This window comes from Podarcis vaucheri, assembly GCF_965113315.1.
Source record: "Podarcis vaucheri genome assembly, chromosome: 5".
NCBI classification, from domain to species: domain Eukaryota; kingdom Metazoa; phylum Chordata; class Lepidosauria; order Squamata; family Lacertidae; genus Podarcis; species Podarcis vaucheri.
In genome coordinates, this window is record NC_138763.1 from 66967054 (window position 1) to 67085682 (window position 118629).

General features: G+C 43.6%; 5 protein-coding genes and 1 long non-coding RNA gene across 11 annotated transcripts in view; 3 read left to right on the forward strand and 3 right to left on the reverse strand.

Annotated features, from left to right (window-relative positions):
- Positions 1-763, reverse strand: part of LOC309533458 (interferon-induced protein with tetratricopeptide repeats 5-like) — a 3661-nt gene extending 2898 nt beyond the window's left edge. Inside the window, exon 1 of the mRNA XM_082224788.1 lies at positions 519-763. Within this exon, the coding sequence (XP_082080914.1) occupies positions 519-523 (5 nt within the window). The 5' untranslated portion in view covers positions 524-763. The remainder of the gene's footprint in view (positions 1-518) is intronic.
- Positions 764-7183: 6420 nt separating this feature from the next.
- LOC309532088 (uncharacterized protein) lies at positions 7184-14085 on the reverse strand. The gene is made up of 3 exons (XM_082222020.1): positions 13927-14085; positions 10998-12425; positions 7184-8654 (listed from the first exon to the last, which is right to left on the reverse strand). The coding sequence occupies exons 1-3, from the start codon at positions 13980-13982 to the stop codon at positions 7226-7228; spliced, it is 2913 nt and encodes a 970-aa protein (XP_082078146.1). The 5' UTR covers positions 13983-14085; the 3' UTR covers positions 7184-7225.
- A 6994-nt stretch (positions 14086-21079) lies between these two features.
- LOC309532154 (putative lysosomal acid lipase/cholesteryl ester hydrolase) lies at positions 21080-40518 on the forward strand. 2 transcript variants are annotated; one of them, XM_082222172.1, is made up of 10 exons: positions 21080-21350; positions 27464-27572; positions 28496-28613; positions 31162-31360; positions 32900-33009; positions 34089-34225; positions 35100-35246; positions 36672-36743; positions 36864-36935; positions 37728-40518. In XM_082222172.1, exons 2-10 carry the CDS (start codon positions 27471-27473, stop codon positions 37959-37961), a joined length of 1191 nt encoding a protein of 396 aa, XP_082078298.1. In that variant the 5' UTR covers positions 21080-21350; positions 27464-27470; the 3' UTR covers positions 37962-40518. The 2 variants fall into 2 exon arrangements, with proteins under 2 accessions (XP_082078298.1, XP_082078297.1); XM_082222171.1 differs by lacking the exon at positions 21080-21350 and having other exon boundaries at positions 27429-27572.
- Positions 40090-42167, reverse strand: LOC309532219. Its single transcript, XR_014219664.1, has 2 exons — positions 41491-42167; positions 40090-41429 (listed from the first exon to the last, which is right to left on the reverse strand). It is a non-coding gene; the product is annotated as an uncharacterized lncRNA (long non-coding RNA).
- A 13169-nt stretch (positions 42168-55336) lies between these two features.
- Positions 55337-110843, forward strand: LOC309532153 (putative lysosomal acid lipase/cholesteryl ester hydrolase). 4 transcript variants are annotated; one of them, XM_082222168.1, is made up of 9 exons: positions 55337-55479; positions 56111-56228; positions 58835-59033; positions 76174-76283; positions 78286-78425; positions 80770-80916; positions 83392-83463; positions 91797-91868; positions 95419-95808. In XM_082222168.1, exons 1-9 carry the CDS (start codon positions 55351-55353, stop codon positions 95650-95652), a joined length of 1221 nt encoding a protein of 406 aa, XP_082078294.1. In that variant the 5' UTR covers positions 55337-55350; the 3' UTR covers positions 95653-95808. The 4 variants fall into 4 exon arrangements, with proteins under 4 accessions (XP_082078294.1, XP_082078295.1, XP_082078293.1 ...); XM_082222169.1 differs by having other exon boundaries at positions 55343-55452; XM_082222167.1 differs by lacking the exons at positions 55337-55479; positions 56111-56228; positions 58835-59033 and adding exons at positions 70100-70323; positions 70952-71069; positions 74591-74789.
- LOC309532187 (putative lysosomal acid lipase/cholesteryl ester hydrolase) lies at positions 62211-66654 on the forward strand (the record flags this gene model as incomplete). Of its 2 annotated transcripts, none has more annotated exons than XR_014219609.1 (3): positions 62211-62453; positions 64436-64507; positions 66421-66552. XR_014219609.1 is itself a non-coding variant. In XM_082222247.1 (3 exons), the coding sequence occupies exons 1-3, from the start codon at positions 62871-62873 to the stop codon at positions 66652-66654; spliced, it is 330 nt and encodes a 109-aa protein (XP_082078373.1). In that variant the 5' UTR covers positions 62856-62870. The 2 variants fall into 2 exon arrangements, 1 of the variants encoding a protein (XP_082078373.1); XM_082222247.1 differs by lacking the exon at positions 62211-62453 and adding an exon at positions 62856-62894 and having other exon boundaries at positions 66421-66654.
- Positions 110844-118629: the final 7786 nt, after the last annotated feature.

Genomic DNA, 118629 nt, shown 5'->3' on the forward strand with positions numbered 1-118629 from the left:
GTTCAAAACATCTGGGTTGCACCAAGTTGACTAACCCTTTTGTCATCTGTCCTCTCCTCCAACACTTGGAAGAAGAGAGCAATTCCTTTCTTCTCACACTGAGCAGATAGGAGAAGAAAACGTGCAAGAAACTGACACATAATCTAACTTGCTTCTGGTTTTATTTACCCAATCATATAGGTCAATTTCAGCCAAATTCAAGTTGAGGGCAAATTGATTGCTTTTTTTAAAAACTGAGCTACCAGAAAGTAGTTTGTACTGGAAATAAGCCGTCAATACCATAACCGTTTTAATCCACCCTTAGCTTTCAAATTAACAGTTACATTGGAAGCACAATTATATGTTTACTCAATAGAGCTAACTTTCTTTTTAAAAGTGAGTTTAGTTTTGTTGCTTTAGGCAGCAATCCTATGTAGTCTTGGGAGTAAACACCACTGAACTCAGTGGATCTAAAACCATTTTAAGATGACAGAGCTAGTAGCCTAGAAAATCGAGAAACCCAGTCATTTGTTACTTACCCCATGCTTTCCAGATCTGTTATCAATTATAAAATATACTTGGTCTTTCTCTCTCTCTCTTTGGCCCTGGAACGGACTGGAAGTATCCTTTCGTTAAAGATGGGCGAATCTTACTGTTGTTACTGATGTTTCCTTTTTATAGCCCTCTGCAGCACTGACAAATGTTTGCTCTCTGCTTGCAAAAACGAAAGTGGAAAGTGAATCTTAGCTGCTCAAGAGCTAGGAAACAGAAACTTAGAAAAGCAATCGAGAGGGTATGATAGAATGGAATCGGTTTCCTTTTCCTCTGATCCCATAACACTGTTTACACTAGACTACATCAGTGACAATTTTTTTGTCTGAATACTGTGCCCATGAGTGGTGGGGTGGGGTTCTGTGTATTTTCAAGTAGAAGCTGTACTGATGGCTGCGTGATGTATTTACTGTATTAAGAAATCTGCCAAATCACCAAAGAAAAGAGAAGAGAAGAAAACAGCATTAGAATTGACTTGATGGATTAGATTGAAAACCTGCCTTATTTTTCCTGACAAGCTTAACCTGCTGAAATTCCCTCTTCTGCAGAGTTTTTTTAAAGGTGCTAGAGCACTGTCCACTCTTCCACTTGGCCCTGGAGTTGCTGTACAAGAGAGGGGAAGGGTGCAATTTATATCACACAACTAGAGAGCAACAGCTGAATCCTATTTGTGGTGAAAAATAAGTGAGTCCCACAATAGGTGTATATATATTGCAGATTTGCAGCCTAAGATACACTGAGTACAGAGGGACATGTTTCTGTGTAAGGATTACACTGCAGAACTGATTTTCCAACCCTGTTTATTACATCCTCATTTCCTTCTTTAAAAAGAAAAGAAAAATTTTAAATGATTTTGAAGCAGGTTCCCCCCTCCCATATTGTCCACCAACTCGTCTTCTTTCCCACCCTTCCAAACCAATCAACAATAAGAACACATCTTTAAAAGCACCCACCCAAAAGCTCTTTAGAACATTTTGAAAAAGGTTGAAACTTTTTCCCAACCAGGAATTTCAGGGTTGCCAGGAACGGCAACTTCCAGCCATCCAATGTGTGTGTGTCGGAGAGAGACATCTCACCAGAGATTGCATTTCACAGATGGGAAACCGCCACTGAAGATTCCCTGTAACAGGCCAATGGCAAACATGCAGCATCCATTGGTAGCACCACCCAGGCCTCACATGCCAATTGTAGGGTCCAAAATGGTTGGGGGAGATGCTTTTTAGGTACTTGTGTCCCTAAGCATTCAGGCTTTATATGTTAGTACTAGTACCTTGGGGGATGTGGGTGGCGCTGTGGGTAAAACCTCAGTGCCTAGGACTTGCCGATCACATGGTCGGCGGTTCGAATCCCCGCGGTGGGGTGAGCTCCCGTCGTTCGGTCCCAGCTCCTGCCCACCTAGCAGTTTGAAAGCACCCCCAAGTGCAAGTAGATAAATAGGTACCACTTTATAGCGGGAAGGTAACGGCGTTTCCGTGCGCTGCGCTGGTGCTGGCTCACCAGAGCAGCTTCGTCACGCTGGCCACGTGACCCGGAAGTGTCTTCGAATAGCGCTGGCTCCCGGCCTCTTAAGCAAGATGAGTACGCAACCCCAGAGTCGGACACGACTGGCCCGTACGGGCAGGGGTACCTTTACCTTACTAGTACCTTGGGGGATGTGGGTGGCGCTGTGGGTTAAACCACAGAGCCTAGGACTTGCTGATTAGAAGGTCGGTGGTTTGAATCCCCACGACGGGGTGAGCTCTCATTGTTCGGTCCCTGCTCCTGCCAACCCAGACACGGCAACCACCACCCACAGCACTTGTGTCTTTTCAGGCTCTGGCTGAGTTTCTTGGCCCCATCCAGTCCCTCACTGCTTCCAGACACCTTCACAGCCTCTCTTGATTCCAACAGAATATGGAGCTATTGCCATGGTTTGTTGGCATTTGGAAGATAATATGCTCCAGATCCCCTGATGATGGTTCCCAATGCTTTCATACAAATTTTAAATGCACTGGAAGCAGAATGGACCCCACAAACCCAAAAGCCGTGGGGGCTGTGTAACTGTCTCCTAGCACTAAAGAACCGTGTCACACATTGTTGTTTCAAAAGCCCAAAATAGAAGCCCAAAACATCATTTGCAGTAAGCTTCATGAATTATAAACAATACTAAGAGAGAACAAAATTAAAATTAGTATTAGTATTAAATTAGTAATATGATTAGTAATATTTGTATGGGAGTATTTACTTTCAGCGACATTATCAACTGTGTCCTTGGCCACACCCAGAGTATACAGAAGAGGATATTGGTGCCCTAACTATGTTTGCTTTTTCAGCAATCAGAGCAAATATTCTGAAACTCTGATTCACAGTCCCATATAAGATAACAGTATTGAATGGAGAATTCTGGGGGTGGGTGAATGTGGCAGCACAGTGATAATACAGCAAAAAAACACTAGTCAGGACCGAGGGTGAACCTATTTAAATCAATAAGTCTCAAACTCATATATCCACAGTTGTTATTATTTATTTATTTTAAATGTCCCAAACCATTTGTGGTGATGGAAGTTTATATAGCTGAATGTCTTCTAAGAGGGCTTGCTGCAGACAGAGACACTTTCTGACTTGGCTTTGTTGATGGTTGGTCAGTCTCCCTAGTCCAGGAGTCAGCAACCTTTTTCAGCCATGGGCCGGTCCACTCTCCCTCAGACCATGTGGTGGGCCGGACTATATTTTTTGGGGAAAAATGAATGAATTCCTATGCCCCACAAATAACCCACAGATGCATTTTAAATAAAAGCACACATTCTACTCATGTAAAAACACCAGGCAGGTCCCGCAAATAACCCAGAGATGCAAGCAGGAGTGGAGGTGGGGATCTCTCCCCTTTGATGTTTCCACACCCCAGGGTGGAAATGAGAACTGCCTGTATAAAACAATAAAGAATTTTAGCCTACTTGAGAAGCAGGAGTCCACTCAGAAAGATGTAACAGCATATACAGTAGTTCTTGCTTTAAGCTAGGACTTACTTTGTGAGAAAAACGTGATTGCTGTCGGGGGAGTTTGTATAAACTACAGATCACTATCCCCATGATACAGATTAGGAGTGAAGTTGCTGTAATATTCCTACTTACTTAAGCTGCTTCCACGCAGCTCCCATGGTCAGCGGTGTTCAGGGTCGCACTCGCCTCCCTCCCTCCCCACAAAGGTCAGCAATTGGGATGACTACCTTTCAGAATAAGGAACCTCCAAAAGGAAGCTTCTGGTGGAATGAGAGGCACCGGCACCCACTCTGTTCCCACTGCAATTTGGAACCAGTTTTAGCCTCTGCTGATGCAGCTGTAGGGAATGCTAAAGAACAGACTTCTTTCTCCTTAAGAGAACTGCCTAGACAACAGCACCGCCTACTGACAAGGTTAGAATGTACATGGAAAAACTAAGATGAGGCTTTTCGCGCAGCATGCTAGCTTTCCCCCAGGCTGTGGGCATTTTGACATGAGGAAACTTGCAGACATCCAATCCCTTCCCTGCAGTTGCTGAAATGCTACAGTGCTGGTGAGGGAAGGAGGGATGCATTTTCAAAAGAGGGGAGGAAGTGAGAAGCCACCAGAGTCAGAGAGAGAGACTTGCAGAGGGGGAGGCAGTTCCATTATCCTGAAAGAGGCCACCTGTGATGGCCTTGGAATCAGAGTCAGAGGCTGAACCTGAGGAATCCCAGCCTGCACAGGAGCCCCCACCTCCAGAACCAGCTGAGCTGGGGCTGGGGCATGAGCCTGAAGGGTCCTCACCTGTGCTGGAACCTCAGGTGCAGGCATCATCTGAGTCTGCTCTGGCTCCGGAGGTGATCGAGGACCCATTGCCTGCAGGTGGTCCACTCTCAGCCCCGTCAGGGGAAGGTGAGGTTGCCTCTGGTTCCGGTAACCCTCCAGCCTCTCCTGAGCTGCAGAGGCTCAGGGCAGAGAGGTGGAGGGAACTAAGTTCCCGCAGGAGGAATGCTCGCCTCCAGGCCAGGAGAGGCGAGTCACCTGTGGACCGGGGCCGCCCTATACCTCGGGGCAGATAAAAGCCAGCCAGCCCAGTCCCAGGTTGTGGGAGCAACATTGTTGGTAGCCTGTTCCTGTTGACAACCTGTCCTGCTCTTCTGCCAGAGTTCCTGACCTCACCAGACTTCCTGCCTTGGACCCCTCTTCAGCCTTGAAGGACAGCCTCCATACCATACCCTCGACCTCGGACTGGACTCAGACCATGCCACACGGTAACCCCCCCGGGACCAGCACACCACCCCAGTAGGTTGCTGGTCCCCCCCCCATTCTGTCCTCCAATTCAAATAGCCTGGATAACAATAACAACAATAATAACAACAATTTATTATTTATACCCCGCTCATCTGGCTGGGTTTCCCCAGCCACTCTGGGCTGCTTCCAACAAAATATTAAAAATACAATAAAACACCAGTCCTTAAAAACTTCCTTATACAGGGCTGCCTTCATATGTCTTCTAAATGTCAGATAGTTGTTTATTTCATTGACATCTGATGGGAGGGAATTCCACAGGGCAGCCACCACTACCAAATAGGCCCTCAGCCTTCTTGGCAACAGCCCCGCCGCTGGATTGAAAGTGCTGCTGGTCAGTGCCAGGCTGGAGAACGTTAAAGCTGGCATGTAGGTGTGTTATTCTTCCTCGGCTCCGCCAGGATAATAATAGTAATAATTTTATTATTTGTGTTCCACTCATCTGACTGGGTTGCCCCAGCCACCCTGCGTGCCTTCCAACAGATACAAAAACATAACAAAACATTCAGAAGTTGTAGAGTTCTTGACATCTGATGGAAGGGCGATCCACAGGGTGGGCGCCACTACCAAGAAGGCCCTCTGCCTGATTCCCTGTAACTTCACGTCTCTCCACGAGGGAACCACCAGGAGCCTTTCGAAGGTGGACCTCAGTGTCAGAACGGTGGTGGTTCAGATCTTTTGTGTACATGACTGCCACAACCACAAATCCAATTTCATGCCTCTCGTTGTCGCAAAAATCCAGATTGCCAGATTACTCATCTGCTAGGTCAGTGGTGGTGAACCTATGGCACACATAGTGGTGGTGAACCTATGTGCCCTCTCTGTGGGCACATGCGCCATTGCGCCAGCAGGGCTGTAGCTTCCGTGCTGTGGGTGGGGGAGGAGGAGGAGGAGAGGAGGGCTCACATGCTAGCAGGAGTGGAGGTGGGAATCTCTCAGAAGTGGAGTGGAAGCTTTGCGCTGAGAGATCCCCGTCTCCACTCCTTTTTGCATGCAAGTAGGAGCAGGATGGGGCAGCTCAGTTGTTGAGTGCCTGGCTACCTTCTTGTGGTGCAGGGGCTCTCAGATCCAGCTTCCAGGCTGCCTCCACCTTCCCCAACCCCAGCAACTATTCAGCCTGGCTGCCTTCACAGGGTTGAGGGGCTACTTTAAACTTCTCCCTTGAGCGGAGTACAGCTGCGAACCCCTCAACGGAAAGTGTGATGGAGCCTGCACCTCCCCAGCTGAGCAGCCCCGATCCAACTCATTCCTGTGCAAGCAGCAATGCTGCCTAGAGGAGCAAGCAGGAGCAGACTGGAGGGAGGGGTGGCAGTGACATCCCTTACCTGCTTGCTTATCGCCCGGCCCGCCTTCCCTCACTAGGAAAACGGAAGTGTGGCACTCAAAATGGAAGTTATATTCAGAACAGAGCATGTTCAGCTTCTGAAAAAAGTTCCAAAACTGGAACACTCATTTCCGGGTTTGAAGTGTTCAGGTTCCAAGTAGTTCAAGAACTAAGCTGTTCGAAAACTGAGGCACAACTGTATTTATTTTTCTCAATGTGAACTGTGTTTATTTTCCCTGATTTGAACTGTATTTATTCCCCCACCCCCTGTGGTGATTTTCTTGAGTCAAAATGAGAGTACCCCTAAACATTTCTTTTTAGGAAAAAAAGCATTGAGTTATACCATAAAATTATATATAAATGGAAAGATAATTTAATGAAGAATATAATGCAACAATTTTTATGAAGATTATTTATTAGAACTGCAGTCATAACGAAGAAACGCAAAACACACACAAAAAATGAGATATACAGGTTAAATTGCTGTGTTGGCACTTTGCAACAAATAAGTGGGTTTTGGGTTTCAGTTTGGGCACTCAGTCTCTAACAGGTTCACCATCACTGTGCTAGGTCACACCTGTTTCTTTGTTTCTTAGCCAGCAGAATCCAGTCACATATAAATCAACACACAGATGTAACTATTCTGCTCTGGTTACCCCTCATACCTGAACTATTTTTTACTGAAGTTGATACATTCTGCTCTGGAAAGCTCACAATTTAAGTTTTCAATTCAACAGAGCTAAAAACACAGCTCACTGTACTTCACTTTTAAAAACAAAAGGAGTCATGTTACATGTTTTAAAAGCATTATATATTAATAACTCACAACCCTAAAGGTTTCTAACACAGTGTAAATAAGTTTTGATGGATGTAATAATGGAATGCTGAATAGTTTAGTTAATGTAAAATATGCAGGGATTTAAGATATGCAAATGAACCCTGGAAAGAGAAGGGAAGTCACTGATATTCTAAGGATATTTAAATAGGTATTTAGAATAGTAAAACAGAAAATTTACACACACACACACACACACACACACACACACATATATATTATATGTTATAGCTTGAAGGAAGAACCAAGTACCACATATTGAAATGTTTAGCTTTGTACAGAAAACTTCAACTCCAAAAGAGCACTGATATATTCTTCATTATCAGGATCCATTTCTAGGGCTCGTTCATAACACTCAATTGCTTGATGCTTTTCTTCATCAAGTTGGTGAATGAAGCCACGGATGCCGAAACTCTTAGCATCTGTGGTACCTCTCTTAATTTTCTTTTCTATTAACTTCTTCAAATAACACTTGCATTGATGTCCTGCAAATGATTTGATTTCAATTCTCAGCCCGGTCAGATAATGTTCAACAGCCTCCGATTCCGATTTTTTGTGGTATTCCTGAAAGCGCCCATAATTGAAGTGGAGCTGCTGTTCTTCTGAACAAGTAAGTTTCCTCATTGCAAACACTTTCTGAAAAGTCTCTTCTGCTTTCTGGAGTTCTTTCCCTTGTGCATACATGTTTGCAAGATCCAGGTGAGCATAGACGAATTTGGTTTTGCGCTCCACCACTTCTTCGAAATGAAAGATGCAGAGCCTGATCAATTCTGCCATCTTTCTTCTGTCTTTATATGGGTCTTCTGATGATTTGATTTTAAAATACTGTGCTCTGTAGCAAAGCCCCATCTGGTGTTGTAGGGAGCCTGAGTTTGGTGTCAAGCTCAACGCCTCCTTCAAAAGCTCCAGGGCTCTTTCCACGTCACCATTTTCCCTAAAAAAAATGGCTGCATGCATCAGCACGTAAGGAGAGCTTGGGTGCTTTTCCAGGGCCTCCTTGATATACTTTCCCCCTTCTTCAGTGTTGTTAGTTTGCTGCAGCTTCAATGCAAGGAGAGGCAAGACTAATGCATTATCGGGATTCAGTTTTGCTGCCTTCTTCAAGGGTTCCAGAGATGAGCCTTCTGCTGCAGATTTTTTCCCATAGAAATCCTCCAGGCGGTATACTGTGATTGCATAGCTGGAATTGAATTCTGGGTTATCAGGTTCTTTTTCCAGGGCCTTTGCAAAGCTCTCTTTGGCTCTTGCAGTATAACTCTGGCCAAACATTAGCTGTGCCCATCCCCTTTCATAGTATGTCTGTGGGCGTTCCATCCTATAAGGAGAGGCACTTCCATTTTCCTTGCAGGTAGTTTCCACCTTGTTTATGTAGGTCTGTGCTTCTGTAAGTTTGCCCATGTGGTAGCACACCCAAGCATAGTTGCCCCATGTAACAAGGCTTGCCTTTTCGACTTCTTCTGGGTACTCTGTTTTAACAGCCTCTTCAGCCCTCTGTAAATTTTCCAGAGCCTCTTCTTTCTTGCCATTCAAGAATTTTACATAGGCCAGCAGGTTATAAATTCCGATGTTGGATAGTAAATGCTCAGTCTTTGTAGCAATTCTTCCCTCTAATTCATCGCGATCCATGTCCTCCATCAACACTGCCCAAGTAAAATGGCATTCAAGCTGCTGAAGGATCTTGTATAAACGTTTTTCACTGCAAAATGGGGGGGGGGGAGAGAGAGAGGCCCTTTAAAATTTTGCAAAGAAAGGCACATTCCTGCATATTATCTTTTTTTTTAGAAAGGTGTTTGACAACTGACTTCATTTGTGCTTTTTTAAACCTCTTGGTTTTCCTTCCATGTTTACAGCTAGCACTTACTAGTTGCTGAGCTATCTTGGTGGGTCTGGACTGGATTCTTTTGATATGTATTCACATGATATTATTTGCTATAAGTCATTCCATTTTAAAGTTATGTTTTATTATGACTTTTTGTATTGGATCAGATTATTGTAAGGTGTGTGTTCTTTGTTGTGAATTTTGTTGTAAACTGCCTTTTGTATAGTAATATAGAAATACATAAAATTATGTATTTAATTTTTAATACAAATTAAAAAGTGAAATGAAATAAAACAATATTTCACATGTAAACCCTGTGAGGCATGCGTCATCCATGTCTGAGCTAAAGAGTACCGGTAACTAAATCTTGTCAGAAAGGTTTACTGTATACTGGCATCTGCAAACATCAAACAAGTGCTTTTTGTTTTAAGAACCCCAAAAAGGTTTTGCTAGATTTGAACCAGCCTCCATCTAGTCAATCATCCTAACTAAGGTTGCCAGTAAAAGCCCACCTCAACTGAGAGGTCAATTTTAAAAACTCGCAAATTATTTCCCATCTTAGAATCAAATCCAACCCAGAGATGAATTGCCAGTTTTTCTGCCTGGGAAGTGCATTATGCATTGGTGTCAATAAACCATTAGCATCAGCACTGATTGGCCGTGGCTCCCCAGGGTTTCAAGCAAGAATCTTGCCCAGCTCCATCAGGGATTGAGCCTGGGATGTTGTGCATGAAAAGTATGCCTTCTTCCACTGTTTAACGGCTCTGCAGACCTTCCCTCTCAGTGCAAGAATTTATGGGGTAGAGTGAGTGTACTGCCTGGGAGAAATTGGAACAGAACCGGCATGTGCTCATGGCCTCCTGCAAGCCAAGTGTCTGTGGACAGCTCACTACAAAGTACATACAGTGGTGCCTCGCAAGACGAAATTAATTCGTTCCGCAAGTTTTTTCTTCTTGCGAGTTTTTCATCTTGCGATGCACGGTTTCCCATAGGAATGCATTGAAAATCAATTAATGCATTCCTAGGGAAACCGCCTTCAGACCAGGTCCGGGGACAGTCTGTCCCCCGACCTCTTCTGAAGGCTGGGGGGGTGACAAGGGCTTTTCTTCCCACCCCCAGCATTTTAAAAAACCCCGGGACAGCGGAGGACTTCTCCGCTGTCCGGGGCGATCTTAAAATGCTGGCGGGCGGCATTTTAAAATCGCCCTGGGACAGCGGAGGACTTCTCCGCTGTCCGGGGCGATGTAAAAGCCCCTGGGAAGGCAGGCAGGGGGGCCAAAGACTTTTGCCCCCGCCCGCCTTCAGAAGAGGTCCTGGACCTCTTCTGTAGGCGGGCGGGGGGGCGAAAGTCTTTGCCCCCCCGCCTGCCTTCAAAAGCCGTCCGGGACAGTGGAGAAAGGCGCTGCCTTTCTCCGCTCTCCCGGGAAGGCAGGCAGGGGGGACCTCTTCTGAAGGTGGGCGGGGGGCGAAAGTCTTTGCTCCCCCCGCCTGCCTTCAAAAGCCGTCCGCGATAGCGGGAAGCTCTTCCCTGCTATCCCGGACTGCTTTTAAAATGCTGGCGGTGGGGAGCAAAGCCTTTCGGCCCCCGCCGGCCTTCCTGGACCTCTTCTGAAGGCCGGAGGGGGGGAAAGGCTTTGCTCCCCACCACCAGCATTTAAAAGAGGTCCCCGGAGATTTCCCTATGGGCTTTCGTCTTGCGAAGCAAGCCCATAGGGAAATTCGTCTTGCGAAGCGCCTCCAAAACAGAAAACCCTTTCGTCTTGCGGGTTTTCCGTCTTGCGAGGCATTCGTCTTGCGGGGTACCACTGTATGGGAGAACAAGCTTAGACTGTCCCTGCCCATTGAAAAACTAACAAATGGGGTGTGTGTGAGGCTAGAACCTTTTCCTATGAAATGCTAGTTTTCCTCAGGCAAGGGCTTTTTCACACAAGGAAGCATGCACTTCTACAATATGCCTTTACATGCAATTAGGGACTCTTGCATAATTACCACAATCTATTAAGGGAGTGGCTACAGTAATAATTTGTTAAGGGAGGCTATAAAATATAGTGGTCAGAGCAATAACACCCAAAACAGTAAAATGCTTAGCCTTCAACTCAATTCCTGGACTGTAATGGAATAAGAATGGAATACTGTGGAACAGGGAGACGGTGAATGTCCCCCCCCTCTCACACACACATTAATAAAGCAGCTCAAAGAACCACATATAGAAATGTTTACCTTTGTACAGAAAGCCTCAACTCCAAGAGGACACTGCTATATTCTTCATTCTCAGGATCCGTTTCCAGAGCTTGTTCATAACACTCAATTGCTTGCTGCTTTTCTCCATCGAGCTGGTGAATGAATGCACGGATTCCCAAACTCTTAGTATCTGCAGAACCTTCCTTAATTCTCTTTTCTATTAACGTCTTCAAATTCCATTTGCATTTATTTCTCTCAAATGATTCATTTTCAATCTTCAGCCCGGCCAGATAGTGTTCAACAGCCTCAGATTTTGAATTTTTGTGATTTTCCAGAAAGTGCCCATAATTGAAGTGGAGCTGCTGTTTCTCTTCACAAGTAAGTTTCCTCATTGCAAACACTTCCTGAAATGTCTCTTCCGCTTTCTGGAGCTCTTTCCCTTCTGCATACATGTTTGCAAGATCCAGGTGAGCATAGACGAATTTGGTTTTGTGCTCCACCACTTCTTTGAAATGAAAGATGCACAGTCTGATCAGTTCTGCCATCTTTCTTTTGTCTTTATGTGGGTCTTCTGATAATTTGATTTTAAAATACTGTGCTCTGTAGCAAAGCCCCATCTGGTGATGTAGGAAGCCTGAGTTTGGTGTCAAGCTCAACGCCTCCTTCAAAAGCTCCAGGGATCTTTCCACATCACCTTTTTTCCTGTAAAAGATGGCAGCGTACCTCAGCACATAAGGAAGGCAAGGGTGTTTGCCTAGCACTTCTTCAATGAGCTCTTCTCCTTCTTCCACTTTCCTAGTTTCCTGCAGCTTCAATGCAAGGAATGACAAGACAAAGGGATCATCTGGATTCAGTTTTGCTGCCTTCTTCAAGAGTTCCAGAGATGAACCTACTGCAGCAGATCTTTTTTCATACTCTTTCTCCAGGTGATAGACTGAGGTTGCATAGCCAGAATTGAATTCTGCGTTTTCAGGATCTTTTTCCAGGGCCTTTGCAAAGCTCTCTTTGGCAGCATAATTCTGGCGAAACGTTAGCTGTGCCCATCCCCTTTCACAGGACACCTGTGGGTGTTCCATCCTATAAGGAGAGGCACTTCCATTTTCCTTGCAGATACTTTCCACCTTGTTTATGTAGGTCTGTGCTTCTGTAAGTTTGCCCATGAGGTAGTACATCCAAGCATAGTTGCCCCATGTAATAAGGCTTGCCTTTTTGACTTCTTCTGGGTACTCTATTTTTACATTCTCTTCAGCTTTTTGTAAAATTTCCAGAGCCTCTTCTTTCTTGCCATTCAAGTACTTCACATAGGCCAGCAGGTTATAATGTTGAACTCTGCCCACCAAAAACTTAATCTGGTCAGCAATTCTTCCCTCTAATTCGTCAAGATCAATGTCTTCCTCCAGCAATGTCCATGTAAAATGGCAGTCCATCTGCTGGAGTATTTCATACAAAGGATCCTTGGAAATGTCACTACACAATGAGAATAAAAAGAGACAGAGACATTACTAAATTGCAAATAAAGGCTGATGAAAGCTTATCATTATTTGTATTGGTCCATGACCAATACCTCTCCTAACTTGCCTTGTACATGCCTGATCTAAAACCACTACAACATTGTCAGAAATGTTAACCTGCTAGATAAGAGGTCGGTAAACTAAGGCCTGAGAGCCGGATCAAGCCCAATTGCCCTCTGGATCTGGCCCATGGATGGTCCTGGAATCGCCGCTTTGGATTGGCATGATTGTTCAGGCTGTGCCATTTTGGGGGAATTTTTTTCAGGTGCCATTTTTCCCTTCCTTCCCTCACACTGCAGCGGCACTTTTAAACCAGATCCCCCCTACACACCTTCATGCCTTCTGAGTACCAAAGAATCCCTCAGACAAAGGGAACTCTAAAGAGTGTTCTAAAGCCCTCTTCCCCCGCCTCGCCTTTCTCCACCCCCTCGCGTGGGCAGGGGACACTTGCGCAGGCGCCGCCATTAGGATGCTCATGCAGGTGACATTCCCCGCCCCCATGGGTGACATGCCCCCCCCACGGCGACGTGCCCCACCCTGCCGCTCCAGGTACAAAAGCCCCCAGCTCCACCACTGGTCAAGAGGCCTTGGACCCATGACAACTAGGGTCCAAAGTGTGTGAGGCTAAATAACACATACATGCTCAAATTCACACGCTCTCTGCTTGCTTTTTGTGTACACTCATGTACCTAGATCCCACTTTCTCAGCTTGGTGTCATTGATGCATGCCAAAGGAGCAAAAAATATCTCTACCAAAGGACAGAGAGAAAATACAGCGAGCTAACCAGGCAGGAATAGATCTCATCCTGAATCACTAGTTCACTGCATTTCTCTGCTGTTTATTGAGAAAGAGGCTTTCTGAATAAAAAAATGCAGCTACAGTGGTACCTCGGGTTAAGTACTTAATTTGTTCCGGAGGTCCATTCTTAACCTGAAACTGTTCTTTACCTGAAGTACCACTTTAGCTAATGGGGCCTCCTGCTGCTGCCGCACCGCCAGAGCACGATTTCTGTTCTCATCCTGAAGTAAAGTTCTTAACCCAAGGTAATATTTCTGGGTTAGCAGATTCTGTAACCTGAAGCGTATGTAACCCGAGGTACCACTGTAATTGGTGAGTCAGGCAGAGACGTATTCCTACATGGGCAACTCTCCACAAAACCAAGTAGGTGAGGTGGTTACGTGGCAAGCCATTTTTTAAAGTTTTTCTGAGGAGACCCTGCTAGCCATTCCAGTACCAATGAATTGCCATTTGGTGACAATGCCACAGTGGATCTTTTTTGTGATAGCAACCAGTCTCAAATGCCCTCCCTCAAGTAATTTCTAAGCTCCATATTTCGTAATCTATCTATATTTATCTAGCAAAGCAAAAAAAAGTGTCTCTTTATCTATAGCATTCATATGAATAATATAAACAAGAAGCAAGCACTGTACACACTAACATATTATTTGTTACTTACCCCATAATCTCAGATTGTTTATAAGGTGTAATGAAGCTTGACCTTCCTCTTCCCATAAAACTGGGTATGGTAGGGGGTGCTCTTTCCTCTTTATAGTCCTTCACAGTACTTACAAGAATTTGTTCTCTGCTTGTAAAAGGAAAGTGGAAAGTGAAACTTATGAGCTCAAGATTCTGGAATCAGAAACTTAAAAAAGGGGGAATCTGTTTCCTGTTCCTCTGATCCCATGACACTGTTTAGACTAGAGTACATCAGTGATTAAATGTTTGGCTATATGCTGTACCCATGGGTGGGGGAGTTTCTGTGTATTTTAAAGTGGAAACTGTAGCGATGGCTGTATGACAAATCACCAAAAAATTAAACAGCCTTAAAATTGACTTGATGGATCAGATTCTTTTGCCCGACAAGCTAATCCTGCTGAAATTCCCCTCTTCTATGCAGTCTGTTTGTTATAGGTGCTAGAGCCCTGTCCTCCCTTTCACTTGGTCACTACAGACCCTGAGTTGCTGTACAAGAGAGGGGAAAGGTGCAATTTTTAACATAGTAGGTAAAGGGACCCCTGACCAGTCATGGACAACTCTGGGGTTGCGGAGCTCATCTCACTTTACTGGCTCAGGGAACCGGCGTACAGCTTCCAGGTCATGTGGCCAGCATGACTAAGCCGCTTCTGGCAAACTAGGGCAGTGCATGGAAACGCCGTTTACCTTCCTGCCAGAGCGGTACCTATTTATCTACATGCTTTCGAACTGCTAGGTTGGCAAGAGCTGGAACCGAGCAACGGGAGCTCACACCATCACAGGGATTCGAACTGACGACCTTCTGACCTAGGCTCTGTGGTTTAACCCACAGTGCCATACTACCAGGGAGTAAAAGCTGAATCCTATACATGCTGAAAAACAAGTGAGCCCTGCAATGTGTGCATATACTGTAGATTTGCAGCCTGAGCCACACTTGAGTACAGAAGGGGTATGCTTCTGTTCAGTTCAACTGTTTTTAAATAGTTGCCTCCTGTAGTACACAACAGGATATTTAAGTGGAAAGTGACACTTAAGAGATGGATGGAGAACTGCACTGGAAAATTCAGGGAAGTGTGAATTGTGAAGAATGGCTGTTTCAGTTCACGTGATGTTTTGGAAAGTGCAGATTATTGGTAACTTTGCCTTTAAATCCAAACTGTATCCAATTTCTTTTGTACCCCTATTAGTAAGTCAAAAGGGGCTTCTTTCTCAGTAAATACATAGATAGGATGGTATTGCATGAATGGTTTTCCTTCTCTCTCTATGTATATATGCCTTTTGGGTGGTGGTGGTGGTGGTGGAGGTGGTAGTGGTTGTTGTTGTTGTTTTGCATGTGTATGTCTTCCATACAGATGCACCTGGCCAGGGGACGATGGAAGCATGTGTTTCAAAAGTGGTGCTTGCTTGCACATTCAGTTTGAAGTGGACATCAATTTGAAATGCCACTAAGACAAGCTGTGTGCTAGTTTGCTTGCTCAGGGTAGCCATATCCCTGCAAATGATGGCAGGGAGTGAGGAGTGCCTGCTGGGCAGTCTTAGTTGATGCTGAGTGGAGGGAGGCGGCTAGCCTGATGCCACCAGCCTAGTGCTATCACTGTACTTTTAGCTTGCCTGCTGGAGTCTGAATTTGGAAGAAGAGCGGTGTCAGTAGAACTTATCTGCCAGTCCAGGAAAAAAAGGAGGAAGCAGATAAGCCAAGGCCTACATCACCCCCACCCTCGGGTGTGCACAGATGTGAAAGTACGGTAAGTATTACCCAACATTGCACTGTTACTTAATTTTGGTTCTCTGTACATGTTTATTTTATTCAGGGGGTGTCCTCTTTTTGTTTTTAATACATGTGATCCACCCATCCATTTTACCATATCAGATTGCATGTGTGTGTTAAAACAGGCCTGCATAAATTTGTAAAGGACAAAGCAAACCAGACACAGCTCACCATCTACACAGTATGCCTCAGGCATTTTTAAAAAAAAAAGTCATCTGTTTTGCTGCCTTTCTGCAAAAAGGAAATATGTTGAATCCGCCTCACTCCACCCACCCCAGTTTACTGGAACCATTCGTTCCTTGCAACATGGAAGATGCCCCAAAGCTGCTCCCCTTTGCCCATCCTTAGCAGCAAGGCAGGGAATGCAGGAGGGGAGACAAAGCCAGGCGGAAGGGTCCAGCCAGCCGAGGGTTTGCTCCAGGAATCCTGCACAGCTCTTGGGGCTCAAGCTCATGGAAATTCAGAGAACAAAACAAGTACAACCAAATCCACCAAACAGCATGTTTTAGCAAGAAAGTGATCCTTTTGGATGACAAAAGATGCTGTGTAAAAGGAATACAGTCCTTTGGATTATATAAGATGTTGTATAGAGCGCAAACAGTCATTTTATTTACAACGAAAGAAAAAAGGACTTGAGGCTTTGCTCAAACAAGGCATCATGCCATATTTGCCTATGCACCACAGGGTGGTGCTGTGATATCCACAAACTAACATAGATACCTTTCTTTGGTAGTTATGTTTGTGTTTTCAACAGAAATAGAAACCAGCTGTTTGTCCAGTGTTACTACATCATCTAGGCTAGAATATGTTCGTTGTTAAAGCTCTACGGTATTCAGAGCCATTGTGAGACAAAACAATAAACCTTTTTAAAAATTTCACTAGCCCTCTATGCTTTAGAGTAGTGGGTTTCAAATGGTCCAGACCCAAGACCCACCTCCCACCTGCAACATGGCACCTACTTCCACATATTCATTTTTTTATTTATATTTAATAGCACTAATAAGGCACATGATTAATCCTAAAATGGCAATTTACAGAGCAAGCTTAGTATTGCTACTATGTAGATGAAAACCAGTGGGGTTTTTTCCATACTTGCTCAAAATTTCAGTGAGACATCTGGACATGTTTGTTGTTCCAGATTTCATTCCAGTGAGGAGTGATATTAGAAAGGCCAACTCACATCTCATTCCATGCAGATAAACTGTTGTTTTTTGGATCATGATTCTTGAGAAGTCTGATCACAAGACAAGTGGTATACAGAATAGCAGCGGGTGGATGATTGTTTCATTTGCTAATTCTGGGTATGTATTCTTTAGTCACTGAAATCCATAGGCGCCGACTCCATGGGGCTTGAGGGGGCCCGAGCCCCCTCAAAAATTCGTTTGGGGGGGCTCCGCCCCCCAATAATCTCCAGCGCCCCTCCAGCAGAGCGCCATCGCCGCCCCTCCCCCAGCCCAAAATGCACAGGGTCGGGCTGCCTGCATGCCTCCTGCCCTCCCTCCCGAGCAAAAGCTCCACCCAATTTCCTTTGGAGCTCCCCTATTCACTCACGAGGAGGCGGCGCCACTTTATTTGCATATTCATGAGCTTATTTATTATTCATGAGCTTTCCCGGCCCCCCCCCAATATTTTTTATAAGTCCGCGTCCCTGCTGAAATCCAAAACTTTGGTAATGTTACTTGCTGAAATTTCCCTTTTAAGGTTGTGTCACAAGAGAGCTCAAGGAACTGTTCTTGTAACTCATATCTTGATTCCAGTGCCTCTGTGTCCACAGTGAATAATTGTACTCACTGTACATCCTCACACAGTTTTTGGGGGAAATAGGCACTGAACCAGTTAACTGCTCTACATATTACATAACTTCTCCTTTGATGGAAACAATTATTTACTTTTTGATCAACCAGTCAACCACTCAAAAACCAGTCAAAAGTGGTAAAAGCCACCATGAGTTGTCAAACGAAGCACATGCTGATTATTTATTTCTGAAGAAAACCAGAACAGCCTTGTGAGCAATTGTCCTCCTGACAATCACCTCAATTTTATGCGTAAGAAGAGTTTGGAGTGCAAAACCCACTCCTTTGCAGAGAACTTGTATGAAGAGTACTGCTTTTGATTAAATTAACAATTTTCTTAATTTTCACACATTTTTCTAGAATAGGGTCCACCTACTTGGAAGCTAGGGTTTCTCTGTGAAGAGAGTGGTTTATCAAAGTTGCATTTGAAGCAACTTTGTGAACAAGTCGGATCAGTCCATTCTTCCTGTCATAGATGATGCAAAGTTTTCTTGCTCTTAAAAACTGGTTGCCTATTATTTGGGGATAGGGGGGAATCAAGAGGCTTGTATTAAAAACTGGTGTGCTCCCCCCCCGCCCACCCCAATGCCTCAACGGACACTTCATTTGCTAGTGTCTTGCCACATTTTACCCACTGAAGTATTGGCATGCTACTTTTTTCAATATTAGTGAACTCATTTTCATTGGTCCAAATCTCGGATCCTTTTAGTGGTTGTGACCTCTCTTTTCACTTCAGTCATGTTGAGCAAGTAGACAAGTCATCATCACCCTTATGCTTGCGTTTTCTTACCAGAAGAGCATCCAGGTAGCATCTCCCTCACCATCTGTTTCTTCTCCCACTTTCTCTTTCTGGTGTGTTCCCTTCCTTTTGTTTTCACAACAACCCTGTGAGGTAGGCAAGACTGAGAGTTCAATAACTGGTTTAAGGTCACTCTGAGCTTTATGGCTGAGTGGATTCACACCTGGGTCTCCTTCTAGCCTTGACACTCAAACCACTGCAACTCTGTTGGGATTTCTGCTAACACACAGGAAACCAAAACTGTTCACCAACCTGGGGCTCTCAGAGCCAAGTCAGTAACGTGTGCCCAGTTCCTTGTGGCACAATGGACCAGTGCATCTCACTGTTAACTAGAAGGTTGGGGGCTCGTGCCCACCCAGGGATGGCTGTGGGCAGGATTCCTGCATTGCAGGGGGTTGGACTAGATGACCCTTGGAACCCCTTCCAACTTGATGATTCTATGTGCTGTAAAAGCCCAATCCCAACATGGGTCACATCTCCAACACACACTGAGAGCACACGTGTAACAATTAACAGTCTCATTGTCCCCCAAAGAATCCTGGTAACTGTAGTCTGTTAAGGGTGCCGATCTCTCAGAGCTACAACTCCCAGTCTCTTGGTATTGAATGGATCACATACTACAGCCACTTCTTTTTTTATATAATCATTTTTATTAAATTTTCTGTTTTACAATTTCAAATAAGCATTTTACAAACTTTAAAATACAGTGGTACCTCGGGTTAAGTACTTAATTCGTTCCGGAGGTCCGTACTTAACCTGAAACTGTTCTTAGCCTGAGGTACCACTTTAGCTAATGGGGCGCCCCGCTGCTGCCACGCCGCCGGAGCACGATTTCTGTTCTCTTTTTTTATATATAAATATTTATTAGGATTTTACAAATTATAACAAACATATCAATACACACAAACACAAACAAAAATAAATAAATAAATAAACAAGTATAGTTTCAAAACCTTATTTTCTTAAGACTTATTTCACCGACCTCCTCATACCTCCCCTTTCTGCATTCCCATTTCAAAAATTTAGTTCAGCAAATCCTCACCCTTAATTTTGTCTAATTAACACCCTTACTTTCCTTTCACTTAATCTTTACAGCTGTACTCCATTTGATTTTAAAAGCCACATCATTCTAAGATTCATGAATTTTACAATATTTCTTAAGATAATTCTTAAATTTCTTCCAATCTTCTTCCGCCGTCTCTTTTCCCTGGTCTCGGATTCTGCCAGTCATTTCCGGAGCACGATTTCTGTTCTCATCCTGAAGCAAAGTTCTTAACCTGAAGCACTATTTCTGAGTTAGCGGAGTCTGTAACCTGAAGCGTATGTAACCTGAAGCATATGTAACCCGAGGTACCACTGTATCCAATGACTTCCCTTCTTCTCTTTCCATTGTTCATTTTACATATCATACATCCCTGCATATTTTACTATAACCATTCAAAGCAATTTCCCACTTTTACATCCATCAAAAATTATTTACTCTGTTAAATTTGTCTTAATGCTGCCAGAATTTCCAGCTGTATACAGTTATTTTCCATATATCCAATAAATGTTTTCCAATCTTCTTTAAATGCATGTTCTTCTTGCTCTCTTATTCTATATGTTAAATCTGCAAGTTGTGCATATTCTTTCAACATAAGTTGCCAACCGTCTTTAGTTGGGATCTTGCTCACTTTCCATTTTGGGGCTAACAAAACAAGGGCCGCAGTTGTTGCATACATAAATAGCCTTTTCTGGCACCTGAGAATTTCAGTCTGGGTTATCCCTAGTGCTTCCCCCCCCCCCCCGGGGTATGCCGAGGTATGCATACCCCTCAACATTTTTGAATCTGACTGATGAATTTAATACTGACTCCAACAAGAGCTTCATTGCATTTAAACACTGTAGCCAACTTAATATTTATAAAATTGGTAGGCCCTCCGTTGAGTTTGTTTAAGCCTTCACTGTGTGTAAATTCATGGTTTTTGAAAGGACGACATCTGGCGACCGACACCAACAGCAAGCAGAAGAATCGCGAAGATGTTAGTGCACACAACCTCATGCCAATACCGTGAGCTGTCAGCTGTGTAATATGAGGTAATGCATGTTCTTTGTACTTTTGTTCATTTACTGTATTTATTTCCCCCGATTTGAACTATAAAGTGGTGATTTTCTTGAGCCAAAATGAGAGTACAGTGGTACCTCAGGTTACATACGCTTCAGGTTACAGACTCCGCTAACCCAGAAATAGTACCTCGGGTTAAGAACTTTGCTTCAGGATGAGAACAGAAATTGGGCAACTGCAGCAGGAGGCCCCATTAGCTAAAGTGATGCTTCAGGTTAAGAACAGTTTCAGGTTAAGTACGGACCTCCGGAATGAATTAAGTATGTAACCAGAGGTACCACTGTACCCCTAAACATTTCCTTTTTTTATAAAAAAAGCACTGGTTATCCCGCATACTACAGCCACTCCTGGACACTTGAGGAGTAGCTCAGTGTCAGAACATCTCTGCTCTACCTGCAGAAGGTCTCGGCTTCGGTCCTTGGCATCTCTAGGCAGGGCTGGCTGGGAAGCTTCCCTTCTCTGATGCCCGGATGAGCCGCTGCCGGCCAGAGCTGGCAATATTAGCCTGGATGGTCTCCCGGGGAGCTCTCGGGGAGTTCAAAGGGACTCGCCTCCTCGTAAATGTGCTCATGCCCGCATGAGTCACCACCACGGGAGGAGCACCAGCTCCTCCGCGCGGACGCCAGAGGAAGAGGAAGACCATAAAGGCGTAGAGGCGGGTTGCCCTTGACGCTCGGCGGCGCCATTACCGACTCCAGCCCGCGCTCCCTCAGCCTCCCCGGCTGCCTCTGCGATCCCCCGACCACCGGCGCCCAGGCCTCGGCTGGGTGGGAGGAGGAAGAGACGCGGGTGGGCATTCTCTCCCTCTCCGCGCGCTCTGATTGGACGGCGCGCGTGGCCTGAGAGGGACAAGCGAGGCTTGGGGTTGGCTGTGCCGCGCGCCCCCTTTTGCCGCCGAGGGGAAGAAGCCTGGATTGCAACTCCTTCGTCCCTCGGCTTTCCGGTGAGTGGCTTCGCTTCCCAAGCGCACAAGGGGCGAGGAGAGATGCTGGGGCATCGCCTGAAGGGAGACCGGGTGGGAGAGTCAACAGGGCGCCTCTTGTGCATGGTGCTCCGCGGCCATTGAAGTCCGCAGGAACTGAGCAATCCCTTCCCTGGGGCTATAAGCAAAGGTGGCGCGCCAAGACCTGGAGGGGAACGGAAAGTGGCCTAGCGACTCGCGCAGGGACGCTCCGGCCCGTCGTGGAGGCGAGAGGAGCCTCCTGTGCGGTGCTGAAGGGCGCCCGTGGCCTGCACGAAGGGACGCCTGTTGCTGGACCCTTGCTCGGGTTGGGGGGATAGTTGCCAGCTAAAGCTTTCGGGACGGGGCGTTGGCAGGCCCTCCAAGTGTCCCTCTTGCCCAGGGACAGTCCCGGGTTGGCAGAAGCCCTCCCCGTTTCTGATTGGACCCCAGAATGTCCGGCTTTCCCCTAGGAAGCCCCTGTTTTCATCGGAGAAATGCTGGAGGGTACGGGGTGGGGAATGGCGATATGGACCAGAAGGGAATTGGCAACAGCAAATAAGGCAACACCTAGAAAGAGGGAAAGTGGCAATGGCAGGCTGTCCCTTCACAGCACCCCTGCCCCCCATTGGTGCTTCTGCATTGCAGGGGGTTGGACTAGATGATCCTCAGGGTCCCTTCCAACTCTACAATTCTCCCATGCTGGTGGAGTGAACTAGCTTCTTTAACACTACAGGTCTTCCTCTTCTCCCCCCACCATGCCTTGCCCTCAAGTGTGTGTGTTTTTGTTCTTTATATGCTGCATAACGGGCTGAAATGAATCACAAATGAATTACTGGCATGGAGATGGACGTAACTAAGTGGTTGTTTTACTTGGGGTGGTAGGAACTTAATTTTGCTGCTCCCATTTGGCATCTCCCTCCTATGAAACCTTTCAGTCTGTTACTCAATAATGGGTTGCACTTTAGATTAGGACCCTTTAGCTCTTGCAGTTTTAAGTGGTGAGATGGTGCTTGAAAAAGATTAGCTTTCCCCCAATCTTCTAGCTGCATATTTTGGGCGTGAAATAGGGGTACTGATATACAGCACAGGTCACTTGTTCATTCTAATCTGCAACCTGAAATCTGTTTAAATTTATGCCCAGTTTTCTCTTCTTTCTGTCTAGATGGCCAGCTAAAAAGGGACAGCAGTAGAATTCAAGAGTCTTGTGGCACTTCAGAAAGCTTCCACAGATTTATTGTGGCAGAAGCTTATGCGGCAAGGGTAGCACATACGATGCTCTCCAGACGTCGTAATGACTACCACTCCCATCAGCCCCAGCCAGCATGGCCAGTGGCCCAGCATGATGGGAGTTGTAGTTCAGCAGCTTCTGGGGGACACCATGTTGGCCACCCCCATTCTGTGGACTAGAAGCCACTTCATCAGATGCAGCAGATCTTTTTCAAGTTTTGAGAGTTGTGCAGAAGTGGGGGTTTTCTCCGGTTTGCATGATAAGAGACACCTGCGTCTGATGAAATTGCCTCTTCTGAACAACTCTGAAAAGTTTTGCTATACTGATAATTCCTTTTTTTAAAGGTCTAAACAAACACATAAGAAAATGGTGCACTCCTAAGAGCCCTGATCCATCAGCTGAAGACTGTAGTTCAGTGGTAGAGCACAAGCTTTGCATGTAAAAATCCTATATTCAGTCCTGGGCATCCGCGGGTAGGACCAGCGTGGGGAAAGCCCTGCCTGAAATGCTGGAGAGCCACTAGTCAGTATAGACTAGGATTAGCCAATGTAGTGTCCTCCAGATAATGTAGGACTACAATTCCCATTTGCCCCAGCCAACATGACCAATGGTCAGGAATGATGGGAGTTGTTGTCCAACAAATCTGGAGGTCACCAAATTGGCTACCCCTGGTGTGTGCAGTAATAAGCTGGATTGACGAATGATCTGGTTTCGTAAAAGGTAGCTTGACAGGTTTCAATTATATATGGGATATATAACTTGGGAGAAAGGAAAGAAGCTCTAATTTTGTAATCAGAGAATACTTCATGGTCCCAACTCTGGGTGCTGTAGAAAACTGGGTAGAGCAACACACAGTACCTCTCTACTCTGCAGTGTTAGAAACTAAAATATGAAAGCTAGGAACTAAATGGCACCTTAAACGTAGGTTATAGACGCCACAATGGAGTGTCTAGGCACACTTTTTTACAACAAGAATACAAACCTGAAAATGAATGAACTGCAGCTAAAATCTTACGTTCATTTTTCACATGGTCTAGTTCTTCCCCTGCCAGCGCGCCTTATATTCTTAAGAAGGCCCCTTCTCCTGGCTAAAGAGAGTGAATGGAATGGGGAGGCAGAAAAAGGTCCTTCTTTCCTTCCAGCAGTGGCAGTACTGTGCCCAGAGCTCAGAAACTGCTCACATTAATGAAATTCCCTGTTGCAAAATTTGCCTAGAGCAATGGGAGTTTCAAACACTACTCCTCTGACTTCCCAGTGTAATCCCTGCAGCTGTGCAGAATGTAGTGGAGATCCTAGCTCATTTTAGTGACTCTGAATATGACGGTTATTCCAGGGCAATTAAGAGAGAGAGAGAAAGTGCTATGCTGGAATTGACAACTTGTTAACCAGGTCCTTCATGTATAAGAGCAGCTTCATCGGCAAACATTAGCCAGTGCTGATTCTCACCTTCATGCCCAGAAATACTTCGCCTGCTAGTTTCTACAGATCACAGCAGTTGTTAAACTTTCACAGTTAAAAGGCAGAAGGGCAGGCCAGACTGGTTATTCTCTGGTTAGCTGATAACTTTAGCATGTACAGGCATATGTACTCCCCAACCTTGTGATTGTTTCGTGTGTCAATTTGTCATGTTTTTGTTGCTGGTTTTTAAGCCTCTCCAGGTCCTTTTGGGATTTCTCTTTCAAAGTGGTTTCCTCAGTGAGCATTGCTAAGGTAGTTAGGGTTGTGGGAAAATACGTATTTTCCTACTTCTTAGGAGATTTCTGCTTGTCAGATGCTGTCTGTGAAAGGAGAAATAAATCATGGCAACGTTAGCACCACTAGCAAGTAACACTTCTTCTTTAACTTCTTCTTTTGGAGCAGTTGTGTGTTTCTTAATACCTGCTGCTTCCATGTTTCTGTTCTCTGAAAGAGAGATGAGCAACAACATGTTGTTGCAAGGAGTGCTCCTGTCCAGTGTTCCAGATAGCCATTCCAGCCTCCCTTTCCCCCCTGCGCACTCAACAAATTGTTCCATTTTTCTCTGTAGGATCTCTCCCCCACCCATTTTTTTTTTTTTTTTACTTCTACAGACCTGGAATATTGCCATGTCTTTTGTGCCATTTCATTAAATAAGGATCCATCCACTGATGGGAAAAGAAAATGGGAAGGAAGAGACAGAAATAGGGGAAGTTTTCCTTTTTCAGTGATACATTTAAACCAGTGTTGGTTTATCTTTTTGTAAACGGCTTTGAGGATTATTATTATTTTTTAACACAGTCAAGCGGTGTGTACATTTTATGCAATAAATAAAATGAATTAATTACCAGTGGTGGCTAATGCCCCTTGGAACCTGTAGGGTGGTGAACAGCAGGTGGCCCATGACAGGTGGAGACAAACCTTACACCTCCCACTACTCCTCTTTGCTGAGTTCTATAAGACTGGGACTGAAGAATAGGAGGCTGACAACCAGTATAACTCCCTGGACTGGCTGTAGGATGGGGATAGCTTGACCAGTGTAATCCATGCATTGGTAACATTTGTAAGCTTGAGGCTGGATTACTGAAACCTGCCCTTGGGTTTGGGACGTCTGCAGGTAACTCCTCATTTGCTTCTTCAAGGCCTTGAAAGCTGAAAGCCTTTCACAAGAGACAATTCGGCTCAAAAGCTGACTAAAACTTTTTTTAAAAAATCTGTGATAAAGAAGGTTACCTGATCTACTGGCCTTGCATGTGCATCTTTGATCAGAAGGTGAAGATTTCTTGGCATGGATGTAAAGTGAAGGGGGAAGTTCTCATATGCTTTACACTCTCTGTGCTGCTGCTGAAGGCAGGGTTAGAAAAAAAAAGGAAAGAAAAGTTTGCAGTTTAATGTGATTAATGTTAATATACCATTGACTCTCTGGGTGCCTTGACTTTTATGTTATCTTTCCCCTTGGCCTTTTAGCTAAAACAGGCTTTGTTTAGCTGATCATAGAGCAGTTTCAGGAAAGCGTGATTGCAATGAACTTTATCTTCTCTCAGTCATGTGCTGTTAAAAAGCATGTGGGGAAACTGCAGAACAAGGACAGCCATAGTCACAGATCAAAGGCCAAACTCAATCATGTTTTGCATGTCATATGGGGGTGGCGCATGTCTCCCTGTCTTTTATCTGAAAGATAAGACTCTCCCCTTGGACAGAGAATGAGAACTGCAACAATATTACTATTATTTTTAAATTCAGTATTTGCAACTTTTGAAATTCATCTCTCTCTTGTTGATGATTCAAATTATCAAGGAAATAACTTTTAAAATAATGAGTTTATATAATGTTCTTGTAGAAATGCCATATACATATACATATTCTGATATATGCCAGAAGAGGTTTGGCTATAGGTGATAATGGCTTCATATTCTGGCTTGTTTTGAAGTCATTATCTATAGTTTCCAGGCTTTCACATAATGGAAATCTCTTGTTAAATGCTGGGTCTTGGCATGCTTTGTTGCTTGTTTAGAGGGCACAGCAAAACAACAGGGAGATGGTCCTGCATGTGGGTGCACACACACTGGTTTATTACGTCACGTCAGGGTTTCTGGCACAGCATTATGTGTGGGCATGGCTGATATGAAAGGGAGCAAGGGATGATCTTTTGATTTAAGACAAAGTGTGTTAAGCTGACACAAGATTACTATCATGTGGTGGCCTCCACAGGTCACTGGAAAATTTCAGAAGCAGATCCGCCACACCAAATGATTGAATGATGACTGCTCCTTTTTCTGGTTGCACATGTCAATAGAAGTATAGCATCTAGATCAAGGGAAGTAATAGTGCCACTGTATTCTGCTCTGGTCAGACCTCACCTGTGTCCAGTTCTGGGCACCACAGTTCAAGAAGGACACTGACAAACTGGAACGTGTCCAGAGGAGGGCAACCAAAATGATGGAAACAATGCCTTATGAGGAACGGCTAAGGGAGCTGGGCATGTTTAGCCTGGAGAAGAGGAGGTTAAGGGGTGATATGATAGCCATGTTCAAATATATAAAAGGATGTCATATAGAGGAGGGAGAAAGGTTGTTTTCTGCTGCTCCAGAGAAGCGGACACGGAGCAATGGATCCAAACTACAAGAAAGAAGATTCCACCTAAACATTCGGAAGAACTTCCTGACAGTAAGAGCTGTTCGACAGTGGAATTTGCTGCCAAGGAGTGTGGTGGAGTCTCCTACTTTGGAGGTCTTTAAGCAGAGGCTTGACAACCATATGTCAGGAGTGCTCTGATGGTGTTTCCTGCTTGGCAGGGGGTTGGACTCGATGGCCCTTGTGGTCTCTTCCAACTCTATGATTCTATGTCAAGTTGATTCAGCCTTTTCAATAGCTGTTGCAATTCAAATGATCCATTTGGCATGCCAACCAAACAGGAATATTCAAAGTGTCCTTTTTCAAAACCCAAATACAGTTGACCAGTATTATCTTAAAAGAATAACAATCCGTGTGAAACCACCTGATAAGATGAGATTTGGACAAGATATTTGTTAATTCATGACTTGTCCCTTAACCATTACACTGAGACAGCACACCACATGTAAAGTTTTGTTAAGCCAAGGCTGCAAACCTGGACCCGCTTCTTGTAAAGTAAATCACATGGAACTGCCTTCTGGGTATATGTGCATGGAATTATGCTGGATCTTGAGCAAGGCCAAAACCAATTATCTCTATTACAGAGGTGTTTTCCCTCTAGGAAAGCACTGTTTATTCGTAAAAACTGTTGGTCTTACTCTTCAAAAGCTGCTTTATGTACTGTTTCTTTCTGTGAAACGTGTGCGCACATCCTTGACTGTTCTCTTTGTGGATTTCACTGTAAAAGTATTAATTTAGGTTTGTGGAAAAGTAGTCTTACATATGTGTACTGAAAGATGAATTTGTTTTCATGCAGATCAAGGATGTGGCTCCTCATAGTCGCGGTGAGTTTGATCCAAGGACTTGCAACTTCAGAAAACTTTGTGAGAAGTCGAAATGTTGACCCTGAAGCTACTATGAATATTGTAAGCCCTTTTTATCCTTCTGTGTTGTATCTATTATAGTTAAAGGCATCAGTGGCAATTGGTGCTACACTTGATATTCCTGAAGTTGCATTTTCACTGAAAGTTGGGATTACATGAGCATGAAAATATTCACTTACTATTATTATTTTTTAGGAACATAACCTTCCCTTCTGATACAATTACATTGCTCAGGGTGACTTACAGCCATCAAAGCAAACAAACAAACAACAATAATCCCATAAAAGATATAAAGTGACAGCGACAGACTTGGCGGATAGCAGAACTATATGCCCACATTCCAAAATGTTTCTGTCCGGCAAGTCTTGCTCAACACTCTCGTGACCCACTAACACAGGGATGGTTGGACTTACTGTTGAAACATGCCTTCTATTTGCTACAGCAGCAAGCTTCTTTCACTTCTCTCTCTCTCCCTCCCTCTCTCTCTCTCTCTCTCTCTTGTGTGGAGAGAGAGTGGAATCCTGCAAATTTAAGGGAAGGTCTCTGAGTGTGCATATGAGGGCACGACACTGAAAAACCTTGTGCTAAACTATTTGTTAGGTGTCAAACTTTCCCTTGATAATTATTCTTGGGAAAACTGGAAGCTGGCTCAATGAGTCTGTTGCTCAAGTACCTAATCGGATAGCTCTAGAAAGCTGAATTGCCTCAGGGATACTGTTCGGTTTTGCATTAAAGGAGGTCACCAAACAGACTGCTGATTTGGCCACAGCAATAACTTATTAGACTTCTTTGGAACTGACAAATAAACTGATTGTGTAGGTCAGTCCTCCCTTTTCTAACTTTGCACCTTTTTGCACACTCCAGGTACTGACTGTCTTCTGTGGAAGACAATTGTCTAGGCCTTTTTACAGCCATTTGCTAATGTTCCCAACTGAATGCTGCCCATTCTTTCCTTTCCCTTCCAGAGCGAAATTATTTCCTTCAGAGGATATCCCAGCGAGGAATATGAAGTGGTGACAGATGATGGGTATATCCTGAGTATTAACAGAATCCCCCATGGGAAAATAAATCAATGGAACAAGGGTGAGTGTGTGTTTTGAGGTAATATATTGTGTGTACATGTAACTGTAAATGTCCCACACTATGCAGAGATATAGATGTAGATACAGAGAAAGAAATGAAGGCTTCTTGCTTTGGAGAAATTTGGCTAACATCAGGTTTCACTAGTGCAAAAATAGATAATTTGTTTGATAATGTAGGGTTCTTATAGATCTATCAATAACAGATTCTTTGTTCAGCAAAACTAACAGTTACATACTGTTACATATATGCATACACACCTTGCTATTGAGCTCACTCCTACAAAATGAATCTGTCCCCCCTCGCCCGCAACCCTTTTACCATCTAAGAATTGGGGCATGAGGATAGAAGGGAAGGCTGTTAAGTATTATTATTTAGCTTTTTACTGTTTTTTTAATAAAAAAATAACAGTGTATTTTCAGAGTCTTTTTCATCTTCAGGGTTCTCCCCTCCCACAGTAGCTTAATCTGGGCCACAGAGAATTTGCAAGACATTCAGATGAATATTACCACACTTGGAGTTCATCCAAAACATGGCACCATTCTGCCTCCACTGGGACCAGTTTTGCTTGTATGGCTTCATTACATATGCCGGAAGGGCATGGGAGAGCACAGCACTTTCTCTCTTCATGGGGGGAAGTGAAAATTCCCTGCTTCTTTTCCCGAAGGCATTAGATGTGGAAACATTGTACTCGACTGAGCAGGACTGAGCTAAAGCTACTCCACCCACCCACCCACCCACCCTCAGAAGTTGGATATGAGAGGGTTTTGGTTCAAAGGAGCACAGGAAGCCTTGCTAAGTCAGTGAGGACATAGGCCAGGCACAAGCTCTTGCCCGTCTCCCACCCCCAGTTCTCATTCTTTGATTTGCCCATAGGGTGCTGGCAGGTCTCTTCCCAAGCAGTGCAAGTTTGCTGGCTCTCTTCTCCATTCTTGGAGATGTAGGATAGATACTTTATGTTGATAATGACTGGGCAGCCTGCTATTCTTTTTATTATTATCCATTTTGCTTTCTTGGGTGTCTCTTGCTATCCAGTGTAGCAAAATAACATGGTGGTCTCCTATAAAAGTGATGGTTGCCAGCCAAGGTGTCCTCTTCCGCTTTTGTATTTTGTGGTCTCGCCAGTTGCTCAGCCATGTGGGAGGAAGTGCACACAATTGCCCAACATGTTCTTGTTCTTTTTTTCTTTTAAGATTTCAATAAAATAGGCCATACTAATAGATGAAGTCAAGGATATTTTAATCCTTTTCTGAGCTATTAAAAGAAGTCGGGAAGTGTGGTGGCAGGCAGAAAGGGAAGCTAGAATAACTAGTTCATAGTCCATGTTGACATCAGCTGTTTTCAGTCCTGACGTAGCTGTGAGCTGCACACCATCTTGACACAAGTGACAGGGAAGTGCATGTGATCTTTTTGGGGGTGGTGGGGGCGGATCTCTTTAGTTGCAAAAGATTCTTTTTGCAGTTGTCACAGATGCACTCGCTTCAAGCCATTCACAGAGATTCACTACTACCTCTTCTTTCAAAAAGGGTGGAGATGGTAGCACATCCAGCTCAGTGTCTCAATGCCTTTGCCTCTCTTGTCTGCAGCTTTTTCCTTGAGTAAAAGGAGTTCGCTCCAAGGTATGGGGCTAGGACAATCTGAGGCTATTGCTTTTGTGAAGCCCGAGTAAAGGATAGTCTAACAAGTGATGATTTTTGGTAGTCGAGGCACAGGTGGCATCGTGAAGAAAGGGCAGATTGTCTGAGCCTCCTGCTTCCAGTACCAAACTGTAGCTTCAATGTCTCATTTTCCGCCCCTCTTCCATTACAAGGTTTGATGGGGGGGGGGGGAGCTGAACAAATAATTTGTTTAGCTTAATGGATACCCTAGCGATGTTCAACAACCACAAAAACTTTGTCCTACACAGTTGGTCTGTTCTAATCAAGAGGCAGCAAGTATCTAGGGAAAAGTAGCTCATTTCCCTCGGTGTCAGTTTATCTTGTGGCTGTTTGTGTCAAATACACTGTCTTTGATACGTTCAGTGATGGTTCTTGCAGTGTTAAAACTGTTAAGTGGGGCTGTGGATCTGTTTGTAATAAAGGTGCAGGTATAGAGAATTTTAGTACAAGGTATCAAAGTGATGGATGAAAAGGACGTTTTCCCAAAGGACATTTAAGTCTGGTGTTTTGATTTCTCATACCTCCAGATAAAATAAGAGCTGTATTGAATTGAGCAAAGGTTGGCTATTAAAAAAATGTGTTTGCTCTGCTTTCCACATTGCATTCAGAAGTGATTGGGTGGTATTCCACCAAGTTTTACTCAGAGTAGACCTGTTGTTGACTTACTCATGCTCATTAATTTCGGTGAGCAAAACTTGGTTGACTGTCCCCCCCTATTCATTCCAGACTAATAGACGCCACTTGTGGAATTGCTGGCTATGCATTCTCTTTGCCCCATGTTTATAGCAGGCATGGAATGATTGCATGACTGGCGTTAAAAATTTTGATGGATCTCAGTCTTGTTGGAAGCAGACACTGAAGCAGTAACTTTGCTTAAAACCTTTCACTTTCAGGTCCCAAGCATTCAGTGTTTCTACAGCACGGCTTGCTTGCTGATGGCAGTAACTGGGTGACAAATCTGGACTACAACAGCCTTGGCTTTATGCTGGCTGATGCTGGCTATGATGTTTGGCTGGGAAACAGCAGAGGGAACACTTGGTCCAGAAAACACAAACACTATACAGCAGACCAAGAAGAATTCTGGATGTTCAGGTAGAGTGAAATATCTAAACTTACTTGCATGTTGCTGGTTCCTGGTTTTGCCCTTTAGACTCATGCTCTTCATATTGGTAGTTAAATAAACAATCAAACTTGCACATATTGCACATATGGGGAATTGTGTGCTTGGTTGAAGCCCACAATTGGGATAACCCCAGCGTCAAAGGATGAAAACGGTTGGCAATTCATTTTGGGGGCCCAATTTGGTGTGCTCACATTAGTGTTTAAAGTTTTAAACGGCTTAGGACCAAAATATCTATGGACACTAGCATCTGCAGCAATGGCAGATGAACTACAACTTTCTGATTCCTACCTTTTCTTAATTTTTTAAAAAAAGAGTTAACTCTTTCTAGCATTTGTAAAATCTGTAGAATGTGGCAAATTGTACAGATGCAATTATTCTTTTTTAAAAAAATGAGAAACTAGCCTGCTCCCATTTCAGTGTTTTGAAGTCCGCTGAAAATTTATCCTGGTGCCCATTCCTACAAACTCTCTTGGGGCGAACGGAACCTCTTGGTAGTTCTGCCACCCTCAGAGCTTCATAAAATGACCACCTGGAAGAGGGCATTCTGTGTGACAGCCCCTAAGCTTTGGAGTTCCCTCCTCATAGAGGTGCACTTAATGTATCTTTTGTTATGTGCTGAAGAGTCATCTCTTTCCTCTGGCCCTTGACACCAGAGGTGTATAATTTAGGACCCACCCTCTTTTCTTTTATTGTAATGTCTTTTAACTGTTCTTAATACTGCATTTTAAAATTGTTGCAGCCCACTCTGATACCTCAGGGTGAAGTGCAGGTAAGACATTCAATATATAATGATGGTGGTGAAAAGCGTCCTTAGTGGTGTTAATAGACTTTGGGTGGAATTAGATTTGATGTGGGAGAACATCCTCAGACATGGGCACAAGAGGAAGCAGAGCCCTCTGCTGCCCACTGCATAAATTCTGTTCCTCCCAAATTGACATTTTAAAAAGTTGTTTCTCACATTGTTTCCAGTATTCATCACACTGGGAGAAACATGGCTTTTTCATCTCCCTTTTCCAGCAGGATTTGTCTTCCTCTTCCAGTCTGTCGGTGTTGCGTTTGTAAACCGCCCTGATGATTTATAAGAACTATGGTGGAAGTTTGGTTTGCCTTGTTTGGTTTTCCAGGTGCTGCTATCTGACATCTAGGGACAGCTTGCCTGTCAAAACTGTCACATTTTGGTAGCCACGTGGTTGCTGTGAACTAGGTAGTGGCCTTTCTTCATGTGCAGTGAATTGCTCATAATGTGGCATTGACCATTTCTGAACAGCGCCGGTGGAGAAATCGAAGGAGGACGAGTAATGGCTTGATTAAAAAAAAGACTCTGCTTCACAAACATTCAGAGAATTGGGGACTTGATGGGTCTGTGGTGAACTTTGATCTACCAAATCCAAGCCTGTTTCTTCAACTGCATTGTGCTGAGAACATTGCGTTTGAGACTAACAAAATGTGGGTCCCACTGCATATGCAAGTCTGTTAAACATAGGCTGTTTTTTTCCTTTCCTTTGCAGTTATGATGAAATGGCTAGATATGACATTCCCGCTTCAATAGATTTTATCCTGAACAAAACCGGACAGGAGCAAATATTTTATGTTGGCCATTCCCAAGGCACCACAATGGGTAGGTTTTCAGGTTTCTTAAATGCACATTGACAATTCTAATAGCTACAGCTATTTCTTTGTACAGCTGCTATTCCAAATTACTTTTAGGAGGAAGCTTGTTCATAGTACTGCGACTACACATGGTGTCACTGGACACACATTGGAAATAAAAACAACCATTACTCAATTGTAACAGGAAGCTGCAGTCCAACAAACCCAGGAAGTATTGCATTAAGGCCCATGAGAGAAGGCAAGAAGGGAGTGTGTGGGCCGAACACTCATTCTCAGTCAGAAAAGTCACAGGGCAATAGTAGTAGTAAAAGGAGATTTACTCCTTCCCCTGTACCATCTGCTTTAAATTTGATCTGGAGAGTTGGGTGAACCCAATGACAGTTTCAGGGGGCACACAAGGAGAGAACATTCTGTTGCACAAGGAAAAGTCCTTGCTGTAATGGAATATTTGCCTCAGTGCTATGTTGAATAGAACCTGCAGTTGAATAACCAACACAGTCATATCTTAACCTCACCACTGACTGTCACTTCATGTTTTGTTGATTCTTAAGTTTATTGATCAAGTGAATTTACAGTTACTATACTGTTGAGGATATATATGCAACTGTAAACGTTTTAAGTTGGTCAAAAGCAAGAAAGGATATTTTCTGTTTCAATGCCCAGGTTAAAAAACTCCATCCATAGATCCATAGAGGGGTGTGCTTGAGTCCCTCTGTTTTAACCTTCATGTGTGCTGCTAAGGCTTTTCTATTATGCCAGGTTTTCACTCTGATTTCATGTATCTTTCCCCCCACTTTTAAATTTTGCCAATGCTGGTTGTATTAGAATTGTTTGCCGCGATAGTAATTTCATAAGCCACTTTGAGTTTATTTATAAATAAAAGAAGGGTTCAGATTTCTTAATGCAAACAACTTCCTTTTGACTTGAAGGTTCTGATTGTAAATGGTTCCACACAGGCCATAAAATACTTCATTGCTTTTGTGTTATGAGAGATCCGAGCTTAAAATTTTGATCTTGGGATTTGTTTGAGAATGCCCAGCTAGCTATATTCATTTCTCTTCTCTTCTTTTCCATCCCACTACCCAGCGTTCATTGCATTTTCAACCATGCCACAGCTAGCAAAGAAGGTAAAGATGTTCTTTGGACTGGCGCCGGTAGCCACCGTAAAGTTTTCAACCAGCCCACTAGCCAAGATTGGAGTGTTTCCTGAACTAATGTTCAAGGTATGTAAAAAGGTAAAGGTAAAGGGACCCCTGACCATTAGGTCCAGTCACGGATGACTCTGGGGTTGCGGCGCTCATCTCGCTTTATCGGCCAAGGGAGGTGGCGTACAGCTTCTGGGTCATGTGGCCAGCACGACTAAGCCACTTCTGGTGAACCAGAGCAGCGCACGGAAACACCATTTACCTTCCCGCTGGAGCAGTACCTATTTATCTACTTGCACTTTGACGTGCTTTCGAACTGCTAGGTTGGCAGGAGCAGGGACTGAGCAACGGGAGCTCACCCCGTCGCAGGGATTTGAACCGCCGACCTTCTGATCGGCAAGCCCTAGGCTCAGTGGTTTCGACCACAGCGCCACCCACATCCAAAGTATTTTGGGCCAAATACTTGCTTGAACCACAGTCCGCAATTGTTGCTTGATGTAACTAAGTACTTGGGAGTGTGCTTTTTCGTTGGCTCTGTACATACTTGAAGAAAAGAAGGAACATACCATTTAACAAAAGCCTGAATGAGTGGCTCGTTTCAAAAGTAAACACATCAGTTGACCCGAGACTGCTTGTAACGCTCTTCAGAACCTAAGCTACTCAAGCTAGTTGATGCTGCCACTTGGCATCAGGGTGTTGCTGTAGCTACTTTATACTGTTTCCTTCAGTGGGCGGTAATGACAATGTCTGTGTTGAGAATATAGTGCAGAATCCTTTTGCCTTTGCGTGTGGGATTTGAATGGGTTTTCTGTCCTAAGTGACTGAGTAGAAGATTCTCATAATAGTTTTTGTCATGCTATGTTGTTACTTGATATGATTGGAAGTATCCGCAGGAAAACAGACGATTGACTTAACCTAGTGACCTATATACTAATGTTTTTTGTTTTGGCAGGCAATGTTTGGGAATAAGCAGTTTCTCCCTCAGAACAAAGTTATGAGCTGGCTTGCTACTCACTTATGCGACCATTTCGTATTTGATTATCTTTGTGGCAATGTTTTCTTCCTACTATGTGGGTTTAATGAGAAAAACTTAAATATGGTAAGTTTTCTGACTACCTAATAAAAGGTACAGACAATGATCTAAATAATTTGAATGTGTGTGAACTTTTCTAAAATTATTACAGCTTATGCCATCCATATCTTACTTGGGTAAAATTTGCTTGAATCTTACAAGTTTCTGCACATGTTGCTTTGGCATATTGGAAAACACATGATTGCTTGGGTATAACTCAAAGTTCCATATGTTTCTCTTTCTGTTATGGGATTGTATATTGTAATTTTCTGTTGTGAACTGCTTTGAGATCTGCAGATGAAGGGCGGTATACAAATAAAAAAAAAATAAAAAACAGTGACCCTGGCATAAAACTAAGTTGTGACTGCCCACTTTGTAAAAATGGAAAGGGGAAAAAAAATGGTGGTGTGGATTATTAGGTGATCTTCTGGATGTAGTTATTATTATTTCCTTTCTTTTCTACCAGATTTCTTCTTTTCCTAGGGTTACAGTGATAAACAATGTGAACAAAATACACTCATGTAGTCATACGATTATGTTGAATTTTTTTATGCATTTGTACAAGCTGGAACATAACACAATTGTTATGTTCCAGCTTGTAAAAATGCACATTAAAATATGCATTGATCTGTGGCACACTACTAGAATTACAATGTGAATCATGATGTGAAGTGAATGTTTGTAGTTGTTATGCCACACCCTGAATACCAATCAGGGCTGGTGCACAGGGAACTATTTAAGAATGTATTGTAGATCACAAGCAGGCTGTAGCATTAGGCACTCTTTCCTTGCCACCTTGACTCAGTATGAACATGGTCAAGAGTGCTCCTGAATTCTATTTTAGCCTTTCTCAATTAGAATCCTAGAATGCCCCTTAACCATGATTGGTAGCTATTGGATACAACGTGAAACAAGGGTAGGATTAGTTCATGTGCTAGAGAGGTGAGAGTATGCAATCCCATGACACACCCACAGTTGTTTATTGTCATATCTGCATTGGCCCTAGGGAAGTTGTGCTGGATCATTGGATGAATTATCAGGGCTTTAACATACCTGGGAAGCAAAGCCTTGCTGAACACAGTAAAACTTAATTCTCGCAACACACTCATAGGATTTCACTGAAATAATTTTGCTACGTAATATGTAAAATGCAGTCATGTTGTGGGACGTTAGTTAAAACTAATGTAGTGGGACAATCAGGTAAAAACTCAAATACCTTGCCCTAAAGTAATGTCACTGGTAACATAATATTGAGATTTGCAGCTTGTTTAGAGTGCCAAGTTGATCTCTGTAAAGAGCTGTAGGTAGTTACTATTTTGCTGCAAATAAACACAGAACTGCATGATCTCTGATGCAGTACTTTTGTTCAAATAAACCAAATGGAACAAAAGAAATTAAGTGGCTGTGGCGTTTTGTGATGGTTTCACTCAATAATGTTGCTGTTTGTTACAGACTCGAGTAGATGTATATTCAACGCACTGTCCAGCTGGGACATCTGTTCAGAACATGCTGCACTGGGCTCAGGTAGAACCTATACCCTTAATTCTGTTTAAAGAAGCTTCCTGCATATAAAAATAATAAATAAATAAATAATATGTGAAGGTATATGCAAACATTACAAATGCAGCATGCCTCTTTTTTTAGGCTGTGAAGTCCGGGCAGCTCAAAGCCTTTGACTGGGGTAGCAAGAAAGCAAACATGGCTCACTACAACCAGGTAAGAATTTCTCACTCATTTGCGCGCGCGCATGTTGCTTACATAATAGAAACCTGCAATGCAATGGACTCCTAACTCCCATCAGCCCTAGCCAGTACAGTCGTACCTTGGATCCCGAACACTCTGGAACTCGGACATTTTGGCTCCCGATTGCCGCAAATCCGGAAGTGATTGTTCCGGTTTGTGAACGTTCTTTTGGAACCTGAACGTCCGACGGGGCTTCCTATGGCTTCTGATTGTATGCAGAAGCCGCAGTTTGGTTTTCCAATGTTTTGGAAGTCGAACGGACTTCCAGAATGGATTTCATTCAACTTCCAAGGTTCGACCAGTGATATTGATAGGACAGGGCTGCCCAACAGGTCTATCTACCGGTCGATCGTGGGCTGTCCCTGGTTGATCCTAGTCGATCCTGCGATCTCCAGCAATAGCCCCCCCAAAAAACAACAACTCTGATCCCTCTCCCTAAAAAAGTCTCAACAACTTTGACTTATCCCTTCCCAAAAAAGCTCCACAACTTTGCTCATCCTCTCCAATGGGTAGATCACTGCCAGTTTATTTATAGTGGGAGTAGATCAGAGTCTCTTGGAAGTTGGACACCCTGTGATAGGAGATGTGGTCCAGCAATATCTAGAAGGCCACAGGTTCCCTATTCCTAATGTAGACTGTGTATACATATGCTGTTTTTTTATCCATAAATCTTTGTTGTATTCTGAACTACAAACTTGCCGTTTTTTAAAACAAACAAGCTAACTAACTAACTAACTAACTGTTTTCCTACCCCATCCCTTTTAGTCAACACCACCTTTCTACAAAGTAAAGGAGATGACTGTTCCAACAGCTCTCTGGACTGGAGGTCATGACTGGCTTGCTGACCCAAAGGACATTGCCCTATTGATGACTCAGGTCCCGAACTTAGTTTACCACAAGAATATCCCTGAATGGGAACATCTGGATTTCATCTGGGGCCTCGATGCCCCACAGCGCATGTACAAAGATATAATTCAACTGATGCAGAAATATCAATAAGGCCACATCATCCTAGGAGCTGTGATTCTGAAACATTTCTTCAAGAAACTAGCATGATCATGCTGCTTTTTTTTTTGTTTAATCGTGGAAACAAATCCTTCCTTCTTTAAATACGTATTCTCTTATTAACCTGTCTACATGCAGTTTAGTAATACCTCAGGAAATTTACATTTTTGCACTGCTCATAAGTGTTCTCATGCATCTTGAATGGAGATGTTGAGACACAACTTAAGTGTTCTTCTTGTTGTGGTAGTCTTGAGGAAAGGAAAAGCCTTGTTGCTAATCTTGTCTATTGATAAGTATCTGAAAGTAAATCTTATCTGCCCAAACTTGTTATGGAGAGCAGGGTGGAGAAATGTTCTAGCTAAAGCCTTGCTAACATCAGGAAGCTTTATAAAACGAGATCTTTGCTCATCCCACTTCTCATAGCAGAGTTAGGAAGATGAGCTGTACTTTCGATCAGAGAGCATGGGTGCGTGTTGTAGGCCTATTTCCAAGTGTGTCTGATAATGCCAGTGGGAAGCTTCCATCATTTGCTGATCTTGGCTGACTCTGCACATTACAAGAAGAAAACAACACACTGCAGTGGTTAAGTGTTCCCAGCATGGGATTCCTCTAGGGCTCTTTTTTTGAGTGTTGGACCTTATAGTCCACCTTATTCTGAAGTGCATTCCCTGGATTGCTCTGGAACTACTCAGGGACAAATGCTTTATAGCTGTGCCCTTGTGATCAAAGCACAAACTGTGTTCTAAAGCTGGTACTTCTTTGAAGATAAACTGGCATGTGTTCAGGAATCAAAATGCATGCCTTAAAATGTGTGACACTGTGTCGCATTGGGAGAACAATGCATGTGACTCTTTCAAAGAGGAGCTGCATCTAGGGCTTGCTTCTGTAGCTGTGGAAATATACGAAAGTATTAGCCTTCCAGTGTTCATGTTTAAAATATGTGGGTGCTGTTCCAAGGCAGCGACCCTGTGTTTTGAAAGCAGCAAGGTACGTAGCACTTATTTAAAGGCTGCCAGGTTGAGCCTAAATGCATTTTATTAGGGTTTTGAAAGAAAAAGAAACTTTCTCCAACAAGTCCTTTTTTATTGGAATACAAGCTCTGAGCATGTGTTATAATGCTGTCCCCAGTGGAACATTGCTCAGTGGTGGAGCACATCCTTTACACCCCATGTTTAACCTGTCATTTCTGGGTAGACCTTGGAAAGACCCCTTTCTGAAACCCTGGAGAGCTGCTGCCAACTGGTGTAGGTAATATGGAGTTAGATGGGCTAAATGTTCAGACTAAGGCTGCATCCAGATGTCACTTAGTTATGTCTTCCTAGCATTTGCCTACCTGTGCATTTTTGTGTTTTATGTGATCTTTCACGCAATGCAACAGCCACCTCTGGAAATCTAGTGGATGTTTAGCACTCATGCCCAATGCTAATTCTCTCCAGGAAATAATAATAATAACTTGCAATTGTCTTAATTTGGAAAATCACTGGAGTTTTGTGTTGACAAAATTTGGGGCGCTATCCCAGCATATAGTTCTTTAACCACCATTTAAATTAGCACAACATGGCAGCATATTGATCAAAAAGCCCAAGTTCTAAAATGCAACAGGTGCTACAGTATAAAAGGAATGTTAGTGATAGGGACAGAAGCACTTAGCATTATAACCAGTAAAACTAATACAATAAACCCCATGTCTGAATGCATCCTCAGAGCAAGGTACCTTCCTATGGCTGATGTTTCACAGGCCAAGCCTCAGTGAAATGTCCAATACTACCTACCTCCTTGATATTTCAGACCCTATGGAGCTTTTTTCTATATCAAAGAAGTGTTGTGAAAATATATGCTCAAACTGTGAGATGAATTCAGAATTGAGATGGCATGAAATATTTTTATTAACTAAATTCAGAACTAGCTTATATGGAAAATGACTCTTTTTGCAACTTCACAGGTCCATAAAGAATGATTAAAAGGAATGGTTTGGATTTTATAAAGCAAAGTTCAGTTTGCAACTTGGAGACGTGTTTTTTTCCTGCAGAGATGAAGTGAACGGCAGTGCATAGACTGACTACCAAAGATGCTCAATGATATTGTGTCTATGCTCTGATTCTTTATGCTCTGATTCTCTTAATTTTTCTAACTTTTGCACTGAACTGTAATTAACAGATGGAAATGGGGATCTGACAAGTTAACATTATTCATAATGCTTTAATAAAGTTTTTTTAAAAAATAAAAATACTTTTTACTTTGGGTTGTTTTGTAAAATCAGCAAATATCAGTTCTACATTTTATGTGCAATATTAAGACATTCTAACCACTTCCCCTAAATATGAAAACTGATACTTGTAGTTATGCCCGCTTTTTTACCTTACTATTATATGCCATTTTCTGCTTTGGGTGCAAATTAATTTTTAATAATAAAAACAAGGAAGCATAGTTGCAAATATTAAACTTTGTTGAAGAAATCACTCTGGGAAACCCATGCACTGTGTCTCATGTTTGTCTAAGCTTTTTTGGGAGGAAATGACAGCATTGAATAAAAATATAACTGAAACTAAAAGTGGTCTCTGTGTGTTGTTCCCACAGATGCAAGTATTATACTCTGGAAAGATCTTTCTAATGAAGGCTTTTAATCACAAAAATTGTACATATGAAGGACCCCTGTCTTATCCAAACAAGACTGGATAGTGAAAGGAAATTACTTGTGTTACAGAAAGCAGAGATCCCTGGTGGAATTTCAATGAGCTTAATTTAAAATAGTTGACTGGAAAGTCCGTAAGAATGCTCAATCATGGCAGAAATGCCTGAAAATTCCGAACAAGGATTTTGGATAACAGAATACCCTTATACTGTTATCCTCCCGAGTCTGCTTCCTGTTGTCTGTCTGAAACAATAGACCCCTACTCACTCCCATCCCCAGAAACCAATGCATAATATTTACCTCATAATTCTAGTTTATCAGTGACCGTTCAGTGGTATTGCTGCTTCGCATTGTAGAGGCACTGCTCTGCCACAATAGACACACAAGTGTACACACAACACTTAAAATAATGCTATATGGCGTTAACAGGTGTTCCTATCTGAGGCCACAAACCTGTTATACTCACAGGCCTTCCCTTAGTCACCCCAGCAGTGATCCAATAGAAGGAGTTGTACCAGCAGACATAGGGTGGCAGGCAGGTGAATTTGAAAAAGGGAGGAAGTACCCCAGAAGTAGCTTTCATTGTGATTGAATATGCAAAGTCTGAAGTTCAGAAAATCCTAGATGGGAATTCTTAATGCTGTCCTTTCTGCTTTAATTTGGAAGCATTTCTGGAGCAAGCTACAATTTAAAGCAAGTTGATGCTGTTTTCTGCCACAAGATGGTGCATTGTCACTTACCAGTGATACTTTGTAACTGGTCCGTAACATTTTTAGCTGGGAGACACTGCTTTTGTAACATGTATCAAAAAAGAGAGACGCTGCCCCAACCTTTCCCTAATGTTTGAAAGCTTTTGTAACATGTATCAAAAAAGAGAGACGCTGCCCCAACCTTTCCCTAATGTTTGAAAGCAAGAATACAAATATCTAGCCAGTCTCGCAACATTGCTTGTGGGGGGATTAAATCTGTATGTTTAGGGAGAAGACCAATGCGTTGTGGGTTCCTGTGTGGGTTCCATTGTACAATTCTATGGTTCCATACGTGCAGAACTGGTATTATGGGGTACCTGTAAAATGCAACAGGGCTGGTTCAATAGATCAAACTGCTGGAGTGGACATATACAGTATGGGGAAAGTAAACTGCTCCCTAGCTGTGACGGGCTTTATACAGTATACAGTACTAATAGTGATACCTTGGCCTCGTAGCAAATGGGGAAGTAGCGCTGATCTTCCGCCGCAGGTGTTCTATGCTGACAGGATCTCATTCATGAAAGCAGCACGTTGTAATACACAATCCAATGCAAATTTAGCGGGGAATAAGAGTCATCGAAAGCCACGGGATTTACAGTGGTACCTCTAGTTACGTACTTAATTCGTTCCGGAGGTCCGTTCTTAACCTGAAACTGTTCTTAACCTGAAGCACCACTTTAGCTAATGGGGCCTCCTGCTGCCGCCGCGCCGCCGGAGCACGATTTCTGTTCTCATCCTGAAGCAAAGTTCTTAACCCGAGGTACTATTTCTGGGTTAGCGAAGTCTGTAACCTGAAGCGTATGTAACCCGAGGTACCACTGTACTTCCAGGGATTGCAGGACCGGCGGACTTGGCGGTGGGGGTGGTTGCTGTAGCCTCGTCTGTCCCGCACCCACCGCGCACCCCTTCCTATGCCACTGGTAGCTAGGCGAGGCGGCGGGCAATGGGCGCCACACCTCGGCGCCTGCAGCGTGCCTGAGCCCTGCGTCGGCGGGCGGACTGCCCGCAAGCTCCGCGCTGGCCTCTGCCCACCGCCTCAGCCGCCCTACAGCTGAGGGGGAGGCAGTGGCGTAGCGTGGGTTGTCAGCACCCGGGGCAAGTAATTTGCGCCCCCTAACCCCTAACCTGCCGCCGCTGCCAGCTTCTTCTTGCTGCTGCCTGGTCTGGTCTGGTGTGGTTCTCCCCTGCGCTCAGCGCTGCGCTGGGTGGCCGCTGCACTGTCACTCCCCCAGATAGTCCCTCTCTCTCTCTCTCCGCACCGCACGCCTGCCCCTCCTCCACAGTGGGCGGCGACCCAGTGGCTCGGATCGGATTCGCACAGCCAGCACTGCAGTGAGAGAGAGTGAGTCAGGTAGGGGCAGAGAGCTGAGAGTGCGAGCGCACCCCCCCCCAGATGTTGCGCCCGGTGCGGCTGCCCCCCTGCACCCCCCACGCTACGCCACTGGGGGGAGGCTGCAGCGAGAATCCACGCAGCGCGCCCTGCCTTGGCTCGCCCCCATGACAGCTCGCCCCTGGCTGCAGGACGCGCGCGCCGCCCCGGGCACCCGAGCAGCTAGCTACGCCGCTGCGCGGAGGTGCTCGTGAGATGCCGTCTCCCCGGGGCGCATGGAAAAGCCACCCGCCCCCTGAAGGAGCCCGAGTGGCAGCGCCGCCAGTCCCTGCCTGCGTCGCGAGCAGCTTCCCTTTTCCCTGGGGCAGCTTGGGTCTTCATGGAGCTGCAGCCGCCAAGCAGAAATGCGCTCCGACGGGGCGTCTCAGTCTGGTGCTGCCGAGGCGAGCAGCGGGAATGAAGTGGCTTCTCTCTCCTCCGGAGCGGAGGGGCGGAGGAGCCGAGCGGGAGGAGCTTCTCGGGCAGGAGGGCTGGGAGGGAGCGTTGCCTGCGGAGGAGGCGAGAAACCGCGGGGAGAGAGCGAGCGAGCGAGCTTCTGAGGGCTCCCGCGGCAATTTTGCACAAGAGTAAGTCCCCTTCGGTTTCATGGGCTTGGATTTGCTGCCAGAGTACTGTCAAGGCCGGAGGCAAATAACGGGGCCGGGGGTGGGTGGGGAGGAAGGGGGGCGTGGGGTTTCCCAAATCTCCCACTACAATCCTAACCATGTTTACTCCGATGACTGCCGGGCAGGTGGGGTGAAGTCACCTTGCAGTTGTAACCATCCTCAGTCAGAAGCCTGAGGCTTCAGTTTGTAATGTGGCCTGCAATTGCAGCCTTGTAGAAATGATAATCTCACCACTTTAAGGAGAAACTTTATTTTATAGCAAAAAATTTTTTTAAGTGTTTGACGTTTCATTATGCTTTTATGTGTTGGAAGCCACCCGGAGTTGCTGGGGCAACCCAGCCAGATGAGTTGGGTTATAAATAATAAAATTATTTGATTGGAGGATAGTTACTAGACAATAAAATTATTTGATTGGAGGACAGTTACCAGACAATTATTTGATTGGAGGACAGTTTGACTTTTTAATGTAAATGGCACAATCCTTCACACATCTACTCCGAAGTGAGTCCCTCTGTGTCTTAATGGGGCTTATTCCTGAATAACTGAGCATAGAATCACAGCCTTGAACAACTGAATTCATTCTCCCCCTCCCTTTTATTGATGCATCAATAAATAATATAGCATTTAAAATAGGTCTGTTAAAACTTCAGTGTGTCATCATGGGACACTTCTGCTACTTTCCAGAATCGCGTTACCAACAGATTACATAAATGCTGCTTAAAACAGTTTCTGAACCCATGTGACATGGATAATAGCTGTTGTCACAACTGTAAGAACTTGATGGTTAGGCAACACAGTGCATGGCAGCCATAAAAAAATAATAATATTGGAAGCTTTGGGCTTTGTTGGACTATAGTTACTGCTTGAAGTTGAGATGTGTCTCAACAGGTTTGCTCAAAAATAACTTTCATCATTCAGCAGAGCTTGCTCTCAAGTAAATGTGCGTAGGATTGTAGCCTTATTTTTTTAATCTTTCCTTTTTATCACACCTTTCCTAGAAAGAGCTCAAGGCATCATATGTGCCCCTCTCCACCACATTCCAAATTAAGTCACATATCCGAGCAAAGTGAGCTCCAGTTTACCAAAAGCTGAAGCTACCACATTTGTTACTAAACCTATGCAATTTCAGCCACTATTGAATGCTTAACAACACCGGGGGGGGGGGGGGTTCAAGTCTTTGGTCCTCCAGATGCTGCTGGAAATTGGGTAAGACCAAACTAATCATATTAACTGGAGAGAACTGACTGGGGCTCCCCCACCCCATCCAGGAAAGCACTGTCTGTTCTTGACGAACAGTTAGTTGCAAGCTATGTAAGCCATGTTATCTGCCATTTCTTTCTGTGAAATATAATATAGCTTTCAGTGCATCTTTTTGACAGTTGGTTTAATCTAGCTGTGTGGAGGACCAGTCTTGTATATTTGTGCTGAAAGATGGATTCGTTTCCACACAGATCAAGGATGTGGTTCCTCATAAGAGGGGAAGGTTTGGTCCAAGCCCTTGTTACTTCAAAAACACTTCCAAGAAGAAAATACCTGGATCCAGAAGCTGCTATGAATATTGTAAGCTATTTATCTTTTTGCGTTGTATTTGCTTTAGTTAAGGCATATTTGGCAACAAGTGCTGGATTCTACAACTATTCACTCTACCTATCTATCTCTCTGTCTATCTCTCTATCTATCTATCTCTCTATCATCTGTCTATCTATCTATCTAATTTCAAAATACTATTCCTGCCATCCAAATACAAATGCTCAAGACAGCTTACAACATGTTCCCCCCCCACCCTAAGCAAGTCCGAAAGGGTTACCAATCTGTGCTCTAGTACGGTATATTGCAATTATTCAACAAAAGGCAGAAAAGTAATTTAGTAGCCCACGGAGACCCTGAGCGATATTCAGGTGGTCAGGGGTTGGGAACAGCAGAAATAGGCTGGGCTACAACAGAAGGCTCATAGTTCCAGCAGGGGGAGACAGGTGCCAGGAAAGCTCTCTGCCCTTGAATATCACACTTCCCTGAAAAGCCAGAGCAAGCTGCGCAGCTCTCGCTCTTGCTGTTCTGGCTTCAGTGATAGCTGCACAGTGCCTCTTCAGCGAAGCGGGAGGAGGAACGGAAAGGGCTCCGTAAGGGTTCCCTTCCATTCTTCCTCCTGCTTCACTGGGAAGCCAGCAGAACAAGAGGTGCTGCACAGCTCTTGCTCTGCTGGCTTCAGCAATAGCTGCGCAGCCTGCATTCACTCCATAAGATGCACACACATTTCCCCTTACTTTTTAGGAGGAAAAAAGTGTGTCTTATGGAGCAAAAAATACGGTATATTTTTCTCACAGTCCAGCTGGAACATCAGTCCAGACCATGCTTCACTGGGCTCAGGTAGCACCTAAATCCTCAGTTATGTTAAAATAAGTTTTGTGTATAGATTTCAGCTTTAAATGGCTGATCATATTCATGAGAACAGGCTGATAAAGAGTGCAGGACTTCTTTGACCACATATGGCACATGTCGTGGACTTGTGACAGTGAAGGATATGGATCTGTATTTCCTCTGCCCGTGAGAATTTGAGTGTTTTGTAGAGAGGTATTGGAAATTGGCTTGTTTCTCTGAGCCATCTGGAGTTGTCCCTTCCTAAATGCGGCTTGCCATGAACCTCTTCTCTGTTTAGGATCAATTGTGGTATTGTAGCATGATCCTTACGGCTCTGGTGGCTGCAGTAGGGTTTAAAGGAGTTGGTCTTTTCTGACTCTGATTTTGTGACTTGGGCTGCAATCCTAGACATGCTTCTCTGGGAGTAAGTCCCATTGAACTGTTTGGAATAGCCACAGAGAGATTTGTGCTGGTGGGGCTCTGTTTGCTCCACCACTTTCCCCTAGGGAAACCTGATCTTTAGAGCTGAATCGGAACAAATGGCAATCAGATGTTCTGCAGATTGCCATTTGTTGTGATTAATAATAATAATAATAATAATAATAATAATTTATTATTTATACCCCGCCCATCTGGCTGGGCTTCCCCAGCCACTCTGGGCGGCTTCCAAAACAATATTAAAACACTATAATACATCAAACATTAAAAGCTTCCCTAAACATGGCTGCCTTCAGATGTCTTCTAAAAGTCTGGTAGTTGTTGTTCTCTTTGACATCTGGTGGGAGGGCATTCCACAGGGAAGGTGCCACTACCAAGAAGGCTCTCTGCCTGGTTCCCTGTAACTTGGCTTCTCGCAGTGAGGGAACTGCCAAAAGGCCCTCGGTGCTGGACCTCAGTGTCTGGGTAGAACGTTGGGGGTGGAGACGCTCCTTCAGATATACTGAACCAAGGCCGTTTAGGGCTTTAAAGGTAAGCACCAACACTTTGAATTGTGCTCGGAAACGTACTGGGAGCCAATGTAGGTCTTTCAAGAGTGGTCTTTCAAGTGGTCTCTGTGGCCGCTCCCAGTCACCAGTCTAGCTGCCGCGTTCTGGATTAGTTGTAGTTTCTGGGTCACCTTCAAAAGGTAGCCCCACGTTTATAGCTAAAGAGCAGGTGTTCCGGGGGGGGGGGCAGTGAGGCAAAGGCAAAACCACTCAGATCTGTACCTAGAAAGTGCAGGATAAACAGAAAACTTCTTTTCTGTGTACGGGACAAGAGGAAGTGTGGACAAGCCCTTAGACTACAGTCCTAAATACACTTTGAAATGGCTCTGTTTAAGATTTTTATTCCTGTATATCAGGATTGGGTAACCTATTTAGCTCCACAGGCCAGATTCTTATTAAGATAAGTTTTATAGGCCAAAATTAAGAGCAGGGTAGGGCCACACATTTGTCAGTAACCTGATGTAACAATGAATGACTTCAAAACACTTTGCACAATGCTTTTGAAATAATTCTCTCTCTATTTTAGTTGAAGATTCCAATGCAAACCTCTTCCTGATTCATCTGAATGAAAACTCCTTACTCTTCAGGATCTGATTTACATGGGATCCCACTCACCAGCTGGCTTATCCTTAAGTATCCCTAAGTAATGTGGGAGTCCCTAAGTAAAATAGGAGACATAGGTGAATGAGCAATATAGAAGAACACCAAAAGCTTTAATAAGACCTGCTGCTTTCAGATGGTTTTTTGTATCTTTGGGTGGTTAGCATGGAAGATGAAGAGCAGACTCCGTTTGAGGATCTCTCCCTCATTACAGTCAATCAGGTATATGAAGACGAGCAGCAAAGTCAGTCCTCAGGGAATGTGCAGGTGACCTTGGAACGGACAGCTCACGGAAGAACCCCGACTAAACCTAAGAGGAGGCGTGTAGTGGTGATAGGGGATTCCCTACTGAGGGGAACAGAAGCAGTGATCTGTGGGCCTGACAAGATGTCTCGGGAAGTGTGCTGTCTCCCCGGGGCTAAGATCCAAGATGTAACTGAACGACTGCAAGGAATCATAAAACCCACTGACAAATACCCCTTCCTCTTGGTTCATGTGGGAACCAATGACACTGCAAGCAATAGCCTCCAGAAGATCAAAAGAGACTATGAGGCTCTCGGCAGGAAATTGAAGCAACTAAATGCACAAATTGTCATCTCATCTGTCCTCCCAGTTGAACGACGTGGCCCAGGGAGAGAGGGAAAAATAGTGGAAGTGAACAGCTGGCTTCACAAATGGTGTAAACAGGAACGGTTTGGATTCTTAGATCACGGACTGCAGTTTCTTGAAGATGGACTTCTGGCAAGCGATGGGCTGCACCTCACAACGGTTGGGAGAAATGTTTTTGCCAAAAATCTCAGAAACCTCATCAGCAGGGCTTTAAACTGACTAATGTGGGAGAGGGAGACAGTGCTCCTGAAGGTAGGAGTCTATCAATTGATGAAGATGATCATACAAATGTCATAGACCAAATGGAGCAAACAGCACGCAGACCTAGTGGTGGGAGGAAAAAATCCTTAAATAAGAGACACGGGGGAATGATTAATGGACTTCAATGTCTGTACACTAATGCGCAAAGCATGGGAAATAAACAAGATGAGCTTGAGCTCTTGGTACAGCAAACTAAATATGACATAATAGGCATCACTGAAACCTGGTGGGATTAGTCCCACGATTGGAATGTAATAATGGGGGGATACAATCTATTTCAGAGAAACAGACCAGACAAGAAAGGAGGAGGAGTGGCGTTATATGTCAGGGATGTGTATACCTGTGAAGAGATCCAAGATTTAGAACCTCAAAGCCAAAGTGAGAGCATTTGGGTCAAAATTAAGGGAGAGAAGAATAACAGAGACCCCATTGTGGGAGTTTACTATAGATCCCCAAGCCAAACGGAGGACATAGATGATGCCTTCCTGGAACAGATGGCCAAGCATGCAAAAGGAAGGGAGATAGTAGTAATGGGGGACTTCAATTACCCGGATATTTGTTGGATGTCAAACTCAGCCAAGAGCATAAGGTCAAACAGATTCCTCACTGGCCTTGCAGACAACTTCATTGTCCAGAAAGTGGGAGAAGCAACAAGAGGAACAGCCATTTTAGATCTGGTCCTAACCAATGTTGACGACCTGGTTAGTGGGGTTGAAGTGGAAGGATCATTAGGCGCGAGTGATCATGCTCTTCTGAAGTTTACAATACAGTGGAAAGGAGCAGCCAAGCATACTAGGACTCAATTTCTTGACTTTAAGAAAGCTGACTTCATAAAACTTAGGGAAGTGCTGGGTGAGATCCCATGGACAGTAATACTAAAAGGAAAGGGAGTTCATGATGGCTGGGAGTTTGTTAAGAGGGAGATAGTAAAAGCACAACGTCAGGCAATACCAATGAGACGGAAACATGGAAGGTGCCTAAAGAAGCCAGGGTGGCTATCTAAAGAACTTTTAACTGAGTTAAGATTAAAAAAGGATGTGTACAAAAAATGAAAAAGGGGGGAAACCACCAAAGAGGAATTCAAACAAATAGCCAGCACGTGTAGACACAAAGTCAGAAAAGCTAAAGCACAGAATGAACTCAGGCTTGCTAGAGAGGTTAAAAGCAACAAAAAAGGCTTTTATGGGTATGTTCGTAGCAAAAGGAAGAACAAAGAAACAGTGGGGTCACTCAGAGGAGAAGATGGTGAAATGCAAACAGGGGACACAGAAAGGGCTGAACTCCTCAATGCCTTCTTTGCCTCAGTCTTCTCCGATAAAGAAAACAATGCCCGACCTGAAGAATTTGGAGCAAATGATTCAGCAGAGGAAACACAGGCCAGAATAACTAAGGAGATAGTACAAGAATACTTGGCTAGTTTAGATGTATTCATTTTTTATATATATATAAATTTTTATTGATTTTATAAAAGTTTTTAAACAATACAAACATATAAAAAGACAAACAAACATGTATAATTTCATAACCTTTTCCCCCCCATAAACCTCGTTTCCCAGACTCCCCCATACCTCCCCTTTCTGCATCCCAATGTCCAAAATTATTTCAGCAACTTCTAAATAATTCTATCAAACATATGTCTTCTTAATCTTTCCTTCGATCTAATCTTATATCACTGTAACCCTTTCTTCCTCAAAACCTCGACATTCTATCATTCATCAAGTTTATAATAGTCCTTAAGATAAATTTTAAATTTCTTCCATTCTTCCTCTGCCGTCTCCTTCCCCTGGTCGTGGATTCTGCCAGTCATCTCAGCAAGTGTCATATAGTCCATCACTTTCATCTGCCATTCTTCCAGAGTGGGTAGATCTTGTGTCTTCCAGTACTTTGCGATGAGTATTCTTGCTGCTGTCGTAGCATACATAAAGAAATTCCTATCTTTCTTTGACACCAATTGGCCGACAATGCCCAAGAGAAAGGCCTCTGGTTTCTTAGAGAAAGTACATTTAAGTACCTTTTTCATTTCATTATATATCATTTCCCAGAAAGCCTTAATCTTCGGGCACGTCCACCAAAGGTGATAGAAAGTACCTTCAGTTTCTTTACACTTCCAACACTTATTGTCAGGCAAATGGTAAATTTTTGCTAGCTTGACTGGGGTCATGTACCACCTGTAGATCATTTTCATAATATTTTCCTTTAAGGCATTACATGCCGTAAATTTTATACCGGTGTTCCACAACCATTCCCAGTCAGCAAACATAATGTTATGACCAATGTCCTGTGCCCACTTAATCATAGCCGATTTAACTGTTTCATCCTGTGTATTCCATTTCAGCAGCAAGTTGTACATTCTTGACAAATTCTTAGTATTGGGTTCTAACAATTCAGTTTCTAATTTTGATTTCTCCACCTGGAAGCCAATTTTCCTATCCTGTTTGTAGTTCTCCATTATTTGATAATAATGGAGCCAATCTCGTACTTTAGGTTTCAGTTTCTCGTAACTCTGTAATTTCAATTTATCTCCATCTTGTTCCAAAATTTCCCAGTACTTTGGCCATCCGGCCTCCGTATTGAGTTTCTTCAGTGCCTTAGCCTCCATGGGTGACAACCATCTAGGGGTTTTGTTTTCCAACAAGTCTTTATATCTTATCCAAACATTAAACACCGCTTTTCTGACAATATGATTTTTAAAGGCCCTATGCACTTTAACTTTATCATACCATAAATATGCATGCCAACCAAATGCATTATTGAAACCTTCTAAATCCAAGATATCTGTGTTCTCGAGGAGCATCCACTCTTTCAGCCAGCAAAACGCTGCTGCTTCATAGTACAGTTTTAAGTCCGGCAGGGCAAATCCCCCTCTTTCTTTTGTGTCTGTAAGTACTTTAAATTTTATTCTGGGCTTTTTGCCCTGCCAGACAAATTTTGCGATATCTTTCTGCCACCTCTTGAAACAGTCCATCTTGTCAAGAATCTGCAAAGTTTGAAACAAAAATAGCATTCTAGGCAATACATTCATCTTAATAACTGCAATTCGGCCTAACATTGACAGTTTCAAATTTGACAATATTTCTAGATCTTTTTTAATTTCTGACCAACATTTTTCATAATTGTTGTCAGAGCTGCTTCCAGATCCTAGCTCACAGAGGATCACGCTAGCCAGCGTTCACTTTATAAAAGTCTTTATTGAGTTACAGTTTCCATTTCCAAGCTGCAGCGTGCAGCTCTACGTCTTAGACGCTAGACCTGCGAAGCTCCGTCTGAGTCCCCGCCTCCTGTACACCAACTTAATACCCTAGCCTTACTCCACCTTTTCCGCCTTTCCTTTCTTCTCTGGGTCCCTCTGCCCCCCGTGGTCTCTTCCTTCCTGGACTCTTCTGACGCTGACCCCCCGGACCCTTCTGTCTCCTTGCGGTGGGCTTTAGGACCTGGCTCCCTTTCCGGGCTGCTTACTGTGCCGCCTTCCTGTGCATTTGAACTTGGCGCGCGCGCCCAACCTTCCATTTTCCGCTTGACCGTTTCTTCGCTCCCCGATGGAGGTGTGGCCACTCCTGACTCATACCCTCCCCCCTGCGGCGAGCCGCCGGATCCCGATACCTGCCGCCCTTCCTCCCCACTGCGCTCTGTTGGGGACGCTGGCCCCGATTTCCAACTGCTGCTCTCTGAATCCCCTCTGGTCCCTTCTTCCTGGGGTGTCCCCCTAGGCTCCCCCCTTGCTCTGGCCACTGGCGCTCCTTTCTGTGAATCTTCCGATTCACTGGAAAGACTCGGAGATCTCGGGTCGTTGTCATCACTCATCTTTCCTTCGGACTCCTCCCCCTCGCTCTCTGTTTCCTCCCTTGCCCGCGCCTCTGCTCCTGAACCCCTGACAATTGTCTTTATACAAGTTCAAATTTTTAGATGTCAAATGGACCCCTAGGTATTGTGTTTAGATGTATTCAAGTCTCCAGGGCCAGATGAACTGCAACCAAGAGTATTAAAAGAACTGGCAGATGTGATCTCAGAACCACTGGCAGTCATCTTTGAGAATTCCTGGAGAACAGGCGAAGTCCCGGCAGACTGGAGGAGGGCAAATGTTGTCCCTATTTTCAAAAAGGGGAAAAGAGAGGACCCAAATAATTACCGCCCAGTCAGTCTGACATCAATACCAGGGAAGATTCTGGAGCAGATCATTAAGCAAACAGTCTGTGAGCACCTAGAAAGGAATGCTGTGATCACCAATAGTCAGCATGGATTTCTGAAAAATAAGTCATGTCAGACTAACCTGATCTCGTTTTTTGACAGAATTACAAGCCTGGTAGATGAAGGGAACGCAGTGGATGTAGCCTACCTTGATTTCAGCAAGCATTTGACAAGGTGCCCCATGATATTCTTGTAAAGAAGCTGGTAAAATGCGGTCTTGACTATGCTACCACTCAGTGGATTTGTAACTGGCTGACTGACCGAACCCAAAGGGTGCTCATCAATGGTTCCTCTTCATCCTGGAGAAGAGTGACTAGTGGGGTGCCACAGGGTTCTGTCTTGGGCCCGGTCTTATTCAACATCTTTATCAACGACTTGGATGATGGACTCAAGGGCATCCTGATCAAATTTGCAGATGACACCAAACTGGGAGGTGTGGCTAACACCCCAGAGGACAGGATCACACTTCAAAACGACCTTGACAGATTAGAGAACTGGGCAAAAACAAACAAGATGAATTTTAACAGTGCAAAATTGCATGAGGTCATGGCAACCCAAACAGCCACCATGCTCTTGCGATTAAAAATACAGGAAGATGGCATCTAGGAGGATGGCATCATGGATTTTGGCTTCAAAGTGTTGGAAGGTATGCTGGTGCAGGTGTGATGCAGGCCTTGCTGTTGCCCTCTACAAGGACCCTTGCATGTGTGTAAAGAGTTGGGGAGTTACATACAGGAACTATTGCCTGCATGTACTACAAATCCTCATGTCCAGCTCTTCCTTGCCCTGGGATCAAGCAGAATGATAGATGCACTTTATTTTTCCTTACATGGGGATAATGATTGGGTTATATTTCTCCTGAACCTCTCCTCCAAATTCAACCCTTCTTCTGGAAGAGCTTTTTTTTGCTTCCTGGGTCTCAGGCTCATGGGTCTTCAGGTTGTGGCCTGCTGCTGGCCTTCTCCACTACTCACTTGCTTGGGAGATGGTTAGAAAGCATTTTATCTTCTCTTTCATTAGGGGCCTATTTGAAGTCCCCACCTGGGAAGACCACTCCTTCCTGGGCTGAAAATAGTTTTCTAAAGACTCTAAACCATTTGTGCTTATGTTACCTTTCATGCCTAGCAATGTGATATCCTGAAGCATAATTACAACTGGGGGAAATTCTTTTATATGTCTAGCCATGTGGGATGTGCAAGTGTACCTCAATCCTCTATTTACAGTTGTACCTTGGTTGACGGACGCCTTGCGACTCAAACGTTTTGGCTCCTGAACGCCGCAAACCCAGAAGTGAGTGTTCCTGGTTTGCGAACATTCTTTGGAACCCAAATGTCTGATGCAACTTCTGCGGCTTCTGATTGAGTGCAGGAAGCTCCTGCAGCCAATCGGAAGCTGTCCCTTGGTTTTCGAATGTTTTCAGAAGTTGAATGGACTTCCGGAATGGATTCCATCCGTCAACCAAGGTACGACTAGTTGCAAAAGAGACTTTTTGCATGAAAGACAGAGATATGCACTTCTGTCATTTAGACTGAGTCACTGCTTGATTTTTTTTTTAAAATGAGAGAGAAACCAGGTCTGTGTGGAACTGGAACCTCCTATCATTGGACAGAACTGAGTTGCCCAATGTCTTTGTTTGTATGCAGCTTTTTCTTGTGTGAGGGTGGTAGGACAGCCTGAAGGTATTGCATTCAGGAAGCAGATTTATCTGAGTGATTGGGTGACAACCACCTCTCAGTGTTTTTTTTTGCAGTTATCATGCGATCAGTTTTCTCAGAAAATGTCACAATGCAGAATGTCCAGTGTGGAGGTTAACCAAACAGGAATATTCAAAGTGTCCCTTTTCATTCACCCAATATGTTGGCCAGTATAAACTTCAGATGCCTGTGACTAGAAGGATAACAATGTGCCTAAAGCTAAAGGTAAAGGAACCCCTGACCGTTAAGTCCAGTTGCGGATGACTCTGGGGTTGTGGCGCTCATCTCACTTTACTGGCCGAGGGAGCTGGCGTTTGTCTGCAGACAGCTTCCAGGTCATGTGGCCAGCATGACTAAGCTGCTTCTGGTGAACCAGAGCAGTGCATGGAAACACCATTTACCTTCCCACCAGAGTGGTACCTATTTATCTACTTGCACATTGACGTGCTTTAAAACTGCTAGGTTGGCAGGAGCAGGGACCGAGCAACAGGAGCTCACCCCGTTGTGGGGATTCAAACCACATACCTTCGGATCAGGAAGCCCTAGGCTCTGTGGTTTCGACCACAGTGCCACCTGCGTCCCCCCCAACAATGTGCCTAGGTGAGTGCAAAAGGGTTTAGTTGCACTGGGCACCGAGCTTCTGGTGTACTGCAACAACAACATCCAATGGAAGGCAAGAGACGACATGTGTGTGCACTCAGTTTCAGCATTGCACAGGGCAGCACTGAAGTTTGAGATGCCAAGGTCTGCCACTGCAGCTGCTGACTGATTGATGCTTGGTACTCTCAGCTGCTATGCTAAACTAGTTTTTACACCTTGACTAACCTATTTTTAAAAACTGAGCTTGCAGTCCTATCTATGCTTGCTTGCACAGGAGTCTACTCCTAGAGGGCCAAGCTCCCTTTGTCCCCCTATAAAATATTTTAGGGGGCTGGGCCCCTCCAAAGTTGATGGCCATGGCCATTCAAATGATGTGCATGTGTTGCATCTTGCGATCAATTATGTGGGTTGGGGCATACATGGGCCCCTAAATATTTTTTCCCAGGTTGGCACCCATGCTTGCCTGGAAGAATGTCACATGAAATTCAGTGGTTCCATAGGCTTATACTGGGAGTTGGGCAAGGCCAAGCCAACCATATCATTACATTGAATCCCACCCCCCGCTTCCTGGTAGGTGTTGACAAACAATGGCTAGCTATTTAAGCCATTTTACCTGCCATTTCCTTCTGTGGATTATGAAGTGGCGTTCAGTACACTGATGGCTGCTTTAATCCAGTTTTGTGGAGGAGTAGTCTTGTACAGCTGTGCTGGAATATGGATTTGTTTCCAGGCAAGTCAAGGATGTGGCTCTTCATATTGGGGACAGGCCTTGTCCTAGTCCTCCTTACTTCAGAAATATTGTTTAAAAGAAGAAAAGTAAATCCAGAAGCTACAATGAATATTGTAAGTCATTAACCTTTTCTTTCCTGTCTTCTTACCTCAAGGAATATTTGGCAGTAAGTGATGCTTAATGGTGCTATACTCCATATAACTGAAGTTCATTTTTTTAATGGGCTGCTGGGATTTTAGGGGGCAAGAAAATATTTATTATTATTTTATTTTGAATACATACTTTGTCTTGCCAATGCATCATTGCTCAGCATAGCTTACAACATTTTCTTTAAAAGAATAAGCAGCCTAAAGTAGTTCCCAGCTTGTGCTTCACTGAACGCCAATGTTCTGTGAGCTTCATTTAGTTGCTCCAACAGTGGCAACTTTAGCATCTTGCAGAGTTCATTATAATTGCTCTTCAACTGCAAGAAGAAAAATATTTAAGTGGTACACCAAGACCCTCAGCAACAGAAGGCTCCCTTCATTTCTAATTACGCCAGAGGGAGGCAGGAAATCAATTCTTAGATTTCTTTTGAACTGGCAAACAACTGATTGTATTTGGCACATTCACAATCTTACTACTTTAACTGGCTTTTCACTTATCTGCGTACTCTAGTTACAAATTGTTTTCTGTGAAAATAAGTGTTTAGGCATTTTTTAGTCACTTTATAACCTTCTCAACCAAACCCTCTCGGCCTCGCAGAGCGAAATTATTTCTTTCAGAGGCTATCCCAGTGAGGAATATGAAGTGGTGACAGATGATGGGTTTATCCTGAGTATTAACAGAATTCCTCATGGGAAAAGAAATCAGTCAAACAAGGGTGAGTTTGTGTTTGGAGTTATAATTTGTATGTATGCATAGATACAAACTCTCAATAGTGTTGGGATTTTTCATTATAATTATAATACGACAATTTCTTGCTTTGCAAAAGTTTGACTTATTGCAAGAACACATAGTGAATTTGTTTGGTAATGTGTGACTATTCTTATAATATCTGAGTGTGTCTTTGTTCTATTTTTCCTATAAATTTGAAAGAGATAGGCCTTATAAATTGATGAGGTCAAGCATATTTTACTCTTTTCCTGAGCTATTAGAGAAATGGAAAAGTATGGAGACAAGGAGAAGGGGAAGCTAGAGTAAGTGGTTCACAGTCCACGTTGACTGGAAGTCATATGAATTGTTGTGATATTTTTTATCTATTTTAGTTTTTTGTGGGAGTTGATTTAGTTTCAAAATAGTGTTTTTGTATTCATCACGGATATATCTGCTTCAGCCATTCATAGAGGGTCACTGTTTTATTTTTTAAAAAAGGAGTGAGAACCTAGTTCACTGTGGAGATGGAGGCACTGCCAGTTTGGTTGCCCAATCCCTTTGTGTGTGTTGTATTCAGCTTTTCTTGAGGAGTAAGGAGTGAAATGAGATAGACAACCTGAGGCCGAGTAGAGGGTGACAGGAGTAAAGGTGGTGCAATGAAGTACGGGCCCCTGGACTGAGTCTCCTGCTTCCAGTGTCAAGTATCAATTATAAGATGAAAGAGGGAGTGAAGCTGAACAAATAATCATGAACCTTATCATCCACTGCAATGTAGCCTACATATTTGGTCTGCTCTAATTAAGAAGCAGTAAATGGTACCAAAGGGAGAAAAGAAAAAGTGTATGATTTCAAGGCTGGTGCTCTGGTTCCTCACACTTCTAGTCAAATGAGAGGAACATTGAATTGATGTTATATGTTGATTCTTAAAAATACCCCAGTCTTGCTACTGTCTACTTATAATCCACTTGTTTCTCAAATCTATAAAGTATTAAACTCTCAAATGCTTCCACCCCTCATAACTCTAACGGCACGATGCAAAAAAGATTTCGGTGAGCCATTAGATGATACTTTATGTAACAGAATCTGGATAAAACTCCCTTTAAAGATGTTTATGTAAGATTCCAGGGAAATGCACTCAAATGTATACTCATTATTATTGAGTAAACTGACTAAAAACGTATTAGTTATGTGTTCAAGAATTTGTATTGCCACTGGTTGATTTATGCACATGTGGTAGCAATACTCCCAAGTTTTTTTTTGTTTGGGAAAGAAGTTTTTCATGAAGCAAACCTTATCACAAAACAACGTATCACTTTGAATCCTAAAATAGCACTTCTATCATATTAGTCAGAAATTGTTCAACAACTTTCCCACAAATATCTCATTAGTGATCTGATGACCACAGCGTGGCTTGCTATTGCAAGGTATTGGAAGTCTCTAAAGGCAGACTTGCTTTGAAATCTGGATCTTACCACTTAGAGAAGAAAACAACTATGTTTCAATCAACCTGGTATAGTTTTTTTAAAAAAATACGCAACATTGATAGAACACGGTTATAGGAATTGGAGAACACATGACTGTTTGTGGAATGATACATTAGTTTAAAAATTGAAATAACTTAATGTTGTTGTTTAGTCACTTAGTCGTGTCTGACTCTTCATGACCCCATGGACCAGAGCATGCCAGGCACTCCTGTCTACCACTGCTTCCCACAGTTTGGTCAAACTCATGTTGGTAGCTTCGAGAACACTGCCCAACTATCTTGTCCTCTGTCGTCCCCTTCTCCTTGTGCCCTCAATCTTTACCAGCATCAGGGTCTTTTCCAGGTAGTCTTCTCCTCTCATGAGGTGGCCAAAGTATTGTAGCCTCAGCTTCAGGATCTGTCCTTCCAGTGAGCACTCAGGGCTGATTTCCTTCAGAATGGATAGGTTTGATCTTGCAGTCCATGGGACTCTCAAGAGTCTCCTCCAGCAGCATAATAGTTAAATGCAGTTGAATAGACATTTGGTGCTTCTGTGGCAGGTTGCTGGAATGGTTCCATATTGACTGCTACGTCTTGTACAAATAAGTAAAAACAATAAAACATTTCTTTGGAGGGAGGGGACCTCTGACTTGATTTTCATATTGCATTCTGGAGTAATTCCTTCCACACTCAAATTTCAGGCATGTGAAATTGCTAGCCATGCAAGCTCTGTGTTCCTGTGCCCCAAGTTTATAGTAGGTGATATGCAGTAGCTTCCAGTGAAGTGGCATGTGTGGGGGTATCATTGCTTTCCTGATTTCCCAACACTTCACTTCACTGGAGCTCATTGAGAGGAAGAGGGGAGGTGCAAGGTTGGGGGAGCTTGTCTTGGTATGGCATGCAGAGGTGGGAGAATTGGATTGGCTGTGCCAATATGCACTGCTTCCTTCCCTCTCCCTCTCCGTAAGCACCAGCAACCCAGTTTGGGAAGCCACGAGAGCAACAGTGGCCTGCCTGCACCACTTCACTGGCTGCTACTTGCAATATGGAATGATAACGATGCCATTCAAGGTTCTGATGGATCACTGTCTTGTTGGAAAGAAACACAGAAGTTACGTCTTATAACTATACTTAAACGACTTCCATTTCAGATCCGAAGCCTGTAGTGTTTGTGCAACATGGCTTGTTTTGCTCTGGCAGTAACTGGGTGGCAAATCTGGACAACAACAGCCTGGACTTCATACTGGCTGATGCTGGCTATGATGTTTGGCTAGGAAACAGTAGAGGGAACACCTGGTCCATGAAACACATCAACTATACTGTGGAGCAAGAAGAATTCTGGCGATTCAGGTAGAGGGAGCTTTCTAAACTTCATTATGTGTTTCTGGTTCCTAGTCTTCCTTTTAGGATGATTAATCTGCCATCCTCTTTCTCTTCTGTTTCAACATTGAACAGTGCCCTGAAAATACAGGATATGCAGGTATAAAAATAAATTTCCAAATAAATATAATTGGTAGTTGTTTCAAACAAATAGCATACATTCTTCAAGTGAAGAATTATATGCTCTTATGAAGAATGGAAGATGGCAGGATTCCCAAAAGATGTGTTCTACAGTGAGTTGGCTTCAGCAGGCCCCTTGGCAGACCAACTCTGCATTACAAAGTTGCCTGCAAATGTGACAATGAAGGCTGGCAGTGTTAAACCCACTGTGTGGGAATCCCTTGCAGACAGTCATTCAGGTCATGCATCCACAGCAATGACTAGAGGAGGAATGACCACTGAAGGAGCATAGAAAGAAGAAGTGCCATGGTATAGCTGCATCAGTACAACCTGATGCCCCAGCAGCAACAAGATATATGTATCAGATTCTGCATCCACAGCAGGCATTGTAACGCTTTGACTTCACAGCGCAAGGCACACTCTTTAATTGTCTTCTGAGACAGATGGGTGTCAACAGCAAAATGAAGCTGGATAACCCCAGCATAAAGGGATGAAATATGACTTTGGTGAGCTCTGCAGACGTTAGCCGCTTTGAGACTCATTAGGGTAGTGATAAAGCGGGATACCACATCCAAACTTTTCTTCTTCTTCTTCTTCTTCTTCTTCTTCTTCTTCTTCTTCTTCTTCTTCTTCTTCTCCTCCTCCTCCTCCTCCTCCTCCTCCTCCTCCTCCAACAGATCAGGTTAACTTTGGGTGCCATTAGATTTTATGTGGGAGGACCAAGTGTGATTCCTGCTGATTCCCAGTAAACTTACTAGGCCAAACATGTGGAGGGGGGAAGGGAGGGGAAGCTCACATCATAAATACTGTTACTTGTGAAACTGGCATTTTAAAAAGCTTTAAAAAGGAAGATAAGTAATTGCTTAATCATAATTACTATGTTTCACAAATGTTTATGAAATTGGTAGTTGATGAGTACATGGAGGAGGTGACCTCTTGTGTGCCAGATCCAAATCTGTTCTTGTATTGCGCTGGGTGGAGAACATGGCATGCTCAGCTTACACAATGCAGATTTCACTGCATATTCAAGTCTGTAAATATTCCTTTTCCTTTGCAGTTATGATGAAATGGCTAAATACGACCTTCCAGCTTCTATAAATTTTATCCTGAGCAAAACCAGACAGGAGAAAATATTTTATGTTGGTCATTCCCAGGGCACCACAATGGGTAGGTTTGAAGGCTTCTTAAACACACGTTGGCCATTGTAATAGCTACACATTTATTTCTGTGGTTGGTGTTATATATTAATTTCAATACAGATCTTGTTTATGGTACAGAGATTTCACTTGGAGCCTATGGAAACCTATGGAGAAGCATCATGAATAACAATCTCTGTGTAAGTTTCCTACATATTCCTACTTAGTAATGTTTCCCATAAAAGTAATGTTTCAAAGCTGCTATGGACTGACAAAAAGTGGTATATGGAGTATAATAATCCCTATACACATTAACTGTGTTTTCTGTTTGCTTTGGTTTACCTGAGTTTCCTAGTCAGGAAGCTGTAGTTTAACAACCCCTGGAAGTATTGCATTAAGACCCCCAAGAGAAGGGAGAAAAGTGTAGGCTGAGTGTGGGTACCTTGTTTGAGGGGTCCAGGAGGTTGAAGTCCATGGGGGACTGATGGGCCAATACACTTCTCCCAAGCCTGTGTTGGGTTGTGGAACCCAGTCCATGGCAGGGGTGACTCAGCGCAAGATCCACCTGACCAGGTTCCTATCAGATAGCGGGCAGCCTGCCTTTATGCTGGATACTTGCCCAGTGCCTTGGCCATACCTACTCTTTCCTATACAGTAATCAATAAAGTTGTGGTTTAATTCAACCCAGTACCAGTCTCGGTGTCCATTCTTTAGGCACTCCCTGTACTGGTCATGGCCATCATGTGCCCGTGATGGCAAACACTTCTTCACAGGCCTTACAATACTGTGGACTTTACTCAAAATAAAAAAATTCCTTCCAGTAGCACCTTAAAGACCAATTAAGTTAGTTCTTGGTATGAGCTTTCGTGTGTATCTGAAGAAGTGTGCATGCACACGAAAGCTCATACCAAGAACTAACTTAGTTGGTCTTTAAGGTGCTACTGGAAGGAATTTTTTTATTTTGACTATGGCAGACCAACACGGCTACCTATCTGTAACTGTGGACTTTACTATTTTTGTGAGCTAATTTTGTATTCTTCAGTATTTATCAAGACTACATTGGTTGTTAGATTCATTTTTCTTCTATTTCTGTTTCTATCTTCCATTGTGTTTCATAGCATTCATTGCATTTTCAAGCATGCTACAACTCACCCATAAGATAAAAATATTCTTTGGATTGGCACCACTAGTCACCGTGAATTATTTTCCCAACCCGATAGCAACTAAGCTCCTTCAGATTTCTGACAACACGATCAAATTAAGCATTTTGTACCCATCATTTGACCTGAGACCATTTGTCATTCTCTTGGACACCTAAACTAGCTAATGCTGCAACTTGGTATCAGGGTGTTGTATTAACTACTCTGTACTCAGGACTATCAGTATTTTGTAGTAAAAAATGAGGTGCCCATTTCCCCATCTTGCTGTGTCCTGGGTGCCAGCAGAAAGTATCTGCTGTGGGTAACGAACAAAGGGGTGCTGGTATAAGAACAACCCTCATACCTATGTTTGCATTCAGGGCCCATATTAAAGGGTTTGGTACAGGTAACTCCACATTTATGCATGCTCTATTTGAGTGTGGCCATGACCCAAGGAACCCGCAAGTGGATCTCAGAAATGGGGAGTATCCCGAGAGTACTCCTGGCTTGCGAGTAGACCTTTCCCAGTGCCTGAAGAGGGTGGGATATAAATAAAATATTATTATTATTATCATAGGTCACATTTAACAGTAGGGTGGGACCGCCTACCTGTCAATTACCTGATGTAACAATGGAGGATTTCAAAGCATGTTGCAAGTCCCTCCCTTTAGTGTTAGTTGGAGATTCTGATGCAAACCTCTTGCTGATTTGTTTTCCCAAGTATTTAAATGAAAACGCCTCTCTGAGCTGCAATCTCAGCTGGTTAGTAGGTGGGAGTCTTTGGAGAAAGTGTGTGGGCCAACCTGGGTCCCCTGGCAGAATAAGGTTGTCTTGTGGAGTGAAAGTTCCTGATCTCTGCAATATATTTCACTTCTGCACAAGGGGTTACCCGAGCTACTTATCCATGTAATCTAGCTGCCGGAGCAGAAAGGAAAATTCAGATTACATGACAAAAGAAATTTGCAGCCCATAAGTTAAATGAGAATTACTTCCAAGTAAGTGTAAATGAGACAACTCCTAAGTGGTAGTACATCTCTCCATCATTCTCACTATAGCAAGTCAGTTAAGAATGAATAGTCTAGAAAAACTGCAAAAGCTGAAATGATACCAGTGGCTTTTCGATGGCTTTGCATATCTTTCTTTGGACGTTTACAACATTGTTCTGCTCCCTAAAGGGAGGAGGTTAAACATTATTGCATGGCCTGAGTTACAGCATGACTATTGATTCATTCACCAATTCCTGTTTATGCCCCGGGGATATTCTAGATCCACTTCAGTTGGGGTTTAGGCCCAGTTTTGGCACAGAAGCTGCTTTGGTTGCCTGATATGATGACTTCTGTTGGAGCTAGACATTGGAAATGTGTCCCTATTAATTCTCCTGGACCTCTCAATGACTTTTGATACCTTTGACCATGGTGTCTTTTTGGAGCGGCTCTGTGAGTTGGGGCTAAGCAGCACTGCTTTGCAGTGGTTCTGGTCCTACTTGCATGGTGATGCTTGGGAAGTGCTGTTTGGTCATGTGGATCCTTCAATGTGGGGTTCCTTAAGGTTCGATTTTATCCCGCATGGGATACATTCCCACTGAAGGAGCAAGTACATCACTTAGGGGTACTTCTGGATCCTTTGCTGTCACATGAGGCTCTGGTAGTTTTGGTGGTGAGGAGTGTCTTCCATTAGCTTCAACTGATGGCCCAGCTGTGCCCCTATCTGGGCAGGGATAGCCTAACTTCAGTTGTCTATGCTCTGGTCTTCTTCCATCTGCCTTGCCCCCCCCCAGCCCTGGAAGTCCTCATAAGGAAGCAGTGCCTGGAGGAAGAACTGTGACGGGAGAGACTTCATCAGGCAAGGCCTCCTTCCACCTGCCTTGCCCCACCCTCCAGTCTCTGCTTCTCAACTTGTATTGTACTATTTTATGTACTATGGCTTGCTGTTGTTTTACTGATTATAGTTTAGAAATTATTTATTGTAATTGTTAAGGGTGGATTTCTGTTTAATTTTTATATGCTGATATTTAATATTATTCTATACTATTCTAATGAATATTGAATATTACTTTATTTGACTTAGGTTGCGTATTTTAAAGTTATGTTTTATTATCACATTTTTTTATTGCATTAGATTGTATAATTAGAATGTATTAGACTGCATTATTACATTGCATTAGAATGTATACATTCTTTGTTTCTTCAGCTTGTAAACTGCCTTGAGTATTGTAAGATAGAAAGACGGTATACAAATTAAAAGATGATGATGGTGGTAACCTATAGGTTACAATCCTGCAATATGTTACACCTGGGGATGCCTTTGAAGACAGTTCAGAAACTTCAGTGGGTGCAGAATTCAGCAGCCAGTTTGCACACTGGGGCAAGACAGTTTGGGCAGATAACACCAATCCTGGCCCAACTGCAATGGCTGCCAGTAGGTTTCTGGATCTAATTCATGGTACTGGTTTTGACCTATAAGGCCTTGAAGTGACTCAGTACCACTATACTCAAGGATTGCCTCTCCCCATAGGAACGGACCCAGACCCTGAAACCATCATCTGAGACCCTTCGTCATGTGCCCCGTCCACAAAAAGTCTGGAGGATGGCAACATGAGAACAGGCCTTTTTTGTGATGAATCCACACTTGTTGAATGCTTTCTCCTAGGCGGCTCATTACTTACCTTTAGGCAACAGGCAAATACTTCCCTCTTCTCCCAGGCTTTTGGCTAATTACATCACCGATGGCCTTTTAAACCGTGTGTGTGTGTGTGTTCCTTTGTTTTTATGTTATGTGTTTTTGTGCTTTTGTGTTGTAAACTGAACTGTGTTCCTTGGATGAAGGGTGGTATAGAATTATTATTATTATTATTATTATTATTATTATTATTATTATTATTATCATCATCATCATCATCATCATCATCATCATTGTCATCATCACCACCATCATATTCCCATTTGATTTTTCAAAATATGGTACACCTCTTTTTCAGTGTAAGAAGATTGGGAAGTTCAAAGGCTTTGACTGGGGAAGCAAGGAAGAAAACATGGCTCACCACAATCAGGTAAGAATTTCTCATTATTTGCATTTCTCTCTCTCTCTCTCTCTGCTTATATGAGGGTAGATACTGGTAAGGCTTAGCCATAGCTACTGGTGGGAAAAGCTGCTATTCGTATAACACATGGTGGATAATATGAAGTTCCAATGTAAAACAAGAACGTCAAGAGTTATAAACTTAAATGAAGTTTATAACCAGGCTGCATATATGTACATACAGAAAACATAATGGTTGTGATGCCCATAAATATGTTAGCAAAATCTATATTTAATTCCATAAACTGAACATATATCAAAAGAATATAACCACACCATGTGAAAAACTATGTAGTAATCTGAATATAATGAAGCTTTTTGTACAGTGCATGAGGTGTTTTTATACTTCTTCCATCATATTCTTTAGATAATTTAAATGCCTGCATAAGATGTTCTTAATGTCCTTCAATCAGACTTTCTGGATAAGTGAAATGCAAAATGCATTTGGGTGTTCTATGCTTCTCCAGTGGACTATTTTGTTATGCAGCATCATTTATGTATAAGTTCAGTCTCTCACTTTAATTTATTTTTATAAAAAGAATGTGCAGTGTTTAAGAACAGCTTAGTTTGTGAACAACTTGGATTAAGAACGCTGCAAACCCAGAAGTAGGTGTTTTGGTTTGCCTTGGAATAAGAACATGTTCCGCTTCCTGTTGAGTGTGTTCCATTGGTAAATTGAGTCCCCCGCTGCTATGGGAAAGCACGCCTTGGTTTAAGAACGGACTTCTGGAATGGATTAAGTTCGTAAACCAAGGTACCACTGTGATTAAATTCCAAATACAGGCAATGACCAATTTAAGCACTTTTCATTGACTCGTGACTGTGCACACGCACATTGCACCAAACCTGGACATCACTAGAAAAATGCAAAAATGGCCATAAAAGAGCCAAGAAAGTAAAAAAAAGAGGCACAAAACAATGCCAAGCAATCCTAGGAGCCCTTGCACTGACTGTCAAGGCATGTGGAGAGTTGAAGTTTGAGCAAGGAGGTTTAGAGGGAGCAATTATGGTGGAATTTGGCAGTGTTTGGAGATTATGCATAATGGCCAGACAATGTACTAAAGGGAAGTCCTCTTTCTGCACATAACTGTTAGTTCTCTTTCTGCACATAACTGTTAGTTCTCCTTCTGCCCATAACTGCTGCATTATGGGGAAGCCTTGCTCCTTTTCTCTTGCATTCTGGGAAGTCTTGCTTATAATCTGCCTCTGCACAAACTGTACCTGCTCTTCATGCCTAGCTGACCACATCTACAGAACTTGATTGTTATATTGTTTCATGTTATGATCAATCATTAGTAATTGTTTGTGCCATATTAATCTCTAGTTACAATTTAATTAGGAGGCTTCATGCCTGTCTAGTTCTAGCTCTGATTCTCAGCCTTTAATGTATCAGTGATAAATGATCATATGTAAATCCCACCTCTCACATGTAATCCCAGCCTTGTACTTATGTTAACCAATCACAAGTTTCTTTGTGTATGTATCAACCAATCAGCCACAGGCCCACCTGTGGCAATGCTTGCAATATTCAATAAAAGAGGCTCCCAGGGCCCGCCCTGACAGACGCCTCATGTTGCACCTGCCTCTCTCGTCTCCCGTGATTTTTCATTCCTACAATGTACAAAGGTCAATCTATGCACATTCCCCTAGGCCTGCTGGAGCCTTTATATATATTAACCAGGAAATGTGCACAATTTCCTCTTCATTGATTATGTGCACATTCTCTATGATGCCTTGTAAATCTGCACAATTGTCCAGTTGTTATGCACATTCACTGCTCAATTTATATTCCCCTTATATGTGTGTTTGTTTTGATCAGGAAGTTTTTGCAGAGTCCTAAGCTACAAACTATTTTTTAAATGGTTATTTCCCCCTCTCTTTTAGGAAACAGCACCTTCCTATGAAATTAAACAAATGACTATTCCAACAGCTCTCTGGAGCAGTGGAAACGACTTGCTTTCAACCCCAAAGGATGTTGCCTGGTTGCTGCCTCAGGTCCCAAACTTATTTTACCACAAGTTTATTCCTGACTGGGAACACATGGATTTCCTCTTGGGCCTTGATGCCCCACAGCGCTTGTATGAAGAGATAATTGAGTTTATGCAGAATTATGAGTGAGTTTGGGATCCTGAAATAGTCCTCGAAGAAACCAGCACTATGAGTCTGTGATGATGAGTGAAACTGCTACTACTTTGAAAAATTCACCATGGAAAGAAATCCCTATGTTTATAAATGCAAACACTATTACTAAGTTGTCTATGCAAAGTACGGAAATCCCTCAGGAAATAACATTTATGCACCACATATAATTATCTAAACCCATGCATCTTTAGTGGAGGTATTTCCTGTTTTCCCTCTTTCACTACAACTTATTCACAAAGCTTCCCAAGCTACAAAAAGTGGATAAATTAAAAAAGGAAGCCTTTAGACCCAATTTTGCCCCTTCTAAACGCAAAGAGGTTTTACAAGTCACAAAAAACCATGTCTCTCAGCTGTGTGACTCTTTCTTCAGCCGCTTCAAAGGCCCCTGAAATTATCCATTTATTTATGTTAATTCTGGGGTCTTTCAAACTAAATCTCCTTTTCCCTTTTCTTCAGTTTCTTCCAAAAGCCCACCTCTTAATCCATATATAAATAAAAGTAAATTACACCTGCTCCAGTTTATATCTAGTCCCCATCAGATCCAAATAAATAATAGAAAAGATAAATTAACCATCTATCTTGATGGCAAAAAACAGACAAAATTCAATTCAATCCCACAGTGTCAGTGTCTTTTAAATTGTAAAAAAGGAGCAAAGGAAATAAAAAATAGTCCTTAGAATATATATTAAAAACACACACAATGTCAACATCCCGCTTTCTTCTCTTTCCCTCCACAATATTTAGAATTCTTTCCAGTTTGGCTCTCTTGTTAGAAAATATTTATAAAGTCTAAAAATTCTGCATCCAGTGCTTTAGGCAAATCACAGATTAAACTCAGCTCATCGCCTGGAATGCTTGTCAAAAATAACCATTAGCCAGTATTTTTCTCATACTTAATTTAGTCCCTGCAGATTTTTTCCATGCAGATAAATACCCACAGCTGGAGGGGGGGGAGGTTTTGGAGGCCCTTAAGGCAGTTTGCTGTGGGTCTCGATCGCGCTGTGTGTCTGTGCTCAATCTTGGATCTCCCCTGGCTCCCTTGGAAGTTTGGGAGCTCCTAGAGAGTGTCCTTTGACACTGCTGGACCCTTTGGAACCCAAACTTTTCCTTCGGACTTTTTTGAGGAGGTGCTTTGCCTGAGCACCCTTCCCGCTTCCTCACAGCAATCAGGATGCTCAGAGCGAGCAGTCTGCCTGCAAACCCAGAAGTGCCTTTAATGGAGGCGTCGAAACATAAGTGGACTTCTCATCACAAATAGTAGTCATGGAGAAGGGAAATGACTTGCCCCTAATTTTGCACAGTAATGTATATTGGAAGGTATATCTGATCTTCCCAAATATCATGCAGGGTAGAGTGGAGATAAGTTCCTTGCTAGCACCTGTGGTATTGTATTGATGATGTGCAAACTATTTTAATGACATTTTTCTGAAACATGATCTTCGATTGAACTAAATTTTGCTCAGAGAAGTATTGAAATTAATTACCATGACTAAATTGAATGCCACCCCACTGGCCATAACACAGTTAGGAAGACCAGCTCTACATTTAAGTGTTCCAAAACACTAAATCTGCATCCTGAAAGCAACCTGACATGTCACAGTTACTGAAAGACTGACACCTTGAGACTAAGCACAATTGGAAAGAATTTTTGAAATATACACTGATATCAGTCCCTACTTGTTGGAATAAAGGTTTAGTGCATGTATTAGAATGCTGCCCTCCGTGGTAGAACACCTGCTTCACACCTAAGAGGCTCCATGTTCTCCCTGTAGTATCTCCAGGTGGGATCAGGAAAGAGCCCATTGTGAATCCCTGGAGAACATCTGCCAGTCAGTGCAGAGCAGTGGTGGGGAAGTGGATGTGATCAGGAGGCTCGGGCCTTATCTTCCCCAACTGTCAACTGTTGACTCTTCAGGTTTAAATTTTCTGCTGATGCTTGTAATGAGCCATTAGGTAGCCTAAACCCTCTGGAATGGGGAAAAAACCCCACCCCACTAGGCTTTCACTTTCACCTAGAATGGACCATCTCCTGAATTGCAAACTTCTCTGCTTTCCAAATACACACTGGTACATAAGTTAACTTCCATGCATACAAACACCACATTTTATGCACACCAAACCTTTAACCTGAGCACTTTAAAAGAAAATGTATATCTCAGATGTCAAAGGCCAGGGCAAAAAGACATGTCTTCACCATATGATGGAAACTATACAAGTAAGATGGCAGATGCACTTTTGTGAGGAATAGAAGCTGCCAGAGAGATTGTCCTCTGCTAGGCACTCACCACCCCGAACCTCTGCTATCAAGCAGGCCCCATCTGCTGAGATTAACATTTGCAAGGATCTGTAGGGAAAGACATGATATTTCAGATATTCTGGGGCCTAATTCATTCTGTGCTTTAAACACTAATGTGGGCACCTTGAATTGGGTCCAGATGTCTGTACCCATATGTTTTAAAACAGGTTGTATACGCAATCTTAGCCAATATCCTGACTGCTTCCTTTTGTAAAGTTGATGTTTCTGAATCATCTTCAGGGGCAGCCTATGTAACACAGATTGAAATAATCCAGGATAATCACTAAACAATAAGTCTATTCCTTTCAGGAGACTGCAACTCCATCTTGAACAGTCCATCTTCACACTTTCCAGACTGGAGAACTTGAAACACACAGCACTTATGTTCTTTCAGAATTCAGTTTTTTAAAAAATTGATCCACATCCTGCCTGTCACTGTCTCCAAATACTGGTCTAGCACCTCAACGGGTTCTTGGGTCCTCATGCCATTATGATATTGGGAGCTTTATCTACAGCCCCTTTCCTAATGATCCCCAGCATGAAATCCACCTTTCCCCCCTTCAAAGCAGCCACACGCTGGGTCAACATCTTTAGCAAGCGATCTACTATGACCCCATGATCTCAATCACTGTCAGGACAGACCCCAGGAGCTTATACAGTATATGAAATTAAGATTTCCTGTTTCTTAGCAGTTTCCAATCCACAAGAGGATCTCTTCTCCTACTCCCTGAGTGCTCTGCTTACTTGGGAGACTCTGGTGTGGTTTTTCTGTCTGCTTTTTACTCATCAGGTCAGCAGATGAATTGCGATGGCAAATGAAAAGAGAGCATAGATCCAAGGAAAGAGTTTCGTAAGATTCGTACAACTGTTGAGTTGGAAGGGACCACGGAGTACATCTCGTAAAACCCAGGAATCTTTTGGCCCAATATAGGGCTCAAAAGCATGATCCTGAGATGAAGCAGGTTTATCAAGGCTCACTTGCGTGAACTCAGTGGAAATGACTTCTGAGTAGGTTGGAAGTTAAGCAAGGGACAATTCCATCACATCATTACATAAATTTTTTTCTTCTCACCAGGTAGGCATTGCTTGTAATTGACAAACAGTGGCAAGCTATTTAAGCCACCTGTAATTTCTTCCTGTGGAATATAATGAAGTGCATCTCATCGACAGTTGCTTCAATCTAGCTCTGTGGAGCAGGAGTCATATAGCTGTTCTGGAATATGGATTTGTTTCCAGGCAAGTCAAGGATGTGGCTCTTCATATTGGGGACAGGCTTTGTCCTAGTCCTCCTTACTTCAGAAATATTGTTTAAAAGAAGAAAAGTAAATCCAGAAGCTACCATGAATATTGTAAGCCATTATTCTTTTCTTTCCTGTCTTCTTACCTCAAGGAATCTTTAGCAATAAGTGGTGCTTAATGGTGCTATACTCCATATAACTGAAGTTCATTTTTTTAATGGGCTGCTGGGATTTTAGAGGGCAAGAAAGTATTTATTATTCTTTTATTTTGAATACATACTTTGTCTTGCCAATGCATCATTGCTCAGCATAGCTTACAACATTTTCTTTAAAAGAATAAGCAGCCTAAAGTAGTTCCCAGCTTGTGCTTCACGGAACGCTAATGTTCTGTGAGCTTCATTTAGTTGCTCCAACAGTGGCAACTTTAGCATCTTGCAGAGTTCATTATAATTGCTCAACTGCAAGAAGAAAAATATTTAAGTGGTACACCAAGACCCTCAGCAACAGAAGGCTCCCTTCATTTCTAATTATGCCAGAGGGAGGCAGGAAATCAATTCTTAGATTTCTTTTGAACTGGCAAACAACTGATTGTATTTGGCACATTCACAATCTTACTACTTTAACTGGCTTTTCACTTATCTGCGTACTCTAGTTACCAATTGTTTTCTGTGAAAATAAGTGTTTAGGCATTGTACAGTCACTATATAACCTTCCCAACCAAACCCTCTCGGCCTCGCAGAGCGAAATTATTTCTTTCAGAGGATATCCCAGTGAGGAATATGAAGTGGTGACAGATGATGGGTATATCCTGAGTATTAACAGAATTCCTCATGGGAAAAGAAATCAGTCAAACAAGGGTGAGTTTGTAGTTATAATTTGTGTGTGTGCATATATACAAATGTTCAATAGTGTGGGGAATTTTCATTATAATTATAATTATAATTATAATATGACAATTTCTTGCTTTGCAAAAGTTTGAGTTATTGCAAGAACACATAGTGAATTTGTTTGGTAATGTGTGACTATTCTTATGATATCTGAGTGTGTCCTTGTTCTATTTTTCCTATAAATTTGAAAGAGATGGGCCGTATAAACTGATGTGGTCAAGCATATTTTACTCTTTTCCTGAGCTATTAGAGAAATGGAAAAGTATGGTGGCAGGGAGAAAGGGAAGCTAGAGTAAGTGGTTCACAGTCCATGTTGACTGCAAGTCATGAATTGGTTGTGATATTTTTTATTTAATTTAGTTTTTTGTGGGAGTTGATTTAGTTTCAAAATAGTAGTAATAATAATAATTTATTATTTATACCACGCCCATCTGGCTGGGCTTCCCAGGCACTCCGGGAGGCTTCCAAAAAAATATTAAAATACTGTTATACATCAGACATTAAAAGCTTCCCTAAACAGGGCTGCCTTCAGATGTCTTCTAAAAGTCTGGTAGTTGTTGTTCTCTTTGACATCTGGTGAGAGGGCGTTCCACAGGGAGGGCGCCACTACCAAGAAGGCCCTCTGCCTGGTTCCCTGTAACTTGGCTTCTCGCAGTGAGGGAACCGCCAGAAGGCCCTCGGTGCTGGACCTCAGTGTCCGGGCAGAATGATGGGGGTGGAGACGCTCCTTCAGATATACTGGACCGAGGCCGTTTAGGGCTTTAAAGGTCAGTACCAACACTTTGAATTGTGCTCGGAAACGTACTGGGAGCCAATGTAGGTCTTTCAAGAACGGCGGTATGTGGTCTCGGCAGCCGCCCCCCAGTCACCAGTCTAGCTGCCGCATTCTGGATTAGTTGTAGTTTCCGGGTCACCTTCAAAGGTAGCCCCATGTAGAGCGCATTGCAGTAGTCCAAGCGGGAGATAACCATAGCATGCACCACTCTGGCGAGGCAGTCCACAGGCAGATAGGGTCTCAGCCTGCGTACCAGATGGAGCTGGTAGAAAGCTGCTCTGGATACAGAATTGACCTGTGCCTCCATGGACAGCTGTGAGTCCAAAATGACTCCCAGGCTGCGCACCTGGTCCTTCAGGGGCACGGTTACCCCATTCAGGACCAGGGAATCCTCCACACCTGCCCGCCTCCTGTCCCCCAAAAACAGTACTTCTGTCTTGTCAGGATTCAACCTCAAATAGTGTTTTTTATCTGTTAATAGTTCGTATTTTATTCTCAGTTTCTCTCCATTCCATATGAATATTGACATATCTCTTTTCCATTCCTGAAAACACTTCATCCCTCCCAGTATCGAAATTGTTTGAAATAAAAATATCATTTTGAGAAGTATATTCATCTTAACTACCAAGATTCTGCCCCATAGAGAGTTGTAATCTTGTCCAGTTTTCCATGTTTTCCTTAACCTCTTTCCATACTTTGGTGCAGTTATCTTCATAAAGTTTAATACCCTTTGTTGATATCCAGATCCCTAGGTATTTTACCTTGCCTTTAATCGCTAATCCTGTCAGCTGTTGTATTTCTCTCTCCCCTCCATATTTAGATTTTTAGTTAATATCTTAGTTTTTTGGTAGTTTACCTTCAGACCTACCACTTTTCTGTATGCTTTAATTATTTCTAGTGCTTCTGGGATACATTTTTTGGGGTCTTGTGTTGTTATTATCAAGTCATCCACGAATGCTCTAACTATATGATTTTCCCCCAATTGTAATTCCTTTTATCTTTTCTAAGATTTTGCAACAAAACTTCCAAAGCTAATATAAATAACAGGGGTGAAAGGGGGCAACCCTGTCTTGTCCCCTTTGTAATTGGAAATTCTTCAGTCATATTCCCATTTATAATTAACCGTGCTTTTTGTTGTTGGCATATCTCTTCTATTGCCTTTCCCCTTTGCCCTTCTACTCCCAATATTTCTGGTTGTTTTTTCATAAAATGCCAGGAGATGTTATCAAATGCTTTTTACACATCCAGCAGGAAAGTGCTGCTTTTTTATCAGTTTTAAATTCTAAATATTCCAAAATATCTACAATATTCCTGGTGTTACTCAATATTTGTCTCCCTGGTAAGAAACCCACTTGATTGGGGTGTATTATTTCTTTTAATATCTCTTTTGATCTATTTGCAATTATTCCAGCAAAAAGTTTATAGTCACAATTTAATAAAGATATTGGTCTGTAGTTGGGCATTAGTTCAAGAGATATGGCGAGATTCATATGGAACGGGGAGAAACCGAGAATAAAATACGAACTATTAACAGATAAAAAACACTATTTGAGGTTGAATCCTGACAAAATATTGATTTCACTTTTAGGGCTCTAGTCAGAAAGTGGTTTTTGTCTCTTTTTCTTAGTAAACGTAGTGGGACTTCTTTCATAATTATGATTTCTTCTCCTTCAGTTCTGAATTTCTTTTTCCTTCTTGTTTGTAGGATATTGTATAAAGAGTAATGTCTTGGCAGACTTAGACTGAGCCTTGTAGTATATAAAGCTAATTGACAATTTACATAGAAATATGATAAAAAATAAAAGAAATAAGTAACTGTGGTAAAAATGTATTTAACAGATAATGTACAATGAGAATGTTTGGAAGTCTTTGTAAAACCTCAACTACCTTTTCTTCTTCTTTATTTTATTTTTATTTTTTTCATTTTCTTTCTTTTCTTTCTTTTTTCCTTTTTTCATAAATTGTAGTGTCATGTGTAGTGTGAGGCATACAATGTATCTTTGCTTCAGTTGCTATCATTTTCTTTTTTGTTACAAACAAAAACAGAGAGTGTTGTATAAATGTATATTTTTAAAAATAAAAAAATAAAAACTGAAATGACTTAAAAGTTAAATGCAATTAAATAGACATTTGGTGCTTCTATGGCAGGTTGCTGGAATGGTTCAGTATTGACTTTTACGTCTTTTACAAATAAGTAAAAACAATAAAATATTTCTTTGGAGGGAGGGACCTCTAATTTTTCATATTGCATTCAGGAGTGATTTATTCCAGACATGTGAAATTGCTGGCCATGCATGCTCTGTGCCCCATGTTTATAGTGGGTGATATGCAGTAGCTTCCAGTGAAATGGCATGTGTGGGGTACCATTGCTCTCCTGATTTCCCAACACTTCTCTTCACTGGAGCTCATTGAGAGGAAGAGGGGAGGTGCAAAGTTGGGGAAGTTTGTCTTGGTATGGCATGCAGAGATGGGAGAATTGGATTGGCTGTGCCAATATGCACAGCTTCCTTCCCTCTCCCTCTCCGTAAGCACCAGAAACCCAGTTTGTTGGGAAGCCATGAGAGCAACAGTGCCCTACCTGCACCACCTCACTGGCTGCTACTTGCAATATTGAATGACAACAATGCCATTCAAGGTTCTGATGGATCACTGTCTTGTTTGGAAAAAGACACAGAAGTTACTTCTTATGACTATACTTAAAACACTTCTGTTTCAGATCCAAAGCACGTAGTGTTTCTGCAACATGGCATGTTTTGCTCTGGCAGTAACTGGGTGGCAAATCTGGACAACAACAGCCTGGGCTTCGTACTGGCTGATGCTGGCTATGATGTTTGGCTAGGAAACAGTAGAGGGACCACCTGGTCCATGAAACACATTAATTATACTGTGGAGCAAGAAGAATTCTGGCGATTCAGGTAGAGTGATCTTTCTAAACTTCATTATGTGTTTCTGGTTCCTAGTCTTCCTTTTAGGATGATTAATCTGCCATCCTCTTTCTACTCTGTTTCACCATTGAACAGTGCCCTGATAATGCAAAATATGAAGGAGCAGAAATGTGTGTGTGTCTATCTATATATATATACACACACATTTCCAAATATACTATATAACTGGTAGTTGTTTCTTTAAACAAATTGCATATATTATTCATTTGGGGAATTACATGCTTTGATCAAGAATGGAAGTTGGCAGGATTCCCAAAAGATGTGCTGTATGAAGAGCTGGCTTCAGGCACCAGGCCCATTGGAAGACCAACTCTGTGTTACAAAGTTGTCCGCAAATCTGGCATGAAGGCTGGCGATGCTAACACTGCTGTGTGGGAATCCCTTGCAGATGGCTGTAGTGCCTGGAGAGAGTCATTCAGGTCATACATCCACAGCAGAGGAGGAGAGCGGAAAGAAGGAGCACCATGGTGCACTAGCAACAACACATCCAGATGCCTTCATTTGCCCAGCTGCTACAATATATCTGTATATATATTCTACAGCCACAGCAGGCATCCTAACTCTCCAATGGCTTGACTTCACCCCACAACTCACACCCTTCCATTATCTCCTGACACAGGTGGTTGCCAACAACAATATGACCCACACCGTTGGGGTAACTCAAGCACCAAAGGATGAAATATGGTCTTGGGTGAGCTCCACAGATATTAGTAGATTAGCTGCTCTTTAGGTGTAATTAGATTGGGTGTGGACGAACCCACTGTGGGTCCTGTGAATTCCCAGTACAGTTACTGGGCCAGAATTTGAAGCTCCTCAGACCTGGGGGGAGGGGAAGCAGAGCCATTGGTTGCCCACAGGAAAAACATTTTTCCTCCTGAAACTCCCACTTTTTTAAAAAAAAGATGGTTTCCCCCTTCTTTTTTCTTCCTGTATTAGAGTTGTGCTATATGTTTTTTCATGAAGAAAAGTGTCAACAACAGATGGACTCATTTCCCTCTTCTAATCTGTTTGTGTTGCATTTTTATACTGCCTAGCTGGCACTCTGATGGCAGCCCCTATTCTGTGCAGGGGTGTTCTGCAGGTTTGCCTTATTTGGCTCTCTAGGTGCTGATCTTTGCTCTTAACTATGTAGTGAGCTTTTTTAGTTTGCAGTGAACAACTCATAATGTGGCATAGACTAATAGTGAGCAGTGCCAGTGGAAATTTCTAAGGAGGATGAGTTATTGCTTAATCATAATTACTATGTTTCATAATGTTTATAGAAGTAGTCAGGAGAACATTGGCTTTCACAATGTAGATCTCACTGCATATTCAAGTCTGTAAAACATAGTCTATTATTTCTTTTCCTTTGCAGTCAAGATGAAATGGCTAAATATGACCTTCCAGCTTTCATAAATTTTATCCTTAACAAAACCGGGCAGGAGAAATTATTTTATATTGGTCATTCCCAGGGCACCACAATGGGTAGGTTAGAAGGCTTCTTAAACACACATAGGCCATTCTAATAGCAACATGTTTATTTGTATGGTTGGTGTTGTATATTAATTTCAATACAGATCTTGTTTATGGTAGAGATTTCACTTGGAGACCATGGAGACCTATGGAGAAGCATTGTAAATAGCAATCTCTGTGTAGGTTTCCTACATTTTCCTACTTAGTAATGTTTCCCATAAAAGTAATGTTTCATAGCTGCTATGGATTGACAAAAAGTGGTGTGTGCAGTATAATAATCCCAGCTATGCCTAATAAAGGTTGTTGTTGTTGTTGTTGTTGTTATATTATTATTATTATTATTATTATTATTATTATTATTATTATTATTATCCCTACACACCTTGCTAACTGTGTATTTGTTTGCTTTGGGTTCCTTGAGCTGACAAACTGTTGTTCAATGTCATTGAAATCCTGGATTTCAAGCAAGGATCAACAGGTTTGTACTTGCAATTTAAATAAAAGTTTCCCAGTCTGGATATAACAAGAAGCTGTAGTCTAGTGACCCCTGGAAGTATTGCATTAAGGCCTACAAGAGAAGGGGATATAGTGTGGGCTCAATACTCTTGCCATAGTTTATTTTGGCCTGAAGTGTGTGACCATAATATCTGGTCACCTGGGGCTCTAGGTGGTAGCTTTTGCCACATGGCACAGCTGTGGTGGGTCCATGGAGGGTCCAGGATGGCCACCTGGTGCCACTCCCTGTGGCATTAACAACAACAACAACAACAAGATATTATTTATACCCCGCCCATCTGGCTCAGTTTCCCCAGCCGCTCTGGGCGGCTCCCAATCAAGTGTTAAAAACAGTACAGCGTTAAATATTAAAAACTTCCCTGAATAGGGCTGCCTTCAGATGTCTTTTAAAGATAGAATAGCTGCTTATTTCCTGCACATCTGAAGGGAGGGTGTTCCACAGGGTGAGCGCCACTACCGAGAAGGCCCTCTGTCTGGTTCCCTGTAACCTCACTTCTCGCAATGAGGGAACCGCCAGAAAGCCCTCGGCGCTGGATCTCAGTGTCTGGGCTGAACGATGGGGGTGGAGACACTCCTTCAGGTATACAGGACCGAGGCCGTTTAGGGCTTTAAAGGTCAGCACCAACACTTTGAATTGTGCTCGGAAACGTACTGGCAGCAACCAGGTGTGGGTGGGCAACATCCCAAGGCCTATCAGGGACAGGGGCTTGGAGGCTGTGCTCAGCCCACCCCTGGCCTATTTAAGGGGGCAGCTGCCTGCTTGACTGACCGTTGTGATTTCCCACCCACCCATTGGGCTACATTCTTAGTTTCAGGGGTACCCTGTTAGGGGGGTTTCTCTGTCTGGGAGTTCACAGGGGACGGATGGGCCAATACACTTCTCCCAAGTTGCGGAACCCAATCCATGTCAGGGGTGACTCCCCAGGCCAAAGTCTACCCGACCAGATAGCAGGTGGGCTGCCTTTATGCTGGATACATGCCCAGTGCTTTGGTCATACCTACTCTTTCCTGTAATCAATAACGTTGTGGTTTAATTCAACCCAGTACCAGCCTCAGTGTCCATTCTTTAGGCTGCCCCTGCACTTGTCATAGCCATCATGCATCTGCGATGGCAAATACTTCTTCACAAGCCTTACAATACGCAATACAGTGGTACCTCGGGTTACATACGCTTCAGGTTACAGATGCTTCAGGTTACAGATCCCCTAACCCAGAAATATTACCTCAGGTTAAGAACGTTGCTTCAGGATGAGAATAGAAATCGCGTGGCAGCAGCGGAAGGCAGCATTAGCTAAAGTGGTGCTTCAGGTTAAGAACAGTTTCAGGTTAAGAATGCACCTCCAGAACAAATTAAGTATGTAACCAGAGGTACCACTGTGTAAAAGCAATAATGTTGTGAGAAAAGTGGGCTAATCATTTGTTTTTGGATTTTGATCAAGACTGCATTGGTTGCCATATTCATTTCTCTTCTATTTCTATTTCCCATTCTGTTTCTTAGCATTCATTGCATTTTCAATCATGCCGCAGCTCGCCCAGAAGATAAAAATGGTCTTTGGATTGGCACCACAAGTCACCGTGAAAGATTTCCCCAACCCAGCATTGACGATGTTCCTTGGGTTATCTGAACACAAGCTCAAAGTATGCATTTTGGTCAAAATACTTCTTTAAACTACAGTGTGCAAATATCTTTGGCTGTAGCTAAGAACTTGGGAATATACCCATCATTTGACTTGAGGCCATTTGTCATTCTTTTAGACACCTAAGCTGTTCAATCTGGCCAATGCTGCAGAGTATTGCTTTAGCTACTCTATACCTAGGACTATTTTTGAGTAAAAAAAAAAAGGGAGGGTGTGCCTGTCTTTTTATCTTGCTGTGTCATGGGTGCCAGCACAAAATGTCTGACGTGGGCAGTAAAAAGAGGTGCCAGTGTGAGGACGATCCTCATACCTTTGTTTGTATCAAGTGCCCATATTAAAGGGTTTGGTACAGGTAACTCCCCATTATGTGTGTTCTATTTGCGCCCAACTGTGCGTACAAGCGGGGCCAGCAAATTAATCCTGCAAATGGGAAACACCCTGGAGAGTTCTCCTGGCTTTAGGAAGGGTCTCCTCACAAGCAGGAGGCCTCCCCACCTAACAGCTGAAATGTGGGGTGGCTCAGCAGCAGCCACTTCCCCACCCATTTTCCTACTTAGTAATGTTTCCCATACAAGTAATGTTTCAACTGTGAGCTGGAGGAATAGCAGAGCTTGCATCATTGACAGGGCGAGGAGGTCTTCCCTGCACTCAGCTGAACTGAGACAGGCGACTCCCCTTTTTATGTGATTTCACTAATGCAAACACACCTATTTCTACCCTTGGTAAAAGCAGACTGAATGCCCCTTTCAGATTGGTGGAAGAGCCATTCCTCACATTCTCAACCTGGGAATGAAGATGAGAGGCATGACACTAAATTCATTCTCCCTAACGTCACCATGCTGACTATAGAGAAGTAAAGCACTTTTGTTGAAATTAGTGAGGAATTATGCAATTTATAGCACAACTGTTTGGCAAAATGGCAAGTAGTTTAGCAAGCAGTGCCCTTTGAGGCTATGTTTGCATAACTACAAGTCGTTTGTATATTCAAGCTCCTACTGAAATGATGTTAATGTTATGGGGACCACTTCAGAAGGGTGCCAGTTGCTCACTGCACACATGTCAAAATACATTTGACCGCTGTCATCTTGTCTCTTAGCTACAATTACGATGTCTGTGTCTTGACTATAGAAGGGTTTTTTTCTGCCTCACTGTGCATGCAGTATTTGAATTATCAATTAATGAATTAATTAGATTTCTATACTACCATTCACGCCAACATCACAGGGTGGTTTACAATATTAAAAACACCAAAAGACATACCATAATAACAAGCAGGAACAACACACAGTTTAAAAGGCCATTGATTGTTTAATGGGTATTCTGGTGCCAACAAGCCAGCCCACAAAATGCTGCCCTTGTGAAGATTAATTGGACATTGTGTCAAGCAATGGTGGGTCTTGGTGGCTGTGTTATCCAACACCTGGACATCAAACCTGACAGAATGGACTTATTCAGGCCTGATGGCACACATCTGCCCCCTGCAGGAAATAAATGTTAGTTGAAGGATCTTTGATTGGTTGCAATTGTAGGTTGGTTTGGTGGCAAGTTGGCAATTTCACTGTCTGGGGTGATGGGTAAGGCCTGGGGGTGATGTGACATATCACCCCTAACCCAGACTAGTGCAATAACAGGGAACTAGAGGGGTCTAGTAGGAAGTCTCTGTCCAGAAGCTAAGGGGTGCAGCAGATGGGCCATAGAGCTTCCTTCAACAGCTTGGGAGGTTTATATGTGCAGACCTGCAGTTTGTGGATAACCCTTTAATCCTGGGCTTGACCCTGTCGTCACTGGCGGAGGAAGAGGAGTGTGGGGGAACTGCACTGCCCCCTGCAGTGTGATCCTGGTGGGGTGCCATCGCAGCTGCTCCCTGCCCGCGCTAGGCACCACGCCCCCACAGGCGTCATACCATGCTCCCAGGACACACATCATGCCCCTGCGGGCAGCACACCATGCACCCAGGATGCACGCCATGCCCCTGGGACGTGCGCCAACCCTGCCCCTGCCTGCTCTCTGCCCCCCGGTGCTGGAGCATGAACCTCCGCCACTGCCTGCCATGGCACAGCTCTCTGCCAGGGGGCTATGAGGGATATACACACAACACCTAAGCCAAATCCAACCTACATATGGAACCAACAAAGTTGTGGCCAGTTTCTAAAATCCCAGAACATTGTCTTGTCCAGTTTGTTCCCTTTTGGAGCTGAGGCCTTGCTTGGGGGGGGGGGAGTCACCATGAGTGGGCAATATTTTTTTGTGGTATTTTGTTGCTACTTGATATTATTAGACATATCTCTAGGAAAACAGGCTTGAATAACAACATGACCTATGTACTGATGTTTTTCTTTTGGCAGGGAATATTTGGAACTAAGCAGTTGTTACCTCAAAGCAAATTTATAAAATGGATGGCTACTCATGTGTGTAACCGTTTCTTAATTGAATATCTCTGTAGCTTTATTATCCACCTAGGAACTGGCTTTAATTTGAAAAATCTAAATATGGTAAGATTTCTGATTATTTACAGTGTGTGGAGGCATATAGAAGAACAAGTGAAGTTGTTGAAGAAAGCATATAGTATTCTGCTAGAACTGGAAATGAAAAATAAGGAGGTTAAATCAATCATGATTAAATGGGCACAAGATATAGGACAACCTAGCAGTTCGAAAGCACAAAGTGCAAGTAGATAAATAGGTACTGCTCCAGCGGGAAGGTAAACAGCATTTCTGTGTGCTTCCTCTGGTTCGCCAGAAGCTGCTTAGTCATGCTGGCCACATGACCAGGAAGCTGTCTGCGGACAAACACCGGCTCCCTCGGCCAATAAAGCGAGATGAGTGCTGCAACCCCAGAGTCGGTCACGACTGGACCTAATGGTCAGGGACCACTTTACCTTTTATACAAATTGAGGATTGGGAAAAACTGTGGAAGGTAGATTGGAAATTTACAGATTGTCCTTTTTTGAAAAACAAATAATGAAAATGATGTATAGATGGTATATTACACCAGTGAAAATGGTAGAAATGTATAAAACTGGGTTATGTGTATGTTGGAAATGTAAAGAAAAAGAAGGTACTTTGTATCATATGTGGTGGGAATGTAGAGAAGTTTAAATTTTTTGGGAGATGATATACAATGAATTGAAAAAAAAAGTTCAAAATAACATTTGCAAAAACCCCAGTAGCATTTTTGTTAGGGATTTTAGGACAAGACCTGCCAAGAAAAATAAATTTATGTATGCAACAACAGTGGCAAAAGTCTTGTTAGCACAAGGATGGAAGAATGAGGAAATCCCAAAAAAGAACAATGGCAAGAAAAACTGATGAGCTATGCGAAGTTGGCAAAGTTAACAAATAAACTGTGTGAGGAGGACAACCATGACTTTAAGGAGGAATGGGGACTATTTACAAACTATTTAAAAAGACAAGAAAAGGATTTGGACTCCTTGGCAGGTTTTGAATAAACATCCACAAATTTATTAGTAGAATATATGACACAACTTTACAACATGCAGAGAATAATATGTAAGAACAAATCAGAGAGGGGAGCTGAGGGAAGTCTCTGGAAGGTGGGAGAGGGAGGGAGGGGGAAAATGTAATTGGTTATATTTGATTTATAATTTGATTCGTTAAATTTGCTGAATAAAAATATTTTTTAAAAAAGAAAAAAATGCATTTACATTGTGGAACAGCTAAAAGTGAAATGCCAAATTTCCATTTTGATTGGTAACATAATATTGGGAATGGCAGCTAGTTTAGAGTGTTAAACTGATCTCCATAAAGAGGTGCATGTAATTGCAGGCCAGGTATCAGGCACCTCAGTCCCCAACCCCCTGGAGAATTAATGGACAACCGAGACTGCTTTGGATTGAAACAGGCCACAGTTTTATTGAATACAGATGAAGGGTTTGACTTGGGCATGGGGCAATCAAAATACTTCTGTCCTACCTGTTGGAAGTGACGCCGTAGGTCAATCTGTGCTAGGGTTCCTAATACAACAAATAGGGTGACGCCAACAGGGACCGTCGTCTGGGAGAGAGCTCTGGCCCCTGACTGGGCAGAAGGACATGGCACCTTCCCTTGGATCCCTTTAACTGAATACCCCAGGGTTTGGAGGAGCAGGCAGAGACTACAACCTCCCCTCCATCCAAGACTAAGATTACCCCAGTGACCAACCCAGTAATAAATAATAATAGTAGTAATAATAATAATAATAATAATAATAATAATAATAATAATAATATAGATTTATTACTTATACCCTGCCCATCTGGCCAGGCCTCCCCAACCACTCTGGGTGGCTTCCAACTGAATATGAAAAACACAATAAAACATCAAACGTTAAAAACTTCCCTTCTAAAACGTCTTCTAAAAGTCAGATAGTTGTTTCTTTTATTGACATCTGATGGGAGGTTGTTCCACAGGGTGGCACCACTGCCAAGAAAGCCTGGTTGTGATGATTGCCATGAGATAGGCAAAACCACTAGGCCAGAGCCAGTTTGTCTGGTGGACAAATTCCTACCTGGCCCAGAAAGTGGTGACCATCATAATCACAGCAAGGTCATTGAGCAGCAACTTGAACCAAGGGTGGGTGTGGACCCCGATGAAAAAACTCAGGTAAGGGCTCCAGGTGCAAGCTGTTTAGATGTCCTGAATATGGACCTGAGGGAAGCTTTCTTTATCTGTCAGCTCTGCCACCTGGCTTCGCCCACATCCAAGCCTGCACCCCCATTTGCCAATCCCGGGTGCAGGCTTGGCTATGGTCTCATCTGGACAGGATGCCAATGCTGCGCTCCCTCATCAGGGCCTTTGGAAGAGCCTTAGGTAGTGAGTGGACTTACTAACTAAACACTGATTCCTTCATAATATCCAGATGTTGAGCTCTGGTGTACTTGTTTTCTTCAAACAAACCAAATGTAAGTGAAGTTGGTTGTCGTACTTTGTGATGAATTCAGCTAACCACTTTGCTCTTCTTTCTTACAGAGTCGTAGTGATGTGTATCTATCACACTGGCCAGCTGGGATATCGGTTCAGAACTTGCTTCACTGGGCTCAGGTAGAACCTAAATCCTAAATTATGTTAAAAGAAGCTTAGTGTATTGATTGAAGCTTTGAATGGATGATTGTCAGGTCTTTTTTTAGCCGGAACTCACCAGAACTCAGTTCTGGAACCTCTCAGGTGGGTGCCATTGCCATTATAAGAGAACAAGTGATGAGTTCTGGCACCTCTTTTTCTATAAAAATAGCACTGCTGATTGTATTCGAAAGAACAGACTATTAGAAAGAAATCTAGAAATATAACAGAAGGAAGCATTCAACTATATAATTCAGCCTCTCTTTGTACATATTTAACAAATATATTTTGCTTTTATGCTAAAGGATTTAAAGCCAAGGGTGCTTTTGTGTTTTTAACTTCCCTGTTTAGGGAAGTTTTTAATGTTTGAAGTTTTATTCTGTTTAATATTCTGTTGAGAGCCACCCAGAGTGTCTGGAGAAACCCAGCCAGATGGGCAGGCTAGAAATAACAAAATTATTATTATTAGTAGTAGTATTAGTATTATTATTAGTATTTTACCAAACAGAAGTATTTCACCAGCAACAGATATAATCATTCCCCCAGTGGATTTTTTTTAATTGAAAATATATTTCCTCTGTATGTAGATGAACATATATTAATTTTCTGTGGTATTTTGTTGACATGTGTTTTAATAAAGAACCCAGGTGTTGTGAGTGCAACCGCAACCTCTGCCAACCTGCTTGGACTACAACTCCCATCAGCCAGGCCACGCTGGCTGGGGTTGATGAGAATTGTAGTCCAGAACATCTGGAGGATTCCAGGCTAGTGAAGGCTGTGTGTTGTAGCATAAGGCAGGCCAAGAAGGGCTATGATTTGGGAGTACGTGGTCTTGAATGTAGTCACTGGTAACATCTGCGTGGCCCTGTGAAAAGAACGGGGTTGGGGAATCCTTTTGACACCACAGGACAGTTTTTTATCAGGATTAGTTTCAGGCTCTGGACCTGGTGTCTTCCATGGCAACACTAGGGCTCTCCCAGTTTGTTTCGGGCCCCACACATCAAGCAGGCCACACGCTGGATTTGATCTTTGGCACAGGTATAGATGTGATCATGTCTCCTTTGATGAAGGTGCCATGGTCTGATCGCTACGCGCTGAAAGCCAGGATTGACTTCCCACCCCCAACCTGCTTAGGTGGCGAGCCGATTTGGGCCCGCCTGCAGAGGCTGATGGACCCCGATAGATTCCGCCAAGCCTTGCTCCCCCTGGCGACTCATTGACTGAGCTTGATGAGGGCTGGAATATCCGGCTCCTAGCGGCCATTGATGAGATCGCACCTAAGCGCCCTCTGCGACCCCACAGAATCCGGGCTCCCTGGTTTACCGAGGAGTTCCGGAAAATGAAGTGGGACCTCAGACAGCTAGAGCGAGTATGGCAGGGTGCCCACAACAGAGCTTCAAGAACATCTTATGGGGTTTTTATGAAAACCCACGAGATGGCATTGAAGGCCGCTAAGAAGTCTTACTTCTCGGCCACCATTGCACCCACTAGCTCTCGCCCGGCGCAATTATTTAGTATAATTAGGTCTTTAACGTCCCTGGAGGGACAACCAAATTTAAATAACAATTTGACATACAGCTGTGAGGCATTTGCAAGCTTTTTTGCAGAGAAGGTCCTGTTGCTCTGCCGTGACCTCCCTGCCAATTTGGATACAATAACAGAACTGAAGGCCCCTCGACTGTCCTCGGGTCTAGTATTGGACCACTTTGACCGGATATCCCCAGCCGATGTGGACAGACTCCTCTGAGCTGGAAAGCCCATCACCTATCCTCTTGACCCATGCCCGTCCTGGCTGATTAGAGCGTGTGCAGATGAGGTGCGGGCCCCCCTAGGGGATATCATCAATTTGTCCCTTGGCACCGGGACATTCCCAGGGGAATTAAAGGAGGCAGTGGTGCGCCCGCTCTTAAAGAAAACATCGTTAGATCCTTTAGATCTATCCAATTACTGCCCGGTTTCGAATCTTCCGCTGGGGGGGGGAATTGTCATCGCGCCACTCCTTGGTGTGTGGAGTGCCTCAGGGTGCGATACTCTTCCCGATGCTTTTAAACATGTTTATGTGCCCCCTCACCCAGCTTGTCCGGAGTTTTGGGTTGGGCTGCCATCAGTATGCTGATGACACCCAACTCTATCTGTTGATGGATGGCCATCCTGACTCAGCCCCAGACACACTGATCAGATGTTTGGAAGCTGTGGCTGGATGGTTACGTGGGAACCGGTTGAAGTTAAATCCTTCGAAGACAGAGGTCTTTTGGGTGGTTTGGGACGATATGGGATTGGGGGGGGCAACTCCCATCTCTTGCGGGGGCGCAATTAGTGCCAGCACCGTCTGTTAAGAGTTTGGGTGTAATCTTTGACATCTCTTTCCATGGAGGTGCAGATTGCAGCTATAACAAAGGTGGCATTTTTTCATCTCCGCCAAGCAAAGCAGTTGGCTCCTTCTCTTGCCCTGACCATGCCACTGTGATCCACGTGATGGTCACCTCGAGACTGGATTATTGTAACTCGCTCTACGTGGGGCTGCCCTTGAGACTAACCCAGAAACTCCAGCGGGTGCAGAATGCTGTGGCGAGACTCCTTACGGGGTCCTCGCTGTGGGATCATATTCACCCAGTGCTATACCAGCTGCACTGGCTCCCGTGGAGTACAGGATCAGGTTTAAGGTGCTGGTTTTAACCTTTAAAGCCCTACACGGCCTAGGACCTTTGTACCTATGGGACCACCTCCTGTTATGTCCCACAGAGGACCTTACGGTCTTCAAACAAAAACATCCTGAAGGTCCCAGGCCACAGAGAGGCTAGGCTGGCCTCAACCAGGGCAAGGGCTTTTTAGGTTGTGGCTCCGATCTGGTGGAATGCTCTGTCACAAGAGACTAGGGCCCTGCGGGACTTGACATCTTTCCACAGGGCCCGCAAGACAGAGCTGTTCCACCAGGCCTTTGGCCAAGGCACAGCCTGACCCCATCAAATTGATTTGAACTGATTTTATAATAAATTGATTTTAGAATGCTGTATTATTTTACTGTTGTTAGCCTGAGCCCAGCTTCAGCTGTGAAGGGCAGGATATAAATAAAATATTATTATTATTATCATAGGTCACATTTAACAGCAGGGTGGGACCGCCTACCTGTCAATTACCTGATGTAACAATGGAGGATTTCAAAGCATGTTGCAAGTCCCTCCCTTTAGTGTTAGTTGGGGATTCTGATGCAAACCTCTTGCTGATTTGTTTTCCCAAGTATTTCAATGAAAACGCCTCTCTGAGCTGCAATCTCAGCTGGTTAGTAGTTGGGAGTCTTTGGAGAAAGTGTGTGGGCCAACCTGGGTCCCCTGGCAGAATAAGGTTGTCTTGTGGAGTGAAAGTTCCTGATCTCTGCAATATATTTCAGTTCTGCACAAGGGGTTACCCGAGCTACTTCTCCATGTAATCTAGCTGCCGGGAGCAGAAAGGAAAATTCAGATTACATGACAAAAGAAATTTGCAACCCATAAGTTAAATGGGAATTACTTCCAAGTAAGTGTAAATTAGGGGACGCGGGTGGCGCTGTGGGTAAAACCTCAGCGCCTAGGACTTGCTGATCACATGGTCGGCGGTTCGAATCCCCGCGGCGGGGTGCGCTCTCGTCGTTCGGTCCCAGCGCCTGCCAACCTAGCAGTTCAAAAGCACCTCCAGGTGCAAGTAGATAAATAGGGACCGCTTACCAGCGGGAAGGTAAACGGTGTTCCATGTGCTGCGCTGGCTCGCCAGATGCAGTTTGTCACGTGACCCGGAAGTGTCTGTGGACAGCACTGGCTCCCGGCCTATAGAGTGAGATGAGCGCACAACCCTAGAGTCTGGCAAGACTGGCCCGTACGGGCAGGGGTTACCTTTACCATTACCTAAGTGTAAATTAGACGACTCCTAAGTGGCAGTACATCTCTCCATCATTCTCACTATAGCAAGTCAGTTAAGAATGAATAGTCTAGAAAAACTTCAAAAGCTGAAATGACACCAGTGGCTTTTCAATGGCTTTGCAAATCTTTCTTTGGATGTTTACAACATTGTTCTGCTCCCTAAAGGGAGGAGGTTAAACATTATTGCATAGCCTGAGTTACAGCATGACTATTGATTCATTCACTAATCCCTGTTTATGCCCCAGGCCATGATCTATTTACATGGCTACTATTATAAGCGCTTATGCACCAACACTGGATGCTGATGCAGACAAAGAAAAAAATTAGGCTCAGCTGGATACTGTCCTGTCAGAGAATGAATACAACTTAAAAACAAGATTAAAATACAACATTATATTATCAAAACATTAAAATATTAAAATGCAGCCTCATCACAGGAGGAGAAAGGAAAAAGAAAAAAAAAGAGGGGGAGGGAATCAAATTGGTTCCAAGCCAAAGGCCAGGTAGAACAACTCTGTTTTACAGGCCCCGTGGAAAGAAATCAGATCCTGCAGGGCCCTGGTCTTATGAGGCAGAGTCTTCCACCAGGCCGGAGCCAGTGTTGAAAAGGCCCTGGCTCTAGTTGAAGCTAATCTAACTTCCTTAGGGCCCAGGACCACTAGGGTGTTGCTATTTATGGACCTTGAGGCTCTCCGTGGGGCATATCGGAAAAGACGGTCCCGTAGATACGAGGCAAAAGCTCACCTCCCAGCCTAGAGGAATCTACAGATAGCCTTTCAGAGATTGCAGGTCAGCCTTTGAGTATTCCCGATGGTTTTCGGCCTTCTAGGGGGACAGTGGACATAATTTTCGCCACTTGACAGCTTGAAGAAAAATGCAGAGAGCAAAACCAACCCCTGTATATGGCGTTTATTGACCTGACTCAGGTTTTCAACACTGTAAATCATAATACTCTGAACTGTCCTTCTGAAAATTGGCTGTCCAGATAAATTTGTGAACATCATTCAACTCCTCCATGATAATATAACAGCAACAATTGCAGATAACAATGGCTCTCAAAGTGAACCATTAACAGTGGGATCAGGTGTTAAACAAGGTTGTGTTATTGTCCCAACTCTATTCATTATTTTCATTGCCATGATTCTACACTTTGTCAAAGGGAAACTCCCCACTGGAGTAGAAATCATCTGTTGAACAGATGGAAAGCTCTTTAATGAGCAGGCTGAAAGCAAAGTCATAGAGCTTCAGTATGCTAATGACAACGTAGTGTGCGCACGCTCAGAGGATGACCTCCAAACCATCCTAAATATCTTCGCAGAAGGTTATGAAAAACTTGGCCTATCACTGAACATCCAAAAAACCAAAGTGCTGCACCAAGTACAAAATAACCCCTCTGTAGCACCACAGATCCAACTCAATGGTGCAATGTTGGAAAATGTTGATCACTTTTCCTACCTCGGCAGTTATCTTTCCACAAGGGCTGACACTGATGCTGAAATCCAGCATCGCCTGAGCTCTGCGAGTGCGACTTTCTCCAAATTGAAGCGCAGTGTTTTTGAAGACTGGGACATTCGCAGAGAAACTAAAATGCTTATTTACAAAGGTTTTGTAGTACCAACCTTACTGTATGTATGTGAAACATGGACTACTTATAAATGGCATCTCCAACTCTTCAAAAGATTCCATCAACGGTGTCTCCAAAAAATTTTACACATCACTTGGGAATACAGGAAAATTAATACCAGTGTACTGGAAGAAGCAAAGATCACCAGTGTTGAAGCAATGATTCTTCAACATCAACTTTGTTGGACTGGTCATGTTGTGCAGATGCTTGATTATCATCTTCCAAAGTAACTACTCTATTCCAAACTTAAAAATGGAAAGCATAATGCAGGTGGTCAACAAAAGAGGTTTAAAGACTGTCTCAAGGCAAATTTTTAAAAATGTATAAGCACCAACAATTGGGAAACACTTGCCTGTGAGCGTTCCAAGTGGAGAATAGCCTTTACCAAAGGTGTCATTGGCTTTGAAGACACTCGAACTCAGGATGCAAGGGAGAAACAGGCTAAGAGGAAGGCACGCTTGGCAAATCCACACTGTGATCAACTCCCATCCGGAAACCAATGCCCCCACTGCGGAAGGACATGTGGATCCAGAATTGGCCTCCACAGTCACTTACGGAGTCATTATTAAAACCATTTTCATGATGACTTCCGGGGTGGCGCCACCGGCAATGGCGGGGACTCCCTCTGAACTGGAGGGACTAGCTCTGCATGAAACGGGTCTTTTCCGCTGCGGCGTAGCGGGGACCCTTCTGGAAATCACAGGCGGATGAAGCCTGTGACCGTGGGACTTGGCGGGCATCCTTAGCGCCCCCCCAACCCACAAAGGAACCCATAAACGGGCTCCGAAGTGAAGAGGGGGAAGTGGCGCGGTGCTGTGAGTTAATTGCTTTTTCTGTCGAGCGAAGCTGCATAGCCGTTGCCGGAGAGCGCTGCCTTTTTCCTGGGACAATTTGGCATCTAAAATAATCAACCGTGAGTACTGGAAAATTAAATATTTGGACTTCAAATAAGAACTGGTGAAATAAAAAGGAATTTGGACTTTAAAATTAACCCTAATTTGGTACTGAAACGTGAAGGTTTAAACAGGAAGTCACCCTTCTGTTTCCTTGTAGTCAAAACAAAGCAAAGACAACGCAAACTAGAGCCTTAAAAATCACTTTTAAAGGATCGACTTTCATCATTTAAAATCGCTGAACCCCCCTTCGGTAGCAGGAGAAGAAGGGGGACTTTTTCCCGAGCCGTTTAAACCTGCAGAAGTGAAGCTAAAGCAAAGTAATTTTCCACCATCCTGACCCTGGAGCGGGGTGTCAGATTTGATGTTTGAAGCTCATTGTCCAGAAATAAATGCTTTGACAGATAGTTAAAAGAAGAGAAACATTGTGACTCCATTGTTTCCTTTCGTCTTTTAAAAGAACAAATATGGACAAAATATCTTAAAAAAGAAACTTTGTTGCTATTGTTTTCAAGGAAAAGAACAACCAGAAGTTTTTCCCCCTAGAGGGGAACTGTGAAATTGTAACTAAATCCTGGGAACTTGCAGCTGTTACTGATTACAACTGTGGGAAAGGATTTGTGACCTTGTAGGACAATGCCTTCAGAAGCAGTGTTGGGTGCTTTCTGTAAAATAAATGCCCTATTGGATCAGTTAAGTCAGAAGACGGATTTTATGACTAATGCGGCCAGAACCTTTGAACAGGTAGTGGGAAACTATATGGAGCCCACCCAGGAACCAAAACAGGAGCGTGCCATGACAGAACAACTGAAAGAAGAGGACCTTGCTGAATCTTGGGCGCCAGGGATGGAGGGACTTTTGGCCCAGCAGGAAAATGAGCCTTTGGATTTGACAAATGAACTTGGAAAAAACCAGATTTTTTTCTTTCTGTTTTTGTCTTTTTTCTCTGTAATTTTGTCTTTTTTTCTTTGTAATTTTAAAAATTCTTTTTTCAATAAATATCATTATAAAAAAACACACAACCATTTTCATGGAAGACAATCTTACTCGGCTATGAGTGATCGCCAGAGAAGAAGAAGATCACGCCCAGATCCAGGCAGTCTTGAAAGAAGTGGATTTTCTAGATCCACTTCAGTTGAGGTTTAGGCCTAGTTTTGACAGAGAAGCTGCTTTGGTTGCCTGATATGATGACTTCTGTTGAATCTAGACAGGGGAAATGTGTTCCTATTAATTCTCATTAGACATCTCAGTGAAAAACTGCAGAAGCTGAAATGATACCAGTGGCTTTTCAATGGCTTTGCATGCCTTTCTTTGGGTGGTTCAGAAAGTTGAGGATACAGAATTCAGCAGCCTGTTTGCACAGAGAGGCAAGTTTGAGCAGAAAACATCAATCCTGGCACAATTGCACTGGTGGCCAATCAGTTTCTGGGCCTAATTTAAAGTACTGGTTTTGACCTCTAAGGCCTTAAGTGGCTCAGTGCTGCTGTACCCAAGGATTGCTTCTCTCCATATGAGCTAACCCAGATGGCACAGTCATCATCTGAGGCCCTTCTACATGTGCCCTCTTCCACAAGAGGTCTGGAAGATGGAAACACGAGAATGAGCCTTTTCTGTGGCAAATCCCCAATTGTGGAATGCTCTCCCCAGGGTGGCACATCTGATGGCTTTATTAGGTATCTTTAGACACCAGACAAAAACTTTCCTCTTCTTCCAGGCTTTTGGCTAATTACACCTCTTTTAAACTGGGTGGGGAAGGAGGGGAATTGTTGCTTTTTTATGTTATGTATATTGTAAACTGAACTGTGATCCTTGGATGTAGGGCAGTATAGAAATATAATTAATGAATAAATATAACGATAATTTCCCCATTTTATTTTTCAAAATATGGTACATCTCTTTTTGAAGAGTTTGAAGAGTGGGAAGTTCAAAGCCTTTGACTGGGGTAGCAAGGAAGAAAACATGGCTCACTACAATCAGGTCAGAATTTCCCACTAATTGCATGCATATCTCTCTCTCTCTCTCTCTCTCTCTCTCTCTCTCTCTCTCTCTCTCTCTGTGTGTGTGTTTATATGAGGGTAGATACTGGTACAGGGCAAGCAGCCTGAGAAGGAGTTCAATGCCAGCTGTGGTTGGCTGAACTGCTTCAAAGGTTGCTTCAATTTGAAGAACATCCCCAGCACTGGTGAAGCTGCATTTGCAGACATGGAGGCTGCTGAAGAGGCTGTTGCAGCAGAAGTATATTCAAGAGCAGGTTTTCAACACAGACTAGATGGGCCTGTTCTGGAAGAAGATGCCTGAGCAGACCTACATTGCCAAAGCAGAGCAGTTAGCCCTTTGATTTAAAGCTGTGAAGGATTAACACGATGGGTACTGATCTGCTTTCTCCAAGAAGCTGCTCAAACATCTGATTGGTGTTCTGTACTCTAAACAGAAGATTATAAAGGAGGAACTCTCTGCACTGGACAACTCTGTCAGGAATCACCCAGCTTGGCAAGAGTTCCACAATGAAAAAAACAAACCATTTACCACTCTCAACTAGAATTACTGAAAAAACAGAAAAACAAAAAACTCTCTAACCTTCCCAACCTACAGGCTACTAATCAAAATAACAAGATCAACAATATTGTCAATCTCTCTCAGCAAACACTCAGCCCAGCTGAGGAATCAGCCCTTTCACATGGACTATCATTCTGCCCTGCCAAATCCCCACACATTATTCAGTTCTGCAGAGACTTGGAAGCATTTTTCTGCTGTTTACGCCTGAAGGAGTACTTTCAACACACACAAGGACAAGACAAAGTAGAACAAACAACATCTCCACAACACAACATCTCTCAGCCTACTGGGGAACAACCACCACCCTCCCAACACATTAATGAACAGAACATTGACCACCAGCTACCACCGAATAAATGCTACACAAAAAGGGACTCCACATGGACCCCCCCTGATGAATGCAATACCACACTAGATCTGTACATCAATTTCTTCTGCCACAGAATCCAAACGGATGTGACCAGAAAACACCATTGCTTACAACAAAATCTTAACCATGCTGAAAAGAGCCATAGATAATCTCAGGAACAACCCAGACATTATGATTAAAGAGGCGGAGAAGGGTGGAGCTGTCGTCACCATGAACAAAACTGATTATATCCAGGAGGCTCACAGACAACTTTCCAGTACTGCCTTTTACATAAAATTGGACTCAGACCCCACACAGGAATACAAAAAAGAACTGAACAAGATTGTTAAGGAGTTACCCCCACACATCCAAGAACAGATCCTTACTAACACACCAGTAGAACCTCGACCAGGAACTTTCTATCTTCTACCTCAAATACACAAACCAGGATATCCAGGACACCCCATCATCTAAGGTATTAGCACTATTACAGTGGGTGTTTCCGGTTATATGGACTCTGTTCTGAAACTGTATGCCATCAGTGCTCCCAGCTATGCACATGACACCACAGATTTTCTGAGGAAAATACAATTTTTGAATAATCTTCCTAACAATACTATACTAGCCACTATGGATGTGGAATCTCTGTATACCAACATCCCACACAATGATGGTTTGCAAGCCATAAGGAACACCATTTCAGATAAAATCACAGTGGACTTTGCTACCAAACTCTGCCATTTTGTCCTTACCCACAACCACTTCAAATTTGGTGATGACCTATTCCTCCAGATCAGTGGCACAGCAATGGGAACCCGCATGGCCCCACAGTATGTCAACATCTTCATGGAAGATTTGGAACGTTTCCTAACCTCCTACCCACTCAAACCTCTTGTACCTGCAGTACATTGATGATATTTTTATTATCTGGACACACGGTCAACAGACCCTCGACACCTTCCACCAGACATTCAATGGCTTTCACCGCACCATCAACATAACTATGAACCAATCTATGCAATAAATACATTTTTGGACACTACTATAAAAATACAGGATTGGTGTATAGACACCACTTTATACTATAAATCAACTGACCAACAAACATATCTACATGCTTCTAGCTACCATCCCAAACATACCAAACAATCCATTGTATATAGCCAGGCCCTACATCACAGCCACATCTGCTCTAACTCTACAAACAGAGATTCTCACCCAAGAGATCTACAGCAAACCTTTTTAGAACTAGAATATCTGCCTGATGAAGTTAAATAACAGATCAACAGAGGCAGACTGATACCCATAGAAAACTTGATGCAAGACAGACTCAAAAAAGAAAATAACAGAACACTACTAGTAATCACATACAGCTCCCAAGTTAAAACAGTTCAACGCATCCTCAGAGCTCTACAACCTCTCCTAGATAATGATAGTTCTCTTTCTCAAGCTCTGGGAAGAAGACCTTTCATTGCTTACAGACAGCCACCCAATCTTAAACAACTTCTCATCCATAATACAGCAACAAGACTTAACATGGACACTGGTACCAGAGCCTGCAATAAACCCAGATGCCTACCTTGCTGCCACATACACCCGGACAACACCATTACTGGCCCCAACAACATCAAACATGCCATCTCAGGACTATGTAATTGCTCATCTTCTAACATTGTGTATGCTATCAAATGCCAACAGTGCCCTTCAGCTCTCTATGTTGGACAAACAGACCAAACCCTACACCAAAGGATAAATGGACATAAATCTGACATCAGGAATCACAAGGCAGAGAAACCAATAGGAGAACACTTCAATCTCCCAGGACATTCTATACAAGATCTCAAAGTAGCTGTCATATTACAAAAGAATTTCAGAAATAGACTGGAAAGAGAAGTTGCTGAATTATAACTTACTACCAAACTTAAAACCATGGAAAGACCTGGTCTGAATAGAGACATTGGATTCTTATCTCATTATACACGATAAAGCTATTTTTGGCCATCTCATCCCTTGCTTTTTCCTGTAAGACTAATTGCAGTCATTAACAGTCATCAACTGGTTTACCACACCTATCAGCTAATCACCCATCTCCACCATCCTTCTGAGTAATACCCCTCCCCACCTTCTCACTATATATAAGAGTCTGGTGACTTCTGTTTCAGTGTATCTGAGGAAGTGTGCATGCACATGAAAGTTCATACCAATAACTAACTTAGTTGGTCTCTAAGGTCCTACTGGAAGGAATTTTTTTTATTTTGCATCATTTTGCATTGAGCAGGCAGTGGATGCTATCAAGCCGGAAACTGTAAATGGATGCTGGTGCAACCTGTGGAAGGAATGTGTTCACAATTTCAAGTGATTTCAAGGAATTGTCCAAAGCCGGTTGGAGACTATGTATATTAACCAGGAAAGTGCACAATTTCCTCTTCATGGATGATGTGCACATTCTATATGATGCCTTGCAAATCTGCACAATGTCCAGTTGTTATTCACATTAACAGCTCAACTTATATTCCCCATAACGTGTGTGTGTGTGTGTGTGTGTTTGCTTTGATCATGAAGCTTCTGCAAAGTCCTAACTTACAAACTATTTTAAACCTGTTATTTCCCCCTCTCTTTTAGGAAACAGCACCTTCCTATGATATTAAAAAAATGACTGCTCCAACAGCTCTCTGGAATGGTGGGAATGACTGGGTTTCAACCCCAAAGAATATTGCCCGGTGGTTGCCTCAGGTCTCAAACTTAGTTTACCACAAGATGATTCCTGACTGGCAACACACAGATTTCTTCTTGGGCCTTGATGCTCCACAGCACTTGTATGAAGAGATAATTGAGTTTATGCATAATTATGAGTGAGTTTGGGATCCTAAAATAGTCCTCCAAGAAACCATCACCATTAGTCTATGATGATAATGACAACAACAACTATAACTACTACAATTTTTTTAAAAATTCACCTTGGGAAAAATTCCCTATGTTTGTTCACACAAAATAATCCCTTTGGAAATAACATTTTTGAACTGATTATCATTATTTAAATCCATGCATTTTTAATAGAGGTGCTGAGACAGAACTCAAGTGATTTCTAAAAACAGTAGTCATGAAGAAAGGAACTCTGATCTTCCCAAACTTTGTTTTGCAGTGTGGGGTGGAGACAAGTTCTTTGCTAACATCTGTGGAATTGGCAATATGAAAACATGCTTTGGGTGGTATTGAACTAAGTTTTATGCAGAGTAGATCTGTTGAAATTAATGAACATGACTAAGAATTAGGAAGACATTCAGATGTTCCAAAACAGTAAATGAAAGCAACTTGGTATGTCACACTTACTGGAAGACTGGCACCTTGAGACCAAGCACAATTGGAAGTGACTTTCAATACCTGCACTGATGTCAGCCCCTAGTTGCTGGAATGCTGATTCTCAGGATGTATTAGACTACTGTCCTTGGTGGACCTTAGCTCAGTAGTAGAGCACTTGCTTCACCCCAGGGAGGTTCCATGTTCTACCTGTAGTATCTCCAGGGAGGGGCAGGAAAGAGACACTTTGGAAACTCTGGAGAACTTCTGCCAGTCAGTGTAGAGCAGTGGGGGGGGGGAGTGGATCTCATCAGCAGGCTGGAATGTTATCTCCTCCAACTTTCAGTCACCTGATGTCACAATGATGTGAGGTGATCCATTTTATTTGTTTTACTTTATGCACAATCAGGTGCTTGTGATGACTTGCAAAGCTCCATGTGTAACAGTAATCAACAAACACACAAGACGTAACCGGCTGTACTTTTGAATAAATAAGATATAATATTCATTGTATCAAATTGTAGATTTCAACAGAAGTCCCATAAAGTTCAACGGAAAAAAGCAGAAGACCCAGTGGATCACTTCATTCTCTAGTCAGTTCATGCATAAGGTTCATACATGTACAAGTATCTATTCCACCTGTTTGTTCATAGAGTCCAATAATCCACATGAAGGGTTGTTACAGTTCCACAGAATCCTTTCACGGAGTCTAAGACAAGGATTTCTGGAATATTAGCCTTGTTTCACCATCCTAGGCTTCATCAGTAGATCAGGCTCTAGGTAATGCAAATAAATACAACATAGTAATCTCACATATTTTTTACAGCAAAAATATAGAAAACCATAAACAATTGTATATACCATATGTAATATTACAGAATAGTGGATCTTATGGCATAGTAGTGGTGCAGTAAGCAGTGACTGTTACAAAGCAGGATTATATGGACAAGCACAATATCGGTTTGAGTAACAGGTGTTGGCAATCCACAGATACAAAATTTCTTTCTTAAAGTGACCCATATGGCACAACAGAAGTAAAGCAATCCATGCTCAGATGTTATACATGTAAACTCATACATAAATGTAATCAATTTTCAGATCTAAAGTAATAGCAGTCCACAGATACAAATCCCCCCCCAAAGTAATCCACTCGTCCCACAGAGGTAAAACAAACTTAGCCCATGCTCAGGTGTTCTACATATAAACATTAGTACACATTCACAAAAAGCAACTATAATCCATTTCAGTATTCAGACCTGAGGGATGCAAAGAATTCAATAAGAAAATGAACCTAGTTTATTTCTGCATGAGGATTTTTTTAGTTCATTCAATATGACCTAAATACGTCCAAATTACAAAAAATGTCAATTCATGAGTGATCCAGCAGAACTAGGAAACAGCTCTTACCTTTGTCCCTAGCAAACCGGAGATCATCAACCAGCACAACCAAGGCAGTTTCAGTCCCATGGTGAGGCCTGAATCCCGATTGGAAGGGATCCAAATGGTCCGCATCCTCCAGGCATGCTTGGAGTTTGGCAACGACCCGCTCAATCACCTTGCCCAAGAATGGTAGATTTGAGACTGGGCGATAGTTGGCCATATTGGCTGGGTCTAAAGATTTTTTTTTAAGAAGCTGTTTAATAACCACTTCTTTCAGCGGGTCTGGGAAGGCTCCCTCACAGAGGGAAGCATTCACCACCCTGCAGAGCCCATCGCCCAGCCCTTCCCGGCTTGCTTTTATCCGCCAGGATGAGCAAGGATCAAGGAGACAGGTGGTCGGTTTCACTTTTCCAAGCAGCCTGTCCACATCCTCGGAGGTAACAGATTGGAATTGATCCCATGTAACAAGACTAGACAGAACTCTAGCACTCTCCCGCCCTGGCCCAACTCCCACGGTGGAGTCTACCTCCTTCTGAATCTGAGAGACTTTATCTGCAAAAAACTTTGCAAAAGCATTGCAGGAGATCTTGGGGTCCCTACCAGGCCCCGGTGGTGCAGGTGGTTCCTATAGATTGCGAACCACCAGAAAAAGTATCCTGCTGCTGTTTTCTGCAGATGCAATAGAGGCGGCGAATAAGGCCCTCTTTGCTGTCGCCATTGACACTTGGTAGGCTCGATGTTGAGCTCTAGCCTGTGTCCGGTCTGATTCAGAATGAGTTTTCCGCCACCGGCGCTCTAGCCGTCTCAACGATTGTTTCAACATCCTCAGCTCCGGGGAAAATCACGGGGCTGTCTGGGCTCCATGCAATCGGAGAAGGCGCTTCAGAGCCAGAGAGTCAATAGCTCTGGTTAACTCCGCATTCCAGCGGGCCATGAGGGAATCAGCTGAAAGGCCATCAACTTGGGATAAAACATCCCCTACCACTGTCTGGAAGCCAATTGGATCCATTAAGTAGCAGGGGCGGACCATCCGAATCGGTCCCACCTCCCTGCAGAGGGGAAGGGTCGTGGAGAAGTCCAGTTGCACCAGGAAGTGATCTGACCATGGCTGACTTCTTTTGTTTTGCTTTTAGTTAGTGTCAGATCACCAACATCCATAGAGGTAAACACCAAGTCTAAGGCATGTCCGCGGCTATGAGTTGGGCCAAACTTATTCAGGGACATCCCCATGGAGGCCATGCTTTCCATGAAGTCCTGAGCGGCCCCTTCTAAGGTTGTGTCAGCATGGATATTAAAATCCCCCTGGACAACCAAACTAGGTGTCTCCAGGAGCATATCCGCCATGACCTGAAGCAGCTAGGGCATGGAATCCTTGGTGCAGCGGGGAGGTCGGTACACCAAGAGGAATCCTGTACTGCCCCTATTGCCCAGCTTCCAGAACATGCACTCAGAAAACTGGGTCTTCCCAATAGGACGCCTGGTACAGACTAATGACTTCCTAAAAATCACTGCGACCCCCCCTCCCCGCCCACCTGACCTGGGTTGGTGTGCGTAAGAGAAACCTGGTGGGCAAGCAGTGGCAAGGACAGGCCCATCTGCTTCATCCAACCAGGTCTCTGTCACACATGCCAGGTCAAATCCTCCATCCACAATCAGGTCGTGGATGGCAGTGGTTTTATTCATCATTGACCTGGCATTGCACAGCAACACTTTCAGGTCATGTGGGTTTCCCTTGCTGATTCCAGTATCCTTCCGGTCAGGACAAGACCTGGAGGCAGGGATAGTCCTCAATTAACGACTAAACCTGCCTCCTCGGTAATGACATGATCTGGTCTTAGCATAACTCCTCCTCCTGCCCGTGATCACTGAGATCGCGTGTCCCAATACATCCCCCCCTGTGGAACCTGCCCCAGCCATTCTTTTGGCTGAGGCCCACTCCCAGGCAGCCCTGACCCTTCCCCTTAAAAAGCAAAATACAAACTATGTAGTAATTTAACAGAATAAAAAATAAAAACAAAAGCAAGAAACAATTATGTTAAATTAAACTACTCCCCACCCTGACTAAATACTTATCCCACCCCAAGCAGAAATAAAATAATAAAGTAATATAATATTATAAAAAAACCACCATTTAAGGTGCAGCAAATTAAAAGCACTTAAAACATTTAAAACCATGTTTGTCACTTGCTCCAGGGACAAGGCACCTTCCTCACCCCCTGTTAAACTGACCATCTCTGCCGTGGCTGTTGGAGGGAGAGGAGGGAGAGAAAGCAAATGAGCCTACCCGCCCGCCTTCCTTCCTCCCCCTGTCCCCCCCAGCCTTCACTTTCACACCTCTTTGTTCCTGTGAGGAGAAGCCACAGCCGCACTCCCTCCCTCTCTCTCTCTCTCTCTGTCTCTCTCTCTCTTGCAATACGGCACAGCTCTTTTCTATGCTTCTCTTCCTCTTCTTCACCACCTCAGTGCCTCGCTCACCCCCCCAACTTGGGCACACAGAGCCCACGGCAGAAGAGCACTGTGAGCTCTTCTGCTACGGGCAGCTCTGCACAAGTTTGGGGCAAGTGTTGATCGAGGAAGCAAGCCAGAAGGAAGCTCTCTGGCTCGCACCTCTGTTTAAATAGCCCCCCCAGTCAGCGGATTGGCTGGCTGGAACTTTGACGTGGCCGGGTCCTCCAGTGCTGCTTGCTGCCATGGCGCTCACCATGTTGCCTCACCGGAGGTCCCCAGGCATAAATCTGGGGACATTTTGTCCGGGGACAGATTGATGAATCTGGGGACTGTCTTTGGGGATATTATTATAATTATTATTATTATTAAATTATGAATTCTTGCTTTGCTAAAATTTGATTTGGTGCAAAAGAACATAGGCAGTTTGTTTGGTAATGTGCACTATTATTATGATTGTTGAGTGTGTCCTTCTTCTACTTTTTTCTATAATATTGCAAAAGATAGGCCATATAGGTAGCTGAGGTCAAGTGCTTCTTACTCCTTTCCTGAACTATTATAGAAGTAAGGAAATATGGTGACAAGGAGATGAGGAAGCTGGAATAAATAGTTCATAGTCCATGTTGCCAGCAGCCATTTTCTGTGCTGACATAGCTGTGCTCTCCATACCTTCTTGACCCAAGTCATAGGGAACTGCATGCAATCTTTTTTGTGGGGGAAAATCTCTTTAGTTGCAAAAGAGTGTTTTTGCAGTTATTAAAGATATATCTTCTTCGGCCATTTATAGGGGTCACAGTCTGAATTAAAAAAAAAGGAGAAAAACACCAGGGCTGTGAAGAGTTGGTGACACTGCCAATTCCATTGCCCAGTGGCTTTGTGTGTTGTATGCAGCTTTTTCTTGAGTGAAAAGTGAAATGCAAGGGGGGGGAGAAGGGGGGGGGACCAAGTCATGCTGGAAATTCCAAAAGATGTAGGGCATCTCCTTCCACATGTGGTAGGCATGTAAGCAAGCCAAATATACTGGAAAATAATTTATGGGGAACTGAAAAAAATATTAAAGATGACACCCCTCCCCCAAACCAGAGGTCTTTCTCTTAGGAGTAAGAGTGGCGTAGCGTGGGGGGTTCAGGGGGGGCGGGCCACACTGGGCGCAACAACTGGAGGTTAGGGTTAGGGGGCGCAAATCCACAGGTTAGGGGGCGCAAATTACTTGCCTTGCCCCGGGTGCTGACAACCCACACTACACCACTGAGGAGTAACAAACTCTGATATCCCCAAGAAGGTACTTAATCTTTTTTTAAAAAAATAATATTTATTGAAACACAAAAAAATTAAAATTACATACAAAAAAGACAACATCACAAAAAAGAGAAAAAAAGAAGAAACACAAAAAGAAAAAGAGAAAGTCAAACCATCACTTTCAAATTCTCCAATTTCCGTTACCTTCTTTCCATGACCTCCTCCTCCTCCCATCTCTTGTATCTTAATTAATAATTGTCACAGCAAATCCTTTCCATAATTCATAATATTTTATCATTACGTTACCTTACTCTATTATCATCTTGTCTTATAAAAACGACCTTAGAGCTTAAAGCTTAAATCTTTTTTGCCAACTTCTCATAACCATTACCTTTTTGCCAAATTCTTTAGACATTTTTACAAGAGCCAAGTAATTTCATCTCAACATTTTCCCAAAATTCATAAAACATTTCTAGTAGTAATAATATAAAAAAGATACAATAAAATAAAAGCAATCCAATCGTCCCCTCCCCCCAGTCCCGGGATTGTACCATCTGGTACGCCGACTGAGACCCTACATGCCCACAGACTCTAGTTACCTCCCACTTGGACCACTGCAGCACGCTCTATGTGGGGCTACATTTGAAGGTGACCCAGAAACTGCAACTAATCCAGAATGTGGCAGCTAGACTGGTAACTGTGAGTGGCCGCCGAGACCATATGACACTGGTCCTGAAAGAACTACATTGGCTCCCAGTACATTTCTGAGCACAATTTAAAGTCCTAAACAGCCTCGATCCAGTATACCTGAAGGAATGTCTCCACCCCCATCGTTCAGCCCTGACACTGAGGTCCAGCTCCAAGGGCCTTCTGGCAGTTTCCTCACTGTGAGAAGTGAGGTTACAGGGAACCAGGCAGAGGGCCATCTTGGTATTGGTGCACGCCCTGTGGAATGAACTCCCATCAGACGTCAAGGAAATAAACAACAATCCGACTTTTATTTTATTTTTTTAATAACTTTTTATTCAAAATTAAAACATATTATCCAAAAACATATCATCCTTATTACCCCCCATTTTTCCTCCCCTCCCTCCCCCCACAGAACCCACCCACCCACACCCCCTGACTTCCCTCAGTTCCAGTCTTTGATTTCTCTAAAAATGCTATTTTCTGCATGTTACACAGTTGTATAGATCCTCAAACTATTTAGCTGATTATTATCAATAAAAAGTTTGTGAATGTTTATTCAAAGTCAGCCAAGGAGTCCAGTTTGCTTTGTTGCATTTTCAAATACTTTGTAAAGGGTTCCCCTTCATTCCCATTTAAAGTCCCATTTATTCCCATTTAAAGTCACAGTTATCCTTGTCCAGTAGCTTGTATGCCAGTTTTGCCAGTTCTGCATAGTCCATCAATTTTTCTTGCCATGATTCTTCAGTTGGAGTTTCTTCAGTATTCCATCCTTGTGCTATTAAAACTCCCATGGCCGTTGTCGCACACATGAAGATGTTTTTCAGCTTTTTTGGCAGATCTTTTCCTACAATCCCTAACAAAAATACTTCAGGTTTTTAAACAAAAGTTAAATGGAACATTTTCTTCAATTCATTGTATATCATTTCCCAAATTTTTAAAATCCGAAGCCCGCAGTGTTTCTGCAACATGGCTTGTTTGGCAGTAGCGATAACTGGGTGTCAAATCTGGACAACAACAGCCTGGGCTTCATACTGGCTGATGCTGGCTATAATGTTTGGCCAGGAAACAGTAGAGGGAACACCTGGTCCATGAAACACATTAACTATACTGTGGAGCAAGAAGAATTCTGGCGATTCAGGTAGAGTGAGCTTTCTAAACTTCATTATGTATTTTTGGTTCATAGTTTTCCTTTAGGGGTTTTTAATCTGCCATGCTCTTCTCTCTTCTTCTATTTCAACACTGAACAGCACCCTGACAATCTAAAGGTATAGAAATATATTTCCAAGTAAATATAATTGGTAGTTGTTTCTTTAGAAGAGTTTGGATTTGATATCCCGCCTTTCACTCCCCTTCAGGAGTCTCAAAGCGGCTAACATTCTCCTTTCCCTTCCTCCCCCACAACAAACACTCTGTGAGGTGAGTGGGGCTGAGAGACTTCAGAGAAGTGTGACTGGCCCAAGGTCACCCAGCAGCTGCATGTGGAGGAGCGGAGACGCGAACCCGGTTACCCAGATTACGTGACTACCGCTCTTAACCACTACACCACACTGGCTCTCATTTTAAACAAACAAACAAACAAACAAACAAACAAACAAACAAACAAACAGCACATATTGTTCATGTGGGGAATTAGATGCTCTGATGAAGACTGGAAGATGATAAGATCCCCCAAAGATGTTCTCTATGGGGAGCTGACTTCAGGCAGCAGTCCCACTGGCCGACCAACTCTGTATTACAAAGACGTTTCCAAACATGATGTGAAGGCTAGCAACATCAACTCCACCTTGTGGGAATCTCTTGCAGACAACAGCAGTGCCTGGAGACAGATAGATAGGTGGTATATCCACAGTAAAGAAGAGAGGAGAAATTACCACTGGGATGAGAAATGGCATGGTACACCTGCATCAGCAGAACCAGATGCCTTGATCTGCCCCAGCTGTGACAAAACATGGCTCTCCTGTATCAGTCTCTACAAGCACAGCAGGCACTGTAACTCTTTGACAAATAAAAATAAAATAAAATAATGTCTAGTAGCACCTTAGAGACTAACTTTGTTTGTTCTTGGTATAAGCTTTCATGTGCATGCACACTTCTTCAGATACACTGAAATGAAAGTCACCAGACCCTTATATATAGTGGGAGGGTGGGGTAGGGTAACGAGATATGCTAATCATCTGCATACCATCCCTTGCCTTTTCCTGTAGGACTAATTGCAGTCGTCAACAGGTTTACTATACCCATTTAGTCAATCATCCGTCTCCTACTACCCGCCTGAAAAGTTTTCAGTGAACAGCTCATACTGTTGCATTGACTGCTAGTGAACAGTGCCAGTGGAAATATCTAAAGAAGATGAGTCATGGCTTAATTTAAATCAGATTGTTTCGCAAATGTTCAGAGAATTGGTAGTCCATGGAGGAGGTGATCTCTGGTTTGCCAGATATTGTATTGCATTGGCTGGAGAAGTCTGTATGCAAGTCTGTAAAACACGGTCTGTTATTCCTTTTCTTTGCAGTTTTGATGAAATGGCTAAATATGACCTTCCAGCTTCAATAAATTTTATCCTGAGAAAAACTGGACAAGAGAAAATATTTTATGTTGGTCATTCCCAGGGCACCACAATGGGTAGGTTAGGAAGCTTCTGAAACACATGTTGCCTATTCTAATAGCAACATATTTATTTGTACAGTTGGTGTTGTATATTAATTTCAAAAGAGATTTTGGTCATAGTCCAGTGGTTACACATAGAGCCACTGGACATGGAGAACCATCTTGAATAACAATCCCTGTGTAGGTTTCCTGCATTTTCCCCTTAGTAACATTTCCTATAAAAGAAATGTTTCAAAGCTGCTATGGACTTAGAGAAAGAAGTGTATGGAATATAATACAGTGGTACCTCGGGTTAAGAACTTAATTTATTCTGGAGGTCTGTACTTAACCTGAAAGTGTTCTTAACCTGAGGTACCACTTTAGCTAATGGGGCCTCCCATTGCTGCTGTGTGATTTCTGTTCTCATCCTGAAGCAAAGTTCTTAACCCGAGGTACTATTTCTGGGTTAATGGAGTCTGTAAGCTGAAGTGTCTGTAACCCGAGGTACCACTGTACTCCCCTCACATACCTTGTTTTACGTGCTTTGTGTTGCTTCAGTTCATCTCAGCTGACAAAGTCTTGTTTAATTTGAATAAAATCTTGGATTTCAAGCCAGGATCAAACCTGGTTTGTAGTTGGAATTTAAACAGAAGTTTCTGAGTTTGGATGTAACAGGAAACTGTAGCTTAACAATCCTGGAAGTACTTTATTAAGGCTACCAAGAGGAGGGGATATGAGCGTGTACTTTCCAATATTTCGTTTGACTAGAAGCATGTGACCACAAGCCATTCCTCACAGGTCTTACAATAATGTATACAGTCAAACCTCGGTTGTCAAATGTAATCCATTCAGCTTCCGAAACGTTTGACACTGGGGAGTGACTTCCGATTGGTTGCAGGAGCTTCCTGCACTCAAGTGGAAGCCGCCTCTGACATTTGGTTTCCGAAAAATGTACAAAAACTGCAGCATTTATTTCTGGGTTTTTGGTGTTTGGGAGCCGAAATGTTCCAAAACAGAGCCATTGAGGAACTGAGGATTGACTGTATTTATTGCTTTTGTGTTATGAGAAAAGGCTAAGATTTTTTTTTTTTTTGTATTGTGATCAAGGCAGTAGTGCTTGCTATATTCATTTATCTTCTATTTCTTGCTATATTCATTTATCTTCTATTTCTATTTCCCATCTTGTTTCTTAGCATTCATTGCATTTTCAACCATGCCACAGCTCGCCCAGAAGATAAAAATGTTCTTTGGACTGGCACCATTGGTCAACACAGTTTATTCTATCAGCCAAATATCAGCTGTGATCACTCACATGCCTGAATCCTTGGTCAAAGTATGCATTTTGGACTAAATATTTGTTTAAAATAGAGGGTGCAAATATCTCTCACTGTAGCTAAGATCTTAGGAATGTATCCATCATTTGACCTGAGGCCATTTGTCATTCTCATAGACACCTAAACTGTTCAAGCTGGCGAATGCTGAAATTTGGTATCAGGGTGTTGCTCAGTCTAAGCTGATCTGTAAAAATTGGAATGCCCATTTTTCTATCTTGCTGTAAGTAGCATGGGTGCCAGCACAAAACACCTGTTGCGGGCAGGAAAGAAAGAGGTGCTGTTGTGAGAACAATCCTCAAGAGCCCAAATGAAAGGACTTGGTACAAACTTGCAGCTCCCACTGATGGGGAAAATTGTATATATAGAAGTTCCATGAAGATTTGATAGTATGATGGCAGATTACACCTGTGCGTAACTCAGCTGCCCTTAAAGCAATAATGCTGAACAGTTATAGGAGCGTGTATTTATTACATTATTGGTTTATTTTAAGTATTAAACAATGTATGACTATAGGACAAGAGAGCCAAACCAATCTACTGAGAAATAACTTGGGATGATCACAGTGCGGTGGGCAGTTACAGGCACACGAGCCCATTTTTTGGGGCTCATAAACATTTGCTGATCATGTTGGAGGCTTTTGGGGACTTCTGTGTTGGCCAAATGTCCCCCTCACCCACTTTTAGCTCAGTAATTCATACAACAACATTGTAACATGATCAGTTTTGTTCCCAGATTAGAGTCTGGTTGGAGGGAGGATTGGGAACGAGAGATTGTGGATTGTCTAAAGCCCCATACTGACTGTGGCTAGGGGGATATTTGATTACCTTGGGGGCTTTATGATTCACAGTTCACCCTTGGCCTCTATGCTACACTACCTCTACCCTAGACAAAAGCAGATTGAAGTGCCCTTTTCAGATTGTAAGAACAGCCACTCCTTGTATTCTCAACCTGGAAAAGTCAGAAGACAAGGCAGTAAAATCATTCTCCCTTATGTTACCATGTAGACAATAGAGAAGGCGTCATTTGCTGAAATTACTAGGAAATTAAGTAGGATTGCCATATTTCAAATTGTTGAGCTTTTTTGCCCAACATCTGGGCACTACTTCTGAATGTGGTATTTTGGATATGTCCAGACGTATGGCAACCCTAAATTAAGTGATTTCAAGCACAGCACAACTATTTGGCTATTGTCTATTTGTGGCTATGTTTGCATAACAGCAAGTCTTTGCATATTTGGGCTCCTACTGAAATGATGTTCCTGAACCACGTTGGAAGGGCGCCAGTTGCACATTGCATACATCTCAAGATGCACTTTAACTGTGTCATCCTGTCTCTTCGGTGGCTGAAATTACAATGTCCATGTCTTGAATATAGCAGAAGGTCCTTTTGTTTGACTATTCATGTGGGATTTGAATTATTGCTGTTATTATTATTATGGCCATGGATTGTTGAATGGGCATTCTAGGCTGACAATCTGAGTTGAAGATTCTCGTAATACTGTTTGTGATATTTTCTTGCTGCCCGATATTGCTGGAAGTATCTCCAGGGAAGCAGTCTTGACTAACAAAATGACCTGTGTACTAATGTTTTTGTTTTGACAGGTAATATTTGGAACCAAGCAGTATGGTGCTCAAAGCAAAACTTCTAAATGGTTTGCTACTAACCTGTGTAATCGTTTCTTACTTGATCATGTTTGTGCCAGTTTTTTCTTCCTAGGGATGGGCATTAATGTGAAAAACATGAATCTGGTAAGATTTCTAACTTCATAGTAGGAGGTAAAGAGTGTGATCTAAAGAAAAGTATGTGGAGGCTTCTTTGAAATGGTTGCTGCTTATAACATCCATTTCTTAATTACCCCTGGAGAATTGGATCCCAGATGACTACTTCATTGAGCACTAGTGGATAGTGTGATTTGTGATATTTTGGGCTGCGCGCGCACACAAAAACCAACCCAGGACTGCCACTTAAATTTAAGTGTTTAATTTGAGTTAAATTGGTCTACCATATTGATTCAAAATGGTGCCCTGCATGCAAACATAGTTGAAGACTAATATATCCACCTCAGGAGTCCTCGTACCAAGTTTGGCGGTGATATATTGAGAGGCAACCTGATTGGTTGGAGCTGTCCCGCATTTTGGGCAATGATATCTTCAGAGATGTCCAAGTTGGTGAAGGTTGAAATTGTCACCTCAAATTTAAAAAAGACTTGCAGAATGGGGTGAAATATCTTCAGAGGTGTGAAAATGGACAGAGCTATTATTATTATTATTATTGTTGTTGTTGTTGGAAAATTATTGTCTGGTAGCATTAAGGCAGAAACCTTAAGAGGGCACAGCTGCCACATTTCTTGAGACAATACAATATAACAAATATTAAATACACAATAGAAATAAGAGCAAAAATAAGAACAAAATGAACCAATATGGCTTTGTGTACAGATACTTGTAAACTGGAACTTAATATTTGTGTTGCATTGAAAGATGCTGCACATCAGCCCAAGAAACATATGAAGAGGTGAGAAGTCATGGTGTGACCAAGGCCTAGTTAAGGTGCTTGGGTGCCCTTGTGCAATTCCTCCTACAGGGGTCCACTTCCCCAAAACAGAATGCAGGTAATGCCTTATGGGTCACAAGAAGGCTGTGTCTTCCTCGCCACCATGATGCAATAGGACCATAGTTAAGAGCAATACTGAGTTTCAGTTCATAGTTCCTGATAAGAGTCTAGGAGTGGCCCTTAATTATGGTTGGTAACACAACTGGACATGGCACCAAAGCAGGGTGGAGTGAATTCATGTCCTACAGGAGGAATGTACACAATGGTACGGCCCACTGCACAAATGGATGTTATTTGATATGTCTGTAATTGCCCTGGTTGTACTATATAAAGAAAAATATTAAAACTAGGGCTGTTATCCTGTGTATAGTTGCCTGGGTGTAACCTGGTTGAACACAGTACAATTTACTTCTTAGTAAATGTGCATAGGATTGCAGTATTAGTAGAAATGTATTTATGTTGTGGGGCAATGCTCTGCTGTAAGCGAATTTCCCTCTTGTTTGGTAACACAATATTGGCATTTGTAGCTAGTTTGAAGTGTCAAGTTGATGTCCAAAACTGGCATGTAATTGCTACTTAAACACTGATTCCTGCATGGTCTCCAGATGTAGAGCTCTAGAGTGCACTTGTTTTGTTCAAACAAACCAAATGAAATTGAAATGGCTGTTACACTTTGAGATAAATTCAGCTAATCACTTTGCTCTTTCTTTCAGACTCGAATCAATGTATATTTATCACACTGCCCAGCTGGGACATCTGTGCAGAACGTGCTTCACTGGAGTCAGGTAGCACCTAAATCCTCAGGTGTTGGTAGTGCCAACTTGCTTAGATGACAACTCCCATCAGCCAGGCCACACTGGCTGGGGTTGATGAGAATTGTAGTCCAGAACATCTGGAGGGTTCTAGGCTAGTGAAGGCTGTGTGTCAGTAGCAGAAGGCTGGCCAAGAAGTGCCATGATCTGGGAGCACCTGGTGTTGAATGTAGTTGTTGGTAATTTCTTCATGGCCTTGCAAAAACAAAACAGGGTTGGGGAATCTTTTTGATACCACAGGAGCTTTTTTTATCAGGATTAGTTTCATAGGTCACATTTAAAAGCAGGGTGGGGCCTCCGACCTGTCAATTACCTGTTGTAGCAATGGAGGATTTCAAAGTGTGTTGCAAGGTGCAGATAAAACTGATCCCTCCTCTTTATTTTCCCTGGAGATTCTGATGCAGACCTCTTGCTGATCTGTTTTAATAAGTCTTTTAAGAGAAACTCCTTTCTGAATTGGGAAGGGATTTGCATAGAATTCTGGCAAACTGAGTAAGATTTACACCCACACCCACAGCCAAGCTGGCTTCAGCGGCAATCTCAGCTGGATAGGAGGTGGGAGACTTTGGGAGAAGTGTTTGGGCCAAACTGGATCCCCTGGGAGAATAAGATTGTCTTGTGGCATGGATGTTCCTGGTCCCTGGTATATATTTTGACTTACTTAAGTCCCCATAAGTTTAATCCTCCATGAAAGATTTGGAGGATGGCCACATAGGAACTGGCCATTTTCCCAGTAGCTTCCCATTTGGGAATGCTTTCCCCAGGGAGGCTCACAAAGCCCCTTCATTATATATCTTTAGGCACTGAGCAAAAACATTCCTCTTCTCCCTGGCCTTTGGCTAATTACACAACCTATGGCCTCCTCCCCAGTGACCTCCTCCTCAGCCTGACCCTTCCAGAGAAGAAGAAGACAGTTCAGAATTACAACAGGGGTTTGAGGGAGGTCACAGCTCAGAGGCAGATGAGGGGGAAAGCTGGGAAATGATGGGAGACCTGGAGGGGGAAGAGGAAGCACCAGAGGGAGGACAGCTGACAGACACAATGTGTTTAGAAAGCATTCCAGACCCCCTCTCTCCCAGAACCCAGCGATCCTTGAAGGTAGTAGAGCAAAGAGCTCAGAAACAGAGGGCCCTCCGTGGCACCCGTAGGGAGATGATGACAATGACAAATGAGAAAAGGGGGAGTGGAGAGTCACTCGGGACAACGCCATTATCCCGAGAGGCTGTGTTCCAAGCCTCTCTCTGTAAATATTGAATAAAAAGCAGATGGTAAGAACTTTTTCTTCTCTTCTACGTTCCTCACAACCTGCCGTGCCTGTTGTGTTTGTGCATATTGTTTTGCTATTATGTTATGTACTTTTGTGCTTTTATATAGTAAACTGCACTATGATCCTCAGGTATTTATTGATTAAGAATTAACAGCAATAATAATAATTTCCCCATTTAGTTTTTTCAAAATATGGTACACTTCTTTTTTCAGAATAGGAGGAGTAAGGAGTTCAAAGGTTTTGACTGGGGTAGCAAGGAAGAGAACATGGCTCACCACAACCAGGTAAGAATTTTCACTAATTGCATCTCTTTCCCCCTCTTTCTCCTCCCCTCCCTCCCTTCTCTGTTTATATGATGGTAGACATTGGTAAGGTATGGCAAAAGCTACTGATGGCAAAGGCTGCTGTTCATATAATACATGGTGGATAAAATGTAGCTGCGCTGCAATATGAAACAAAATAGTTAAAGGTCATAATCTTACATGACGTTTATAACCAGGCTTTATATACACAAAATGTAATGATAATGATAATGATAATGATAATGATGTACACACCACCCATCTGGCAGTTTTCCCAGCCACTCTGCCTGGCTTACGTACTGAGAGCCAATGTAGGTCTTTCAAGACCAGTGTTATATGGTCTCGGCGGCCGCTCCGAGTCACCAGTCTAGCTGCTGCATTCTGGATTAGTTGTAGTTTCCGGGTCACCTTCAAAGGTAGCCCCACATAGAGAGCATTGCAGCAGTCCAAGTGAGAGATAACTAGAGCATGCAGCACTCTGGTGAGACAGTCTGCGGGCAGGTAGGGTCTCAGCCTGCGTACTAGATGGAGCTGGTAAACAGCTGCCCTGGACACAGAATTGACCTGCGCCTCCATGGACAGCTGTGAGTTCAGAATGACTCCCAGGCTGTTCACCTGGTCCTTCAGGGGCACAGTTACCCCATTCAGGACCAGGGAGTCCTCCACACCCGCCCATCTCCTGTCCCCCCAAAACAGTACTTTTGTCTTGTCAGGATTCAACCTCAATCTGTTAACAGCCATGTTGGCCGGCCATGCTCCCCACTGTGCAGACAAGCAGCAGGAGGCACAGCGTGGCCCCACTTGGCTCTGGGGACAAGGGCTGGCCTCGCACAGTGGACTCCATTCACCAGAAAATGAAGCTGCATTGCTGCATTGTGTAAATAGAGTGATGGCAATAACCAATATTCCACAGACACATATATTAAAGTCATGAAATAATTGGAATGGCAAGAAATGTGGTATAATCTCCAACAAAAGTACATCTTCAATTTGTTACATAACAGATATCCATTTGTGTCCTTCTTAAGTCCACCAGGTGCTACTGTACTTAATCTATAGATCCATGTGTCTGCCTTCCTTTTAAATTGTGGGGCGGGGATTGGTTTTGTTTGGGCATAATTGTTTTGGTTGTTTTGTTTTCTATTTGTAAATGGAGGTTAGTATGAGGCTTGGGATTGCGACCGTGGAGGGGCGAGGGAGGTATGGCGGTGGGGGCAGATGTTATAGGCGAAGGGGATCGAGATATGGATATGCTCGTACCCCTTCCAATCTGCGCCCCATCCCGAGAGACGAGGGTAGGGTGAGCAAGGATTACTCACCTCCTTCACTGGTGTTGTGCAATGCCAGGTCTATAGGCAACAAAACTGCTACCCTGCGAGATTTCTTTATCTCGCAGGGAGTTGACCTGGCTTGTGTGACGGAGACCTGGGTGCGCGAAGGGGTAACTGTTACCTTACGAGAGATGGCGCCCCCGGGTTTCTCCGTCCTCCACCAGTCACGGACTGTGGGCCGGGGGGGAGGGGTGGCAGTATTAATCCGGGAAGATTGTTCTTTCAGGGCTCTACCATCGCCATCGATCCCCGGCATTGAATGTGTTGGCCTAGTGTGGGGCTCCGAGGAGAGCTTGGCTGTCTGGCTGGTGTACCGGCCACCTAGCGCACCAGCAGCCACCCTGTCAGGCCTGCTGGAGGCGGTGGCCGGCTGGGCCTTGGAGTTCCCTAACCTATTGGTATTGGGGGACTTCAACTTCCACGCTGATGCCACTCCCTCCTCACAGGCTCTGGACCTGGTGTCTTCCATGGCGACACTAGGGCTCTCCCAGTTTGTTTCAGGCCCCACACATCAAGCAGGCCACACGCTGGATTTGATCTTTGGCGCCGGTATAGATGTGATCATGTCTCCTTCGATGAAGGTGCCATGGTCTGATCACTACGCTCTGAAAGCCAGGATTGACTTTCCACCCCCACCCTGCTTAGGTGGCGAGCCGATTTGGGCTCGCCCGCGGAGGCTGATGGACCCGGATAGATTCCGTCAAGCCTTGCGGGACCTTGCTCCCCCTGGCGACTCATTGACTGAGCTTGTTGAGGGCTGGAATACCCAGCTCCTGGCAGCCATCGATGAGATCACACCTAAGCGCCCTCTGCGACCCCGCAGAAACCGGGCTCCCTGGTTTACCGAGGAGCTTCGGAAAATGAAGCGGGACCTCAGACGGCTAGAGCGAGTATGGCGGGGTGCCCGTGACGGAGCCTCAAGAACATCTTATAGGGTTTTTATGAAAACCTATGAGATGGCAGTGAAGGCTGCTAAGAAGTCTTACTTCTCGGCCTCCATTGCATCCGCTAGCTCTCGCCCGGCGCAATTATTTAGTATAATTCGGTCTTTAACGTCCCTTGAAGGACAGCCAAATTTAAATAACAATCTGACACACAGCTGTGAGGCATTTGCGAGCTTTTTTGCGGAGAAGGTCCTGTTGCTCCGCCATGACCTCTCTGCCAATTTGGATACAATAAAGGAACTGGAGGCCCCTCGACTGTCCTCGGGTCCAGTATTGGACCACTTTGACCGGATATCTCCAGCTGATGTGGACAGATTCCTCCAAGCTGGAAAGCCCACCACCTGTCCTCTTGACCCGTGCCCGTCATGGCTGATTAGAGCGTGTCCAGACGAGGTGCGGGGCCCCCTGGGGGATATCATCAATTTGTCCCTTGGCACCGGGATATTCCCAGGGGAACTGAAGGAGGCGGTGGTGTGTCCGCTCTTAAAGAAAACATCATTAGATCCCTCAGATCTATCCAATTACCGCCCGGTCTCGAATCTTCCATTCCTGGGTAAGGTGATTGAGAGAGCGGTTGCTGAACAGCTTGGTAGGTTTCTGGATGAAACATCTGCTCTGGACCCATTCCAGTCCGGCTTCCGCGCTGGTCATGGGACCGAGACGGCTCTGGTCGCCCTAACAGATGATCTCCGCAGGCAGCTGGATCGAGGCGGGTCAGGGCTGCTGATTCTTCTAGATCTGTCAGCAGCCTTTGACATGGTCGATCACGAACTCCTGGACCACCGCCTTGCCGACGTGGGGATCCAGGGCACAGTCCTTCAATGGCTGCGCTCGTTTCTCTCTGGTCGGGGACAGAGGGTGGCGCTTGGGGGGGAATTGTCATCACGCCACTCCTTGGTGTGTGGAGTGCCTCAGGGTGCAATTCTCTCCCCGATGCTTTTTAACATCTTTATGTGCCCCCTCGCCCAGCTTGTCCGGAGTTTTGGGCTGGGTTGCCATCAGTATGCTGATGACACCCAACTCTATCTGTTGATGGATGGCCATCCTGACTCGGCCCCAGACACACTGACCAGATGTCTGGAAGCTGTGGCTGGATGGTTACGTGGGAGCCGGTTGAAGTTAAATCCTTCGAAGACAGAGGTCCTCTGGCTGGGGCGGGAAGATATGGGATCAGGGGGGCAACTCCCATCTCTTGCGGGGGTGCAATTAGTGCCAGCACCGTCCGTTAAGAGTTTGGGTGTAATCTTCGATACCTCCCTCTCTATGGAGTCGCAGATTACAGCTATAACAAAGGCGGCATTTTTTCATCTCCGCCAAGCTAAGCAGTTGGCCCCTTATCTCTCTCGTCCTGACCTAGCCACTGTGATCCATGCGACGGTCACCTCCAGACTGGATTATTGTAACTCGCTCTACGTGGGGCTGCCCTTGAGACTGACCCAGAAACTCCAGCGGGTGCAGAATGCCGCGGCGAGACTCCTTATGGGGTCTTCGCTGCGAGAACACATTCATCCGGTATTATACCAGCTGCACTGGCTCCCGGTGGAGTACAGGATCAGGTTTAAGGTGCTGGTTTTAACCTTTAAAGCCCTATACGGCCTAGGACCCTCGTACCTACGGGACCGCCTCTCCTGGTATGCCCCACAGAGAAACCTACGGTCTGCAAATAATAACATCCTCAAGGTCCCAGGCCTCAGAGAGGTTAGGCTGGCCTCAACTAGAGCCAGGGCCTTCTCGGCTGCAGCTCCAAACTGGTGGAATGCTCTGTCAAAAGAGACTAGGGCCCTGCGGGACCTGACATCTTTCCGCAGGGCCTGCAAGACAGAGTTGTTCCGCCAGGCCTTTGGTCAGGGCGCAGCCTGACTCCCTCCTCTGGCAACCTGCACATAATTCTGCATAATTGGTTGCCATCAATTTGATTTAATTAATTTTATAATGAAATATTTTAGATTGTGTGATTATTTGACTGATTATTTGATTGTTGTTAGCCGCCCTGAGCCCGGCTTTGGCTGGGGAGGGCGGGATATAAATAAAATTTATTATTATTATTATTATTATTATTATTATTATTATTATTATTATTATTATATAATTGTTTCTCTGAACTGTGTATGTTCTTAAAGCATGAAAATATTAGATTTAGCATCATGTTGCTCTTCTTAACCTGAAGCACTATTTCTGGGTTAGCGGAATGTGTAACCTGAAGCATATGTAACCTGAAGCGTATGTAACCTGAAGCATATGTAACCCGAGGTACCACTGTACAGTGTTTAAGCAATGGCCCATGAAGCTCTTTATTCCTTATGCAACTGCTGCATTCTCCTATCCATATCTTGATGTTTTTCATGGTAGTGCCAATGTATAAGGACACTTGCACTGATCTTCATTAATCACGCCCTTGAGTATTGTGTTTATATGATTCATTAAGATGGTAAACTTGATTATGATCAGTATTGCTAGCAGAATTCATTTTGCCACCATTAGTACATATTCTACAATGCCCACAGAGGAAATAGTTGGCCCAGCAATACCTCTATGGTGTTAAAGAGGTTTGGGATTTACTTTAGGATGTGCCAAAATATCTCTTAGATAAGATACAGTGGTACCTCAGGTTAAGTACTTAATTCATTCCGGAGGTCGGTTCTTAACCTGAAACTGTTCTTAACCTGAAACACCACTTTAGCTAATGGGGCCTTCTGCTGCCGCTGTGCCGCCGGAGCACGATTTCTGTTCTCACCCTGAAGCAAAGTTCTTAACCTGAAGCACTATTTCTGGGTTAGCGGAGTCTGTAACCTGAAGCGTATGTAACCTGAAGCGTATGTAACCTGAGGTACCACTGTACACTGTACACTGTCTACACTTTCCTCCGAGGGTCTTCTGCTGGTTACTTCACTGCAAGAAGTGAGGTTACAGGGGAACCAAGCAGAGGGACTTCTCGGTAGTGGCGCCCGCCCTGCAGACACCCCCCCTTCATATGTCAAGGAAATAAACAACTATTTGACTTTTAGAAGCTTGATGTTTTATCATGCTTTTTAAAAAGTATTTTAAAAAGCAAGTTTGAAGCCTTCGGACTCATTCAGGCCTGCCAGTGTAGTGTAATCATTTAGGGCACACCTGATCAGGAACGTAGCAAGGGGGGGCAGGTCACCTCGGGAGTCCCCACTGAGGGGGGTGACAAAATGGTGTGTGGCACTCACTGCGGGGCCAGCAGTGCGCCCAAGCCACGTGCCTCTCCTGGGAGTGACGTGGTGGCTTGAGCGCCTGCAGGTTCTGCGCTGCCCCCAACAGTCCGCCCGTTGCCTCCTCCTCAGCTGTAGGGTGGCTGAGTGGGAGGAGGCAGGCAGACTCCTCGGAGGCCCCGTGGAGCATCCTGCCCCATCTTGCCCCGCTGAGTGACTGCTGAGGCATACGAAGGCTATGAAGAGTCATTTGAAAAAAACTGAGGTGGCATGGTTCCCTATCTCCCCAGGCAGAACTTTAATGTGTGGCAGCTCATTCACAAGTTGAGAGCTCCTCAATTAGATGTTGGGGGCTCCTACTCCTTTTAACTTTTTAAACTTTTAAACTTTTTAATCTTTTAACCCTCTTCTTATCAAAAGTTTGGCAACCTGGGGTTTTATATCAGAGAACTTGTGATGTTGGCGCTGTAAATTAGATCTAACGAAGTCGAACAGCTGAACAGCCACCGCCCAGCCTATTTCAAGGACGCGTAACTCTAAACAATTTAATTAATCTTCTGAACTTTTTTCGAACTGGGACTTCCGGGTTAGCGCGAAAAGGTTAATGGCGGATTCCCTCCGAGTTCCGGAGGGAATCGGCTCCGTGGAAGACGGGTCCTGCCGCGGCGGCGACGCGGGGACCCTCAGAAACCACAGGCGCAGAAGCCTGTGGACTTGGTGACTCGGCGGGCACCATTTGCGCCCCCCGACCCGCGAAGAAGCCTTTTTAAAGGCTTCGGAGCGGGGGACGGCGAGTGGCGTGGTGCTGAGAGTAGACCGCTTCTTCTACGGAGTGAAGCTGCAAGCCATGGCCGGAGAGTGCTGACTTCTTTCTTTGAACATTTGGACTGCAAAAGGAACAACCCGTGAGTAGTATGGAAATTGGACTTAAAAATCTCTTTTTTAAAATTCGGCACGATCGGGGGAGGTGTCAAAAGGAAGTCCGCCCCCCCCGTCCTGTAGACAATTTAAAGCAAGAATTGGATAACTAAGGTCGAGAGACTACTTTTCTCTTTGTGAGACAAAAGTCATTAATTTCACGATTTGGCAATATAAGTATTTTGCTGGAGGATAAGAATGGATTTTTAAGAGCTGCTGTGCAACCCCCCGGGATCCGGGAGCGATCCGCGAGAGAGCCTGCTGAGGAGACATAAAGAGTTTGACAGCTGTCAAACGAGCTGTCAAAGTTAGAAAAATTTGCCTTTTGTTATTTCTGCTGGTTATTTTTGTTACTGTCAGAGCTGCTTCCAGATCCCAGCTCACAGAGGATCATGCTAGCCAGCGTTCACTTTATAAAAGTCTTTATTGAGATACAGTTTCCATTTTCAAGCTGCAGCGTGCAGCTCTACGTCTTAGAAGCTAGACCGGCGAAGCTCCGTCTGAGTCCCCGCCTCCTGTACACCAACTTAATACTCTAGCCTTACTCCACCTCTTCCGCCTTTCCCTCCTTCTCTGGGTCCCTCTGCCCCCCGTGGTCTCTTCCTTCCTGGACTCTTCTGACGCTGACCCCCCGGACCCTTCTCCTTCCTTGCGGCGGGCTTTAGGACCTGGCTCCCTTTCTGGGCTGCTTATTGTGCCGCCTTCCTGTGAATTTGAACTTGGCGCGCGCGCCCAACCTTCCACCTTCCTCTTGACCGTTTCCTCACTCCCTGACGGAGGTGTGGCCACTCCTGACTCCTGCCCTCCCGCCTGTGGCGAGACGTCGGATCCCGATACCTGGCGCCCTTCCTCCCCACTGCGCTCTGTTGGGGGCGCTGGCCCCGATTTCCAACTGCTGCTCTCTGAGTCCCCTCTGGTCCCTTCTTCCTGGGGTGTCCCCCTGGGTCCCCCCTTGCTCTGACCACTGGCGCTCCTTTCTGTGAATCTTCCGATTCACTGGAAAGACTCGGAGATCTCGGGTCGCTGTCATCACTCATCTTTCCTTCGGACTCCTCCCCCTCACTCTCTGTTTCCTCCCTCTCCCGCGCCTCTGCTCCTGAACCCCTGACAGTTACATTGGACTTTAAGTCATTGAAAATAAAGAAGAAACAAAAACAAAGTAACTTGACTGTTGGAGAAAGAATACTAAGTAACTAGAATCCCTCTAGAGGGGGTTCTGAGACATTACAATGGCTGCAGATGGAAAAATACAGGCTGAGCTGAATAGAATGTTTTTTCTCTTGGGAAAATTACAAGATCAGAGTGAAGCTTTGGCTACAGATGTTATGACCTTGAATTCTAAAGTAAATAAACTTGTCGATTGCGCCAAGGACTTGACTCAAGAAAACTTTGCAGCTGAACAAGAAGAGATATGTGTTGTTTCAGAGGAGTGGGAAGGAGGAGCTGAAATGCCGCAGGTGAAAAAAGTCAACCAGAGGCCTGCAAAAATGGAATACAAGGAAACCAAGACTTGGATGATGAGAATTTGGTTCGAATTGGAGAATGAAGATTGGAGAGAT

Bases quoted from the DNA above. Each gene is read 5' to 3' on its own strand.
- LOC309532153 (XM_082222168.1), top strand. From the start codon at position 55,351: ATGGATTTGTTTCCAGGCAAGTCAAGGATGTGGCTCTTCATATTGGGG. The intron at 59,034-76,173 runs GTAGAGGGAGCT...TTTCCTTTGCAG, and splicing joins GAAGAATTCTGGCGATTCAG to TCAAGATGAAATGGCTAAAT. The intron at 83,464-91,796 runs GTAGAACCTAAA...CTCTTTTTGAAG, and splicing joins ACTTGCTTCACTGGGCTCAG to AGTTTGAAGAGTGGGAAGTT.
- LOC309532154 (XM_082222171.1), top strand. From the start codon at position 27,444: ATGAATTTGTTTTCATGCAGATCAAGGATGTGGCTCCTCATAGTCGCG. The intron at 33,010-34,088 runs GTAGGTTTTCAG...CCCACTACCCAG, and splicing joins TTCCCAAGGCACCACAATGG to CGTTCATTGCATTTTCAACC. The intron at 36,744-36,863 runs GTAGAACCTATA...CTCTTTTTTTAG, and splicing joins ACATGCTGCACTGGGCTCAG to GCTGTGAAGTCCGGGCAGCT.
- LOC309532088 (XM_082222020.1), bottom strand. From the start codon at position 13,982: ATGGGAAGAGGAAGGTCAAGCTTCATTACACCTTATAAACAATCTGAG. The intron at 12,426-13,926 runs GTAAGTAACAAA...CTCATTGTGTAG, and splicing joins AAACAATCTGAGATTATGGG to TGACATTTCCAAGGATCCTT. The intron at 8,655-10,997 runs GTAAACATTTCT...CCCATTTTGCAG, and splicing joins TTGAGGCTTTCTGTACAAAG to TGAAAAACGTTTATACAAGA.